The sequence below is a fragment of the Hemitrygon akajei genome, chromosome 20 (genome assembly GCF_048418815.1).
Source record: "Hemitrygon akajei chromosome 20, sHemAka1.3, whole genome shotgun sequence".
Classification (NCBI taxonomy): domain Eukaryota; kingdom Metazoa; phylum Chordata; class Chondrichthyes; order Myliobatiformes; family Dasyatidae; genus Hemitrygon; species Hemitrygon akajei.
Genome location: NC_133143.1, coordinates 72,352,323 through 72,474,218, shown reverse-complemented (window position 1 = coordinate 72,474,218; position 121,896 = coordinate 72,352,323). Strand labels below are relative to the sequence as shown.

At 42.0% G+C, this 121,896-nt stretch overlaps 2 protein-coding genes across 3 annotated transcripts; both read left to right on the top strand.

The window, feature by feature from the left end:
• The first annotated feature begins 4,417 nt into the window (after positions 1 to 4,417).
• On the top strand, positions 4,418 to 63,678 carry klhl7 (kelch-like family member 7). Its single transcript, XM_073024604.1, has 11 exons — positions 4,418 to 4,883; positions 10,250 to 10,352; positions 10,453 to 10,546; positions 18,090 to 18,214; positions 19,234 to 19,409; positions 20,872 to 21,046; positions 22,481 to 22,623; positions 33,696 to 33,936; positions 39,323 to 39,524; positions 57,817 to 57,914; positions 60,442 to 63,678. Exons 1-11 carry the CDS (start codon positions 4,761 to 4,763, stop codon positions 60,723 to 60,725), a joined length of 1,764 nt encoding a protein of 587 aa, XP_072880705.1. The 5' UTR covers positions 4,418 to 4,760; the 3' UTR covers positions 60,726 to 63,678.
• A 3,620-nt stretch (positions 63,679 to 67,298) lies between these two features.
• nup42 (nucleoporin 42) lies at positions 67,299 to 114,872 on the top strand. 2 transcript variants are annotated; one of them, XM_073024601.1, is made up of 7 exons: positions 67,299 to 67,584; positions 84,226 to 84,466; positions 87,659 to 87,753; positions 89,071 to 89,147; positions 94,487 to 94,573; positions 113,265 to 113,346; positions 114,029 to 114,872. In XM_073024601.1, exons 1-7 carry the CDS (start codon positions 67,506 to 67,508, stop codon positions 114,634 to 114,636), a joined length of 1,269 nt encoding a protein of 422 aa, XP_072880702.1. In that variant the 5' UTR covers positions 67,299 to 67,505; the 3' UTR covers positions 114,637 to 114,872. The 2 variants fall into 2 exon arrangements, with proteins under 2 accessions (XP_072880702.1, XP_072880704.1); XM_073024603.1 differs by having other exon boundaries at positions 67,312 to 67,411.
• The last annotated feature ends 7,024 nt before the right edge of the window (positions 114,873 to 121,896 follow it).

Sequence of the window (121,896 nt, the reverse complement as noted above, 5' to 3'; positions counted from 1 at the left end):
AGGGGATAATGAATTGTCCGATGGAAATATATAGTTCGTTCAGTTCATACAGGCTGCAGCCGTTGGGGACCCTGTGTGACAATTGTTGGGAGAGAGAGACGGGTTAAAACTTGCCCATTCCGTTTATGATGTCAATCCTTCGAGAGTCGTTTGGAGTTGAGTTCCCCGTTGTTAGCTAAAAACCGTTTTTCCGTGGCAAAGGTCACCGATTCCGGGCAAATGGAAGCGGACGCACATGGCCTTCCACCGGCTTTCACTATTACGGGATCGCTAGCGTTTCTTCTGGTGCGTCTGAGGGGCTGTTCCCACAGACCCTCTTTTTATCCTGACTCACAGGGTCTCAGGTGTCAATCAGGTTGGGATGATGCAATCCCTCCACCAACCGCCTCCTTGGTTCATTGCCTGGGGCTTTGATTGCATCGTACAGGATGCAATACACAAGTCCGTCTTCAAGAGACAATAGCTGGTATCAATGGATCCGCCTTTCGGAGGCCAGGACACATTCCAAACCTTTTGTGGATTCTGCATGTCTTTCTCTCATTTCCTGTGTCCCCTGAACTGACTTAATAGTGATCTTGTGATTCTCACAAAGGAGGGGGCTACCCCGCACCCTTCGGCCCCTCAGAGCTGTGGCACATTCGTAACACAACACACATGATCTTTGGAGGAAAAAAAATGGCCGAGATTTCTTCTGAAAGCCGCAATCTGCGCCTTTCCTGGGGATAATTAGAATGATTGTTCAGTTATCTGTGTCTGGTGAGGAGCAGGAGAAGAGAAAGACATCGAAAATTCTCTTTCCCTTTACTGGTACTTATCGCCATGCGAGATTTATTGCCAATTCTGATTACGAGGGTCAATTCTCCTCCATTTCAAGATCCATTTATTATCAAAGAATGTATAAATCATATATTTGCTTGCTCACAGGTAGCCACAAAGTAAAAAGCCCATCATGAAGACCCTAGAGAGGCTGGTCCTTGCTCACATCTGACCCCCTTGGTCATATCAGCCCTCGATCCCCTGCTGTTTGCCTACCAGGAACACATTGAAGTTGACAATGCTGTCATCTAACTGTTAAACAGAGCCTACTCCCATTTGGATAAGCAGGGCAGCACTGTGGGGATCATGTTTTTTGATTTCTCGTGTGCCTTTAAAACCATACAGCCCTCATTGCTGCGGAAAAAGCTTTCTCATTGTAGGTTAGCATTTCCATTGTATTCTGGATAATGGACTACCCAACTGGCAGACCACAATTTGTGCAGTTTCAGATGTGTGTGTCAGACATGGCTATAAGCAGCACTGGAGCCTCACAGGGGACTGGTTTGGCTTCCTTCCTGTTTACCCTGTATACCTCAGACTTTAGATACAACACTGTCAGGACACTGGAGCAGGGATCCAATCACGGACCCAGTACTGTGCACAGTGATACTAATTGAGTAACAAATCCTGAGGTGCGAACAAATTTGGCGTCAAGTTCAGGCAGAGATCAAAACATCTAGAGAAATCCAAAAATCAGAATCGGGAAACAGGCGGAGTTGATATTCAGTCAGACGGGGTACAGATACGAATGCTAGAAAGGCTCAGGAAAATTCACTGGCACAATCTGGCAACAAACAGGTGAAAACAGAAGACTGAAATACACTGAGCAATAAACAGAAAGGCAAATGATAGGTGGAGCACAATGAGACACAGGTGGCAGCAAGACAAGTAATAATGAGAAACAGAGGAGAGTCGGAGTACTCAGTAATACAGGGGTTGGAGTAGAGCAGGAGCATGGACAGGAGCACGTGGTAATACAAAACCACAGTGACAGCTAGGGGGAAGCACACAAAAAGACAGAGTTCAACTGGAGGTACTGACAAACACTGAATCATCATCTGCAGAAATTCTCTGATGACTCAGCAATAACTGGGTGTATATAGGGAGGGCAGGAGGATGAATACAAGGGTCTGGTGGAACACTGGGTTAAATGGTGCAAGCTGAATCATCTGCAGTTCAACATCAGTAAAACAAAGGAGATGGTGATGGACTTTAGGAAGACTAAGCCTGCATTGCTCCCTGTTACTGTTGATGGTGAGGACCTACAAACTTGAGTGGAGCACCAACACAGAGGCTGTGTACAAGAAGGGTCAGAGTCACCTCTACTTGCTGAAGAGACTGAGGTCCTTTGGAGTATGCAGGCCTCTCCCTCACATGTTCTACCAGTCTGTTGTTGCCAGTACAATCTTCTATGCAGTGATATGCTGGGGCAATGGCTTCAACACAGGTGATGCCAACAGGCTCAATAAACAGGAGTCAAACTGTACACATTGCAGAACAAAGGACTCTACAGAAAATTCTGGCAATTCTGGACAATGTTTCTCACCCTTTGCATGCCACCTTGACTGAACAGGGGAGCAATTTCAGATAACAGACTAAGACAACTGTGCTACTCCAAAGGGCTATATGAGGTCATTCTTACCCTCAGCCCTATGGCTCTATAATGAGTCAATCTATAGCCGGGGAAGTGATGAACCCTCCTCTTAGACTGTTTGTGGTAACTTAATTTTTATTCTTTTTATTTCTCTTCTAATATTTATATCTGTGAACTTGTAATGCTACTGTAACAGTGTGATTTCCTTTGGCATCAATAAAGTATCTATCTATCTATCTATCAATCTAACCTGAAAGAACCCAATTAAAGAAAAAAAAGAATAAAAATAAAAGACCAACCCTCCATGCACACAAAGGAAAAAAAAGCAATTAAAAAATTATACAAACAATTGAATAAACCCCAGAACCCCAAAACAATAAACCCCAGAACAGCCCGGAGCAGGCCCAAAGCCTCACTTATCAATTCATCATATTAGTGGGCATGGAGTATAGCAGCTGGGGCAGTCTTCATAGCCTCAGCACCATGGAGATGATCATCCCAGAGAACGAGTGAAATCAGCTCTTGCCTCCGATCCTAAAACCCTGTCTTTTCAGTCTATCTGACTGGCATTTAAATCCACCCAACCACCCTGTGCCCTGGACAGAAAAGTGAAGATCACAGAGAGTAAGTGAAATCGGCTCTCACCTCCGATCTGGGCTGGCATTTAAATAGTCCAAAACAGCGCAATGTACCTTGCACTAGGACTCAGGCACCGTTACTATGGAAGGCCCCAGGCCTAAACCATGCCCAATGGCAATTTGCCCCAGGCCTCGATTTGCCACCTAGCGCCAACTCCTGTCGGCACCGAGAATGATCCAAACTCACTCCAGGGCCTGCTGAACGAGCATCGAGACTTCTCTGCCTGGGATTCTGCAGCACACCATCTGGGCTCATCCCTGAACCCACCTTGCCATTGTTCACCCCTTCACTGTTTGCATTGATAATTTTAAAACAATTTCCTTAGAAAATACATTTTTAGTGATGTTTTAAGTCAGATTTCTTAGCTTTTTGACTACCAGAAGCTGTCACACATGTTCAGTAGTACCATCTTAACCAGATTTCTATCCGTGAGGGGGAGGGACAGTATAACACTCTGCCAATGCAGCAAGTTAGATGTGTTCAATGTTCAAAGTAAATTTTATTATCAAAGTACATATGTCACCATAGACAACCCTGATTAATTTTTTTGTGAGCATACTCAGCAAATCTATACAATAGTGACTCTAACAGGATCAATGAAAGATCAACCAGAGGCAACAAACTGTGTAAAAGCAAATATAAATAGTTATAAATAATGAGAACATGAGATAATAAGATAAAAAGTCCTTGAAAGTGAGATCATTTGTTGTAGGAACTTTTCATTGATGGGGCAAGTGAGTGTAGTTATCCCCTTTTATTCAAGAGGGACAATAACTGTTCTTGAGTAGCGAGTAGAGAGCATGACCTGGGTAGTGGGGATCTTTGATGATGGATGCTTTTTTCCTAAGACAGCGTTTCATGTGGATGTTCTCAATGGCTGGGTGAATTTTACCCGCGATGGACTGGGCCCAATCCACTGCTTTTTGTAGGAATTTCCATTCAAGGCTGTTGGAGTTTCCATATCAGGCTGTAATGCAGCCAGTCAATATACTCTTCACTACACATCTATAGAAGTGTGTAAAAGTTTTAGATGTCATGCCAAATCTCCGCTAACTCCCGAGGAAGTAAAGGCGCTGCAGTGCTTTCTTCGTAATTGTACTTACGTGTACGGAAAGGGCTCTAGCGAGGGATTTACTTAATATGGGACTGCCATGTAGCAGCTCCGGGGACCGAGCCGGGGGAGCATTGGCCAGGGGGTTTACTCCGTTTCAGCATAGGACCGCCTCGTCTCAACGCCGGGGGCCCAGCCGGAGAGGGCGCTAGTGAGAGCATTTATGCCGCTCATGGGACCGCCGTGTCATGGCGGCGTGTGGCCGAGCCGGGGAGGGCGCTAGCGAGGGGGTGTACACCGTTTTAGCATGGGGCTGCCTTGTCGCAGTGGCGGCGGGCGGAGCTGGTAGACGTCAGTGTTATAGATTCTGTCGCTTCTGCTCTTTTCAACCTCCCCCGTTCACGAATAAAGAGTCAGCCCTTGTAGAGATGATTCCCTTTCTCAGTTGTGTAGAGTTGGTGGCTTCGCTACCCTGTTCGAGCAGCCCTGAGGCCTCGTGACTGTGCCCAGCTGTAGAGAGCTGGAGATAGGGCTCCCCCGCCCGAGCGGCTCCGAGGCCCCGTGACTTTGCCCGGACTGTCCGTCACCGACAACTGATCCTGGCCGTGGACTGTTGCTGGTGCGGCTGATCTGGTCCGGCCCGACTCTCTCAATGTTGCCATGGCCGCTGTAGGCACAGAGAAAGGCTCCATAAAGAAGAAAAGTGAGAAGAAATTCGCGGCCAGAGAGGAAGCAAAGCTCCTGGCAACTTTTATGGGTGTCATGAATAATATGCGAAAACAGGCAAGTATTTTTTATGTTGGGGTGTTAAGTGGGACGAGAGAAAGGTTGTTCAGTGGCACAATACTCTGACACATCAATAGTTTAATTGATTATTCTTTTGTTAATTACTTTTCTGTGGTAAAGTGTCTTTTCGTTTATAAACGAGACCTGATCAAAACTTAAAATTGCATGTTAACGGGGGTTAACATCTGAAGAGCGTTGGCAGCTTTGGGTTTGTACTCATTGGAATTTTGTGTGTGTGTGTGTGTGTGTCTTTGAAACCTACAGAATGTTGAAAAGACTAGATAGAGTGGATGTGGAGAGAATGTTTCTCATGGTGGCGTTATACAGAATTAGAGGGCACAACCTCAAAAGTGAGGGGCGACCCTTTGGAACAGGGGTAAGGAATAATTTTTTTTAACCAAAGAGCAGTGAATCTGTGGGAAAACTCTGCCTCAGACTGCTGTCGAGGCCAAGTTCGTGCGTATATTAAGGCAGAACTTGATAGTTTCCTGATCGATGAGGGGCATCAAAGGATATGGTGTGAAGGCAGGTGTATGGGGTTGAGTGGGATCTGGGATCAGCCATGTGGAATGGTGGAACAGACTCAATGAGCTGATTGGCTTAATGTTGCTCCTATGTCTCATGGTCTTGTGTAACATGGCACCAAGTTGTGTGGTGTTACAATCAAGATACAAAAGGCTCTCAGTCAACAAGTGAGGGGGAGAAGAACCCAGTTGAGGTGGTTGGAGTAATGTATCTGCAATAGATTAGTCTTGGTTCAATGGCTATGATCAGAATCGGGTTTAATATCACTGGGATATGTTATGAAATTTGTTTGCAGCAGTGATGCATTACAATGCATAATAAAACTGTAAATTACAATTATATATAATGCAGAAAGAAAGAAAAAAGATTGTGTATGTGGGTTTATTGTTCATTCAGAAATGTGATAATGCTGGGCAAGTGTGTGTCTTTGGGCTCCTGTACCTTGGATTCAGACTTCAAGAGGGTAAAATGCATAATCTATAATAATTGAGGATGGGCAGAAGGGGCTTTATATTTCCAGGCGTTATCTTTATCTGAGATTTAAAATGCAATGTTTGAAGAATAGGAGAATTTTTCAATGTTCAAAATTATTTTCCCAACCAGCTTCGCCATCTGGGTTGCTTGGTACACAGTGAAAATTAGGGCACTGTGGAGTGTGGGATCTGGGAATTGGGGTCCATAGTTTGTTGAAAACAGCATCACTGGTAGATAGAGTCATAATGAAAGCTTTTGGCACATGGACATTCGGCTTAGGGAGTACAGGAGATGGGATGTTATGTTGAAGTTGTAGAAGATGTTGGTGAGACTTAATTTGGAATATTGTGTGCAGTTTTGGTTACCTACCTATCGGAAAAATGTAAACAAGGTTGATAGAGTACAGAGAAAATTCACAAGGATATTACTGGGTCTGGAGGGCTTGAGTTATAAGGAAAGATTGAATAGGTTAGGACTTTATTCCTTGGAATGTACAAACCCCATTTCCAGAAAAGTTGGGATATTTTCCAAAATGCAATAAAAACAAAAATCTGTGATATGTTAATTCACGTGAACCTTTATTTAACAGACAGAAGTACAAAGAAAAGATTTTCAGTAGTTTACTGACCAACTTAATTGTATTTTGTAAATATACACAAATTTAGAATTTGATGGCTGCAACACACTCAACAAAAGTTGGGACAGAGGCATGTTTACCATTGTGTTACATCACCTTTCCTTTTAATAACACTTCTTAATTGTTTTGGAACTGAGGATACTAATTGTAGTAGATTTGCAATTGGAAATTTTGTCCATTCTTGCTTGATATAAGACTTCAGCTGCTCAACAGTCCATGGTCTCCATTGTCTGATTCTCCTCTTCATGATGCGCCATAAATTTTCAATAGGAGGTAGATCTGGACTGGCAGTAGGCCAGTCAAGCACACGCACTCTGTGTCTACAAAGCCACACTGTTGTAGCCCATGCAGAATGTGGTCTGGCATTGTCCTGCTGAAATAAGCATGGACGTCCAGGGAAGAGACGTTGCCTTGATGGCAACATATGTCTCTCTAAAATCCTAATATACGCCTCAGAGTCAATGGTACCTTCACATACATGCAACTCACCCATGCTGTGGGCACTGATGCACCCCCATACCATCACAGATGCTGACTTTTGTACCTTTTGCTGATAACAATCAGGATGGTCATTTTCATCTTTGGCACGGAGAACTCGACGCCCGTTTTTTCCGAAAACTAGCTGAAATGTGGACTCATCTGACCACAGCGCACGGTTCCACAGTCTTTCGGTCCATCTGAGATGAGCTCAAGCCCAGAGAACTCGCCGGCGTTTCTGCATAGAGTTGATGTATGGCAGCGACGGACTGCATTAAGTGACAGTGGTTTTCCAAAGTACTCCCGAGCCCAGGATGGCTATAATTGTCACAGTAGCATGACGGTTTCTTAGGCAGTGCCGCCTGAGGGCTCGAAGATCACGCGCATTCAACAGTGGTTTCCGACCTTGCCCTTTATGCACTGAGATGTCTCTGAATTCTCTGAATCTTTTCACAATATTATGTACTGTAGATGTTGAAAGACCTAAATTCTCTGCAATCTTGCGTTGGGAAATGTTCCTTTTGAACTGACTAACAATTCTCTCACGAATTTTGGCACAAAGGGGTGAGCCACAACCCATCCTTGCTCGCAAAGACTGAGCCTTTGATGGACGCTACTTTTATACCCAGTCATGATACCTCACCTGCCACCAATTAGCCTGCTTAATGTGGAGTCTTCCAAACCGGTGTTACTTGAATATTCTGTGCACTTTTCAATCTTATTTTAACTCTGTCCCAACTTTTGTTGAGTGTGTTGTAGCCATCAAATTCTAAATTAGTGTATATTTACAAAATACAATTAAGTTGGTCTGTAAAACTATTGAAAACCTTTTCTTTGTACTTTTGTCTGTTAAATAAAGGTTCACGTGAATTAACATATCACAGATTTTTGTTTATTGCATTTTGGAAAATATCCCAACTTTTCTTGAAATGGGGTTTGTAGATGATTGCGAGGAGATTTGATAGAGGCATAGAAAATTATGAGGGGTATAGATAGGGTAAATGAAAGCAGGCTTTTTCCACTGAGGTTGAATGTGACTACGGCCAAGGGCCAAGGGTGAGAGGTGAAAAGTTTACAGGAAACGTGAAGGAAAACTTCTTCACTCAGAGTCGTGAGAGAGTGGAATGAGCTGCCAGCCCAAGTGGTGTATGTGAGCTCAATTTCAACATTTAAGAGAAGTTTGGATAGGTACATGGATAGTAGGGGTATGGAGGGCTGTGGTCCCAGTGCAGCTTGGTGGGAGGAGGTAGTTTAAATGTTTTCGGCATGGACTAGATGGGCCAAAGAGCCTTTTCAGCGCTGTAGTTTTTCTATGGCTCTATAACTTTATTGATATATAAGATTTTACTGTAATATCTTGGCATTGTATAAAAAGACTACATTAATTTTTGGATAACATGTTGTGAAATGTAAATACAAATTAAAGTTTTTGATAGATAAGTCCAAGATGAGAATGTGGAGCATCGAAAAAAGATCTAGCATCCATTTTTGTAAGTTTTGATGTTTAAATATACTTAAATCTGAGCCAAGGCCAACACTGAAAAGTGACAATTTATTTAGAATCAAGTATTATACATGTGGTGCAGGGGTGTGTGGGTTTAGTAGAGTAGCCTATTTCGTTGAAATTTTGTTGGATTCTTGGTTAACATGACAGTTTGTAGTTGGGGAAGGAAGCCGTTGACACATGCTTTAGTTATGATTGGATTGGAACCAAAGAGGTTCAGTCCAACTATTCTGGATAGAATTTAAAAAAAAGTGGATTATGTTAAAGGTTGCAAAGTCTTGAAGACAGTTTGCTGTGGGTTCAACAATGTTTTTGATTTAAGGCAGTGCCATCACACAGGATAATTTGGAAGGGTAATATAGTACATAGAACATTGAACAGTACAGCACAAGAACAAGCCCTTCAGCCACAATGTTAGACTGAACCAATTAAATTAGTAATTAAAAAGCCAACTAAGCTAATACCCTCTGCCTACATGAAGTCCATATCCTTCCATTTTCCTTGCATTCTGGAAAAATCATCTGGAAAATTGCAGATCGAATTTATTGCAGACAAATGTGAGGTGTTGCATTTCAATAGGACCAACCAGGGTCGGTCTTACACAGTGAACAGTAGGGCACTGAGGAGTGTGGTAGAACAGGGGGATCTGGGAATACAGGTTCATAATTAATTGAAAGTGGTATCACAGGTAGATGGGGTCGTAAATAAAGCTTTTAGCACTATGGCTTTCATAAATCAAAGTGTCGCGTACAGGAGATGGGATGTTCTGTTGAAGTTCTATAAGACATTGGGGAGGCCTAATATAGAATATTGTGTACAGTTTCGGTCACTTACCTACAGGAAAGTTGTAAGAAAAGTTGAACGATTATAGAGAAAATTTGCAAGGATGTTGCCATGTCTGGAGAACCTGAGTTGTAAGGAAATTTTGAATAGATTAAGACTTCATTTCTTGGAATATAGAAGATTGAGAAAAGATTAGCTAGAGGTATACAAATTGATGGGTATAGATTGGGTAAATACAAGTAGGTTTTTTCCACTGAGATTGGGTGGGACTACAACCGGAAATCATGGGTTAAAGGTGAAGGGTGAAATGTTTAAGGGGAACCTGAGGGGAAATGTCTTCACTCAGAGGATTGTGAGAGTGTGGAACGAGCTGCCAGTTCAAGTGGTGCATGCAAACTTGATTTCAACGGTTAAGAGAAGTTTGGATAGGTATGTAGATGGCAGGGTATGAAGGGCTATGGTTCCAGTGCAGGTCGATGGAAGAAGGCAGCTAAGTGGTTCGGCACAGACAAGATGTTTCAGTGCTGTACTTTTCTATGACTCTATGACTAGGACCCACTGAGTTCCTCCTTTAGATTATTTGTTGTGCTGGAAATGTTAAAGAAGGAAGAAATAAATCTTAGCATTTGTACAGGGCATGTTTAATTTTCCAATTTGTGGATTTTTTTTTCTGTTTGCCTAAATAGTGGTTGTGCTTGTATCATGGTTGCTGTATTTCTTGTATTACTCTGTTTTGTCTTTGAGTGACATTAAAAGTTGAGTTAAGAAATATGAGAACGTGAGCTCAAGGAATGAGTACTACTCCTCACGTAAATATAAGAGCCAGTGAGGACAGGATCTCGCCTGAAACATTGGTACTTTATTCATTTCTGTAAATGCTGCATGACCTGCTGAGTTCCTTCAGCATTTCATGTGTGTGACAAAAATAACAGATTTCATTGTTTTAATCCTTTTTATATTCAGAAAATTCTGTGCGATGTTCTCCTAGTAGTGTCGGATAGAAAAATCCCAGCTCACCGGGTGGTGCTTGCAGCTGCCAGCCACTTCTTCAATCTAATGTTCACCAGTAAGTTTGCTTTTGTCTGTCTGTCTTAAATATTATTTGTGGTGCTTGCACCTTACTCTAAGCTAAGCAATTATTGATTGATTGCTCATTTTCCTGGTAGCAAACATGCTTGAATCGAAGTCATATGAAGTGGAACTCAAAGATGCTGAACCTGATATTATTGAGCTACTAGTAGAGTTTGCATATACTGCCAGGTAAGTATTTGTTACTTTTTTACTTCTTCATTCATTGTTTTAAGTACTGTGAATCATTGACCATTATATTCTATTTTTTAAGTGTCCTATTTAAAGTGATTTTGAGGTTCCCATGACTGATGCTCAGTTCATAGTATGTTAAGTTGAAAACCTGTTCCCCGTCTGCTTCATAGTGTAAGAGCCTATAAAACTATGGGCATGTTAAAGTTCTTGTTCTTTACCTGCTTTTATACTTAGAAGTGAAACTCATTTGTCCAGGCTCTTATTGACGTTTTCTCCTGTGTGTGAAACACTAGAAGCTTAAACATTTTTAAAATTCATAATCTTGCAGCTAAGTTGGAAAATCTGAGGAGAAATACTGCCTGATGGTGACCTAGCTTTTTGCAATGGTGTTCATATTTTCCAGAAGCCATTTGATGTGCAAGTTTGTGCATGTTCCAATCACGTAATAGCCTAGTCTAGATTCAACGCTTCAACACCATTTGTTGAAATCTCTTGGAATAGGCATGTAGTGACATACTTTATGTACTTGGTGAACAACTAATTGGTGAAATCAGCTCCTTATGCCACAGGTGTCTTGAAATGCCCAGTTACTCTTTTATTCCACAATGCTTAAATCCAATTGAAGTAAATGATAGTGGGACCCCACATAAAATTCAAGTGTGTTAATGTGGGCAAATCCCCAGAACCTGACCAAGTGCACCCCTGGACCTAATGATAGGCCAGGGATGAAATCATGGAAGCCATTGTAGAGATATTTGTCTCATTGTTGGCTACTGGCGAAGTCCCAGAATTTTAAGGGTGGCTGATGTTACATTGTTCGAGGAGGGTAGGATGGACAGGCTAGGGAAATGTAGTACAAGTGCATAAATTTGTGTAAGTGACCATACTAGTGGATAGAGTGGTGAAGAAGGCCTTTAGCATGCTGTTTTTAATCAGGGAATCAAGTTCAGGAGCAGGGTCATTATGTTGGGTTATACAAATCATTGGTGAGACCACATTTGGAATATCATTAGAGTTTGTCATCCTGTAGAGGACAGACATTGTCATGTTGGAGAGGGCGCATAAGAGATTTAAGAGAATGCTGCCCAGACTGGGGAGCCTGAGTTGTAGGGAAAGATTGACCAGGCTGAATCTTTATTCCTTGGAGTATAGAAAAATGAGAGGTGACTTCAAAGGTTTGTAAACTCATGAGGAATCTCAGAATCAAGTTTATTATCAATGAAATATAGAACATAGAACAGTACAGGCCATCTGGCCCATAGTGCTGCGCTGACCTTTTAACCTACTCTTAAGATCAACCTAACGCTTCCCTCAATTTTCCATTCATCCATGTACTCTTAAATATCCCTAATGTATCTGCCTCTACCACCACCTCTGGTGGTGCTCTCTTTGTTTAAAAAAAAAACCCAAAATACTTGTGGTATCTTCCTGATACTTTCCTCCAGCAACCTTAAATTGTGTCCTCTTGTATTAGCTTTTGCCACTATGGGGGGCTGGGGGAAGGCACTGGCTCTCCACTCTGTCTATGCCTCTTATACACCTTATCCACCTTCACTCCAAAGAGGAAGACCATAGCTGCTCAACCTATCCTCTTATGTCAATGATTTGAAAGACGGAATTGATGGCTTTGTGGCCAAGTTTGCGAACGATACGAAGATAGGTGGAGGGGCGGGTAGTGTTGAAGCAGGGTGGCCGCAGAAGGACTTGGACAGATTGAAATTGAAATATTTTTGTTGTCATTTCATAGTACAATTTGTCATGCACCAATATAGCGAAAATGAGTTTGCAACTCTCGTACTCAATGCTATAAAACAACAAATAAAATAAACAATAAATAAAGTCAAGTAACCAACAGTACAAGCAATGTGCAGCAGTACAAAAGTGCAACTCAGATGCATGACAGCTATAAAACCAGTATTAAAAGTAGCAATATAACAAATTTATGGATGATGCTTGATTGATTAGTTCAGAGCAATTATAGCTCTGGGGAAAAAACTATTTTTCAGTCTGGAAGTGCGGGCATAGAAAATCTTATAACGTCTGCCAGATGGAAGAAGTTTAAACAGATTATTGCATGGGTATGTATTGTCCTTACAGATGCTTAATAAACACAAAGTATACTGCAGATGCTGTGGTCAAATCAAGACGTACAAAAAAGCTGGATGAACTCAGCAGGTTGGGCAGTATCCGTTGAAAGGAGCAGTCAACGTTTCGGGCTGAAACGTGGACTGCTCCTTTCAACGGATGCTGCCCAACCTGCTGAGTCCTTACAGATGCTTGTAGCTTTCCTTAGGCAGCATGAGCTGTTGGTATCCTCCAGGGCTGGGAGCTGTGTCCCGATGATCTTCTGTGCGCTAGAGAGGACCCGCTGAAGTACTTTTCTATCAGCTGCTGTACAACTGAGATACCATGCAGAGTTACAGAATGTTAAGATGCTCTCTATGCTGCAGCGGTAAAAGGTCACCAGCATCTATTCAGGTAGACCAGCTTTCTTCAGCATCCTGAGGAGAAACAAGCATTGCTGTGCTTTCTTAATTATTGTTGTGGTGTTAGTGGACGATGTAAGGTCTTCTGAGGTGTATTCCCAGAAACCTGAAACTGGACACTCTCTCCACTATGTCTCCATTAATGTAGACTGGAGCGAACTAGTCATCCGGTGACTTTCCAAAGTTGATAATTAGCTCCTTAGTCTTTGCTGTATTAAGAGACAGGTTGTTCTCTGAGCACCAGCTCACTAAGTTCTGTACCTCTGCTCTGTACGCTGATTCAGCTCTGTTGGAGATCAACTGTGGTATCATCTGCGAATTTGATGGTGGTATTGGTGTTAAATGCAGGTACACAGATTAGGAGAATGGGCAAAGAAGTAGCAAATGGAATACAATGTCACGAAGTTGATGGTCATGCACCTTGGTAGAAGGAATAAAAACATAGTTATTTTCTAAACAGGGAAAAAATACAAAAATCTGAGGTGCAGAGGGACTTGGGAGTCCTTATGCAGCATTCCCTAAAGGTTAATTTGCAGGTTGAGTCAGTGATGAGGAAGGCAAATGCAATGTTAGCATTCATTTTGAGAGGACTAGAATATAAAAGCAAGGATGTAATGCTGAAGCTTTATAAGGCATTGGTCAGACTGCACTTGGAGTATTGTGAGCAGTTTTAGGTTCCTTATTTAAGAAAAGATGTGCTGACATTGGAGAGAGTTCAGAGGAGGTTCACAAGAATGAATCTGGGAATGAAAGGCTTATTGTATGAGGAGCAATTGATGGCTTTGGGCCTTTACTGGTTGGAATTCAACAGAATGGGGAGGGGGTTTCTCATTGAAACCTTTCAAATGTTGAAAGGCCTAGATCAAGTGGATGTGGAGAGAATGTTTCCAATGATGGGGGAGGGGGTCCAGGATCAGAAAACACATCCTCAGAATAGTGATATCTATTGAGAATGGGAATGAAGCGGAATTTCTTTAGCCAAAGTGTGATGAATCTGTGGAATTTGTTGCTACTGGCGACTGTGGGGACCGGGTCATTAGGTATATTTAAGGCGCAAGTTGATTGGTTTTTGATTATTCAGGCCATGAAATGTTATGGAGAGAAGGCAGGAGAATGGAGTTGAGAGGGAAATGGATCAGCCATGATGAAATGGCGGAGCAAATTCAATGGGCCAAATGACCTAATTCTGCTCCTATGTTTTATAGTCTTAAAACATGCCCTCTAATCCAGGCAGCATCCTGGTAAATCTCCTCTATACCTTCCTAAAGCTTCCATATCCTTCCTATAATGAGGTGATCAGATGTGAAGTTTGTCGTTTTGTGGTAGCAGTAGAGTACAAACATAAAATACTGTGTTAGGGTACATAAAACAAAGAGAAATAGTATGCATGGGTTTATGGACTGTTCAGAAAATCTGGTGGATGTGAAGCAGCTGTTCTTAAAATATTGAGTATACGTCTTCAGTCCTCTGTACCTGCTTCCTGATAATAATAATAAGAGTGTATGTCCTGGATTGTGATGGTCCTTAATGATAGATGCTGGCTTGGTGAGGCACTGTGTTTTGAGGATGTCTTTGATGGTAAGGAGGATTGTGCTCGTGATGGAGCTGGTTGAGTCTACAACACCCTGCAGCTTCTTTCAATCCTGCACATTGGAGCCTCCATAACAGGCTATGATGCAACCACTGTACATCTGTAGACACTGGCTTTGACGACATTGGATCTTCTCAAACTTCTAATGAAGTATAGACACGAGTTTGCCTTCTTCGTGATTGCATCAATATGTTGAGCCCAGGTAGCTCTTCTGTGAGATGTTGGTGCCCAAGAACCTGAATCCTCTTATCCTTTCTACCACAATAATGGCTAGGGAGTGTTCTCTGGAATTCCCCTTCCTGAAATTCAGTAAATTCCTTGCTCTTGCTGCCATCAACTGCAACATTATTTTTGCAACACTACTTAACCAGCTAATCTGTCTTGCTCATATGTCTTCTCATTGTCATCTGAGACTCTGCCAACCACAGTAGTGTAATAAGCAAATTTATGGATTACATTTGACCTGTGCCTAAGCACACAGTCATGTGTAGAAAGGGTAGAGCACTAAGCATCTTTGAGGTATGCCTGTGTGGATTATCAGCAAGGAGGATAAGATGAACAGTCATAATCTGTTCCCCAGGATTGGAGAGCTCAAATTAAGAGGGTCCAGATACAAGATAAGAGGAAGAGGTTTAAGAGTTCTGAGGGGTAATTTCTTTACTCCGAAAACTTGGTAGTACTTGGAATGAGCTGCCAGAGGAAGTGATTGCTTGGTAGTACTTGGAATGAGCTGCCAGAGGAAGTGATTGAGGCAGGTACAATTAAAGCATTTAATAAGCATTTGGATAAGTACATGAAGGCGAGGGGCTTGGGTGGAATGTGGGCAACTGGGACTATCAGGAAGGATGCTGTGGTTGGTGTGGACCAGTGTTGACTCTATGACTCTAATCTCATGGTTAGTAGGGAGCTAAGACTGGGAGGCACCCTTAACGAGACCTTTTGAAGGCAGCATAGTAGTATAGCTGTTAGCATAACACTATTACAGTGCTAGCAACCTAGGTTCAATTCCAATTGATAAATTGAAATTAAATTAAAAGTCAATTCATCCAGCTTTTTTGTACGTCTTGAGTTCAATTCCAATTGTCTGTAGTTTGACCTTTAGAGAGACATTTTGAAGTCAGTATAGTAACAAAGTGATTAGCGATACCTATTACAGCAGCAATGACCTGGGTTCAATTCCCGCCACTGTCTGTAAGCTGATCTCTAGAGAGACCTTATGAGGGCAGTACAATAGAGAAGTGCTGTTACAGTGCCATTGACCTGGGTTCAATTCCCACCACTGTCTGTAGGCTGATCGTTAGAGCGACCTTTTGAAGTCAGTATAGTAGCGCTACATTATTAGAAAAGGCTGTGACCGGAGTTCAATTCCTGCCATTTGTAAGTTGACCTAGAGAGACCTTTTCAAGGGCATTACAATGGGGAAGCACTATTACAGTACCAGTGACCTGGGTTCAATTCCGCTGCTGTCTATAAAGAGTTTGTACATTCTCTTCACATCAGTTTCCTCCGGGTGCTCTGGATTCCTCTCACGTTCCAAACATATGCCAGTCAGTAGGTTAATTTGTTACATGGGTGTAATTGGGTGATATGTACTTGTTGGGCCAAATGGGACTGTTATCATGCTGTATCTCCAAATAAAAATTAAAATAGATCTGAGGCCTCCACAATGTGAACATGAATCTGAAAGTGGAATTATACTTAGGAAGGTTCCAGATAAGTCTTGTGCTTGTGGATAAACAAAGTAGTGGAAGAATGGAGGGGGGGTGGGAATGCTCTTGTTGATTCCTTCCCCCAAAGTACTTGACTGCTAGTGGTTAATTGAATTGACTTTATTTCCTGCATCCTTTACATACATGAGGAGTAAAAGTCTTTACGTTACATCTTCGTCTAAATGTGCAATGTGCAATCATAGAAATTTATAATAGAGCAGTCAATGTAACATAGAAATACACGCAAGTTAGTGTGAGTTAATCAGTCTGGTGGCCTGATGGAAGAAGCTGTCCCTGAACCTGTTGGACCTGGCTTTTATGCTGCGGTACTGTTTCCCAGATGGTAGCATCTAGAATAGATTGAGGTTGGGGTTACTTAGGTCCCCAATGATCTTACGGGCCCTTTTTACACACCTGTCCTTGTAAATGTCCTGAATCATGGGACTACAGATGCGCTGGGCTGTCGGCAGCACTCTCTTCCAAGTCCTGTGATTAAGGGAGATACAGTTCCCATACCAGGCAGTGATGCAGCCAGTCAGGATGCTCTCAATTGTGCCCCTGTAGAAAGTTCTTAGGATTTGGGGACCCATACTGAACTTCTTGAACCGTCTGAGGTGAAAGAGGTGCTATTGTGCTTTTCTCACCACTCAGCTGGTGTTTACAGACCACATGAGGTCCTCAGTGATGTGGATGCCAAGGAACTTGAAGCTGTTTACCCTCTCAACCCCAGATCCACTGATGTCAATAGGGGTTAGCCCGTCTCCATTCCTCCTGTAATCCACAACCAGGTCCTTTGTTTTTGCAACATTGAGGGAGAGGTTGCTTTCTTGACACCACTGTGTCAGAAAGATGGCTTCTTCCCTGTTGGCCACCTCATTATTGTTTGAAATTAGGCTAATCAATGTAGTGTTGTCGGCAAATTTAATTAGCAGATTAGAGCTGTGGGTGGCAACACAGTCATGGGTTTACAGGTAGTAAAGGAGGGGCTCTGAGGGGCTCCAGTGTTGAAAGGCAGGGTGGAGGTGAGGGACCTGCCGGTGATCTGACAGGAAGGGTTAGGGTGACAGGAAGTCCAGGATCCAGCTGCGCAAGGCAGGGTCAAGGCTGAGGTTTCTGAGCTTCCTGTTGAGCCTGGATGGAATTATGGTGTTGAATACTGAACTGTAGTCCAAGAACAGTGAACTTGGCTTTTTCTCCTTGGAGTGATGGAGGATGAGAGATGATCTGATAGAGGTGTATAGTGTATAAGATAATGAGAGGCATTGATTGTGTGGATAGTCAGAGGCTTTTTCCCAGAACTGAAATGGCTATCACGAGAGGGCACAGTTTTAAGGTGTTTGGAAGTAGGTACAGAGGAGATGTCAGGGGTGGTGAGTGCGTGGAATGGGCTGACAGCGACGGTGGTGGAGGCAGATACAATAGGATCTTTTAAGAGACTCCTGGATAGGTACATGGAGCTTAGAAAAATAGAGGGCTATGGGTAACCCTAGGTAATTTCTAAAGTAAGTACATGTTTTTGGCACAGCATTGTGGGCTGAAGGGCCTGTATTGTGCAGTAGTTTTTTCTCTATGTTTCTAATAGCATTCTCTCATAAGCATCCTTCTCCAGATGTGAAGGATGTCAGTGATGGGATTTGATTTTATCCGTAAGTTAACTTGTTATACAATAACAATAGCACAGTTGTGTGATAAGAATAAATCATCCCTTCAAAGGAACATTTACAGTTTTTAATAAATTGTTTTAATATTTTCAGGATCTCTGTTAACAGCAATAATGTTCAATCTCTGTTGGATGCAGCAAACCAGTATCAGATTGAACCAGTGAAGAAAATGTGTGTTGAATTCCTCAAAGAACAAATTGATGCTTCAAATTGTCTTGGTATGTCATTGATTAACAGTAAGAGCAGTACTGTGCAATGGTGATGTACTTTTCATTCTGTATAAAGCTCCTATGTACAGTGGCATGCAAAAGTCTGGGAACTCCTGGTCAAAATTTCATCATTGCATGTCTCTCTCCTGGTCCAGTGAGTCAGATATACTCAATAAAACACTGCATTTTCTCTCAGCACTCTCTGATTAAGGAGTGGGTTCTTGTGTGAAGTTCCGGGCCAGCTAGAAAATGCAGGGATAAGCCAATTCTCTAACTTGCTTTAAGGTCTGCCTGACTCTCGAGCAAAAGTTGATCAGTTCTAACCTCATTTGGATAATGATTCATTATGTCATTTGCAGATTCACATGTCTGAGCCTGGGCAGGATGTACTTCGAAGGAAATGACATTTAAAGGTGTTACATTGGACTTCGAGCAGATCATTAGCTTCTTGACTTTATGTTGTTGCCAATTTATTTATATTGGCTGATCTGTTTTCTTATTTCCATTTTCTCTATCATTATTCTTGGGTAGACCAATCCATTCTCAAAAAAATCTCTTGCTATTATTCATTTAAATTTGTTGACCCAGCATCATCAGCCTTTTAGAGGATGTGTGGCCTAGTTTCATAAACATTTGTGTGAGAACCTTCTTCCAAACTTCATAGAGGAACTGGGTCCTCTAATTCTGTATCCCTCACCAGTGGAAGTAGATTTTCTGTTATCATGTCAGTAACTTTGGTTTTAGTGCTTTTTATAACAAGCACCTAAATCCTGTTCACCTACAGCTCTTGGTCTCTCACCATCTAAATAGATCCCCAAGTGATGCCAGACTACTGGGAACTGGAAGACCTGGGATAGAATCTAATGATTGGGATAGAATTAGGGTACTGAGTGCAACCTGTCACTCTCTCATCATAGGTAATTTAAGCCACTCTGAGCTGAGAAGCTAAGAGGAGACACTGTCACTAATTGTGAATTCTCATGCCCTGTGCCACAAAATTCTATGGTTCTATCTGACTTTGTTTGCAGGAATAAGTGTTTTGGCAGAGTGCCTTGACTGCCCTGAACTCAAGATATCAGCAGATGGATTCATTCATCAGCATTTCACTGAAGTTTACAAAACGGATGAGTTTTTACAACTTGATGTCAAAAGAGTAACTCACTTACTGAAGCAAGATGCACTAACAGTTAGAGCAGAAGACCAGGTATAAATAGTGATTTTCAAATTCCTTTTCCTGGAGATTTCTAACTATGTTATGAATACAAGAGATTCTGCAGATAGTAATGCTCACAAAATCCTGGAGAAACTCAGCAAGTCAGGTAGCATTTATAGAAAGGAATAAAGGGTTGATGTTTTAGTCAGAGACCCTTTATCAGGACTAGATTCCTGCTGTTGTCTGACCTGCTAAGTTCTTCCAGCATTTTGTGTGTATAACTACTTAGGCAGGTTTTAATGTTAGCGTAGCCTGGACTTTTGTGAGTAAGTGAGTGGTTTCATGTTAAGTAGTTTTGTTTTATTGTTAAATCGTTTTTATTTGCAGTGGTAAGTAGTTAATGAAAAGTGGTAAGTCAGTAATTTGTCAATAGCTGACTTAGTAACCAGATACAACTTCTTAATTGAAGTAACTGGCAACAGATTTGGAAATTATGGCTTCTGAAATATACATTTTAAATATATAGGTTCTGTTAAAGCATGATGTTTTGTGCAGTGCCTTGTTATGAAGACATGATGAATCAGTGTATGCAAGAATCCAGTTTTATAATCTATGGAATAAATTTAAAACGAGTGCAGCATGTAAGGTTACGTTTAACAGTTGCAGCACGTGGGAGCTGATGGAAAGTATTTTAAGACCACGTTTTCAGTGGATGTCCACAACTCAAGGAACTTCAACTCAGCTGATGAGCTAGAATCTGAGACATGGTATCAAAGAGTGGGAGATTTAATAAATAATAATAATAATAAGTACTTCATTGATCCTGGATGGGTAATTCTTTTATTATAGCAGCAACATTTAAAAACACACTTAGTGTGCTGACTTAACTAATAACGTACAGAGTGATAGTATACGCAATAAGATTTGAACAATTCGTTCCAGGAAATAGACATACCTTTTAAATTCATTAATTATATCCTTGTAGGGATGGGCAAGTGTGCCAACCATTGAACCAAATAAAGAGCAAGAAGGCTGTTTAAATGTTTGGGTAGGCACATGTGTGTAAGGAAGCTAGAAGGATATTGACATTGTGTAGGTAGAAGGGATTATATTTGGATGTTTTTGATTTGCTTTTTAGCTGGTTCGGCACAACATTGTGGGCCAAATGGCCTGTTCCTGTGATGCTCTGTGTTCTAAAGCATTGTAAAGAAAGTGGAAGTTGAAAATGAGTAACCGAGTGAGAGACATTCAGTCAGGATAAACATTTGGCTGTATGCAGTACTGAAGTAAAAAATTTATTAACATGGGTGTTGGGGCACGAGTGGTAAATGTTTGCAATTCTTGATCTAGATAATAAGTAATTTGGTCAAGAGCCCACTGTTTAGGTATGTAGGAATAGTGTAGAAATTGCCATAATCTCATTGATTCATGGAATAGGCAGAAAGTGATTTAATAACAAACTTGTGTGATTTCTAATGTTCTTTCATTTTGTGATATTTTTGTTTCATTATAGGTTTATGATGCTGCAGTTAGATGGTTAAAGTATGATGAACTCAATCGGCAGCAATATATGGTTGATATTCTGGCTAAAGTCAGATTTCCACTAATCTCTAAGAATTTCTTAAGTAAAACTGTCCAAGCAGAATCACTCATTCAGGACAATCCAGAGTGTCTTAAAATGGTTATCAGTAAGTATGTTTGTGCCTTCTTGAATCATTGCAATATTTATTTAGGGTAGAAAAGGTTTGATTGCTTAAGCACGGTTAGCTAAGTAAATTATAGTGTCGAATACATATTTCACATTAATCTTTTCAATGAAGGTTTCCTGGGCTTTGGTCTGAAGACTTAAAATCATATGCATGATCTCAGATTTAAATTTCCTAACTGACTTGGGATTCTATAAAATTCTATAGACACGTTTGGTAATTATTGAACTCAAAATGAAACCAAAAATAGGCACAAGTTGTAGCAACAGTGGAAGATAGTTGTCTGATTGAGGTCATAGAGTCAGGTGCCTGCTGAGTCATTTATGTTAGCCCCATACTGATCCCATTTTTATTCTTGCCATTTTCTCTTTAACACTGCTTGGATTTTATCTCTAATATACACACTAGGGGCCATTTACAGTGGTCAATTGACATACCAGCTCACTTGTGTTTGGGATGCGGAAAGAAGCATGCAAACTCCACACATGACAGTTGAGCTCACTTTTGAATTTGGGTCACCAGATCTGTGAGGAAGTAGCTCTGCTGGTTATGTTACAATAGCATCCATTTATTATGTTAGGAATCATATCAGTTAAATATTGGAGTATTATTTGGTCTTAATGTCAAATTATAATTAGTGAAAATATGCTTCAATAAATTTAATCACAAACAAGAGAAAATCTGCAGATGCTGGAAATCTGAGCAACACTTACAAAATGTTGGAGGAACTCTAGGCCAGGCAGCATCTGTGGAAAAAAGTACAGTCAACGTTTTGGGCCAAAGCATCGACTATATTTTTTTCCATAGATGCTGCGTGGCTTGCTGAGTTCCTCCAGTATTTTGTGAGTATTGCTCCAATAAATTGAAGTACTTAGTTTGAATCATATGTATTTCTTTAGAAATTGTTAGTGTGTCTTTAAAGCACTGACTTTTTACCTGTGAGGAATTACTTTGAATTGAATCCAAATGAATTGATGAGTATTACTGAATGAAATGAGGCCAGTAAATAAAGCCTCCAGATCATATCTGGATGTGATCTTTATGTTGATGCACTGCAAAGCACCTGTTTTTTTTCTTTCCACATTGTGAGAATGGTGGAAAATGCAGTCCGGCATTGCTTTTGATGGTGGTCTTAAACCGTGTGTTGCTGGTTGATGTAAGATTTTATTCGATCTTGGAGGTTCCAACATTTTTTTGCCATGGACCAATATCATTAAGCAAGGGGTTCATGGACCAGCAGTTAGGGATCTCTGCTCTATCTGATCTATGCTGGCACTGGGCTGCACAAGTAGAATGACAGTTTACACTTTCAGAGGGACAGATTATCTTAACTCTGAGGATTTAAACATCCTTCTCTATGTCTAAACTTTAAGGAAGTCTTTGCAACTTTTCATTGTTATTCATTACCCTCTTCAGGTGGCATGCGCTATCATCTTTTGTCTCCAGAGGATCGAGAAGAGCTGGGAGAAAGTACACGGCCAAGACAAAAGAAGCATGATTATCGCATTGCATTGTTTGGTGGATCTCAGCCCCAGTCATGTCGTTATTTTAACCCCAAGGTAAAGGTTTGGTGAGGAGGGTGTAATCAATCATGTGGAATATTCAATTTTCACGTAGAACTTTCATAATTTTGCATTCACATTGTAGATATAGACAGGTCAATAAACCCAGCCCTCTTGTTAATGAACGCCGAATGTTGGAAATAGCAAGTGAGACCACATCCATATAAAGAGAACCAAAATATTTCTGATAGATGATTCTTCATCAGAATAGTAAACACTGATGTTAAACAGACATTGTGGTGTCAGATACCTGTTCCTGTGCTTTACTGTTCTGTTCAATTATGTTATCCCTTATGTTCTGACCAATGATTAAACCTCAATCAAGATTGTAAAACCACTTGTGCTGCCATTACTACATTGTTGCCTAGTGCTAGCATTATCATGAAAAGATATATATCAGTCTCAATCCCATTCTCCGGTCTTCTCCCTGTATCCTTTCATGCGCTGACTTATCATGAATCTGTCAACCTCTACTTTAAATACGCCCAGTGACCTGAACTTCACAGCCACCTGCAGCAATGAATTTCACAGATTCATTGCCCTCTGCCTAAAGAAATTCCTCCTCATCTCTGTTCTAAATGGACATACCCCTATTCTGAGGTTATTTCCTCTGGTCCTAGACTCTCACACTATAGGAAACATTCTTTCCACATCCACTCTATCTAGGCATTTCAACATTCGATGGGTTTCAATGAGAATCCCCTCTCATTGTTTTGATTTCCAGCGATTACAGGTTCAGAGGTATCAAACACTCAAATGTTAAGTCTTTCATTTCTGGAATCATTTTTATGAACCTCCTTAGAACCCTCTCCAATGTCAGCATATGCTTTCTTAGGTAAGGGCCCAAAACTGTTCACAGTACTCACAAGTGCTTATAAAGCCTCAACATGACGTCCTTGCTTTTATAACCTAGTTCTATCAAAAATGAATACTTAACATTGCATTTACCTTCCTTATCACTGACTCAACCACCAAGTTAACTTTGAGGGAATCTTGCACAAGAACTCTCAAGTCCTTTTGCACTATGGATTTTTTTAATTCTCTGCCCATTTAAAAAATAGTTTTTGCTTGTGTTCCTTCTACCAAAGTGCATGACCATATACTTCCAAGCACTGCATTCTATCTGCCTATTCTAATCCAAGTCCTTCTGCAGCCCCTCTGCTTCCTCAGCTCTACCTGCCCTTCCACCTATCTTCGTGTCATCCGTAAACTTGGCCAAAAACCTATCAGTTTCATCATCCAAATCATTGACATGCAAAGAAGTGAAGTAAACAGAAGTGATTCTTACACTGACTCCTGTGGAACACCACTAATCACAGGCAACCAGTTAGAAAAGGTGGCCTTTATTCCCACTCTTTGCCTCCTGCCAATCAGCCAATGCTTTACCCATACTAGTGTTTTTCCTGTAATACCATGGACTTGTATCTTGCTAAGCAGCCTCATGTGTAGCACCTTGTCAAAGACCTTCTGAAAATCCAAGCATATGACATCCACCAATTCTCCTTTGTCTATCATGCTGGTTATTTCTTCAATGAATTCCAACAAAAGCCATGCTGAATTTGGCCTATTTTATCATGTAGCTTCCAAGTACCACAAAACCTAATCTTTAGCAACTGATTCTGACATCTTCCCAACCACTGAGGTTCGGCTAACTGGCTTATAATTTCCTTTCTTCTGTCTCTCTCCCTTCTTGAAGAGTGGAGTGACATTTGCAATTTTCCAGTCTTCTGGAACCATGCCAGAATCTAGTGATTCTTGGAAGATCATTACTGATGCCTCCGCAATCTCTCAAACACCTCTTTCAGAACATTGGGGTGTAGTCAGTCTTGACTGGGTGACTTATCTACTTCAGGCCTTTCAGTTTCCCAAAAGCCTTCTCCCTCGTAATAACAACTGCAATCATTTCTGCCCCCTGACACTCTTGAGCTTGCACATACTGCTAGTGTCTTCCACAGTGAAGACTGATGCAAATTACTGTCCTGATGGAGGATCTTGGCCCAACACGTCGAGTGTTTACTCTTTTCCGTAGCTGCTGCTTGGTCTGCTGAGCTCCTCCTGCATTTTGTATATTGGTTTAGATTTCCAGCATCTGCAGATTTTCTTGTGTTTGCATATTACTTATTCAGTTTGTCTGCTATTTCCTTGTCCTCCATTACTACCTCACCAGCATCGTTTTCCAGTGGTCCGATATCTACTCTTGCCAGTTTATAAAACTCTTTATGCATCTGAAGAAACTTTTGAATTATGTTATTGGATAGCTTACCTTAGTATTCCATCTTTTCCTCCTGAATGACTTTGTTAGTTGCTTTCTGTTGGTTTTTAAAAGCTTCTCAATCCTCAAACTTTCCACTAACTTTTGCTCTATTATATGCCCTCTCTTTGGCTTCTCTTGTTAGCTGAGGTTGTGTCATCCTGCCTTTAGAATATTTCTTCATCTCCAGGATGCATCTATCCTGTGCCTTCTGAATTGCTCCCAGAAACTCCAGCAATTGCTGCACTGCCATCATCCCTGCTCATGTTCCCTTCCAATAAGTTTTTGCCAGCTCCTCTCTTGTGCTTCTGTAATTCCCTTTACTGCACAATCATACTGAAATATTTGACTTTAGCTTCTCCCTCTCAAATTGCAGTGTGAATTCTATCATATTATGATCACTGTCTCCTAAGGGTTCCTTTACCTTAAGCTGCCTAATAAAATCCATTTCATTGCATAACACCCAATCTAAAATTAGCTGATCCCCTAGTGGGCCCAACCACAAGCTGCTCTAAAAAGCCATTTCATATGGATTCAAAACATTCTCTTTCTTGGGTCCAAAGTCAGCACCAACGTGATTTTTCCCAGTCTACCTATTGTAATTTGTAGCCCACATCCTGGCTACTGTTTGGAGGCCTGTATATAACTCCATCAAAATCTTTTTACCCTTAACTCTAACCACAATGATTCTGCATCTTCTGGTCCTATCTCACCTCTTTCTAAAGATTTGATTTCATTTTTTACCAACAGAGCCAGTCCATCTTCTCTAGCTACCTGTCTGTGCTTTCGATACGGTGTGTATCCTTGGATGTTAAGCTTCCAGCTATGATCTTTTAGCCACTCCTCAGTGATGTTCACAATATCATACATACTAATCTCTATCTGTACTACAACATCATCCACCTGATTTTGTATACTGCATGCATTCAAATATAACACATTCAGTCATGTATTGTCACCCTTTTCAATTTTGTCGTGTTACACTGCAACTCATCCCATTGCCTAAATTTTGCCATCATCTGCCTGTCTTTCCTGATAGTCTTGCTGCACACTGCCTCTGCTTCTATACAAAACTGCTTCATCCTCAGCACTGTTATTCATTTCCCATCCTCCTGCCAAATTTGTTTAAACCCTCCCTAAAAGTTCCAGCAAATATGCCCACAAGGATAGAACATAGAACAATACAGTACAGTACAGGCCCTTTGGCCCACAATGTTGTGCCGACCCTTAAACCCTGCCTCCCATATAATCCTCCACCTTAAATTCCTCCATATATCTGTCTAGTAGTCTCGTAAATTTCACTAGTATATCTGCCTCCACCACTGACTCAGGCAGTGCATTCCACGCACCAACCACTCTCTGAGTAAAAAAAACCTTTCTCTAATATCCCCCTTGAACTTTCCACCCCTTACCTTAAAGCCATGTCCTCTTGTATTGAGCAGTGGTGCCCTGGGGAAGAGGTGCCAGCTATTTACTCTATCTAGTCCTCTTAATATCTTGTATACCTCTATCATGTCTCCTCTCCAGAGAGTAAAGCCCTAGCTCCCTTTATCTCTGATCATAATGCATACTCTCTAAACCAGGCAGCATCCTGGTAAATCTCCTCTGTACCTTTTCCAATGCTTCCACATCCTTCCTATAGTGAGGCAGTACTCCCAAGTGTGGCCTAACCAGAGTTTTATAGAGCTGCATTATTACCTCGTGACTCTTAAACTCTATCCCTCGACTTATGAAAGCTAACACTCCATAAGCTTTCTTAACTACCCTATCTAACTGTGAGGCAACTTTCAAGGATCCCTCTGCTCCTCCACACTCCCAAGTATCCTGCCATTTACTTTGTACTCTGCCTTGGAGTTTATCCTTCCAAAGTGTACCACCTCACACTTCTCTGGGTTGAACTCCTTCTGCCACTTCTCAGCCCACTTCTGCATCCTATCAGTGTCTCTGCAATTTTTGACAATCCTCAACACTATCCACAACACCACCAACCTTTGTGTTGTCTACAAACTTGCCAACCCACCCTTCTACCCCCACATCCAGGTCGTTAATAAAAATCACGAAAAGTAGAGGTCCCAGAACCGATCCTAGTGGGACAGTACTAGTCACAACCCTCCAATCTGAATGTACTCCCTCCACCACGACCCTCTGCTTTCTGCAGGCAAGCCAATTCTGAATCCACCTGGCCAAACTTCCCTGGATCCCATGCCTTCTGACTTTCTGAATAAGCATACCATGTGGAACCTTGTCAAATGCCTTACTAACATCCATGTAGATCACATCCACTGCACTACCCTCATCTATATGCCTGGTCACCTCCTCAAAGAACTCTATCAGGCTTGTTAGGCACGATCTGTCCTTCACAAAGCCATGCTGACTGCCCTTGATCAGACCATGATTCTCTAAATGCCCATAGATCCTATTTCTAAGGATATTTTTTTTAACAGCTTTCCCACCACAGACGTAAGGCTCACTGGTCTATAATTACCCGGACTATCCCTACTACTTTTTTGAACAAGGGGACAACATTCGCCTCCCTCCAATCCTCCGGTACCATTTCCGTGGACAACGAGGACATAAAGATCCTAGCCAGAGGCTCAGCAATCTCTTCCCTCGCCTCGTGGAGCAGCCTGGGGAATATTCCGTCAGGCCCTGGGGACTTATCCGTCCTAATGTATTTTAACAACTCCAACACCTCTTCTCCCTTAATATCAACATGCTCCAGGACATCAACCTCACTCATATTGTTCTCACCGTCATCAGGTTCCCTCTCATTGGTGAATACCGAAGAGAAGTATTCATTCAGGATGTCGTTCACTTCCACAGCCTCCAGGCACATCTTCCCACCTTTATCTCTAATCGGTCCTATCTTCACTCCTGTCAACCTTTTGTTCACATAATTAAAGAATGCCTTGGGGGTTTTCCTTTACCCTACTCACCAAGGCCTTCTTATGCCCCCTTGCTCTCCTCAGCCCCTTCTTAAGCTACTTTTTTGCTACCCTATATTCCTCAATAGACTCATCTGATCCTTGCTTCCTAAAGCTTACGTATGCTGCCTTCTTCCATCTGACTAGATTCTCCACCTCACTTGTCCCCCATGGTTCTTTCACCCTACCATTCTTTATCTTCCTCACCAGGACAAATTTATCCCTAACATCCTGCAAGAGATCCCTAAACATCAACCACATGTCCATAGTACATTTCCCTGCAAAAACATCATCCCAATTCACACTCACAAGTTCTAGCCTTATAGCCTCACAATTTGCCCTTCCCCAATTAAAAATTTTCCTGTCCTCTCTGATCCTATCCTTTTCCATGACAATGTTAAAGGCCAGGGAGCGGTGGTCATTGTCCCCCAGATGCTCACCCACTGAGAGATCTGTGACCTGACCTGGTTCGTTACCTAATACTAGATCTAGTATGGCATTCCCCCAATCGGCCTGTCAACATGCTGTGACAGGAATCCGTCCTGGATGCACTTAACAAACTCTGCCCTGTCTAAGCCATTGGAACTAATCAGGTGCCAATCAATATTAGGGAAGTTAAAGTCGCCCATGATAACAACCCAGTTATTTTTGCACCTTTCCAAAATCTGCCTCCCAATCTGCTCCCCAGTGTCTCTGCTGTTACCAGGGGGCCTGTAGAATACTCCCAATAGGGTAACTGCTCCCTTCCTGTTCCTGAGTTCCACCCATACTGACTCAAAAGAGGATCCTGCTACATTTCCCACCCTTTCTGTAGCTGTAATAGTATCCTTGACCAGTGATGCCACCCCTCCTCCCCTTTCCCCCCCTCTCTATCCCTTTTAAAACACAGAAATCCAGGAATATTGAGAATCCATTCCTGCCCTGATGCCAGCCAAGTCTCTGTAATGGCCACTACATCATAATTCCATGTATGTATCTCAGTTCATCACCTTTGTTCCTGATGCTTCTTGCATTGAAGTACATGCACTTTAGCCCTTCTACCTTACTACCTTTACACCCTTTATTCTGCTTCTCTTTCCTCAAAGCCTCTTTATGTTAGATCTGGCTTTACTCTGTGCACTATATTTGCAGCTCTTGCATGACCTTTATCCTCTTCCACCTCACTATCTGCTCTAGCACTCTGTTTCCCCTCCCCCTGCAAATCTAGTTTAAACCACCCGGAGCAGCACTAGCAAACTAGCTCCAAAAAAATAGAGGGCTATAGGTCATGGGAGCAGAATTAGGCCATTTGGCCCATTGAGTCTGTTCCGCCATTTGTTCATGGCTGATCCTTTATTTCCCTTCTTAGTCCGACTCCCCAGCCTTCTCCCTGTAACCTTTGATGCCATATCCACTCAAGAACCTATCAAGCTCTGCCTTACATATGCCCAACGACCTGGCCTCCACAGCTGCCTGTAGTAATAAATTACACAAATTTACCACCGTCTGACTAAAGAAATTTCTTCATATCTGTTTCAAATGGACATCCCACTATTATGAAGCTGTGCCCTCGTCCTACACTCCCCCACCATAGGAAGCACACTTTTCACATCTATTCTGTCTAGGCCTTTCAATATTCAAAAGGTTTCAATGAAATCCCCACTCATCCTTCAAAATTTCAGCAAATACAGATCCAGAGCTATCAATGTTCCTCGTATTATAACCTTTTCATTCCAGGAATCATCCTTATGAAGCTTCTCTGAACCCTCTCCAATGCCAACACACTTTTTCTAAGATGAGGAACCCAAAACTGTTCCCAATACTTGAGGTGAGGCGTCACCAATGTCTTATAAAGCCTCAGCATCACATCCCTGCTCTTGTATTCTAGACCTCTTGAAATGAATGCTAACATTTCATTTGTCTTCCTCACCACTGACTCTACCTGGAAGTTAAACTTTAGGGTGTTCTGCACAAGGATGTCTAAGTCTCTTTGCATCTCAGATTTTTGGATTTTCTCCCCATATAGAAAATAGTCTGTACTTTTTTTTTGTACTACCAAAGTACATGGCCATGCATTTTCCAACATTGTATTTCATTTGCCACTTTCTTGCTTATTCTCCTAATCTGTCTTAAGTCCTTCTGCAGCCTTCCTGTTTCCTCAACACTACCTGCCCCTCCACCAAAATTTGTATCATCTACAAACCTGGCAATAAGCCATCTGTTCCATCATCTAAATCATTGATATACAGCATAAAAAGAAGTGATCCCAACACTGACCCCTGTGGAACAGCATTACTCACTGGCAGCCAACCAGAAAAGAATCCTTTTATTCCCATTCACTGCCTCCTACCAATCAGCCAATGCTCCAAACATACCAGTAACTTTCTTGTAATACCATGAGCTCTTAACTTGGTAAGCAGCCTCATATGTGGCACATTGTCAAAGACCTTCTGAAAATCCAAATATACAACATCCACTGCATCCCCTGTATCTGTCCTACATGTAATTTCCTCAAAGAATTCCAACCGGTTCATCAGGCAAGATTTTCCTATAAGGAAACCATGCTGACTTTGTTCTATCTTGTCCTGTGTCACCAAGTACTCCATAACCTCATCCTTAGCAACTTATTCCAACATCTTCCCAACCACTGAGGTCAGTTTATAATTTCCTTTCTGCTGCTTTCCTCCTTTCTGAGAGGGAGTGATATTTACAAATTTCCAGTCCTCCGGATCCATGCCAGAGTCCAATGATTTTTGAAAGATCATTAGTAATGTCTGAACAATCTCTACTGCTACCTCTTTCAGAACCCTGGGATGCAGTTCATCTGGTCTGGGTGACTTATGCACCTTTAGATCTTTCAGCTTTTTGAGCACCTCTGCCTTGTAATAGTAACTGCTCTCACTTCTCTTCCCTCACACCCTTCAACATCTGGCGCACTGCTGCTGTCTTTCACAGTAAAGACTGATGCAAAATACTCATTTAGTTCATCTGCCTTCTCCTTGTACACTGTCATTATTTCTCTAGCCCCTATGTGGTGCTGGGTCTCCTAGGACTCCCAACATCTGGCAGAAGAATGCACAACAGCCATTTACTATATTTGGTAATACAGGACAAATTAGAGCACTACCAATACTACTACGGTACTATAAAACCATATTAGTTCCCAATACAGTAGTTGTCGATGGTATGCTGCTGTGTTCCTTTGACTGTAAATGAACAAAATCAGCACAGCCACCTAGTGCAGGTAATGGACTGCCTACATACAATGATTGCATCTTCCAAATCATCATTTTCATTGTAACGTTCAAGATGATTGTGCTACATTCTTCGTAGTTTCAAACTTGAAGTAGTGAAATTGTTTCATTTTCATTCCCAGCTGTTTCTGGCATCTCCAAGCCTCAGTGCTTTAAACCACATTGAGCAAAACAGTTCTGAATGGTCTTACTGTTTATTTCTTGCCAATTAGCAGTGACAAAAATAACTGCTTTTGGAACAAACACACGCATCTGACACTCCTGTATATCAGTGAGACCCAAGGCAGATTGGGGGACCATTTCACCAAGCACCTATGCTCCATCCACCAGAAAAAGTGGGATCTCCCTGTGGTCACTCATTTTAATTCCACTTCACATTCCCATTCCGGCATGTCAGTCCATGATATCATTGATATACTGTCACGATGAGGCCACACTCAGGTTGGAGGAGCAACGCCTTATATTCTTGCCTCCAACCGGAGGGCAATGACATCGATTTCTTGAACTTCTGGTAATGCACAACTGACCCCTTCCCCATCACTATTCCCATGCCATTTCCCTCTCTCACCTCATCTCCTTATCTGCCTACTTCCTTCCTCTGGTGCTTGTTTGCCTTGTCTGTCTTCCATGGTTTTCTGTCCTCTCCTGTCAGACTCCCCCTTCTCCAGCCCTCTATCTCTTTCACCAGTCAACTTTCCCAGCTCTTTACTTCACCACTCCCCTTTTCCTGGTTTCACCTATCACCTTGTGGTTCTTCCTCCCCTCCCTCCACTTTCTTATTATGACTCCTCATCTTTTTTCCAGTCCTGATGAAGGGTCTCGGCCCAAAATATCAACTGTACTGTTTACCATAGATCCTGCTTGGCCTGCAGAGGTACTCCAGCATTCTGTGTGTGTTGTTTGGATTTCCAACATCTGCAGATTTTCTCGCTTGCTTTTTAAAAACTGTTTGCTCTAAGCTCGGTGTAGTGTCTAACGGCCAGTCAAGTTAGTTAGAAGCTATTTGGCAACAGTTTTCTGCCCCAATTGAGCAGCATTGTAACTTAAGTACATGAAGGGCTTTTTTCTCAATTAGTTTTTGTTCTTTAAGAGTCGTCCCAAATAAATGGTTGCCATGATTAACTGATGGCCCAATTAATGGGAATCCACTGTATTTTTTTTTAGAAACTCCAACTCTAGTTCTTTACCTTGATTTGTTCCAGTGCATTAGCTGTTCTACGCTGACATCACATTTGTCAAGGTTCCTCTCATGTGAATACTGAAGCAAAGTATTCATTAAGGACCTTTCCTACCTTCTCTGACCTCAGGCACATGTTTCCTCTTTTATCCTTGATCAATAGTCAGAATTATAGAAAAGTACAGCACAGAAGCAGGCCCTTCGCCCCATCTAGTTCATGCTTAATCCATTTAAACTGCCTATTCCCATCAACCTGTACCATAGCCCTCCACACTCTTCCCATCCATGTACCTATCCAAATTTCTCTTAAATGTTGAAATATAACCCACACCCACCACTTCCACTGGCAGCTTGTCGCACACTCTTGTCACACTCTGAGTGAAGAAGTTCCCCCGAAGATGTTCCTGTTAATCATTTTACCTTTCATTCTTAACCTATGACCTCTAGTTCTAGTCTCACCCTATCTCAGTGGAAGAAGCCTACTTGCATTTATTCTGTCTTCACCCCTTGCAATTTTGTATATCTCTATTAAATCTCTGTATTTTTCTACCCTCTAGAGAATGAAGTCCTAACCTTTTCACCCTTTCCCTATAATTCAGGTCCACAAGTTCAACATCCTCTTAAATTTTCTCTGCACTCTTTCAATCTTATTAACATCTTTCCTGTAGGTAGGTAGAGATCAAAACTGCACACAGTACTAGAAATTGGGTTTTATCAATGTCTTATACAACTTCAATATAACATCCCATTTTCTGTACTCAGTACTTTGATTTATGAAGGCCAATGCATCAAAGGCTTTCTTTATGACCCTATCTGCCTGTGCCACTCTCAAGGAATTATGGATCTGTATTCCCAGATCCCTCTGTTCTACCACACTCCTCAGTGCCCTACTGCTCAGCTTTATGTCCTACCCTGGTTTGTCCTCCCGAAGTGTAACACCTTACATTTGTTTGTATTAAATTCCATCTCACATTTTTCTGCCCATTGTTTTTCAGCTGTTCAGATCCCACTGCAAGCTTTGATGGCCTTCCTTGCTGTCCTGTATGCTGCCCACCCCCCCCCCCCCCAAATCTTGGTGACACATGCAAATTTGCTGATCCAGTTTGTCAATTATCATCCAATTCATTGATATAGATGACAAACAACAACGGACCCAACACCAATCCCTGCAGTACACCATTAGCCACAGGCCTCCAATCAGAGAGGCAACTATGTACTACTTCTCCCCAAAAAATATCTAATCCAATTTACTACCTCATCTTGAATGCCAAGCGACTGAACCTTCTTGACCAACCTCACATGCAGGACCTTAATAAAGGCCTTGCCAAAGTTCTTGTGTTTCTTCTTGATTACCTTATAATCATCAACAGCCATGTCTGAATTTTGCTTCTTAAACCTTAAATATACTTTCTTCATCCTCTTGACGAAATGTTTTACTTCCCTTATCAACCATAGTTACTTCACCCTACCATCCTTTCTTGCAGGATTATACTTGGATGGACATTCGTTGTCCATTTGAGAAACGGCGAGATGCAGCCTGTGTCTTCTGGGACAACGTTGTTTATATACTGGGTGGTTCACAGCTTTTTCCCATCAAACGGATGGATTGCTACAACGTAGTTAAGGACAGTTGGTATTCTAAGCTGGGTCCTCCAACACCTCGTGATAGTCTTGCTGCATGTGCTGCAGAGGGCAAGATTTACACATCTGGAGGCTCTGAAGTAGGTAAGTTAGCTGTGTCTTTATTCAATGCCACTTCTATTTACACATTGTGCAACAATATTTTCAAGCCACTTCAACAGGATCCACTGGTTAGAGGTCAAGAAAAGCAGCTCTCCAAATCATGCATTAAACTGACTTGAGCATACATCATTGCTTCACTATCACTGCCTGAAAATCTCTGCCTAACATTTTGGGAATGTATTCTTACATGCTATCATGCAGTTGTTTACTAGATGACTATCTGTTTGAGTGGTAAATGTGGACTGGATCAGATACAAACACAAGGAAATCTGCAGATGCTGGAAATTAAAGCAACACACACAAAATGCTGGTGTAACAGGCAGCATCTATAGGAAGAAGTAAAGTCGACATTTTGGGCCGAAGCCCTTCATCAGGATTAACTGAAAGAAAAGATAGTAAGAGATTTGAAAGTAGGAGGGGGAGGAGGAAATCCGAAATGATAGGAGAAGAGAGGAGGGGGTGGGGTGAAGCTAAGAGCTGGAAAAGTGATTGGCAAAAGGGAAACAGCTGGAGAAGGGATAGGATCCTGGGATGGGAGACCTAGGGAGAAAGAAAGGGGGAGGGGAGCACCAATGACGGCCTGCACAGCTGTCTGTGGCAATGCATTCCGCAAATTTACCACCTTTCTAAATGAATTTCCATCAATTCTGAATTTGTGCCCTCTGGTCCTAGACTCCCCCACCAGAGGAAACAACTCACATCCACTTTATTCAGACCTTTCAATATTTGATAGGTTGCAGTGAGATTTCAACTTCTCCACTACCCCCCACTCCCCCCCCCCCCCCCCCCCCGGCATCCATTCACCAGTGAGTACAGGCCCAGAGCTGTCGAACGCTCCTTGCATCATGTTAACTCTTTTATTCTGGGATCATTATCATGAGCTTCCTCTGGACCCCCTGCATTACCAGCACATAATTTCTTGGATAAGGGACCAAAACCGCTTATAATACTTTAAGTGCAGTCTAATCAATGCCTTATATAGCCTCAACGTTCTATCCTTGTTTTTGTTTTGTATTCTAGGTCTCTTGAAATGAATGCCAACATTGCATTTGCCACCTTTACCACTGACTCCAACCTGCAAGTTAAACTTCAGGGAATTCTGCACAGGAACTCCCAAGTCCCTTTGCACCTCTGATTTTTGAATTTTCTCCCTAATTAGGAAATAGTCCACACCTTTAATCCTTCTACCAAAATGCATGATCATACACTTCCCCACATTATTACTTCCGGGGACGTAATCAATGATCTCAGAGCTAAGGTGCTGAATCTTTTGGGACCACGTGTGTCCTTTGTTTCACGGAATCCTGGTTAACCCCTTCCATACCGGATGCAGCGATTCAGATCAGTGGGTTTACTATACACCATCAGGATCTATAGTCTCAAAAGCAAAGGTGGAGGAGTATGCCTCATGATCCACTCCTCTTATTGCACAAATATTATCAGTGCTGTCCCAACTCTGCCCACCAGACCTGGAATATCTCTCAATTAAGATTGGGCATGACTAGACTGAAATCCCGCCTCAGCAAGGACCTAGGCCTATTGCAATTTGCCTATCACCACAATAGGTCAACAGCAGGCGCAATCTCAGTGGCTCTTCACATGGCCTTGGATCACCTGGACAATACAAACACCTATATCAGGATGCTGTTCATTGACTATAGCTCAGCATTTAATACCATCATTCCCACAATCCTGATTGAGAAGTTACAGAACCTGGGTCTCTGTACCTCCCTCTGTAATTGGATCCTCCACTTTCTAACCGGAAGACCACAATCTGTGCAGATTGGTGATAATATCTCTACCTCACTGTCGATCAACACTGGTGCACCTCAGGGGTGTGTACTTAGCCCACTGCTCTAATCTCTCTATACCCATGACTATATGGCTAAGCATAGCTCAAATACCATCTATAAATTTGCTGATGATACAACCATTGTTGGTAGAATCTCAGATGGAGAATGAGAGAGCGTACAAGAGCAAGATACACCAACTAGTTGGAGTGTTGTCGCAGCACTAACCTTGCACTCAATGTCAGTAAGATGAAAGAGCTGGTTGTAGACCGAGGAAGGCAAGATGAAGGAACAGATACCAATCCTCATAGAGGGATTGGAAGTGGAGAGTGAGCAGTTTCAGATTCCTGGGTGTCAAGATCTCTGAGGACCTAACCTGCTCCCAATATTATCAAAGCAGTTATAAAGAAGGCAAGACAGCAACTATACTTCATTAAGAGTTTGAAGAGATTTGGTATGTCAACAAAAACACTCAGAAACTTCTATAGATGTACCGTGGGGAGCATTCTGACGGGCTGCGTCACTGTCTGGTATGGGGGGTGGGGGCTCTGCACAGGACCAAAAGAAGCTGCTGAGGGTTGTAAATTTAGTCGGCTCTATCTTGTGTAGTAGTCTACAAGTTACCCAGAGCATCAAAGAATGGTGTCTCAAGGGCAACGTCCATCATTAAGGACCCCCAGCACCCAGGGCATGCCCTTTTCTCACTGTTACCATCAGGAAGAAGATACAAAAACCTGAAGGCATACACTCAGCGATTCAGGAACAGCTTCTACCCCTCTGCCACCCAATTCCTAAATAGACATTGAACCCATGAACACTACTTCACTTTTTTAATCTATATTATTTCTGATTTTGCACAATTTTTCATCTATTCAATATACATATAGTGTAATTGATTTCCTTATTTATTTACATTTATTTAGTTATTTATTTTCTATATTATGTATTGCATTGAACTGCTGCTGCTAAGTCAACAAATTTCATGATGCATGCCGGTAATGATAAACATGATTCTGATTATATTCCATCCGCAACTTCTGTGCCCATTTCCTCTACACTACCTGCCCCTCCACTTATGTTTGTATCGGCCACATACTTGGCCACAAAGCCATCAATTCCTTCATCCAAATTATTGACATACAATGTGAAAAGAAGCAATCCCAACGCAGATCCCTGTAGCACACCACTAATCACTGGCAGCCAATCAGAAAAGGCCACCTTTATTCTGAATTTGGCTCCTGTCAGTTTGCCAATTTTCTATTAATGCCATGGGATATATCATTGGTTTTTACCTTGTTATGCAATCTTGTGGGGCATCTTGTCAACTGCCTTCTGAAAATCCAAATAAACAACATCCAATGACTCTCCTCTGTCTATTGTGCCTGTGATTTCCTCAAAGAATTCCAACAGGTTCAGGCAGGATTTCCCCTTTAGAAAACCACGCTGACTTTGGCCTATTTTATGTGCTTCCAAGTATCCTGAAACTGCATTCTTAATAATAGACTCCAACATCTTTCCAACCACTGAAGTCTGGCTGACTGGTCTATAATTCCCTTACTTCTGTCTTTCTCCCTTCTTAAAGAGTGGAGTGACATTTGCAATTTTTCAGTCCTCCAGAACCATCCCAGAATCTAGTGATTCTTGAAATATCATTACTATGTCTCCACAACCTCTTCAGCTACCTCTTTCAGAACCCTCGGATTTAGTGGTAGTCGATCTTGTCCAGTTGACTTATTAATAGCAATGACACTCGCTTCTGGCCCCTGACACTCTCACATTTCTGGCATTCTGCTAGTGTCCTCCGCAGTGAAGGGTGAAACAAAATATTTAAGTTCTTCCACCATTTCTTTGTCCCCCCATTACTACCTCTCCAGCATCATTTTCACACAGTCTGACATCCACTCTTGTATCCTTTTTGCTCCTTGTATATTAGAAAAATCATTTTGTATCCTTTTTTATATTATTGGCTGCCTTACTTTCGTATTTCATATCTTCTCTCATTATGACTCTTTTAGTTGCCTACTGTTGGTTTTTTAAGAGCTTCACAGTCCTCTACATTCCCTCTAATTTTTGCACCTTCTCTTTTGCTTTTATGCTGGCAGCATTGTGTTATCCTCCCTTCAGAATACCAATGTGATTGCTGAAGTGAAAGATGTGTTTTAGTGTACTTTTCACTGTCAAGCTTGTATCACACAGAATCCCTAAGACTTGAGAACTGGCTTGAGTTAGTTTATTTTTATAAAGAAAATTGAGGAAAATTATTTTACTATAAATTTTATTTATAAGTGTAATTGATTTATCTGTGCAGATCAATTAATTTAGCGCATACCTGTGACCTTGTAGTTCATAATTTTATTCATTACCTATCAGGAATTAGACAACCTTCTCTGTAATTTTGACCAAAAAATGTTAACACCTTTTGTATATCACTTTTGATAAAATGGCTCAGTTAAGGTGATGCGCTATAAATTGTACATTGCTGGGAAGAATGTAAAGCCAATTGAGTTGTAGGTACTCTCAAAACTAGAATTGTATTCAAGGTAAGTTGTAAAGTTTTTTAAAATCTTTTTAAATTTTTTTTTAATCCTCTGTATGTGTTCTCCCCAAATGTTAGTTATTTGGGGATCTGTGCTAATTTAATCTGGCATTGATGTTGAAATTATTTGAATTTCATACAATTTTATAAAGTGCTTGAAGAATAAACCAGTAGTGTGGTTTTCACAATGATATAAACACAATATGGTTTTCAGATATAACAATACTCCACTTAGGGAGCAAAACTTCTGCTATTACTGTGCTGTGCTATTGAAATAGGAGCAGGAGTAGGCCATCTGGCCCATCAAGCCTGCCCCGCTATTCAGTAAGATCATGGCTGATCTGCCCATGGACTTATTTCCACCAACCTGCCTTTTCCCCATAACCCTTAATTCCCTTACTATGCAAAAATCTATCCAATCTTGTCTTAAATACATTTACTGAGGTAGCCTCCACTGTTTCATTGGGCAGAGAATTCCACAGATTCACCACTCTGTGGGCAAAGCAGTTCCTCCTCATCTCCCTCCTAAATCTACTCCCCTGAATCTTGAGGGTATGCCCTTAGTTCTAGTCTCACCTACCAGTGGAAACAACTTTCCTGCCTCTATCTTATCTATCCCTTTCATAATTCTTAGAATTCCAGCGAGTACAGTCCCAGGCGACTCAATCTCTCCTCATAGTCTAACCTCCTCATCCCTGAAATCAACCTGGTGAACCTCTTTTGCACTGCTTCCAAAGCCAATATATCCTTGTTGAAAACAGAAAAGTTATAGCAGGTTTCCGAACACTCCCAATTGTATGTTACAGATGAGTTACTGAATCAGTATGGTTCAGTTGCACAGAAGACATTCAGTTGCATTGTGTTGGGACCAATGTGTCACATTCTGATGAGCTAGTTAATCTCGTAAAGGGTAATTTGATCTGGAACCTCTTGGTAAACATGTCACAGTAGAATAGGTTGCTAGGTTACAGTGGTTACTAGATCACTACCCTTAGACCTAGTAGTGATGCAAATCCTTCTAATTATTGTGTTTTTGGTGCAGGAAACTCTGCTTTGTATCTGTTTGAATGTTATGATACCCGAACAGAGAACTGGCATACCAAACCCAGTATGCTGACACCTCGATGCAGTCATGGTATGGTGGAAGCCAAAGGACTAATCTATGTGTGTGGTGGAAGTTTAGGCAACAATGTATCTGGAAGAGTTTTAAGCTCCTGTGAAGTATACAACCCTGCAACAGAGTCGTAAGTGTCAATGACAGTAGTTTGGTTATCCTATGTTATGGTTTGTAAATATTTTTCATTATGTTTACCTACTAATTTAGTTTAAAACACAAATTTATGTTTTGAAAGTGTAATATTTTTATTTGTCACAGTATTTAATAGCAATCAATATGGATTGAAATTCCTCCTGCCTTAGATTAGTAAGGTTAATTACATAAAACAAAGAAATCTACAGCACATTGCAGGTCCTTCGGCCCACAATGTTGTGCCAGTTATGTAATCTACTCTAGAAACTGCCTAGAATTACCCTACTGCTTAGCCTTCTATTTTTCTAAGCTCCAAGTACCAATCTAAGATACCAATCTTCCACCATTGTCAGCGGCAGTGCCTTCCACACACCCACCATTCTCTAATTTCTGAACTCAAGTTCTCATACAAAATGCATTCTGTACTAGCATCGAATGTTGATGACATTCCAAAAGAAAGTTGGCATGTATAAAATTAAGCAACAAAGATTCTGGTGGAGAAACTCAGCAGACTCATTGCACCAGTATGAGGAAATAAATTGTTGATATTTTGGGTCAAAACTCTGCATCAGGACTGAGAGTGAAGAGCCAAGATGGCCAGCATAGAGGAGAATTCCTCCAGCAGGTTGTTTATTATTACAGACACTAGCATTTGCAGCCCCTGTGCCTTCAGTGTATAAGATTGTATTAATGTCTTTTGAAGTCTCTTTAGCGGAGAGTTTACAAGCATAGTTAATTGAGAACCATATTATAATTAAGTTTTCCAATTATAGCTTCTAATAAACTTCTGAAAATAGAAAAGCAAACCTGGAAGTGAAAGCAGAAAACTAATGGAAGGTTGAAGGTAACAATGGTTGAAAAATAGGATTCTGCAGTATTGGTTTAGCAATGGGAATGGATGATATCTTAAAAGGTTCAACAAAGGTTTTTTGAGCATTGGCCAGACAGTGATTGGGATTGATTGGTGAGAACAAATATAATAAAGCAGGAGAAGGCGGAGTGAACAGTGTTAGAGTGGTTATTTGCGGCTTTAACTCTTCAAGCAAGAGGAGGCTTGAGTGAGAGAAGGCGAAAAATTCTGCTAGTAAGTTTAACCTCCACTTTATTTATAAGACCATAAAATTATTATCAAAAAGGGTAGCAAATACTGTACTCAAAGTGTTATATCTCAATGCACAAAGTATAAGAAATAAGGTGGATCATGTTGCACTATTACAAATTATCAAGTATGATGTTGTAGCCATCACTAAATCATGGCTGAAGGATTGTACAGGTCCACAATCCCTTATCCAAAACCCTTGGGACCAGTTGCATTTTGGATTTCAGAATCCCTCCTTCTTGGTTCTGGGAATCCACCCTCCCCCCCCCCCCCCGCGAATACCAAAAAACACATATGCTTAAGTCCCTTATTTAACCTGTTTCAGTGCGGGTGGACTTCAGGACCCGGCGGAGCACTAGACCTATGCACATCCTCCCGTATACTTTAAATCATCTCTAGATTACTTATAATACCTAATACAATGTAAATGCTATGTAAATAGTTATACTATATTGTTTAAGGAATAATGACAAAAATATTTTATTTCCAACAAAAACATTCAATAAAACATTAAAAATATACAGCTTCAAATGAACCGAATCAAACACATGGTAAATGACTTATTGGAATAAATGTAGATCATCACTGTCACTATAAAACGTCAGTAACTTGTCTTTCTGTTTCTTTAAATTGCATATAGTGGTAGTTCCTACACTATATTCTTCAGTAAGACGCCGCACAGACACACCACAATCAAGCTTCTGTAATAACTCCACTTTCTGCATTATTGATAATGATAGATGCTTCCTTCTCATTTTCTCATTGTTACCCATAGGAGTATTTGCAGCTCTTATTGACATTTTCACAGTGAAATTAAACACAGTCAACAGTAAGCACAAAATATCAGTGAACAGCAAATGCACGTGTAACCAGTACAAGCGCTGAGTCACAACTGACGCCTGGTGGCCTCTGCTAGTGCTGCCATGTCACACCTAAGTGACATCAGCTGTTAACGGAAAAGGCTTCAGTTTTCGGAGCTTTTTGGATTTCAGAATTTCAGATAAGGGATTGGAAGCTGAATGTATTGGAGGAATAGGAAGGTAGGCAGATTGGGTGGTGTGGCTCCTCCAGTAAAGAATGGCATCAAATCAGTAGAAAGATGTGACATAGGATGGGAAGACGTTGAATCCATGTGGGTTGAGTTAAGAAACTTCAAAGGTAAAAGGATCTGCTGACAGTTATATACAGGCCTCCCAACAGTAGCTGGGATGTGGGCCACAGGTTACAACAAGAAATAGAACAGGTGAGTCAAAAGGTCAATGTTATGGAAGTCTTGGGAGATTTCAACATGCAGGTCAATTGGGAAAATCAGGTTGGTAATGGATCCCAAGAGAGTGAGTTTGCTGAATGCCTAAGAGATGGGTTTTGAGAGCAGTTTGTTGTTGAGCCAACTAGGGGATCAGCTATACTGGATTGGGTATTATGTAATGAACCGGAGGTGACTAGGGAGCTTAAGGTAAAAGAACCCTTAGGAACCAGTGACTACAACATGATTGTGTTCAACTTGAGATTTGATTGGGAGAAAGTAAAGTCTGATCTAGCAGTATTTCAGTGGAGTAAGGGAAATTACAGTGGTATGAAAGAGGGTTTGGCCAAAGTAAATTGGAAGAAAATGCTGACAGGGATGACAGCAGAGCAGCAACGGCGTGAGTTTCTGAGAAAAATGAGGAAGGTGCTGGATAGATGTATTCAAAAAATGAAAAAGTACTCAAATGGCAAAATAGTACAACAGTGGCTGACAAGGGTAGTCAAAGCTAATGTAAAAGCAAAAAAGAGGGCATGCAACAAAGCAAAAGTTAATGGGAAGCCAGAGGATTGGGAAGCTTTTAAAACCCTGCAGAGAACAGCTAAAAGACTCATGAGGAAGGAAAAGATGAAATATGAAGGCAAGCTAGCAAACAATATCGAAGTGGATAGCAAAAGCTTTTACAAGTATGTAAAAATAAAAAAAAAGAGATGAGAGTGGATATAGAATTGTCAGAAAATGAGGTCGGAGAAATAATAATGGGTGACAAGGAAAAGGCAGATGAACTAAGTGAGTATTTTTTTATCAGCCTTCACTATGGAAGGCATTAGCAGTGTGCCAGATGTTGAAGGGTGTGAGGGAAGAGAAGTGAGTGCATTTACTATTACAAAGGAGAAGGTGCTCAAAAAGCTGAAAGACCTAAAGGTGCATAAGTCACCCAAACCAGATAAACTGCACCCTAGGGTTTGAAAAAGGTAGCGTTAGAGATTGTGGTGGCATGAGAAATTATCTTTCAAAAATCATTGGACTCTGGCATGGTGCCAGAGGACTGGAAAATTACACTCCACTCTTTAAGAACGGAGGAAGGCAGCAGGAAGGAAATTATAGGCCAATTAGTCTGACCTCAGTAGTCGGGAAGATGTTGGAGTAAGTTGCTAAGGCTGAGGTTATGGAGTACTTGGTGACACAGGACAAGGTAGGACAAAGACAGCATGGTTTCCTTGAGGGAAAATCTTGCCAGCCAAACCTGTTGGAATTCCTTGAGGAGATTATAAGAAATAAATGTGCAGACTATTTTCTAAGTGGGGAGAAAATCCAAAAATCTGAGATGCATAGGAAATCCTTGTGCAGAACAACCTAAAGGCTAACTTGCAAGTAGAGTCGGTGGTGAGGAAGGCAAATGCCAAGTTAGCATTCATTTCAAGAGGTCTAGAATACAAGAGCAGGGAAGTGATCTTGAGGGTTTATAAGGAACTGGTGAGGCCTCACCTTAAGTACTGTGAACAGTTTTGGGCTCCTCATCTAATAAAAGATGTGCTGACATTGGAGAGGATCCAAAGGAGGTTCTCAAGGATAATTCCAAGAATGAGGAACATTTGATAGCTCCTGGTCTGTACTCACTGGAATTAGAAGGATGAGGGGGAGATCTCATTGAAACCTTCCGAATGTTGAAAGACCTAGACATGGTAGATATGGAAAGGATGTTTCCCACGTGAGGGAATCTAGGACAAGAGTGCACATGCTCAGGATGGGGGGGGAGGGGGCGGCGTCCATTTTAAAACAGAGGTGCAGAAAAATTTCTTTAGCCAGAGGGTGGTGAATTTGTGGAATTCGTTGCCACATGTGCTGTGGAGGCCAGGTTGTTGGGTGTATTTAAGGCAGAGATTGATAAGTTCTTGATTGAACATGGTGTCAAAGGTTATGAAGAGAAGGCTGGGGAGTGGGGTTGAGGAGGGGAAAGGAAAAGAAAGGATTAGCCATGATTAAATGGCAGAGCAGACTCAATGGGCCAAATAGCCTAATTCTGTTCCTGTGGCTTATGGTCTTATGCTCTTATATTTATTGTGTTCCTTTATATTTGCACAGTTAGATCAGGGATGCTAGCCATGCTCCTCTTGAAGGATTTGGGAAGGCAGGGAGACCTCCCGTGTCTCTTCAGACTATACCTGCTGGAAGTGCATCCTGCAGCTTCTAACACTCCACATTAAGGAGTTGGAGCTGGATCTGGATGAACTCAGGATCATTCGGGAGGCTGAGAGTGTGATAGATAGGACGTATAGTGAGGTAGTTGCACTGCAGTGCAGGAACAGGAGACTGAGTGACAGGAATGGATACAAGGTTAAACAGCCAGTGTAGAGTACCCATATGCCACTTTGGATACTTTGGGGGGGGCGGGGGATGATTTAGCAGAGAAAAATCAGTGTGGTCAGGCACTTGAGTCCAGCTCTGCGGCTCAGAAAGGAAGGAGGAGAAGAGGCAAGCTGTGGTGATAGGGGATTTATTTATTAGAGGAACAGAAAGGAGGTTATTCAGATTCAGTTTATTGTTATTTAGAAACCACAAATGCAATGCAGTTAAAAAATGAGACAACGTTCCTCCAGAATGATATCACAAAAGCATATGACAAAACAGACTACACCAGAAAATCCACATAACGTTTGGCAATCCCCAATCCAGAGTCCGGAGAGGCTGCTGCGTATTAATATTGCGCTACCGTCTTAGCGCATTCCCCGGAAAGGAGCTCCAAATCCACCAGACAAACAAGACCAAAAAGTAAGACCTGCACAAAACCACATAATTACAACATATAGTTCAAACAATAGCATAATTGATAAAAAAAAAAACCCAGACCATGAGCACAGTAAAAATAGTCCAAAGATGTTAAAGGACTATAAGTTCAAAAGATATCACCACACAGTTTCCAGAAGTCCCCAGGGTCCCAACAGACTTGCCACCCCACGCCGGCGGCAAAAGGGAATACCCCCGTTATGGACTTCCACAGTGCCGCCCGACTCAGCCTCGCAGACGCAGCACACACCAAAAGCGACCTGACCGCAACGGACTCCGAGTCTGTCGAACCTCTGAGCCGACGACCATCCCCTCCAGCACAGCTTCTCTGAGCACCATCCTCTGCCGAGCGTATTAAAAAGGCCCCGCCAACGGCCATCGGCAACGCGACCCCAAGGACTGGGGGCCTGTTCTTCCCAGCAGAGTCCCGAACCTCACAGCAGCGAAGAAGGTCTTCCTGGAGATTTCCCGATGTTCCTCCGTGCTCCCATGTCAGTTTTCAATCGATTATGATTGCGCACGGCACCCCACTTAACAAATAACAGATAATCAGCTCCGGAGTGGCCGCTGCAAGCTGTGTCGCGTCGCCATCTTTATACAGATGAGAACAAGATTCCCAATTGGTAGGTTGCCTCCTGGATGCCAGGGTTTGGGTCATCTCAGATAGAGTCGTCAGGATTCTTAAGTGGGAGAGTGAGCAGCCAGAGGTTGTGGTCCATGTAGGTACCAATAACATTGTTAGGAAGAGTGACGAAGTTCTGCGAAGTGAGTTCTTGGAGTTAGGTGCTAAGTTAAAGTACAGGACCTCCATGGTTGTGATTGCAGGATTGCTATCCATGTCACATGCTAGTGAGCCCAAAATAGGAACATCATACAGTTTAACACATGGCCAAAGAGTTGGTGTATGAGGGAGGGCATAAGATTTTTGGATCATTGGCTGTCTTCCAAGGGAAGTGGGACCTGAACTGGAAAGGGACTAATATCCTAGCAGGAAGGTTTGGTAGTGCTGTATGGGCAGGATTAAACTAGAGTTGCAGAGGATGGGAACCAGAGTGTCAGAACAGATACTGGAGAAGTTATGGTGACATATTATTAAGACCTCAGACAAAGTCAAGAATCAGAAGGTTGAGCATGGTCCACCTAATGTTCTGAGCTGCGTATATTTCAATGTAAGAAGTATCGTAGGGAAGGTAGATGAGCCCAGGATGGATCAACACATGGAATTATGATATTGGAGCCATTAGTGAGACTTGGTTGCAGAAGGGGAAGGACTGTCAGCTCAATATTCCAAGGTTCCATTGTTTTTTATGCGACAGAGCATTAAAGGGGGAGAGGTAGCATTACTAGTTAGGGAAACTTGTGATTGTGTACAGTCAGGACAGACTGGAGAACCATCTCCCACCATCATCCATCTCCCACCCCCCATCCTCATCACATTCTGCAGGGGTTGTATTGAGAGCGTCCTGAGCAACTGCATCACTGCCTGGTTCGGAAATTGCACCATCTCGGATCGCAAGACCCTGCAGCGGGTAGTGAGGTCAGCTGAGAAGATCATCGGGGTCTCTCTTCCCGCCATCACGGACATTTACACTACACGCTGCATCCGCAAAGGAAACAGCATTATGAAGGACCCCATACACCCCTCATACAATCTCTTCTCCCTCCTGCCGTCTGGGAAAAGGCTCCGAAGCATTCGGGCTCTTATGACCAGACTATATAACAATTTCTTACCCCAAGCTATCAGACTCCTCAATACCCGAAGCTTGGACTGACACCTTGCCCTACTGTCCTGTTTATTATTTATTGTAATGTCTGCACTGTTTTTGTGCACTTTATGCAGTCCAGTGTAGGTCTGTAGTATAGCTTCCTCTTTTTTTTATTACTTAGTTCATTCTAGTTTTTTGCACTGTGTCATGTAAACAATGATCCTGAAAAATGTTGTCTCATTTTTACTATGCACTGTACCAGCAGTTATGGTCGAAATGACAATAAAAGTTGACGACTTGATTAATGAGTGAAACTGAGGAATCAGAAAGGTATGACCATGTTAGTTGGGCTATATTATAGACCATCCAATAGTCCAAGGGATTCAGAGGAACAAATTTGTAGAGGCCCATCTTTGCCAAGCCCTACTACTCAGATGACCGCTCTGCTAGGCAGTGTCTCCTCTTTGTCCTGGAACCTTCTCAGTGGCCTTGCATGATGCCAAGCTACAGCATCTGCTTCTCCCAATCGAATCTCCCGCTGAAAGAAACTCTTTGCTTTTTAAACCTTGCACGATGACAAGCTACTGCATCTGCGCACTTCTCCCAACTGAATCTCAACAAGGTTGATGTCAAGATGTTGTTGAGAAAGATGTCAACAAGGTTGAAAGAGTACAGAGAAAATGTTACAGGGACTGGAGGTCATGAGTTATAAGGAAGGATTAAACAAGTTAGGTCTGTATTCCTTGGGATGTAGAAGATTGAGGGGTGATTTGATAGAGGTATATAAAATTGAGGGGTATAAATGCAATCATGCTTTTTCCACTGAAGTTGGGTAGGACTACAACTGGGATAAAGGTGAAAGGTGAAATGTTTTAAGGGGAACATGAGGGAAAACAGCAGTGTGGAATGAGCTGCCAATGCAAGTGGTGCATGCAAGCTCGATTTAATGTTTAAGAGAAGTTTAGGAGAACCCTGCTGGCAGCCAATGGGGTAACATCTTTTTAAATTTGCTGCTATCTTACCTATCTTTTTATTTCCTACTACCAGTTTTTTGAAACCTTATTATAAATCTTAATATTGCTCTAATATGTCTTTGAGAAAGACGAAAGCCTCTGCAAAAGAAAAAGAAGACTCCAACTACTTTGGAATCAATTGGAGAGTTCCTTAAAAAGCAAAGAACTCTCTGAGGAATTTCAACATCTTAATGTCAAGTTGGACGCTATTCAACAAACTTTAATCAAACATGAAAAGCAAATTAAAGAGAATAAAGAAGCTTTGTCGTTACTGGAAGCAGACTTAGAAGACATGAGTAAGTGTTGCAAAAAATTATCATTATCTAATGAAAAATTAACAAAGAAGATTACCAACCTGAGAAGTAGAAGGAACGATCTACGTATTCTGGGTCTTGAAGAATCAATTGAAGGTGCCCACCCCATGGAGTTCTTTGCAAGTTTTTTTGAAGCAGCTATTCCCTGATTTATTGCCGTCTGTCCCTAAGTTGGACAGCGCCCATCAATCACTGCTCCCCAAACCAAAGGCAGGAGAGCGTCCCAGGTCAGTCATGTTTTCATGAATTTCACACTAAGGAGCTTTTAATCCAACATACCTGTCGAGTTGGAATGATTGATTTCAATGGGAAGATAATTAGATTCGTGGAAGATTGTACACCGGAGGTTATGGCTGAACATGTCATGTATAAAGAGGTCATATCGCTGCTTTATAAGAAAGGGTTTAAGCCCTCCCTTTGTTTCCCCACACATCTTAGAATCGTTTTGAAAAATGGTGAGTGGAAATGGCTGGGGTCGGTTAAACTTGCACAAAAGTTTTTGGAAGCAGAAGATTAATTGCGTTATGTTTCTTACAAGAGCAATTACCTTTTTAATGTTGGACAGAATAAGTTTTTAATAAACACGTTTTGACCGTTTATATATTTTTTTAGATATTTGATATTTTTTACTATTCTTTTTTGTGAGTTTTTTTATATCTATATTTCTTTTGAAATTGTTAAAATGAATTCTCTTATGTTTTGGATTTTTGATCTAAGTTTTTTCTCTGTTTTGTCTGGGTAGGAACATAACCACAAATGTTTTTGGAGTTTTGCCAGCAGGATTCCTTGGGGAGGGTTGTTTTCAGGGTTAGCATGCCTGTTGTCCTTTGGCCAGCTTTTTTGGCTTTGGGAAGGGGAGGGGTGGGGTTTCTTTTTTTCTTTATTTTCTGGAAGCTGGGTTGGGATACCATCCAAATTTTCTGTTTGAGTACCTTATTTTATGGTCTGTCTTTTGGATTTAATAATTTATGCTCAGATCTCTTAACTTTTTTGTTAATTAGAATTTAAAATGGAGCAAAATATTACTTAGTTTTAATGTGAAAGGGTTAAATCATCCTGTGGAACGGAGTAAGATCTTTGCTTATATTAAAAAGTTAAGGGCCCCCATTATTTTTCTACAAGAAATGGGTGTACGTAGCTGTGATAATGAATGCCTTTTTAATCGGTGGGGGGGGGGGGATCTACAATTTCATTCTTCATTCAGAGCAAAATCTCGAGGAGTCTTGATTTTTATAGATAATACAATTTCTTTTGTTCAACACAAGGTTGTCTGTGACTCTAATGGGCGATTTGTCATAGTGTCAGGGAAACTAGATAATAAATTAATTGTATTTGCTAATGTGTAAATACAATGTGGATGACCCAGGATTTTTTGAGCGTTTCTTTTCATTCTTGCCAGATTTGAGGTTTTATTCTTTAGTGATGGGAGGAGATTTTAATTGTTGGCTAGACCCAGTATTAGATCGTTCTTCTCTTAAATTAGCCACACCTAATAAATCAGCTTTATTTATTAAATCCTTTCGAATGAAATATGATACTGTTGATGTCTGGTGTTTTCTTCACCCAGCAGAAAGGGAGTATTCATTCTTCTCTCATGTCCATCATTCCTATACTAGGATTGATTATTTTTTTTATTGATAGTCAAATGATTCCATTAGTTCGATCCATTGAATATAAAGTAATAGCTGTGTCCGACTGTATTTCTATCTTTAAATCTTCCTGGTTTCACTCATATGAACAGATCCTGGTGTTTTAATTCAACTGCATTATCTGATAAGGACTTTCTAAAATTTCTGAAGAATCAAATTACTCTTTTGAAGAAAATGCGTTGGAAGAGACTTATAGTCTTATTATTTGGGATGCTTTTAAGGCATATATCAGAGGACAAATTATCTCTTATAATGCATATTAAGAAAAAAGCTAATAAAGAGAGAACTGATTTAGTTAATCAATTAAAACAATTAGACCAGAAATATGCTTTGGCACCAGACCCTGAACTATACAAAAGACGTATTGAAATTAAAACTAAATACGATCTTCTTATATCCAATTGAAAACCAACTTTTAAAAGATAGAAGCCAATTCTATATACATGGAGAAAAAAACGGTAAACTATTGGCTAATCAATTGAAGACCTTTACAGCTAAATGGCAAATTGAAGAAATTTGTAAAACCAATGGTGATGTGACAACTGACCATTTTGAAATAAATGACACTTTTAGAGAATTTTATTCTAAATTGTATAGTTCTGATTCAGTTAAAGATAATACTGCAATGAACAATTTTTTTAGACCAATTAAATATTCCTGGACTTTCGATTGATAATTGAAAGCAGTTGGATCAACCTATTTCTCAGGAGGAAATCACTGAGGCTATACGCTCATTGCATCCTGGGAAATCTTCAGGACCTGACAGATTCTCTGGAGAATTTTATAAGGCTTTTTCTTCATTGCTTATACCTTATTTATGTTCTATCCTTACTGAGTCCTTCAAGGTCAGTAGGTTGCCACAGTCTTTTTATGAAGCTTCCACTTCACTTATTCTTAAAAAAAAAACCCCCACTGAATGCTCTTCATGTAGACCAATCTCTTTACTCAATGTTGATGCTAAGATCCTATCTAAAGTTTTGGCCTGTAGACTCAAAAATATTATACCTTCTATAATATCAGATGATCAGACAGGATTTATTAAAAATAGATATTCCTATTTTAATATATGGCAACTGTTAAATGTTATCCATTCCCCATCCAAGGAAATATCAGAATGTATGATTTCACTGGATGCGGAGAAGGCTTTTGATCGAGTTGAATGGAATTACCTATTTAAAACCTTAGAAAAATTTAATTTTGGGCCCAATTTTATCCATTGGATTAAATTACTTTATTTATCTCCCTCGCCTCGGGTCCTTGCTAATTTTCAGATTTCTAAGCCAATTAAACTCCAACGTGGAACCAGACAAGGATGTGCGCTGAGTCCTTTGCTTTTTGATTTGGCATTAGAACCTTTAGCAATTGCCTTTTGAGAGTCTAAAGATACCACCGGAAATAGGAAAGGTACTATTCATAAAGTCTCGCTTTATGCTGATGACCTATTGCTTTTCATATCTAATGTTACTACTTCTTTACCCTCTATGTTTCGTTTACTGACTAATTTTAGTCAGTTTTCAGGATATAAATTTATATAAGAGTGAATTGTTTCCCTTAAACAATTTGATACTAACCTTCCTTTTAAAATTGTAAGAAAACAATTTACATACTTGGGTGTAACAATCACTAAGAATTACAAAGATCTATTCAAAGAAATTTTTTTTAACCTTTATGAATTATGTGAAAAAGACTTTCTAATTGGTTGCCTCTCTCTTTATCATTGATTGGTCGAATTAATTCTATTAAAATAGGTATTTTACCTAAATTTACATACCTCTTTCAAGCCATACCTATTTGTAGTCCTGTCTTTTTCCGATTCTCTAGATTCGATTCTTTCTTCCTATATATGGAAGAACAGAAAACCCCGATTAAATAAAGCCCACCTTCAAAAAAGCAAACGGCCCTGCTTTACCCAATTTTAGGTTATATTACTGGGCAATTAACATACAAAATCTTATGTTCTGGTTATATTAATTGTGAGGATTATCCATTATGGTTTTTTTTGGAAGCCAATTCTGTTATGAAATTTTCTATTATTTTTCTTGGATCCTCTCTTCCTTTATCTGTAAATAAATTAACTGACAGTTTGGTGGTTAAACACACTTTGAGGATCTGGCTACAGTTTAGAAAACATTTTGGTTTATTGAGATTCTCTCTTTCCAGTCCTATTTTTTCTAATTTTTTTAAACTATCTATGACCGATCTGTTTGTTGGAGGGAATCTTTCTTCTTTTGAGCAGCTTTCAGTGAAATATAACCTATCAAATACCCACTTTTTTCGTTATCTACGTTAGAGATTTTTTCAGATCTAAACTACATACATTTCCTACTAGCCTGGATAAGAACATAATAGATGTAATTTTTAATTTGAAACCTTTTGAAAATGGCTCTATATCTTTTATTTATGGTCTGTTGTCGGGATTGAGAATGGCTCCTTTAGATAAAATTTAAAAAGATTGGGAAAAGGATTTACAGACTTCATTATCTGATGAGACATGGAGGGTTATTTTCAAAATGGTTAATTCTTCATCATTATGTGCCCGTCATTCCCTCTTACCATTTAAAGTAGTACATAGGGCTCATATGTCTAAAGACAAGCTCTCTCGTTATGTTGCAGATATATCTCCTTACTGTAACAGATGTAATAATGGAGAGGCTTCATTAATTCATATGTTTTGGTCATGTTCAAGCCTTGAAAAATATTGGAAAGATGTATTTCAAACTTTTCCTGTACTTTTTAAAGTTAGTTTTAAGTCCAATCCTTTGACTGTCTTATTTGGTATTGTTGAGGAAAGAGTTATAATTTTGGAGCCTTTGGGGGTACTGGCTTTTATTTCTCTTGCTTAAATGGAAGGAGGTTGCCTCCCGCCCCTACACATGCTCAATGGTTATGTGATGTTATGTCATGTTTAAATCTAGAGAAGATTCGTTGTTCGATTTCTGATTCTAACCAAGATTTTCAAACATTATGGGGACCCTTTCTGAACAATTTTTAAAAATCTTTGAATTCTTGTTAAAATATAGATCTGGGCTATTATTATAAAACACTATAACCGTATAACAATTACAGCACGGAAACAGGCCATCTTGGCTCTTCTAGTCCGTGCCGAATGCTTACTCTCACCTGGTCCCACCTACCTGCACTCAGCCCATAACCCTCCATTCCTTTCCTGTCCATATACCTATCCAATTTTTTTTTTTTAATGACAAAATCGAACCTGCCTCTACCACTTCTACTGGAAGCTCGTTCCACACAGCTACCACTTTCTGAGTTAAGAAATTCCCCTTCGTGTTACCCTTAAACTTTTTCCCCCTAACTCTCAACTCATGTCCTCTTGTTTGAATCTCCCCTACTCTCAATGGAAAAAGCCCTTCCACGTCAACTCTATCTATTCCCCTCATAATTTTAAATACCTCTATCAAGTCCCCCCTCAACCTTCTACACTCCAAAGAATAAAGACCTAACTTGTTCAACCTTTCTCTGTAACTTAGGTGCTGAAACCCAGGTAACATTCTGGTAAATCTCCTCTGTACTCTCTCTATTTTGTTGATATCTTTCCTATAATTTGGTGACCAGAACTGTACACAATACTCCAAATTTGGCCTCACCAATGCCTTGTACAATTTTGACATTACATCCCAACTCCTATACTCAATGCTCTGATTTATAAAGGCCAACATACCAAAAGCTTTCTTCACCACCCTATCCACATAAGATTCCACCTTCAGGGAACTATGCACCATTATCCCTAGATCACTTTGTTCTACTGCACTCCTCAATGCCCTACCATTTACCATGTATGTCCTATTTTGATTATTCCTACCACAATGTAGCACCACACACTTATCAGCACTATATACTCTTATTTTCCTCTTGTTTTTGTTACCAACCAGCTTTGTCTTTGTAGGGGGTGTAGATTTTATTTTACCAGCAGTATGGGATACCATGATTGTATAAGTGTGATTTATATACAGTGTATTTTGTGCTATCTTATTTTGATTTATAATAAGTATCCTTATGAATTCTGTATTTGTGTATATGAAACAATAAAAGTACTGGAAAAAGAAAAGAAAAGAGAAGTTTAGATAGGTACGTGATGGGTGGAGTATGGAGGGCTATAGTCTATATTTTTTTAAAAAAGGGGGGGGGGAGAGAAAAACCGGGGAATTATAGACCGGTTAGCCTGACATCGGAGATGGGGAAAATACTAGAGTCCGTTATCAAAGATGTGATAACAGCACATTTGGAAAGCGGTGAAATCATCGGACAAAGTCAGCATGGATTTGTGAAAGGAAAATCATGTCTGACGAATCTTATAGAATTTTTTGAAGATGTAACTAGTAGAGTGGATAGGGGAGAGCCAGTGGATGTGGTATATTTGGATTTTCAAAAGGCTTTTGACAAGGTCCCACACAGGAGATTAGTGTGCAAACTTAAAGCACACGGTATTGGGGGTATGGTATTGATGTGGATAGAGAATTGGTTGGCAGACAGGAAGCAAAGAGTGGGAGTAAATGGGGCCTTTTCAGTATGGCAGGCAGTGACTAGTGGGGTACCGCAAGACTCAGTGCTGGGACCCCAGTTGTTTACAATATATATTAATGATTTAGATGAGGGAATTAAATGCAGCATCTCCAAGTTTGCGGATGATACAAAGCTGGGCGGTGGTGTTAGCTGTGAGGAGGATGCTAAGAGGATGCAGGATGACTTGGATAGGTTAGGTGAGTGGGCAAATTCATGGCAGATGCCATTTAATGTGGATAAATGTGAGGTTATCCACTTTGGTTGCAAGAACAGGAAAACAGATTATTTTCTGAATCTAAACACAAAAATACGACTGCAGATGCTGTGGATCAAAGAATATGAACACCTTCCAGTGTTGTGTTCGTATTCTTATTTTCTGAATGGTAGCCAATTAGGAAAAGGGGAGGTGCAGCGAGACCTGGGTGTCATTCTACGCCAGTCATTGAAAGTGGGCATGCAGGTACAGCAGGCAGTGAAAAAGGCAAATGGTATGTTGGCATTCATAGCAAAAGGATTCGAGTACAGGAGGTGCTACTGCAGTTGTATAAGGCCTTAGTGAGACCGCACCTAGAGTATTGTGAGCAGTTTTGGTCCCCTAATCTGAGGAAAGACATTCTTGCCATAGAGGGAGTACAAAGAGGGTTCACCAGATTGATTCCTGGGATGGCAGGACTTTCATATGAAGAAAGATTGGATCGACTAGGCTTATACTCACTGGAATTTAGAAGATTGAGGGGGGATCTTATTGAAACGTATAAAATTCTAAAGGGATTAGACAGGCTAGATGCAGGAAGATTGTTTCCAATGTTGGGGAAGTCCAGAACGAGGGGTCACAGTTTAAGGATAAAGGGGAAGCCTTTTAGGACCGAGATGAGGAGAAACTTCTTCACACAGAGAGTGGTGAATCTGTGGAATTCTCTGCCACAGGAAACAATTGAGGCCGGTTCATTGGCTACATTTAAGAGGAAGTTAGATATGGCCCTTGTGGCTAAAGGGATCGGGGGTATGGAGAGAAAGCAGATACAGGGTTTTGAGTTGGATGATCAGCCATGATCATACTGAATGGCGGTGCAGGCTCGAAGGGCCAAATGGCCTACTCCTGCACCTATTTTCTATGTTTCTATGTGAAGGTCGATGGGACTAGGCATATTAAATGGTTCGGTACAGACGTGCTTAGCTGATGGGTCTGTTTCTGTGTTGTAGTTTACTGATTCTGACTCTAATGGAAGCTATGTGAATTGAACAAAAAGTGTTTGAACTGTGTGTCCTATCAATCTTCAAGCAGCTCAGGGAGAATGCATGAACAAATTTGTGAATGAATTTAGGATCAGAAGAAGATGCAGAAAGTAGCAAGCTCAGCCAGCTTCATCATGGGCACTGGCCTCCCTAGCATTGAGGGCACCTTCAAAAGGCAATGCTTCAGAAAAGCTGCATCCATCGTTAAGGACCCCCATTACCCAGAACATGCCCTCTTCTCATTGCTGCCATCAAGGATGAGGTACAGGAGCCTGAAATCCGACACTTAACATTTCAGGGACACCTTCCCCTCTGCCATCAGTTTACTAAATGAACAATGAATCTTTGTACACAACTTCAGATTTTTTTCTTTCTTTGCTCTCTTTGTGCTAACATAGCTCTTAATGTAATTTATATTATTGTCTTACAATATACTGCTACTGCAAAACAACTAATTTCATGATATAAGTCAGTGACATTAAACCTGATTCTAACAAGAAAAGTACTGCTAGTAATAATAAGTGATCTCAATTTAATAGGGAGGAGGTATTACCTTGAGCATATTGTCAGAATCCAGAGGATATGAATGTGAAGTAAACATTAGTTTGTTTGGAGGAACACACACAAAATGCTGGAGGAAGTCAGGCAGGCATTGATGGAGGGGTATAAATTTCTTTACTTTGTGTGTTGTACTGGATTTCCAGCATCTGCTGAATCCCTTGTGTTATTATTAGTTTGATTGGAATTGATGGATGAAGACTTTTTTTGTTTATTATTTAGATAAACTGGCACTGCCTGACAGGGTAGTAGTGGTAGAAATATTTAAGTTTTTTTTTAAATTCCTGAATGTGTGCATGGGGAAACTAGTCTGCAGAGGCTCATGGACCTTGTGTGGAATATGGGATTAGGCTGGGCTGCAGACACCAGAGGATGCCTTCTGTGTGGTAAATTTTATAGGGTTCTGCCATCTCCCTCTAACTTCCTTCAGAAAAGAGGCTGCTAAGTTTTCCACTGTTAATATTCTCTATCCCACTTTTGGCCAGACACCTAAATAAACCAACAACAGAGTTCATGAGCCCTAAATCCATAGCAACTTAAATAGACTGACATAAGATGGGTAATTGCTTTTTAATTATTCTTATTCTGTCTATCAGTATCATCACCTACCCCATTACTTTCCTATGTTTTCATGTTGATAGCATCCTGTGTCCGTTCATTTACTAGAGCTGTGTCCTCTGCTTCCCTAAAATCACCTTGATTTCTGATTGCCTGTTTTCAACAAAACTAGAGACTACCAAAAATTGAGTTTGTGTTTATAAATAACTGGATCTATGCTTTTACTGGGTAAAATGGCATGGCTTAGGCTCATGGTGTGAAAATCCGTGTTGTGGAAAGCAGCAATACATAGAACAATGTTTGAAAATTGTTTCTTATTCTTTTTACTACTTGCAGCTTTATTAACAACATCTGTGTTACAGTTCGCCCTTCTTTTATGTTCTCTACCAAAATGCTTGCTGGATTGCCTGGGACAGCTTAAGACCATAAGATATAACAGCAGAATTAGGCCATTGGCCCATTGAGTGTGCTCTGCCATTTCATTATGGCTGATCCAGTTTTCCTTTCAGCCCCAATCTCCTGCCTTCTTCCTGTATCCCTTCATGCCCTGACCAATCAAGAATCTACCAACCTCTGCCTTGAATATACATAAATGCTTGGCCTCCACAGATACCTATGGCAAAGAATTCCACAGATTCACTGCTCTCTGGCTAAAGAAATTCCTCCTCATCTCTGTTCTAAAAGGATAGCCTTCTATTCTCAGGCTGTGTCCTCTAGTCTTAGATTCTCCCACCATAGGAAACATCCTCTTCACATCCACACTATCAGGGCCTTTCAGCATTCGATAGGTTTCAATGAGGTCATCCCTCATTCTTCTGAATTCTAGTGAATACAGGCCCAGAGCAATTAGATGTTCTTCATATGGCAAGCCATTCAATCCTGGAATCATTTTCATGAACCTCCTTTGAACCCTCTCCAGTTCCAGCACATTGCTTTCTAAGGAGCCCGAAACTGCTGTCAATACTCCAAATGAGCCTTTATAAAATTTCAACATTACATGTGAATTCCGCTATCCTTAAAATCACCTGAAAAGACATGGATCGAATGTTTTATCTGAAAATTGATGTTGTGGTGTCATACTAAGTCAATGGTAGAAAGATCAAATTGCTTTGATTAAAGAAAAGTGACAATGGACAGCCAGAGATGTTTCCCCAGGGTGGAAATGGCTAATATGAAGGGCATACTTTAAAGGTGATTGGAGGAAAGTATAGAAAGAAATGCCAGTCGTAAGTTTTTTTTACACAGTGGTAGGTCCATGGAACGTGCTGCCAGGGGTGGTGGTAAAGGCAAATATATCAGGGATACTTAAGAAACTCTTATGTAGGCACATGGATGATAGAAAAATAGAGGGTTATGTGGGAGGGAAGGGTTCAGTTGATCTTGGAGTAGATTAAACGGCACAACATCATGGTCTGAAGGACCTGTATTGTGTTGTAATATTCTATGTTCTAAGTGTGGTTAAATGTTAATTGGCATTCATTTTTGTATAGGTGTATGTTGCACATGTATTACATTTATTGGAATCATTAGCCATAATCATATTTGATTCCTACTTAGAATTTCGTTACACCACTGTTTGAATTATGCATCTCTTTGACAGGTGGACAGAACTTGCTGCAATGCTGGAGGCTAGGAAGAACCATGGATTAGTTTTTGTAAATGACAGAATCTATGCTGTTGGTGGACAAAATGGACTTGGTATGGATACTCAATTTATACCACTGTCTCTATTAACAGACCAAATATACACTCAGTGGCTACTTCATTAGGTACACCTACTTAAGGTGAATATCTAATCAGCCAATCACATGGCAATAGCTCAGTGCATAAAAGCATGCAGACATGGTCAAGAGGTTCAGATGTTGTTCAGACCAAAATCAGAATGGGGAAGAAATGTGATCTAAGCGAATTTGACCACGGAATGAATGTTAATGCGAGACGGGGTGGTTTGAGTCTCTCAGAAGCTGCTGATCTTCTGGGATTTTAACATACCACAATCTTTGGAGTTTACAGAGAACGGAGTGGACAAAAAAGACAATCCAGTGAGCAGCAATTCTGTGGGTGAAAACGCCTTGTTAATGAGAAGTCAGAGAAGAATGGCCAGACTGGTTCAAGCTGACAGGAAGGCAACAGAATCTCAAATAACCATGTGTTACAACAGTGGTGTGCAGAAGATCATCTCTAAATGCACAACATGTCAAACCTGGAAGTGGTAGGACTACAAACTACATACACTCAGTGGCCATTTTATTAGGAACAGGAGGAGTCTAATAAAGTGGCTACTGAATGTACTTGTGTTTAGTCCATCCTTACACTGAATCTCATTGATAGTGTCTGCTACATGTGGCTGGCTGTTCTGAAGGTATCCTGATTATTTCCACTTGTTCTTTCATGGCAAGTTTCACACTATTGCAAGGTTTTGGTCCTCCTGTGCCGTCCAACTGTTGTGTTGATTGCATGTCAGTTAGTAAGTGCCAGTCAATTTCCTTTTTCTTACCCTTCATTTAAAATCAACTTTGGATGAAGTTAAGCAAAATGTGATATTACTGTCTTAACTCTTATGAAGGTTTGTTGGGTATATTTGAAATGAAGTAACAAGTCCTCTTGATCATCACAGCAGCAGGCCCTACACCCTTTTTACTTAAATCTGATGCTTTCAGATGATTTCAAGTCCCTTTGTAAGACATAGGAGCAGAATGGGCTATTTATGCCCATCGAGTATGCACCACCATTCAATCAAGGCTGATCCTTTTCTTCCTCTCCTTAGCCCCACTCCCCAGCCCTCACTTGCACACTTTGATGCTGTGCCCAATCAAGAATCTATCACTCTCTGCCTTAAATACAGCCAATAACCTGGCCTCCACCTCGCCCTGTGGTAACAAATTCCACAAATTCATCACCGTATGGCTAAAGAAATTTCTCTGCATCTGTTTTAAATAGACACCCCTCTATCCTGAGGCTGTGCTCTCTTGCTCTAGACTCCCCCACAATGGGTAACATCCTTTTCACATCTACTCTAGGCCTTTCAACATTTGAAAGGTTTCAATGACATACCCCCTCGTCCTTCTAAATTCCAGCGAGTGAAGACCCAGAGCCATCAAATGTTCCTCATATGATAACCCTTTCATTCCTGGAATCATTCTTGTGAGCCTCCTCTGAACCGTCTCCATTGCCAGCACGTCTTTTCTTAGATGAGCAACCCAAAGCTGTTCACAATACTTGAGGTGAGGCCTCACCAGTGTCTTATAAAGCCTCAGCATTGCATCCCTACTCTAGACCTCTTGAAATGAACACAAACATTACATTTGTCTTCCTCACCACTGACTCTACCTGCAAGTTAACCTTTTGGATGTTCTGTACAAGGACTCCCAAGTCCCTTTGCATCTCAGGTTTTGGGATTTTCTCCCCATTTAGAAAATAGTCTGCAATTTATTTCTACTACAAAAGTGCATGACCATGCATTTTCGTACATTGTATTTCATTAGCCACTTTCATGTCCATTCTCCTAATCTGTCGAAGTCCTGTAGCCTAGCTGTTTCATCAACACTACCTGCCCCTCCACCAATCTTCGCATCATCTGCAAACTTGGCAACAAGGCCATCTATTCCATCATATAAATCATACACAGTATAAAAGAAGCGGCCCAAATGCTGAACCCTGCGGAACATTACTAGTCACTGGCAGCCAACCAGAAAAGGATCCTTTTATTCCCAGTCGCTGCTTCCTACCAATGGCCAATGATCTAACCATGTTAGTAACTTCCCTGTAATACCATGGGCTCTTAACTTGGTAAGTAACCTCATGTGTGCCACCTTTACAAAGGCCTTCTGGAAGTCCAAATACACAACATCCACTGCATCCTACTTAATAATTTCCTCAAAGAATTCCAACAAGTTTGTCAGGCAAGATTTTCCCTTAAGGAAACTGCTGATTTTTGTCCTGTGTTCTAGATGCCAATTAACCTGTGCAATAAAATGATACACAACTCAATCCCTGAAACTCAGGAATGACAGCTTATGTTGTTTTCAAATGTTGGATTTCTGCAACAGGAAAAAATGCAAAACTATATAAAACGAAAGTCAGAAAATGTATTCAAAGTACAGTACTGTGCAAAAGTCTTGGGTACCATGACTAAGACCTTTGCACAGTACTTTATATATAGTTCCAAATAGATGATAAAAGATTTGTTCAGCAAGGAATGTTCAGTTCTTTTTTTCCTCTTCAGGTGGTCTGGATTCCATAGAATATTATGATATTAAAACGAATGACTGGAAAATGGTATCAACGATGCCTTGGAAAGGGGTAACAGTTAAATGTGCAGCAGTAGGCTCCATTATCTATGTCTTGGCTGGTTTCCAAGGTGTAGGCCGGTTAGGTCACATTTTGGAATATAACACAGAGACTGACAAATGGACAACAAACTCCAAGGTCCGTGCTTTCCCAGTAACCAGTTGTCTTATATGTGTTGTGGACACGTGTGGTGCAAATGAAGAAAAACTTGAAACTTGAAGGAAATATATCACTGGAGATACCAGGATGATGTCTGTACTGTCAGATCACACTGACATGAACTAATATATGATTTTATTTTCTAATTTAATGTCTTTTGAGATGTATTCAAAATAATACCAGTATTCAGGATTATTTCTTAAGAATTATTAAAAGCTGTTTGCCTAAGCTTTTTGAATTTTGTTTTAATTGCTTATAATGTTAAAATATTTCTGAGAAATACTGTGGAGGGGAAGGAAGGATTATTTTATACAGTGTTGATTTCTGATTAAAACGTGGAAATCTAGAAATTATTATTGGCAGTAGTAGCCAAACACAATTAGGGGTTCCTTTGCCATAAAGTTTTGAATGTTTTAGCTCGGGAGCAATCTTGTGTGCCCTTCAAGTCAACAGCAATGAGTTTCAACTTTCTTCACTTTTCTAATATTTTTCTTAAATTACAGCAATCTCTTGGAAAAATAAAAAAAAAAGAAATATCTGTGGACTTTTAGTTTAAAATGTTTTAAAGTTTGAAGTCTGTATTTTGAATAGTGAGAATTAATTTATGCAATGAAGCATGTGTGATAATAATGCTCGATCATCACTTTTTGAAAAACGTAATTTCCAGTTAGAAAAATAAGGTGGCATCTTATGAAGCTGATAGACTTGCCATCCATTAATGGCAAAGTACAGAAGGAGAGGATCTAAGATTTGCCATTCCTTGATGCTTGTGTTCTTTTTGTACAATTTTGTATTCAGTTTCTGCTGAACAGTCAGTTTGAAAGTGTTGAATTATAGCCACAGTTTGATTAAACATGCTGTGTATGTCCCTGAATTTAGATGAAGGGATGACAAAAATTATAGTTTCCTTGTATCCATTTTACTTTCTCAAAACTACCTGCTCCTCTGCCTATCTTCATATTATCTGCAAACTTTGCAACAAAGCCATCAATTCCATCATCCAAATCATTGACGTATAATGTAAAAAGAATCGGTCTCATACAGACCCCTGTGGAACACTACTAGTGACCATCAGTCAACCAAACAAGGCTCCCTTTATTCCCTCTCTTTGTCTCCTGCCATTCAGTCACTGCTTTATCAGTGCTAGAATCTTTTCTGTAATACCATAAGCTTGTAGCTTGTTATGCAGATGTGGCACCTTGTAAAAGGCCTTATGAAAATTCAAATGCACAGCATCAATCGATGGATGATTATATGGAGAATTGAAGCATCAAAGGTATTTAGAACTGAGGTTCACAGTTTGAGAGTAAGGGGTCAGCAATTCAAAACTGGAATCCTTTTTAAAAACGTGTTCACACAGGAGGTAGTAAATGTTTGCATGTTGGTATGATAATTTAAATATTCTGAGACATTCTGCAAGTGAGAGCACAGTAAATTTACACTTATTTAGAATTGATATTTATCCAACTTGCTTGTGCCTTTTATTTAGCTAGTTAAAACAATATAGTGCATTAATTGTCCATTCATCCCTCCTCACTGATGTCCCTCCTGCCACTTATCTTTGCGAGCAGAACAAGTGCTATACATACCCCTAAACCACCTCCCTGCATTTTCATTCAGGGCCCAAACAGTCCTTCCAGGTGAGGTATCCAGTGCTCCCAGTGTGTCCTGTGTATCAGTGAGACCCAGCATAGATTAGGAGAAACTTTGCCTCCATCAGAAAAAGCAGGATCTCCCAGTGGCCACTCATTTTAATTCTACTTCCCATTCCCATTCTGACATGACTATCATGATGAGGCCACACTCAGGTTGGAGGAGCAACACCTTAATATTTCATTTGGGTAGCTTCCAATCTGATGGCATGAACATTAATTTCTCAAAATTCCAGCAATTCCCACCTTTACCGTTCCCCATTCCCATTTCCCCCTCTCGCCTTATCTCCTTACCTGTCCATCACCTTCCTCTGCGCTCCTCCTCCTCCTCCTTTTCTTCCATGGCTTTCGGTCCTCTCCTATCAAATTCCCCCTTTTACTGCCCTTTATTTCTTTCAGTAATCAATTTTCCAGCTCTTTACTTCATCCTATACACCCCCCGTTACACTTATCATCTACTACCTTGTATTTCTTCCTCCCCCCAACTTTTTTACCCTGACTTTTCATAATCTTTCTCCAGTTGTGATGAAGGGCCTCAACCCGAAAAGTTGACTGTTTACTCTTTTCCTTGGATGCTGCCTGGCCCACTGAGTTCCTCCAGCCTTTTGTGTGTGTGTTGCTTGGATTTCCAGCATCTGCAGATTTTCTCTTGTTCATGCATTAATTGCCATATTTAACTGAATTTGGCACATATCAAATGATTTTCTGGTGACTAGCATTTAACTTGTAAACCATACAGTACCTTGTCAGTATTCACTTTTATATTCTTTAAAATATTAGTGTATCCAGTAGGGACTTCATATTAAAAGCTAATTATTCAAACTCCCTGTGGAGCGTTAAGAATGTCTGCTAAGGTGTAATTACTGAACGGAAACAGAACCATTAATGTTTAGTTACAACCTATGGAGTTTAAGGTCAAATGGTTTCTTTTTGTATTGTAATTAAGAATTTCATTGTTTTCAGACCCTGTGGATCTATACGTCTTCCTGAATAATTACTGTTAAGTTTCCTGATTTAAAAAAAAAAGAATTGTAGATATTAGAAGTCTAAGTTAACAGATACACAGTCAGTCAGTCTGGTAAAACTTGGGGAGGGATTATCATTTTATGTCAAAGGCCTTTCATCAGAGAAGTTTCTTCTGAACCTTCAGCTTAATATTTTTGGTTATTTCCATTTTCTGTTTTTCTTCAGTTTCATTCACTGGATGTAAGTAAACTGAGTAACTCTAAACTTCTTTCAATTTTCTGTGGATAAGTATGTAAATTTTATTTTAGAATTATAGGTGCAAATGTGCAGAATATCAAAAAATAAATGTATAATCAAGCTAATATGAAGCAAATTAAAAAACATCTATGATTAAACATACTGTAGTTGTATTTTAATTTGTTTAAAAATAAGAATTCTTGTTCCATTCAGCAATCTTAATGTAATAGAAAATTCTATTACAGTATTAACAGTGTGGATGATTAATCATAATGCCAGTTGCAGCAACTCCACCCAAATCAATGATTAATTTGGAAATGTTTTGCACAGAATGCCATCCCCAAGAAATTCACTGCTTAAAAGTGCTTTTGCGTAAATTTGACCGTGCTGACGCCAACAATTTTTTTTAAACAAGAAAATTTGCAGATGCTGGAAATCCAAGCAACACACAAAATGCTGGAGGAACTCAGCAGGCCAGACAGCATCTATGAAATAGAGTACAGTTACCAACATTTTCTGATTGTTTTTGAATCATTCTAAACACGTTTTAATAGTTGCATTTCCTTCAACATGTGGCATAAAGGAAATTACTGGAAACCTCGGGTATCAGGTAGCAACTGCAGTGGGTAGATGGGGAGCAGAGTTAAACATTTACACCAATGAAAAATGGTGGCTTATGTGGGAAGAAAGGATTAGATTGATCTTAGGGTATGTTAAAAGGTCGGCACAACATCATGGGCCAAGGGCCTGTACTATACTGTTCTACAGTATGTTGATATTTCATTAAAACTGAGAAAAGTTAGAGCAAGTTGCCAGTCAGAGATGAAGGGGAGGAGCACAGATTGTCTGTGCTTGAGTGTGCTAATATCGTACAGTATAATAACGGTTCTTTCTGGCTCTGTGTGCTTTAAGGAGGTAGGAATCATGATTAACACTATGAAGGTGCAAATCAGAGGAATATGAGGTAGCGTTCATCGATCTGTGGACTGTACAGAAATCTGATGGCGGAGGGGAAGAATTTGTTCCTAAAATGTTGAGTGAGTCTTTTAGGCTCCTGTACATGTTTCCCTGATGGTAGTAACAAGAAGGGGACATGTTCAGGGCTCTTAATAACTGATGCTGCCTTAATGAGATATCACTTTTTGAAGATGTGCCCATGATGGAGATGGCTGAATCTGCAACTTTCTTTGATGTTGCATTTTGAAGTCTCCATACTAGGCGGTGTTGGAAGCAGTCAGAATGCTCCCCACATTCAAAGTAGTACAATGTTCAAAGTAAAGTTTGTTATCAGGCTACATACATATCACCACATAGAAACCAGAGGTTCTTTCTCCTGGGCTGCATACTTAGCAAATCTATAGAACAGTAACAACAAACTCTGCAAATGCAAATATAAATAAATAGCAAAACAATAACCAGTATGAAAGAACAAGATAAAGAGGCCTTAAAGTGAGACCGTAAGTTAAGAGAACATCAGAAATAGAATAAGAGTAGTTATTCCCTTTTGTTCAAGAGCCTGATGGTGGAGGAGAAGTAACTTCTTGAACCTGGTGGTGTAAGTCCTGAGGCACTTGTACCTTCTACCTGATGGCAGCAGTAAGAAAAGAGCATAGCCTGGGTGGAGAGGATCTTTGATGGATGCTGCTTCTCTACGGCAATGTTAAATGTAGATATGCTCAATGATTGGAAGAGTTTTACCAGTGATGGTGCTGGGTGGAATCCACTACCTTTTGAAGGATTTTCCATCCAGGGGCATTGCTGCATACATCTGTAGAAATTCAGGGAAGTCTTCGGTGATACACGAAATCTAAAATTCCTAATGTATAGCCGCTGGCGTGCCTTCGTCGTGATTGCAACAATATGTTGGGTCCGGAATAGATTCTCTGGGATGTTGATGCTCATGAACTTGAAGCTAATCACTGTTGACCCCTCAATGATGTCTGGTGTGTATGCTACCCCTACCTGAAATCAACAGCAATTGCTTTCGTTGAGTTCATGGTTGTTGTTGTTGCTCATCCAACGGCTCTACCTTACTCCTATACACAGCTACACAGTGATGAGTGAATAGTGAGTAAAACTCACGTGTACAGCCCTGCCATCTGAAATCTTACCAACAACAACAGCAGTGTCTTTGGCGAGTTGTGCCAAGCTACACAGTGATGAGTGTAAAAAGTGAACAGTGGGCAAAGCTCACGTCCTTGAGGTGGGCCTGTGTTAATATTAACGACGTGATGTGTTTATGGATCCACAATGATTGTGATCTCCAGGCGAGGAAGTCAAGGATCCGGTTGCAGAGGGGGGTTTCGTGGTCCAAGTTTTGAAGCTTGTTGATAGTACTGATGGTGTTGAACGCTGAGTTGTAATCAAAGAATGGCAGGCTGACGGAGGTATTCCCGGTTGTCCAAGGACGAGTGGAGAGCCAATGAGACTGCGTTCTTATAGAGATTTATAAAATCATGAGATATTGATAAAGTGGTCACATACTTTTCCCCAGATTAGGTGCGTCTAAATTTAGAGGGTATTCATGTAAGATAAGGTAAAGATGTAACAGAGATTTGAGGGCCAACCTTTTCCACAGAGTGTGCTGCGTATATCAAAGGAAGGGACAGGAGTGATTTAAATGAGGGTGAATACAATGTTAAAGACATATGGACATGTGCATGGATCGGGAAGGTTTACGTGTAAACTGGCTCAATGCACACAAATGGGACTAATTTAGGCAGGCTTGTGGCAGTCTGGATGAGTTCAGCAGAAAGGCCTGTCTCTGCTGTAAATTTTCAGCATCTGCAGAATCTCTAAAGCAACACACACAAAATGCTGGAGGAACTCAGCAGGCCAGACAGCATCCATGGAAAAGAGTAAAAGGTCGATGCTTCGGGCTGAGATCCTTCTTCAGGACTGGAAAGGAAGGGGATGAAGAAGTACAAGGTGGTAAATGATAGGTGAAACTGGAAGAGGGGGTGGGGGTGAAGTGAAAAGCTGGGACGTGGATTAGTGGAAGAGATAAAGGACTGCAGGAGGGGGAGTCTGATAAGAGAGGATAGAAGACCATGGAAGAAAGGGAAGAGGGGTTGATGGGCAGGTTGGGTGAAAGGGAAACAGGAATGGGGCATGGCAAAATGGGGGGGGGGGGGGAATTACCGGAAGTTCGAGAAATTGATGTTCATGTCATCAAGTTGGAAGCTACCCAGAGGAATATAAGGTGTTGTTCCTCCAACCTGAGTGTGGCCTCGTAACGGCAGTGGAGGAGACCATGGACTGGCATCTCGGAAAGGGAGTGGAAAGTGGAATTAAAATGGGTGGTTACAGGGAGATCCTGCTATTTCGGGTGGACGGAGCGTAGGTGCTCGGCGAAGCGGTGTCCCAATATACGTCGGGTCTCACTGATATACCGAAGGCCACATCGGGAGCACCGATACAGTAATCTTCCCAACAGAATCACAAGTGAATTGTCACCTCGCCTGGAAGGACTGTTTAGGTCCCTGAATGGTAGTGAGGGCGGAGGTGTAGGGGCAGGTGTGGCACTTGTTCTGCTTGCAAGGATAAGTGCCGGGAGTGTGATCAGTGGGGAGGAACGAGTGGGAGCGATCCCTGTGGAAAGTGGAAAGAAGGGGTGGGTGGGGAAGATGTGCTTAATGGTGGGATCCCGTTGGAGATGGCCGGGAGCATCCGGCCACATTCAAACTCAGCGCCTAACTTTATTCGTAAACGTGCCCGCCTCTCGGCCGCACGTCGCCACGCCTCCTCCCACTCTTCCGGCAGACAGCGTCTGACGTCATTAGTAGACGCTAAACTTCGGTCATGTCTGAAGCTGCACGAATATAAATTCGATCGGATCGAATATTTCAGATTGGATGCTTGCTTCATTGCGTAATAATTTAAATTTAAAACGTATGTACGCTGGTACTGATGATCTCCATTCAGTGGTGTCTATTTCGAGACGCTAAGAAGCCCCGCGGCTCCGGTTTCTAATCAGTACGCCAACATGCCGATATGCAAGTATTTCCTAGAGGGCCGCTGTCGTTTCGGCAATAACTGTTGGAACGAGCACCCCCGAGGCGGAGGTAAGAGGGGTGGCGGGATTGAGTGAATGGAGAAAGGGATGCTGAACATAGTCAACCTTCAGCCCACAGGCCGGGACACCGAGGGAGGAATCGGGAATGAGGCCGAAAGGACGGCAGGAGGTGCTGAGAATGTGACCGAAAGCGTAACAAAAGAGGCCCAAGTTAAAAAGAAAGTTCAGTTAATTGTGAATTAAGTCTGCCGATTGTTGCATTTGTAGCTCTTCATGAATGCACTTAGAACAGGGACAAACTAGATTGCCTGTTTGAAAAGAAGTTGTGCAAGGACGCTACCCTATCTGAATAGCTGAATGGTAATAGCTGAATTACCAGCTATTTCTGGCATCTTAAGGAGAGATAAAAGATACAGTTTCAGAGGGTAGCTGCAGCTTCAGAGCTGCTCTACAAACTCTGCTTTCTTGTTCACCTTTAGCTATTGTGAGTTGCAGCTGTTGCATATGAATTTTGAATTTGAATTTATTTAAATCTTACTCTCACGTTGTGGGTTGGATGTCAAACTCTTTGCGTTATGATTTCGTCGCAATGTACAGACACGTGAATTTATAAGTCTAATGGCTTTTAGAAAGAAACTGTCCTGTGGCCTGTTGGTCCTGGCTTTAATGCTGCAGTACCATTTGCCAGGAGGAAGCAGCTGAAACAGTTTATGGTTGGGAGGACTGGTATTCCCGATGATCTTCCAGGCTTTCGTTACGCACCTGCGTAAAGTAAATGTCCTCTATGCAAGAAAGTTCACATCCACAGATGCTCTGGGATGTCTGTACCACTCTCTGCAGTGCCCAGCAATCAAGGTTGGTGCAGTTCCTGTACCAGGTGGTGATACAGCCAGTCAGGATGCTCTCACTGGTGCCCCTGCAGAAGGTCTTGAGGAATTGGAGGCCCATGGCGAACTTCTTCAGTGACCTGGGTGGAAGAGACGCTGTTGTGCTTTTTTTGCCACAAAGCCAGTGTCTACAGTCGAGGTGAGATCTTTGGTGGTGTATATACCGAGGAACTTGAAACTACTCACCCTCTCAACTGCAGACGCATTGATGTTTATCGTGCCGAGCCTGCCTCTGTTCCTCCTGTAATCCACGCTCATATCTTTTGTTTTTTGGACATTGAGGGAGAGGTTGTTATCCTCGCACCACTGTGTCAGGGTGTTAACCTCTCCTTTGTAGGCTGTCTCATTACCGGTAGAAACAAGGTCGATCAAAGTCATGTCATCTGCAAATTTGATCAGCAGATTGGAGCTGTGTGTGACAGCACAGTCGTGGTTATGCCTCATAGGGCTCTCTGCTTGCTACTCTCTGCTTACAGCTATTGCCATTGACTAGCCTTCTCAACAGAGGGTAAAAAGAGGAGCTGAGTGTGTAAGCCTCCTCCTGCCAGTACAGAGCCTCTCCACCACCAAGACTGCTGCAGTGCTTGCTCAGGGCCACACGCAGAATCTGGGTATCTTATAGTTCCAGCTAAACTACAGGGGATCTCGGAGCAGCAGTGGGCTCCAGAGACATGACATGCAGGCCCACCACTGTGTGGATACGCCCTGGCGCCCGTCAACCACTGTCCCAGCTATGGGTAAATAGCCCCATTGCCTTGTGGTAAGTCTGTTGAGCCAAGACTAAGGGAGCACACCCTGACAGAAAAGCAATGCGCTGACGGCGCGCAATAGGCAGGCCTTAACAGACCAAGGACCCGGCAGCCTCCTGCGGCCAAGATGTGGGACCAGTTGTCCTGGGTTCACCCTTGCCACGAGGATTTACCTTATCATAGTGAAGATAGTGCTACTGGAGATGGCACACCCCCGTGGCACTTTAATATCTTCCTTGCGCAGGTCTCCACTCTGACCACGGTGAACAATACCTGGACCTTACATATGGTTGACATCTGACAGCGATGGGGCGTCTGGCAATGGGAGCAGGTACGAATGGACTGGGAGCTCCTAGTCAGAACCCTGCACGGCAGCAGCACAGGGTATTTGGTCGTGAGCAGCTGGGACTGAGTGACAACTGTTTTCAGCAGACCCCTGTGCAACTGAACAGCCCTATTTAGGGACTGCACTGCTCACCCCAATTGGGGAAGGGCCTAGAAAAGGTGGCCTAAAAATTGCCCATTCAGTCACTCACCTGGATAGGTTACTGCACGTATCGGGCTATTCCACTATTGCGGTCGAAATAAGAAACAGTACAACTTAAAACTGGCAACATGGAATGTAAGGACTCTCCTGGACTTGTATGGCATCTCTGACAGACCTCACCAGAGAACAGCCTTGATCGCTGCTGAGCTGAGGCGCTACAACATTGACAATGCTGCCCTGAGTGAGACCAGGCTCCTGGATGAAGGCTCTTTAACAGAGGAAGGGATGGGTTACACCTTCTTCTGGAAAGGTTTCCCCCCAAGTAGACAACATCTCCACGGAGTAGGATTGGCTATCAAGAACACCTTTATACCAAGTCTCACAGAAACACCTGTTGGCATTAGTGAAAGACTAATGACCCTCCATATCCCCCTGGCAAAGAAACATTATGCCATGCTTCTCAGTGCCTATGCACCAACTTTGCCATCTGAGAATGAGGCCAAGGAATGCTTTTATCATACATTGGATGAAGCTCTTTGCCGGATCCCTAAGAATGATAAGACCCTTTTGCTTGGGGACTTCAATGCTAGGGTGGGTCAGAACAACAGGATATGGAGTGGAGTGCTAGGTAGGCATAGTATTGGCAAGGTCAAAGCAAGTGGCATGAGGCTACTTACTCTTTGCTCTGAGCATAACCTTACCATAACCAACACCATCTTCCAGCAGAAGGCAAAATATAAGACCTCGTGGATGCACCCTCGCTCTAAACATTGGCACATGATCGACTTCATCATTGTGAGACGTAGTGATATCAAGGATGTTCTCATCGCCCGTGCAATGAGAGGTGCAGAGTGCTGGACTGACCATCGTATGATTGTGGCCAAGCTCCATATGAAAGTGTGTCCCCCCTTGCGGCTGCAAAAACCCAATAAAAAGCAGCTAAATTGCAACTGCCTGAGAAACACAGAAGCAAGAAGTGAGTTTCGACACATCCTTAGCTGAGAAACTAAGGGAGCTAGATCCTTGTCTGAGTTCAGAAAATACCATGGAACAATAGTGGACCTATATCAGCTCTGCGCTCTATGAAGCAGCAGCCCAATCCATTGGCTATAAGAGCAGAAACCACCAAGACTGGTTTGACGATAACTCAGATACCATCCACAACTTGCTTGAGGACATGCACAAAGCACACCAAGCAACTTTAGATAACCCATCATCCATCAGCATCAGACAGCATTGGCAGGCAGCTGGGAAGGAAGTGCAAAAGGCAATACGGGCTATACAAAATGAGTGGTGGGCTGAAAAGGCACATAAAATCCAGTCCTTTGCCAATAATAATGACCTGCATAATTTTTACAATGCTGTCAAAACCATCAACGGCCCAATAAATCGATGCGTTACTCCCCTGAAAACAGCAGATGGTCAAACACTTCTGAAGAATCAGAATACCATTCTGCTGAGGTGGGCTGAGCATTTTAACACTCTGCTTAATCAGGGTTTTGACGCAGACCCCACCATCCTGGACGAACTGCCTGAACTACCTCCTATCCATGACCTCAGTCTACCACTAGCCTTCCAGGAGATTCTATCAGCTGTCCATTCCCTTAAGAACAATAAGTCCCATGGCACTGACAATATCCCTGCCGAGTTACTGAAGAACAGAGGGTACATGTGTATGCGCACCCTCTACCAGTACATCATCAAGGCCTGGACTAACGAGAGCATCCCACAGCAATAGAGAAATGCAAACATCGTTGTAATTTATAAGAACAAGGGTGACAAGGCGATCTGTGGCAATAGTCGGGCCATATCACTCCTTTCTGTTGCTGGAAAGGTCCTGACTAAGGTGATGCTTCAGAGGCTCATCAGCAACATCACTGAGTCAATGCTGCCTGAATCGCAGTGTGGATTTAGGAAGAACAGGAGCACGACTGACATGATCTTCACTGCCTGGCAGCTTCAGGAAAAGTGCCGGGAGCAACATCAAGACCTGTTTATGGCCTTTGTCAACCTCTCCAAAACATTCAACACTGTGCAAAGAGAGCTCTTATGGGATGTCCTTCTCAGGTTTGGCCATCCCAATAAATTTGTTAACATCCTCTGCCAGTTCCATGATGGGATGACTGCTCGGGTGACCATAGGAGGGCAAGAGTCCGAGCCCTTCCTCGTACGCACAGGGGTGAGGCAAGGGTGTGTGCTAGCGCCAGTACTCTTTAATATCTTCCTCCTGTGTGTTACCAAGCTTCTCCACAACGAAATTGAGGATAGCAGTGGTGTGGCAGCGGAAGTCAGATTAGATGGCAACCTGTTTAACATCAGGAGGCTCCACACAACCACCAAACTCCATAAAGAACGGGTCCTGGAGCTGCAGTATGCAGATGACTATGCTCCTGTGGCCCATATTCCAGAGGATCTTCAGACTGTCCTTGCTGTGGTGGTGAGAGCGTACAGCAATATGGGGCTGACCATCAATACCACCAAGACAGAAGTGGTTTGCCTATGGAGTACCAGTGTCCCACCCACCCTACCTGCCTTCACTGTTGGTGATGAAAAGCTGTCAGTAGTGCCATCTTTCAAATATCTAGGGAGCATTCTCCCTGAGGATAGTGGCATTGACAACGACATCCAGAGCCACATTAAACAGGCATCAGCTGCCTTTGGGAGACTTCTGTGTAGAGTTTTTCAGGACAGGAGTCTTCGTCCCTCCACAAAGGTCACTGTATACCAAGCAGTCTGAGTCACTACCCTCCTTTATGGCTGTGAAGCTTGGGTAACCTACAGCCGTCACATCAAGTCCTTGAAGTGCTTCCACATAAGCTGCCTTCAGCGCATCCTAGGAATTACTTGGCGGAGTGGGTGCCTCACACTGAAATACTTGTAAAGACCAACGGCAGAAGTATTGAGGCCATGATCACCCAGAGTCAGTGTGGGTGGGGCACGTGATAAGGATGCCCCCATGTCGGCTACCCCGCAGAGTGTTATATGGCCAGCTACATCATGGTTGACGTTCAGCTGGAGGGCCAAAGAAGCGCTAAAGGATCAGATGAAGAATGCTTTAAGGAAGTGCAAGATCAGACCTGAGAACCTGGAGGATGTTGCTGCTGACCGTAACGGCGACAGCTGTGCAGGGATGGGGTTCGTATTCTGGAGATGGAAAGAACAACCAGAAGACACCAGAAGAGAGCCAGGAGAAATGCAGCCATGATTGCCATCACTACCACCACTACCACATATACATGTCCCACCTGCAATAGAGCTTGTGGGTCCAGTATAGGACTATAGTCATCAAAGATCTCACCGTTAAAGGAGTGGGTGTCGTCATCAGATTCCGATTGACAACTGAAGAGAAGAGAGGGGGTGTAAAGGGAGTAGAGAAGGGTACTGGGGACACCTGTGTTGAAGGTCAGAGGGGCAGAGGTGAGAGAGCACATCCTTACCACCTGTCAGCAATCCAATAGGAAATCTAGGATCCAGCTGCACAAGGTGGGGCGCAGACCAAGGTCTCTGAGCTTCTTGTCAAGTCTGGAGGGAATTATGGTGTTGACTACTGAACTGTAGTCCAGGAATAGCATTCTAACATAAGCATGCCTCTTCTCCAGGCAAGTGAGGATGGTGTGTAGGGCTGTGGCTATGGTGTTATCGGTAGACAGGTTCCGTTGGTAGGTGAATTGAAGGGGGTCCAGTGTGGGTGGTAGCATGCTGTAGATGCAGTCTTTAACCGGCCTCTCGATACATTTGCTTATAATTGATGTGAGAGCAACAGGGTGCCAATCGTTCAGGCATGCTACCTTGGTTTTCTTTGATACAGGGACGATGATGGATGATTTGAAATGGGAGGAAACTACACATTGGGAGGTGGAGAGATTAAAACTGTCCATAAACACACCAACCAGCTGTTCTGCACACTCTTTGACTACGTGCCCTGGGATGCCGCACGGCCCCACTGTCTTATGGCTGTTGACCTGTTGGGATGTTCAATGTACCTCAGCCTCGGAGATGACCAAGGTACAGGTCTCGTTGGCAGCTCTCCTCGGGTTCAGTCCTATCAACCTCAAATGGAGCATAAATTTTTTTTAACGTTTGGAAACAAGGCTGTATTGCTCTGTTTCCTCTTGCGGTCCGTGATGGTGTGCAGTTCTTGCCATACTCTGCGAGTGTCTGCGAGCACTGTGAAGATCATGTTCTTTGACTTCTCCAGTGCGTTCAACACCATCCGCCCTGCTCTGCTGGATGCGAAGCTGACAGTGATGCAGGTGGATGCTTCCCTGGTGTCATGGATTATTGATTACCTGACTGGCAGACCACAGTACGTGCGCTTGCAACACTGTGTGTCAGACAGAGTGGTCAGCAGCACTGGGGTTCCATAGGGGACTGTCCTGTCTCCCTTTCTCTTCATCATCTACACCTCGGACTTCAACTACAACACACAGTCTTTCCATCTTCAGAAGTTTTCTGATGACTCTGCCATAGTTGGATGCATCAGCAAGGGAGATGAAGCGGAGTACAGGGCTACGGTGGGAAACTTTGTCACATCGTGCGAGCAGAATCATCTGCAGCTTAATGTGAAAAAGACTAAGGAGCTGGTGGTGGACCTGAGGAGGGCTAAGGCACCGGTGACCCCTGTTTCCATCCAAGGGGTCAGTGTGGACATGGTGGAGGATTACAAATACCTGGGGATACGAATTGACAATAAACTGGACTGGTCAAAGAACACTGAGGCTGTCTACAAGAAGGGTCAGAGCCGTCTCTATTTCCTGAGGAGACTGAGGTCCTCTAACATTTGCTGGAAGATGCTGAGGATGTTCTATGGGCCTGTGGTGGCCAGTGCTATCATGTTTGCTGTTGTGTGCTGAGGGTAGCAGACACCAACAGAATCAACAAACTCATTCGTAAGGCCAGTGATGTTGTGGGAGTGGAACTGGACGCTCTGACGGTGGTGTCTGAAAAGAGGATGCTGTCCAAGTTGCATGCCATCTTGGACAATGACTCCCATCCACTCCATAATGTACTGGTTAGGCACAGGAGTATAGTCAGTCAGAGATTCATTCCACCGAGATGTAACACTGAGTGTCATAGGAAGTCATTCCTACCTGTGGCCATCAAACTTTACAACTCCTCCCTCGGAGTGTCAGACACCTTGAGCCAATAGGCTGGTCCTGGACTTATTTCCACTGGGCATGATTAACTTATTATTATTTAATTATTTATGGTTTTATATTGCTATATTTCTTCACTATTCTTGGTGTGGCTGTAACGAAACCCAATTTCCCTCAGGATCAATAAAGTATGTCTGTCTGTCTGTCTGTGTCATTGTTGCAGAGTTATGATTGGATTTTGTCCCTGTGTTGCTGTTTTGCCACCTTGATGGCTCTACGTAAATCATAGTAGCATCTCTTGAGCTCCCATAGAAGTATGGAAGGCAGGGAGGCTTGGAAATTGGTGAGTACATAAGACCATAAAATATAGGAACAGAAATGGGCCATTTGACCATTGAGTCTGTTCCGCTATTTCATCATGGCTAGTTCAATTTTCCTCTCAGCCCCAATCTCCTGTCTTCTCCCCATATCCCTTCATTTCCTGACCAATCAAGAATCGATCAGCCTCTGCCGTAAATATACATTAAAAAACTTGGCCTCCATACCTGCCTATGTTGAAGAATTCCACAGATTCACCACCCTCTGGCTAAAGAAATTCATCTTCATAAGAGACAATAGATTGTAAAGAAACAAATGTAGGAATACGACTGATGGGATTGCCCTGAGAGGTAGTAAATGATTTTCTCTTTCATTGGAAGAATGGAAGTCCTGGTTAATAAAGTTATGATCTTTAGACTCCATGCCTCAATGTGAACATCTGTTAGTGATCCTGACTTGGGAAACACATGACTATGCAAAGAAGATTAACAATCATGAGCTTGTTAAAAAGGCACTACAGTCTTGTTCATTAGAAGTGGGATTACTTGTGAGTGTCCATCTTAAGAAAATGGCTGTCATATGAGAGTTAATACTAGAAAAATGTTTAGAGACTTAAGCAATCTTGAAAAATTCCAGTCTATCTAAAGCCAGGCTGGAAATATTAGTTGTCCAACAGAAGGAAGTACAACTGGTGACATTACATTTGGACTTGAAAATTATGACCAACATCTTCCTGAAACAAGTCATGAGTCATGTACAAACTACAAACTCTCACAGCTACCTGGACTATTCCTCTTCCCACCCTGTCTCTTGCAAAAAGGCTATCCCCTTCACAATTCCTCTGTCTCCGCCGCATCTGCTCTCAGGATTAGGCTTTTCTTTCCAGGACGAAGGAGATGTCTTCCTTTTTTAAGCAAAGGGGCTTCCCTTCGTCCACCATCAACTCTGCTCTCAATCGCATCTCTCTCATTTCCCGCACATCTACCCTCACCCCATCCACCCGCCACCCCACTTGGGATAGGGTTCCCCTTGTCCTTACCTACCACCCCACCAGCCTCCAGGTCCAACATATAATTCTCCGTAACTTCCGCCACCTCCAACGGGATCCCACTACCAAACACATTTTTCCCTCCCCCCCCCCCTCTGCTTTTCGCAGGGATCACTCCCTACGCGACTCCCTTGTCCACTCGTCCCCCCCATCCCTTCCCACCGATCTCCCTCCTGGCACTTATCCTTGTAAATGGAACAAGTGCTACACCTGCCCTTACACTTCCTCCCTCACCACCATTCAAGGCCCCAGACAGTCCTTCCAGGTGAGGCGACACTTCACCTGTGAGTCGGCTGGTGTGGTATACTGCGTCCGGTGCTCCCGGTGTGGCCTTTTATATATTGGCGAGACCCGATGCAGACTGGGAGACCGTTTCGTGGAACACCTACGCTCGGTCCGCTAGAAAAAGCAGGATCTCCCAGTGGCCACACATTTTAATTCCACGTCCCATTCCCATTCTGATATGTCTATCCATGGCCTCCTCTATTGTCAAAATGAACCCAAACTCAGGTTGGAGGAACAACACCTTATATACCGGCTGGGTAGCCTCCAACCTGATGGCATGAACATTGACTTCTCTAACTTCCGTTAATGCCCCTCCTCCCCTTCTTACCCCATCCCTGACATATTTAGTTGTTTGCCTGTTCTCCATCTCCCTCTGGTGCTCCTCCCCCCCCCCCACTTCGTTCTCCTGAGGCCTCCTGTCCCATGATCCTTTCCCTTCCCCAGCTCTGTATCACTTTCGCCAATCACCTTTCCAGCTCTTAGCTTTATCCCACCCCCTCCGGTCTACTATCATTTCGCAATTCCCCCTCCCCCCTCTACTTTCAAATTTCTTACTATCTTTCGGTTAGTCCTGACAAAGGGTCTCGGCCCGAAACGTCGACATCGCTTCTCCCTATAGATGCTGCCTAGCCTGCTGTGTTCTACCAGCATTTTGTGTGTGTTGTTGTTTGAATTTCCAGCATTGCAGATTTCCTCTTGTTTGATGAGTCATGTATAATTGATTTACAACAAGGTAATTCTGCAGTAGGCTAGGTGATGGTCTGTGTGGGTGCTGAGCCGAAAGATAGGTGTCTCTATCTCCTAGCTACCTTCAGCATTGTATAGTAGGTAGAAAGCATGGGATTTGTTGGTTATTATTGTAAAAGACCAGGAAGATGCCATATCCATCCTTGGACATAGTATAACACAACAGATGGGGAGTAATAGGGTCTAACTTAACTGGATCATGAAAACCGTTCAAATGCAGCCAATCACTTGTTTGGCAGGCCTGGGGGTTAGTATTTGGCAGGTGGGGGGGGGGAAGTATTCAGTGGGCAGGGGTTGTAGAAATTATTTAGCTGGCAGGAGGGGTAAGTATTTGGTAGGCAGGAGTGAAAAAGAAAACCAGTGGCAATGTTTGGAAAAACAATGTCCCAGGAAGGCAATAAATTAAAGGAAACACTTCAATCTCATTGTCCTAGCAGAAGTCCAGTCTGATTTTACAGCATTCAGATGGGACAATGTACTTAGTGACTGGATTTGGCAGATAGACTTACGTCCATCCATTGGCAGTCAATTCACAAGCCAAAGGCCAGTTGGCCAGATTTGACATCACTGAGTTGATGATTATTAAATAATCAGCTGTGCTTCATAGGAACACACAGAATGCTGGAGGAACTTAGTGAATCAGGAAACATCTGTGGAGGATAAAGGAGCAGTCAACATCATGAGTTGAGATCCTTCATCAGGACTGGCAGCAATAGAGGTCTCGTCCTGGAGGCTGTCAAGGCAGGAAGAAGATTTGGAGTTGGTGGGGACCACAGCCTAGGGTCAGCTGAGCTTCTGATCCTCCCTGGATGTAAGGAAGGAGAAGAACTGGTGTTTGAAGATGTGGATGTAGTGGAGGATGAAGTGTTGGGGAGGTCTGTGGTAGGTGGTGGAGAGTGAGGCCTGGAGTGGTGGAAGAGAGAAAAGGCCTGGAGGTATTAGATGATGATGGGAGGAAAGTGTGTAGAATATGGAGGGAGAAACAATGCTTGGGCCAAACATGGTGGTCTGGAAATGGAGCTAGAAGCCACGTGACACAACATGACAGCAAAGACAAGTCCCCAGGAAGAGCATGTGGCTATTGTAGCGTGTGTGGGTGGACACATGGTCAGAGAGTCAGAGACAATAGACAATAGACAGTTGGTGCAGGAGTAGGCCATTCGGCCCTTCTAGCCAGCACCGCCATTCACTGTGATCATGGCTGATCATACACAATCAGTACCCCATTCCTGCCCTCTCCCCATATCCCTTGACCCCTCTATCTATAAGAGCTCTATCTAACTCTCTCTTGAATGCATCCAGAGACTTGGCCTCCACTGCCTTCTGGGGCAGAGCATTCCACATATCCACAACTCTCTGGGTGAAAAAGTTTTTCCGCATCTCTGTTCTAAATGGCCTACCCCTTATTCTTAAACTGTGGCCTCTAGTTCTGGAGTCACCCATCAGCGGGAACATGCTTCCTGCCTTCAGCGTGTCCAATCCCTTAATAATCTTATATGTTTCAATCAGATCCCCTCTCATCCTTCTAAATTCCAGTCTATACAAGCCCAGTCGCTCCAATCTTTCAACATATGTCAGTCCTGCCATTCCGGGAATTAACCTTGTGAACCTACGCTGCACTCCCTCAATAGCAAGAATGTCCTTTCTCAAATTTGGAGACCAAAACTGCACACAATACTCCAGGTGGGGTCTCACCAGGGCCCTGTACAGCTGCAGAAGGACCTCTTTACTCCTACACTCAATTCCTCTTGTTATAAAGGCCAGCATGCCATTAGCTTTCTTCACTGCTTGCTGTACCTGCATGCTTGCTTTCATTGACTAATGTACAAGAACACCTAGATCTCGTTGTACTTCCCCTTTTCCTAACTTGACTCCATTTAGATAGTAATCTGCCTTCCTGTTCTTGCCACCAAACTGGATAACCTCACATTTATCCACATTAAACTGCAGCTGCCATACATTCGCCCACTCACCTAGCCTGTCCAAGTCACCCTGCATTCTCATAACATCCTCCTGACATTTCACATTGCCACCCAGCTTTGTGTCATCAGCAAATTTGCTAATGTTACTTTTAATCCCTTCATCTAAATCATTAATGTACATTGTAAACAGCTGTGGTCCCAGCACCGAACCTTGTGGTACCCCACTGGTTACAGCCTGCCAATCTGAAAGGGACCCATTAATTGCTACTCTTTGTTTCCTGTCAGCCAACCAATTTTAAATCCATGTCAGTACTCTGTCCCCAATACCATGTTCCCTAATTTTGCCCACTAATCTCCTATGTTGGACTTTATCAAAGGCTTTCTGAAAATCCAGGTACACTACATCCACTGGCTCTCCCTTGTTGATGTTGGGATGTTTGTTGAAATCATATAAGATGTTGGTGAGGCCTAATTGGGAGTTTTATGTGCAGTTCTGGTCATCTACCTACTGAGAAGACTATAAGATATAGGAACGGAATTAGGCTATTTGGCCCATTGAGCCTGCTCTGCCATTTCATCATGGCTGATCCATTTTCCCTCTCAGCACCTTTCTCCTGTCTCTCCCCATTTTCCTTCATGCCCTGACAAATCAAGAATTTTATCAACCTGTTTCTTAAGTATACACACAGACTCTGCCTCCAAAGTTGCCTGTGGAATGAATTCCACAGATTCACAACCCTCTGACTAAAGAGGTTCCTCATCTCCATTCTAAAAGGATGCCCCTCTATTTTGAGGCTGTGGTCTCTAGTCTTAGATTCTCCCACCATAGGAAACATCGTCTCCTGTCAATGCCTTTCACCATTCAATAGGTTTAAATGAGGTCACCCCTTTATTCTTCTGAATTTTAGTCAATACAGCCCAGAGCAATAAAGCACTCTTCATATGACAAGCTGTTCAATCCTTGAATCATTTTCATAAACCTCCTTGAGCCCCCTCCAGCACATCCTTTCTAAGATAAGGGGCCCAAAACTGCTCGCAATGCTCCAAGTGAGGCCTCGCCAGTGCTTTATGAAGTCTCAATATTATATCCTTGCTTTTATATTCTAGTCCTCATTGAAATGAATGCTAGCATCATGTTTGCCTTCCTCACCACAAACTCGACCTGCAAATTTAGAGAATCCTGCAGAAAGACTCCTAAGTCCCTTTGCGCCTCATCGTACACTTCCTGACACTGTCTTCCATCTGCCACTTCTTTGCCCATTCTCCTAATCTGTCTAAGTCCTCTGTAGCCTCTCTACTTCCTCAAAACTACCTGCCCTCCATCTATCTTCATATTGTCTGCAAACTTTGCAACAAAACCACCAATTCCATCATCCAGATCATTGACATATAATGTAAAAATAATCTTTTCCACCACAGACCCCTGAGGAACACAACTAGTCATCTTCAGCCAACCAGAAAATATTCCCTTTATTCCTATTCTTTGCCTCCTGCCAATCAGCCACAGCTTTATCTATGTTAGAATCTTTTCTGCAATACCATAGGCTTGTAGCTTGATGAACAGCTTGTCAAAGGCCTTCTGGAAGTCCAAGTAGACAACATCAACTGATTCTGGTTTGTCTATCCTGCTTGTTATTTCTGCAAAGAATTGCAACAGATTTGTCAGGCATGATTTTCCTTGAAGAAACCATGCTGACTGAAGCCTATTTTATCACGTTCCTCCCAAGTGCCCCAAAACCATATCCTTAACAATTGACTCTGAACGTCTTACCAACCACTGAGGTCAGGCTAACAGGCCTCTCTCCCTTCTTGAAGAGTGGGGTGACATTTACAATTTACCAGACTTCCATCCAGGTGGCTTATCTACCTTAAGGCCTTTCAGTTTTCCAAGAACCTTCTCCCTCATAATGGTAACTTCACACACTTTGTGACCCCTGACACCTGGAACTTCCAATATACTGCTGGTGTCTTCCACGGTGAGGATTGGTGCAAAATGTATATTCAGTTTGTCCGCCATTTCCTTGTTCCCGTTACTACAGCTCCCGCTTTGTTTTCCAGTGGTGACTCTCAAATCTCTTTTATACTTTGTATCTGAAGAAACTTTTGATATTCTCTTTAATATTATTGGCTAGCTTACTTTCATATTTCCTTGTTTCCTTCCTAATTACTTTTTTAGTTGTCTTCTGTTGGTTTTTAAAAGCTTCCCAGTCCTCTAACTTCCCACTAATTTTTGCTCTATTATGGCTTTTATGTTGGCTTTGACTTCTCTTATTTGTTACAATTGTGTCCTCTTGCCTTTATAATACTTCTTCCTGTGCCTTCCGAATTGCTTCCAGAAATTCCAGCCATTGTTGCTCTGTCATCATCCCTGACAGTGTTCTTTTCCAATCAATTCTGGCCAACTCCTCTTTCAAGTCACTGTAATACTGATACATCTGACTTTAGCTTCTCCTTCTCAAATTTCAGGGTGAATTCAATCATATTTTGATCACTTGCCCCAAAGGCTTCTTTTACTTTAAGCTCTCTCATCAATTTTGGTTTATTGCATAACATTCAATCCAGAATAGCTGATCTCCTAGTGGGCTCAACCACAAGCTGCTCTTAAAAAGCCATCTCGTAGGCATTCTAGAAATTCCCCTTCTTGGAATCCAGTAGCAACCTGATCTTCCCAGACTACCTGCATATTGAAATTCCTGATGACTATTGTAACATTGCTGTTTTGACATGCATTTTCTATCTCCAGTTGTAATTTGTAGACTATTTGTTACTCCTTTGGGGGTCTGTATTCAACTCCCACCAGGGTCTTTTTACACTTGCAGTTCCTTGGCTCTATCACAATGATTCAACACCTTCTGACCCTGTGTCACCTCTTCCTAATGATTTGACTTCACTTTTAACCAACAGAACCACGCCAACCCTCTGTCTTCCTGCTTGTCCTTTTGATACAATATGTATACTTAGACATTATAGCTGGGAGTTTAATCTTCTTTCAGCTATGACTCAGTGATGGCTACAACATCACACATGCCAATCTGTAACTATGCTACAACTTAATCAGTCTTATTCTGTATATTGCTTATATTCAAATATAATACCTTCAGTTCTCTAATCGCCCTTTTCGATTTTGTTCTCCTTTTATGTTGCAACTCATCCTGTTGACTGCAATTTTGCCCTACTGTCAGCCTCTCATGCTAGGAGTCTCGCTACATGTCGCCTCAGCTTGTAAACCAACTACCTCATCTTCAGCATTATCACTCTGCTTCCCATCCCCCACCAAATAAATTTAAACCCATCTGAACAACCCACCCGCAAGGATATTGGATCCTCTTGGGTTCAGGTGTAACCTGTTCCTTTTGTACAGGTTGTACCTTCCCTAGAGGAGATCCCAATGATCATAAATCTGAACCCTGCCCCCTCCACCAGTTCCTCAGCCATGCATTCACCAGCCAAATCATTCTATTCTTATCCTGACTGGCACATGGCATAGACAACAATCTAGAGCTTACTACCCTGGAGGTCCTGTTTCTCAACTTTCTACCAAGCTCCCTAAAATCTCTGTTCAGGACCTCCTCACCTTATCTACCTATGTCATTGGTGCCAATATGTACCAAGACATCTGGCTAATCACTCTCTCACCCTTAAGAATGCAATAGACACTATTCAAGACAACCCTGATCCTGGCACCAGGGAGGCAACATACCATCTGGTTGTCTGTATCGCAGCTACAGAACCTCAAAAGATATCAATACGATTGAAAGAGTGTAGAGAAAATTTATAGGATGTTGCCAGGACTTGACCTGAGTAATGTCGTGGTTTCTCGTGCCCCACAAACGTCCAGGAGACGCAGAAGATTCTTCAAGAAGGGTTAAACTTTAATTTGCAAATCAAAGCTGAGACAGTCATTGAGCTAATCGCCGATTGCCCACCGATCCTTGTACATAGCATTTTTTATAGCAATCTCTTGGTTTAGTTGCATTAGCATATCCAATCGGTCTACAGTTGCGTATCACAAGTACATCCGCCACTATTGTTTCTACCCATTGACTTAATCATGTTCTAATCTACATCTCTTAGCTACCTCATTAACACACTATTGTCTTCTACATTCTTAAGATTTCATTCTCCTACTAAATTGGATACATGCATAGCAAATAGCAAGTTCAAAGCTGACTACATAGTTTTGGTTAACACAGCAAACAATGCGACTTTTATACTCCCAATAGTAATAGGGAAAGGTTGAATAAGCCAGTACTTTCCTCACTAGAGCACAGAAGAATTTTGCATTGTACTGGGACAAGATACTATTGGGATATTTATGTATTTGTTGCAATAATGCAACACACACAAAGCATTGGATGAACCCAGAAAGTTAGGTAGCATCTATGGATAAAAATGGACAGCTGAAGTTTTAATTCGAGATGCTTATGAGGACCGGATAGAAAGAGGAGAGTTGCCATGTTAAAGAGGTAGGGGATGAGGTGGAGCAAGAGGTGGCAAGTGATGGGTGGATGCAGGTGATTGGCAGATGAGGGACTGGGGAGACTGGAAACGATGGCTCAAACTGGGAAATGATGGGTGAAAGGGTTGAAGATGATGGCATTTAATAGAGAAATGTTAGAGCATAGAATGAAAGGAGAAGGGTGCGGAGGGACTCTGATGGGAGGAGTGTGGATTACGGCGAGGGAAAGAGTGGGCAAGAGTGAAGTTAGCTGGAGCTGGGAGCCAATTGGATCAGGTGGAGAGAGAAAAGAAAGTGTGCGGGGGGGGGGGGGGCGGGGGAGGGACAGTAACCAGAAGTTTGAGAATTGAATGTTGATGCTGCCAGGTTGAAGACTGCTAAAGTGGAATACAAGGATGCAATTAATAACTACAGGATTCACATGTGGAAAAGTAACTCACCTGCAAGAGATGTTTAGGGCCCTGGCTGGTGGCAAGGGAGGAAGTGTTGGGGCAGCTTTGCACCAGTAACCTGTCTTAACTCTTTAATATGTAGGTTAGAAACATTTTGTTTGTTGAGATTCTGTATTTAGTTGTTAAAAATGTATTTAAGTAAGCTGCATGTTTGGCATTTTATGAAAATACCATTAATATATTTAAAAATTCTAACAGCTATCTGCACTGTGTTTGATACTTAGCCGTTGTCTGTTTAAGCCCACAGTAACAACAGGGGAAGCTGGGGAAATCAGTTCCAGAAACATCAACCACGATACATTCAACCATCAACTTTCTCCAAAACGCCAACATGGGGAAGCAGTGGCAGGGATGTCGAGAGGAAAGGATTTGGTTGCTCAGACACTGGGAAGAAAGCAGTTTCAAATTCTACCAGCTTTATACAGAACCGGTTTACAGCTCTGTCTAATGATAATGAAGACCGCGATGTGGACAGCTTACTGTGAGTGTCGTCATTGCTTTTGGATATGATGTTTTTCATTAAGGAAGGTCTCGTATTTTTAAAAGTTCTTTCAGTAAAGTATCTTCTAACATTGCAAAGCATGTTGGACAGGTGAAGATGCAGCCAATATGGGAAGGGTAGCTCTTCAAAATTTAGAAAACAAGCCGCAAAGTGAAGTTTAGAAAACAGTTGGAATCTGGGGTCTTGGACGTCATCTGTAAGGAGTTTATACATTTTTCCCGTGGAATGCGTGGGTTTTTCTCTTGATCCTCTGGTTCTCCCACAGTCCAAAGACGTACTGGCTAGTAGGTTAGTTGGTCAGAAATGTCCTATGATTAGGCTTGGGTTAAATCAAGGGTTACTGTATGGTGTGGCTCAAAGGACAAAAAGAGTCTATTTTGAGCTGTATCTCAAAGGTCAAAGGTACATTTAATGTTAGAGAAATGTATACAATATACATCCTGAAATGCCTTTTCTTCGCAACTATCTACGAAAAACAGGAAAGGCCCAATGAATGAATGACAGATAAATGTTAGAACCCCAAAGTCCTCCCTAGCTCCACTCCCTCCTGCGCACAGCAGCAGCAAGTAACGATCCCACCTCCCCCACCAGCAAAAAAAAAGCATCAACACCCGCCACTGAGCACTCAAGCGTGAGCAAAGCAACAGCAAAGACACAGACTTGCAGTATTTCAAAGACTACTTCTTCATCCGGTATTTGACATACTACAGGCTCTTTCTGTCCCTATTAAGGGAGAAAGAGTTGTCTCCGTTTCACAGCGAGAGGGGAGACATAACAAACAACTTGCTGGTTTACAGTGTTAAAAGTCTGTGTGTCACTTTTTCTGAGCTCTGTGCCCAAAGATCTTGGGTTTCTGGGCACACAGCCTTAGATCTTCTATCTCCCACAGCACACTGATCACAGACCTTTGATCTGCCTGTCTCCAGAACCATGAGATCTCGGCCCTCCAAGGTGAGCTAAGCTCAGGCTGCGCCTTTGGCGTGTCGAATAATGGCCAGTCGTGATACCCCAAGAGTGGGTCCCATTCCCGCAAAGAACCATAGTCAATGTGTAATTCCAGGTCAAAAGAACCCTGAAGGGGAAAAAATAGAGATAAAAATAAAGATGGAAATGGAGCTGTTTCCAAAGATGCAAACAAAGGAGTCACCATTAGGTGCCATTAATGCTCCTTAGCTCCTCCTCTATCTCTAGATAGTAAATGAAAATAAAGTAAATAAATTCCACTGATTTGCCACTTTTGGCTGAGAAGTTCCTCCTCGTCTTGAGACATTATTTATTTAGTTAATTTAGAGAGACAGTGTGGAACAGGCCCTTCCCATTTAATGAGCCACACCTCCCAGAAACCCACCTATTTAACACTAGCCTAATCACAGGATGACTTACAATGACTTAAAATTCATATGCCTTTAGAATGTGTGAAGAAACTGGAGCATGCAGAGGAAATCCACATGTGTTCATGGGGAGGAATGTACAAACTCCTTACTGATGACATGGGAACTGGCCTTCTATTCTGAGGCTGTACCTGCTGATCCTTGATTTTTCCCACCCATTATTTGAAACATCCTCTCCATATCCACTCTATCTGAGCCTTTCACTCATCAGACTCAAAAACTTCCCTCAGTCAGTAAGACTGAATAATACCACCACCTACTAACCCACTCTTCTGTACCACTAATTTATCATTTCCTGTTAGAGTAACCTTATGTACAGCCACTCCTATGTTAGTGTCACTTTATGTATATATAATCCATCTATGTATACAAGCTATCTTGTGTATTTATGTCTAGTGTTTTAATTGTGTTCTTTACCTTAAATTAACCTGAAGTTAACCTTTAGGGAATCCTACAATGAGGACTTCCCAAGTCCCTTTCCACTGCCGATTTCTGAATTCATTCCTGTTTAGAAAATAGTCTCTGCTTATTACTTCTATCAGAGTGCATGACCATATACTTACCTACACTGTATCTGAAGGGATCCTGTTGGTATTACACATCATGGTGCTAAACAGCCTTTAGAGAAGTGGATGGTTTGCGTATGTGAGTGTAACCATGTTAAGTGATCACTAGCAATCCCAGTCTGCCCATGTTAGACAAACACATTTCCATGCTCTCTTAATAGTCACCAACATTGCAATCTTGTTGGGCAGTGGCTGGAGTTTCTCGGGACAGTTCAGATGGTGCAGGATAGATGCATTCCAAAGATGAAATAGTATCCTAAAGAGAGGATGAGGCAACTGTGGCTGACAGAAAGCCAAAGACAACATAGAAGCAAAAGAAGGACATATAATATAACAACAATTAGTGGGAAGTAGAGGATTGGGAAGCTTTTAAAAACCAACAGAAGCTAACTGAAAAAGCAGGAGAAATTAAGATGAAATATAAAAGTAAGCTAGTCAATAATATAAAAGGGGTACCAAAAGTTTTTTTCAGGTTTAGAAAGAGTAAAAGAGAATGAATATTGGACTGCTGGGAAATGACGCTGGAGAGGTAGTAATGGGGAACAAAAAAAAAGTGTATAAACTGAATAAGTATTTTGGGTCAATCTTCATTATGGACGACACCAACAATTGCCAGAAATTTGAGCATGTCAGGGGGCAAAAGTGTGTGTAGCTATTATTACTTAGTAAGAAGGTGAAAAGCCTGAAGACAAATAAGTCACCTGGACAAAGCCTGAAGACAAATAAGTCACCTGGACAAAGCCTGAAGACAAATAAGTCACCTGGACAAGATGGACCCAGGGTTCTGAAAAAGGTAGCTGACGAGATTGTGGAGGCATTAATAATGATCTTTCACGAATCACTAGATTCTGGAATGGTTCCTGAGGACTGGAAAATTGCAAGTGTCATTGCCTGCTTTAAGAAGTGAGGCACACAGAAGAAAGTAAACTGCAGACCAGTTAGTCTGACTTCAGTGGTTGGGAAGATGTTGGAGTCTATTATTAAGGATGATGTTTTGGCACACGATAAAATTGGCCAAAGTCAGCATGGTTTCCTTTAGGGGAAATCTTTCCTGACAAATCTGTTGGAATTATTTGAGGAATAACGGGTAGGATAGACAAAGGAGAGCCAGTGAATTTCCAAAGGGCTTTGACAAGCACATGTAGCATTATAGTACTAATCATTTATAAAGAAATGCTATATGCATTATGGTGATTGCTGTCAATTTTTTTCAGGGAACTTGTAAGAAAAGACATTGAATCATGGGAATCTTCTGGACAGTGGCTGTTCTCCTGTTATTCTGTTACCAGAGAATACGCTTGTGTTTCAGGTGTGATTAGCTTCTGTTTTTGTGCAGCTGGTTTATCCAAAAGTAAATTCATTTTTCACTTCTGTTTCACTTTCATTTTACTCTTTGTAATTCCAAGCCAGATGATTTTGGAACAGATCGTGGCTTGGAAGTAAGAAAACTAATGATATGTTAAGAGATTCCAAAGACAATTCAATGATTAAGAAATTGAAGTAGTAGCATCATAGAGCATTACAGCAGAGAACAGGCCCTTAGAACCATCTAGTCCACGCTGGACTAATTTTCTGCTTAGTCGTATCTACTTGCATCTGAACCACAGCCTTACACACCTCTCTTATCCATTTATCTATCCAAACTTCTCTTAAATGTTACAATTGAACCCACATCCACCACTTCCACTGGCAGTTTGTTACACACTTGCATCACCCTCTGAGTCGAGAGTTTCCCCCTCAGGTTCCACTTAAGCATTTCACCTTTCACCCTTAACCTGTGACCTTTAGTTATAGTATCAACCAGCCAGAGGGGAAAAGCCTGCATGCATTCACCCTATCTGTACCCCTCATAATTTTGTATACCTCCATAAGACCTCCCCCTCATTTTCCTGTGCTCCAGTAAATAAAGTCCTAACCTATTCAACCTCTCCCTATAACTCATGTCCTCAAGTCCTGGCAACATCCTTGTAAATTTTCTTTGTACTCTTTCAACCTTATTGATAACTTTTCTACAGGTAGGTGACCAAAACTTATACAACTTCAACATAAACATTCTAACTCCTGTACTTAATACATTGATTTATAAAGGCCAATGTGCTTAAAGCTTTTTTTATGTCCCTATCTACCTGTGCTGCCACTTTAAAGAAATTATGGAATATGTATTCCTAGATCCTTCTGTTCTACCACATTCCGCAGTGCCCTACCACTCACTGTATGAGTCCTACCCTGGTTGGTACCCTCCCAAAGTTCAACACCTCACACTTGTCTGCATTAAATTCCATCTGTCATATTTTTCAGCCATTTTTTGAGCTGGTCCAGATCACTTTGCAAGTTTTAATGGCCGTCCCTGCTGCCCACTATGCAAATTGAGGAATGTTGCTTATATTAGGGCCCTCTTCTCATTACTACCATCAGGAAGGAGGTATGAAATATCCCGAAGACCCCTACTCCGTAATTTATTCCCTTCCATCATCAGGTTTCTGAATGGTCCAGTGACACTATCTCATTATTCTTTTTCTCTGCACTATTTGTTTATAGATTTTTGTGTTTGCATTGTACTGCTGCTACAAACCAACGCATTTCATGTCATATATGAGTGTAATAAACCTGATTGATTCTCCTGCAGGTCTTGTGGACATCTCCCCTGAAGAACTTCGACTGGAATATTATAACAGTAGGGCAGGAGGAAACTTACAACATTATGTAAGAGTGTATTTGTAAAATGGAAGCATAATTATACATGATCAGTTAACCTCATTCACTATCTAACTTGTTCTTCTGTTTCTATACTTTGGTAAAGTAGTAACGAAGACTGAGGTTTCAGCTAACTTTCAGTTCACTTTGCAGATTGGATGTCACAGGGTTTAAATTTGAATTTAATTTTAAATCATAAATACAGTTCAGCAATTTCCTGCCTTATACATTTGTTCACCTTTGGAAAGATTTTTGTCAGTAAAATCTCCTGTGTCTTCATTTAATAAACCATTCTGAATTTGATAGATTTGTAACTAGTAGCATTTTTGTAATTTGTCTCCATAGTTAAAATAATTTCTCTCCAGGTACTATAATTGAACCAGTTTTTAACAGTGGGAGCAATATTGGCTGAGATCTCCCTGTAATAGTAAGTCTGGTGATGTGCAACCTAATTTGAGTTTCTGGCATTGTAAATGTCCATTTAGAAACTACAGCAGAGAGAAAACAGGGAACTATAGACCAATTAGCCTGACATTAGTGGTGGGGAAGATGCTGGAGTCAATTATAAAAGATGAAATAGCGGCACATTTGGATAGCAGTAACAGGATCGGTCCGAGTCAGCATGGATTTACGAAGGGGAAATCATGCTTGACTAGTCTTCTGGAATTTTTTGAGGATGTAACTATGAAAATGGACACGGGAGAGCCAGTGGATGTAGTGTACCTGGAGTTTCAGAAACCCTTTGACAAGGTCCCACATAGGAGATTAATGGGCAGAATTAGAGCACATGGTATTGGGGGTCGGGTACTAACATGGATAGAAAATTGGTTGGCAGACAGGAAACAAAGAGTAGGGATTAATGGGTCCTTTTCAGAATGGCAGGTAGTGACTAGTGGGGTACTGCAAGGCTCGGTGCTGGGACCGCAGCTATTTGCAATATACGTTAATGATTTAAATGAAGGGATTAAAAGTAACATTAGCAAATTTGCAGATGACACAAAGCTGGGTGGCAGTGTGAAATATGACGAGGATGTTAGGAGAATGCAGGGTGACTTGGACAGGTTGGGTGAGTGGGCAGATGCAGTTTAGTGTGGATAAATGTGAGGTTATCCACTTTGGTGGCAAGAACAGGAAGGCAGATTACTATCTGAATGGTGTCAAGTTGGGAAAAGGAGAAGTACAACGAGATCTAGGTGTTCTTGTACATTAGTCACTGAAAGTAAGCATGCAGGTACAGCAGGCAGTGAAAAAAGCTAATGGCATGTTGGCCTTCATAACAAGGAGTTGAGTATAGGAGCAAAGACGTCCTTCTGCAGTTGTACAGGGCCCTGGTGAGACCACACCAGGAGTATTGTGTTCAGTTTTGGTCTCCAAGTTCGAGGAAGGAAATTCTTGCTATTGAGGGAGTACAGAGTAGGTTCACGAGGTTAATTCCCAGGATGGTGGGACTGTCATATGTTGAAAAATTGGAGCGACTGGGCTTGTATACACTGGAATTTAGAAGGATGAGAGAGGATCTGATTGAAACGTATAAGATTATTAAGGGATTGGACACGCTAGAGGCAGGAAACATGTTCCTGATGTTGGAGGAGTCCAGAACCAGAGGCTACAGTTTAAGAATAAGGGGTAGGCCATTTAGAACGGAGTTCAGGAAAAACTTTTTCACCCAGAGAGTTGTGGATCTATGGAATGCTCTGCCTCAGAAGGCAGTGGCGGCCAATTCTCTGGATGCTTTCAAGAAAGAGTTAGATAAAACTCTTAAAGATAGCAGAGTCAAGAGATATGGGGAGAAGACAGGAATGAGGTACTGATTGTGGATGATCAGCCATGATCACATTGAATGGCAGTGCTGGCTCAAAGGGCTGAATGGCCTACTCCTGCACCTATTGTCTATTGAATTATGCACTATGATGACAATGGCTGCAGTGGTATCACTTCACTATCTTGTATGCTGATACTTTGAGTGTGAATGTAACCTATTAACCACGAAAGAGGAGCTGGCCAAAGTTGATTGGAAGGGGATACTGGTAGGGATGATGGGCAGAACAGAAATGGCTGGTGTTTTGGTAACAATTTGGAAGGCACAGGAAAGATACATCTCAAAGATGAAGTAGTATTCTAAAGGGACGATGAGGCAACTGTGGCTGATCAGAAGTCAAAGAGAGCATAAAGGGAAAAGAGAGGGCATTTAATAGAGCAAAGATTAGTTGGAAGTTAGAGGATTGGGAAGATTTTAAAAATAAACAGAAGGCAACTAAGAAAACTATAAGGAGAGAAAAGATGAAATATGAAAGTAAGCAAGCCAATAATATAAAAGAGGATACCAGAAGTTTTTCTCAGATATATAATGAGTAAATAAGAGGCAAGTATGGATATTGGACTGCTGGAAAATAACGCTGGAGAGGTAGTAATTCGGGGCAAAGAAATGATGGATGAATTTAATAAGTATTTGCGTCAGTTTTCACTATGGAAGACATTAGCAGTATGTCAGAAATTCAAGTGTCGGGGCAGAAGTGAGTGCAGTTGCTCTGAAAGAGTTAGCAGAAGAGATCGTGGATACATTAGTAATGATCTTTCAGGAATCACTAGATTTTGGAATAGTTCCAGAGGACCAGAAAATTGTAAATGTCACTTGAGAGAGGCAAAAGAAAGGAGATTATAGGCTAGCTAGCCTGACTTCAGTGCTTGGGAAGATGTTGGAGTTGATTGTTAAGGATGAGGTGTTGGGATACTTTGGAGCCGCACGATAAAGTAGACCAAAGTCAGCATGGTTTCCTTAAGGGAAAATCCTGCCTGATAAATCTGTTGGAATTCTTTGAGGAAATAACAAGCAGGATAGACAAAGGAGAGTCACTGGATGTTGTTTACATGGATTTTCAGAAGGCCTTTGACAAGATGCTACACTGAGGTTGCTTAACAAGATAAGAGCCCATGCTATTACAGGAAAGATACCAGCGTATTTGAAGATTGGTTTACTGGCAGGAAGCAAAGAGTGGGAATAAAAGGGACCCACTCTGGTTAGCTGCTGGTGACTAATGGTGTTCTACAGGGGTCCGTATTGGGACCACTTCTATTCATGATGTATGTCACAAGTTGGATGATGGAATTGATGGCTTTATGGCCAAGTTTGTGGATGATATGAAGTTAGATGGAGGGGCGGTTAGTGTTGAGGAAGCAGGGAGTCTACAGAAGGACTTGGATAGATTGGGAGAATGGTAAAGAAGTGGCAGATAGAATATAGTGTAGAGAAGTGATAGTCATGCACTTTGGTAGAAGGAATAAATGTGTGGACTATTTCCTAAATGGGGAGAAACCAAGATTGGATAGAATTTTGCATAGTAGGAGAATTAAAGGTTATGAGAAAGGTAGGTAGGTGGAGATGAGTCCATAGTCAGATCTGCTATAATCTTAATTGAATGGTGGAACAGGCTTAATGGTTCAAATGGCCTACTCCTGCTCCTGTTTCTTGTATTCTTATGTTCGAAGGAAGGCAAATGCAATGTTAGCATTCATTTCAAGAGGACTGGAATATAAGAGCAAGGATGTGATACTGAAGCTAAGGTATTGGACAGATTGCACTTGGAGTATTACGAGTAGTTTTGGGCCCTGTATCTATGTAACGATGTGTGGGCAATGGAGAGGGCCCAGAAGAGATTCGTGAGAATGAATTCAGGAATGAAAAGGTTAGTGTATGCAGAGAGTTTGATTGTTCTGAGCCTGTACTCAGGAGTTTAGAAGAATGAGGGGGCATCTCATTGAAGCCTTGCGAATATTGAAAAACCTGGATAGAGTAGATGTGGAGAGCATGTTCCCTATGATGAAGGAGTCTAGGACTATAGGGTACAGCCTCAGAATAGATAGGCATCCATTTAGAACAGATGAGGAGGAATTTCTTTAGCCAGCGGGTGGTGAATCTGTGGAATTCATTGCCCTAGACAATGTAGAGGCCAAGTCATTGGGTATATATAAAGCAGAAATTGATAGGTTCTTGATTAGTAAGGGTGTCAAAGGTTCCAGGGAGAAGGCAGGAGAATGGGGTTAATAGGGATAATAAATTAGCCATGATGGAACGCTGAAGCAGACTCCATGAGCCGAATAGCCTAACTCTGTTTTTATTTTTTTTGGTTTATTGCAGATTTAAATAATTGTATAGTACGTAAAATTTTCAAAGATGTCCAGACACTCCCAAGTCATTGCAGTAGGAAAGACTAATAATTAGACTAAAGTACTTTGACTTTTTTGCATGGATAATCTAAATGTGATGTGAACTAAGCAAGCTGAATCTTTAACTTGTAGAATGTTCTGATAATTAATTGTCTTGCAAAACCTTGCAATGCCGTAGTGGCATGTTGAATATTTCTCATGCTGATGAGCTTGAAATGTTTTTGAGTTACTTGCACTTTACTCAGGTATGCATAATGGTATTTAAATGATTTTTTATGTTGCTGACTTTAAGAGTAAGGTTAATTTCTGAAAATAATCTGGTGAAAGGGTATGGGAAATGCAGGAAGTAGATAGTTATAACCTCAAACATTGTTTTAAAGCTTTGGGTCTGAATGGCACCAGCATGAAACTTGGTTTTATGCTTTGTTATTAGCTTTAATTATTTGTCACATGTATTTCAAAACATACAGTGAATTATGTCATCTTGCATCAAATCAAATCAGCGAAGATTTTACTGGGCAGTCCTCAAGTGTTGTCACACTTCAGGCGCCAACCTAGCATCCTCGCAACTATCTAACCCTAACCCGAACATGTTTGAAATGTGGAAGGAAACTAGCACCAGAGAAAATCCATATGGTCACAGGGAAAATGAACAAACTCCTTATAGATAGTGGCAGGGAATTGACCCCCAATTGTATCGCTGGTTCAGTGAAGTATTGTAATTGTATTGATCTGGGTGAGGGCAATGCTATGATTCTGGTTTTGGTGAAATGACTAGTTATCTTGTCTCTATTCTCTTTTAACTGTTATTTGGTTTGGATTTTCCTAAACACTAATAGCTGTGTAAAGGGAATAAAAACTGCAGATGTTGGGATCTGAACTAGAAAGGGAATGCTGAAGCACTCAGGTCAGTAGCATCTGCACAAAGAAACAGGTTAATATTGTGGGTCCTAGATGTCAGACTGGTGAAGGTTCCAGCATTTTCACTTTTTAATATGTAGCTATATGCAGGAAAATAAAAATAAGTCTTTAACTTGCCACTGCTAAACAAGAAAACTTTCTGGTTACCACCAGAATTCGTGCTGTCACTGAATCGAAGAATTGTAAAATCAATTTCAGCAGACGGTCATAAAAAATCTTATTTTTCACTGATTGGTTCTTTAATTTGCTATGTTTTCATTTAGGTTGAATCTGTTAGACAATTATCAAATCAACATAGAAACAGGATGCTGGAACTGAAGAAGCCAAATTCATCTGCAAGAGCATCAATGGTAAAATAATCTACTGTTGGAAAATAGTTATCTGGGAAAGAATAGAGTATTGTTGAAGTTACTTTTACTGTAAAGAGTAATGGTGAGGTTGTTACCCTACACCATATTGAGTAAATTAACATACAATGTGCTCTAAATGTGCAATCTACACAGGCTTTGTTCTCAGTGTCTCTCTGACAGACTAATTATTCACTTAAATGTAAAGGTGTACAGTGGATGTAGATCATTTGCAGATATCAGTGGCAAAATGGCAGCTGGAGTTTAATCTGGCCAGATGTGAGATGTTATACTTTGGGACATGATAGAAAGGCCCTTGGCATTTAATTCTCATCGCTTCATTATGGGAAGCGGCCTTGGAGAGGTTGTAGAAGAGGTTTAGCAGGATGCTACCTGGATTAGAAAACATGGTCCGATCTGATAGAAGTTTCTAAGATGATGAGAGGGATAGATTGAGTAGACAGTTAGTATCTTTTCCCTATGGTTGAAATACCTAATACCAGAGGGCATGCATTTAAGGTGTGTGGGGGCAAGTTCAAAGGAAATGTGCAGGGCAAGTTTTTTTTCAACTTAGTGGTGGGTACACTGAATAGGGTGGTGATGGAGGCAAATTCGATAAAAGAGTTTAAGAGTCTTAGATTGGCACGTGAATGTGCAGTGAATAAAAGGTTATGGACATTGTGTGGAGAAGGGATTAGGTATTTTGGTATTTAATTACTAGTTTAATTAGTTTGGCACAACATGATGGGCTGAATGGCTTGTTGCTGCCATGCACTGTACTGTTATTTTGTTGTATATGCTTGTCCATAAACTATTTCTAGGCATTGTTTCAAGTGTAAGTGAATCCTTAATGGAATGAGGCAAGTCTGAATTATATCAAACACTTCCCCATTGTACTGAAATTTAATACATACAACTGTGAGGTCAATTTTGGTTTGCCTTTCCTTGATTTTTATCTGTGGCCAGTGGTGGTCCACAGGAATCTTTGTGATGATTTGGATGAAAATGTAGATGGTAGATTTGCAAATGACAGAGATTAATGGAGGTGTGGACATTATAAAGGACTCTCATAGGACAGAGATCAGTTACAGTTAGGGACAGATAAGTGGTGGATGGAGTTTTATCTGGGCAAGTGTGAAATTTTGCACTTAGGAAGTTCAAATGAAAGGAGTAAGTATAGAGTAATGGTAGACCTCTTAATAGCATTGAGGTACAGGGAGACATTGGTGTCCAGGTCCAGAGTTCTCTGAACTTCCAGAGTGCTTGCTTTCATTGATACATTTGTTGAGTATTAGAGTAAGGAAGTCAAGCTGCAGCTATATCAAACTGTAGTCAGACCATACTTGGAGTTTTGTGTGCAGTTCTGGTTGCCTCATTATATGAAGGACATGGAGGAGGTGCAGAAGTGACTGACCAGAATGCTGCCTTGATTCAACGGATTGAGCTGTAAGGAGCTGTTGGACAAATATGGGTTATTCTTCCTAGAGCATTGGAGACCGAGGGGAGAATTGATTGAGGTTTTTTAAATGATGAGAGCCTTATTCAGGTAAACAGAATATTTTCCACAGAGCAGAAATGTCAAACAGCAGAGGATATGTCTTTAAGGTTGGTGGGCGGGAAGTTTAAAGGTGACACAAGGGGCAAGTTCTTTATGGTGAGGGTGTTGGGTGCCTGGAGTAGGTTACCAAGGTTTGTAGTGGAATCGGGCAGTTTAGCTCAACATATGAATATGGACGATACACAGGAAGAGGGTATTTAGATTGCCATCAGATTGGCACAACATTGCAGACTGAATTGCTTGTCCAGTGCTGTACTATTCTATATTCTACCTTTCACTGAATGACCATCTTTCCCTCCATTTTGGTTTCTGATTGGACTCCATATGAATAACTCATCTGTCTACAACCCTTAAACATTCTCAGCAGCTGCACAATGGACCTTCCTCATTCCAACAAATAGGCACAAATGCAAACATGAGCCAACAAGGTAAATATTATAAATTAAGTTAATTAAAACACACCAGATGACTGTAGACACAAACTACAGTCCAGCACATAATTCTCCTTTGACTCCTCCCACTTCCTTTGAACAAAAGGTGTAGCCATAGATGCTCACATGTATCCCAGCTATGCCTGCCTTTTCGTTGGCTATGTGGAACAGTCTATGTTCTAAGCCTACACTGGTGTCACTCCCAACGTTTCCTATACTGCTGCCTTGGTACTTTTTCCTGCACCCATGCATAGCTCGTTGACTTCATCAACTTTGCCTGCAACTTCCACCCTCCCATCAAATTTACTCAGTCCATTTCCCACGCCGTCTATTCCTTTCTCTGTCTCTGGAGACAGCTTATTTACTGATGTCTATTATAAATCCGCTGACTTTCACAGCTACCTGGACTCTACCTCTTCTCAAAAATCCCATCCCTTTCTCTCAATTCCTCCATTTCTGCTGCATCTGCTCTTAGGATGAGACTTTTCATTCCAGAACCAAGGAAATCTTCCCTTTCTTCAAAAAAAAGGCTTCCCTTCCTCTACCAGCAACACTGCCCTCAACCACATTTCTTCCCTTTTGCGCACACCTGCCCTCACCCCATTGTCCTGCCACCCCATCAGGGATAGAGTTCCTTTTGTCCTCACCTACCATCCCTCAACATCCAGCCAATAATTCTCTATAATTTCCACCATCTCCAATGGAATCCCACCACCAAGCACATCTTTCCCTCTCCCTCCCCCCATCCCCACTTTTTATATTCTGCAGGGAATGCTCCCTACATAACTTCCTTGTCCATTCGTCCCTCCCCACTGATCTCTCTCCTGGCACTTATCTTTGCAAGCAAAATAAACGCTATACCTGCCCCTACACCTGCTTCTTCTCTACCATTCAGGGCCTCAAATCATTCCCATAATGTGACCTGCTCTTCCACCTCCAACCCTATCATAATCATCTGCCCTGTGCCCCCCTTCAATTTCCTGCATCTCCAGTGAATCATGCTTAACTGCTAGACTGCTGTGGTATTTGGCAGTGCCTTTTGATTATGTTTAGAAAAGTAATTGAAATAACTTGTGGTCAGCTCTTGTGTGTCAACAGGCTGAGCTTGTGTTACGGAAATCTGTGGTTCATCACTGCATCCACTGCAGTGGAAGATGAAATGTCAGTCATCTGTCATGTGAGAGCTGCTGTTGTTTGTCACTGGGTAGTGGATAGTTCAGAGCAGGTGGAACATTGATCCTCCTTTCATCTCCACATCACATTTCAGTATCTTTCTCGTTCATAGTTTGGCGTAATCAGGATTTTTCAGGCCTGTTGACAATTCAGGCAAAAGATAAACTGCCAGAGGAACTCAGCGGGTCAGGTAGCATCTGGGGAGGGGAAGGAATGAGGGAAGATAGCCAGTATAAAGGGATGAAGAGGGAGCAGGTAGGTGATAGGTGGACTTGAATGGAGTAAGGGATGGTGGGCAGCACAAGAGATGTGAATGCTGGACATGAGGAGATGAGTGGTGATAAATGGAACCAGGTGGAAGAAGGGGTTGGGGAAAAGTGTGCAAGTTAAGAGTGGTTACCTTGACCTGCACCTTCTAATCCACTTAGTTCACTGAATTACCTTCTCCCTCCGCCACCTAATACCATGCACATTTTCCGCTGGTCTCCATCCCCTCTCACATCTGGTTGACCTGCCCTCGCTAGTACTTGGATTCATTCATCACCTTTCTTACTGAGTCTATCATTTGCACATATTGTCCTTCCACTTATCACTCTCCATCTGTACGTTCACCTCTCACCCCCACCTGACTGTTTCTGCCAACCCCCCCCCCCCCCCACCCCCCCCCAACTTCCTGGTGTGCTTCCATTCCAATCTTGTCCCTCCACGAAGCTGGCAGACCTGTTGAGTTCTTCCAGCAGTGACTGCAGCATCTGGGATCTCTTGAGTCTTCTAACAACTCAAAGAAGTTAGGTGTCCTGGTCTTCTAGTTGCAGAATCCCTAAGATTTAAACTCAAAGCCGGTGAGTATCCTCTTGTTCCATTTCTAGAACCAGTGAGATTTAAATTCAAAGCAGCTAGGTGTCCTGTTCTTCCAGTTCCAGAACCCCTGAGATTTACTTTTGTAGTAACCATAAAATGCAGTGTAAAAGCCCTTGTTGAAGTGTGAAGATTAGATAAGTAGAAGCAGACTAAACAGACAGGAGATAAACTGGTCACCAGCATTAAAGCACTCATTGTACTCCTTAAGGTACTCTTAACTGGTTGTGTTAAACTCTCATTAAAAATGTGCTCAAAGTTTATCTTTAAATTCTCATAAGAAATAAAAGTTATGAAGTAGTTTAAATGCAATTTGCATTTGTGTACAGCCTTTATTATTTTGACTATTTTCTAAATGGAGAGGAAATACAAAACAAAACTGAGGTGCAAAGGGACTTGGGAGCCCTTGTGCAGGATTCCCTGAATGTTAAGCTTGAGGGGACCTACCTGGGGGAAGCAACAGAGGCCGTGCCTCTGGCACCGAGTCTGGCCAAGACTGAGAAGTGACTCAGAAGGGTAGGGAACTAAAGAGTTTGAAAAGCAGTTTGAAAAGCTCAAACAAATAAATAGAGCGGTAGCTCAAGCGGAGCGGCCTGTGGAAAGCGGCCAGTGAGTGAGTGGGCCAGTGAAGGAGTGGAGATTTGAGGCTTTGACTCAAGATGCTTCGACGAGAAGAGGCGGAGGACGAGTTTGTTCCCAGTTGGTCTTTGCAATGCCTCCTGAGATGGTGATGTGCCTCTCCTGTGAGATGTGGCAGTCTTGGGGGAACTCCCCTCTCCCACAGAGTCACATCTGCCAGAAGTTCATGTGGCTGGGCGATCTGGAAGACCGTGTGAGGAATCTGGAGCAGCAGCTGGATGACCTTCAACTCATAAGGGAGAATGAGGCAGTCATAGATGAGAGCTACAGGGAGGTAGTCACACCTAGGCTGCAGGAAGTAGGTCATTGGGTGACAGTCCGAGGGGGCGAAGTAGACAGGTAGTGCAGAGCACCCCTGTAGCCATTCCCCTGAATAATAAGTTTACCGTCCTGGATGCTGTTGGCGAGGATGACCGACCAGGTGTGAACCACGGTGGCAGGGCCTCTGGCACTGAGTTTGACCCTGTGGTGCAGAAGGATAGGACGGAGAAGAGGAGAGCTGTCGTCATTGGAGACTCTATAGTCAGGGGAGCAGACAGGAGATTTTGTGGACGTGAGAAGGACACCTGCATAGTTTGTTGCCTCCTGGGTGCCAGGGTCTGGGATGTCTCTGACCAGGTGCATGACATACTGTTACGAGAAGGAAAGCAACCAGAAGTTGTGATACATGTTGGTACCAACGACACAGGCAGGAAGAGGGATGAGGTCCTGAAGTGTGAGTTTCGGGAACTAGGCAGAAGGCTGAAGAACAGGACCTCAAGGGTGGCGTTCTCAGGATTGCTGCCAGTGCTACGTGATAGTGATGGTAAGAATTGGAGGAGATGGCAGTTGAATGTGTGACTGAGGAGTTGGTGCAGGGCGCAGGGTTTTAGATTTTTGGATCATTGGGATCTCTTCTGGGGAAGGTGGGACCTGAATGGATTGGATAGGTTACACCTGAATTTGAGGGGGAGCAATATCCTTGCTGGTAGGTTTGCTAGCATGGTTCGAGAGGGTTTAAACTAATTTGCAAGGGGGATGGGACCCAGAGCGATAGAGCAGTGAAAGAAGTGCAGGGAGTAAAGCCAGATGTAACATATAGAGAGGCTTTGTTGAAAAAGAAGCAGAATAAAGGGTGTAAAGGTAGTAAGGTAGAAGGGCTAAAGTGTGTGTAAATGCAAGAAGCATCAGGAACAAGGGTGATGAACAGAGAGCTTGGATACATACATGAAATTATGATGTAGTGGCCATTACGGAGACTTGTCTGGCACCAGGGCAGGAATGGATTCTCAATATTCCTGGATTTCAGTGCTTTAAAAGGGATAGAGAGGGGGGGAATAGGGGAGGAGGGGGTGGCATTACTAGTCAGGGATACTATTACAGCTGCAGAAAGGGTGGGTAATGTAGCAGGATCCTCTTTTGAGTCAGTATGGGTAGAAATCAGGAACAGGAAGGGAGCAGTTGCTCTACTGGGGGTATTCTATAGGCCCCCTGGTAGCAGCAGAGATACCGAGGAGCAGATTGGGAGGCAGATTTTGGAAAGGTCCAAAAATAACAGGGTTGTTATCATGGGTGACTTTAACTTCCGTAATATTGATTGGCACTTGTTTAGTTCCAAGGGTTTAGATGGGGCAGAGTTTGTTAAGTGTGTCCAGGATGGATTCCTGTCACAGTATGTTGACAGGCTGACTAGGGGGAATGCCATACTAGATCTAGTATTAGGTAACGAACCGGGTCAGGTCACAGATCTGTCAGTGGGTGAGCATCTGGGGGACAGTGATCCCCGCTCCCTGGCCTTTAGCATTATCATGGAAAAGGATAGAATCAGAGAGGACAGGAAAATTTTTAATTCGGGAAGGGCAAATTATGAGGCTATAAGGCTAGAACTTGCGGGTGTGAATTGGGATGATGTTTTTGCAGGGAAATGTACTATGGACATGTGGTCGATGTTTAAGGATCTCTTGCAGGATGTTAGGGATAAATTTGTCCCAGTGAGAAAGATAAAGAATGGTAGGGTGAAGGAACCATGGGTGACAAGTGAAGTGGAAAATCTAGTCAGGTGGAAGAAGGCAGCATACATGAGGTTTAGGAAGCAAGGATCAGATGGGTCTATTGAGGAATATAGGGTAGCAAGAAAGGAGCTTAAGAAGGGTCTGAGAAGAGCAAGAAGGGGGCATGAGAAGGCCTTGGTGAGTAGGGTAAAGGAAATTATGTGCAGAACAAAATGATGACAGGAGTAAAGGTAGGACTGATTAGGGATAAAAGTGGGAAGATGTGCCTGGAGGCTGAAGAAGTGAGCGAGGTCCTCAATGAATACTTCTCATTGATATTCACCAATGAGAGGGAACTTGATGATGGTGAGGACAATATGAGTGAGGTTGATGTTCTGGAGCATGTTGATATTAAGGGAGAGGAGGTGTTGGCGTTGTTAAAATACATTAGGATGGATAAGTCCCTGGGGCCTGATGGAATATTCCCTAGGCTGCTCCACAATGTGAGGGAAGAGATTGCTGAGCCTCTGGCTAGGATCTTTATGTCCTCGTTGTCCACGGGAATGGTACCGGAGGATTGGAGGGAGGCGAATGTTGTCCCCTTGTTCAAAAAAGGTAGTAGGGATAGTCTGGGTAATTATAGACCAGTGAGCCTTACGTCTGTGGTGGGAAAGCTGTTGGAAAAGATTCTTAGAGATAGGATCTATGGGCATTTAGCGAATCATGGTCTGATCAGGGACAGTCAGCATGGCTTTGTGAAGGGCAGATCATGCCTAACAAGCCTGATAGAGTTCTTTGAGGAGATGACCAGGCATATAGATGTGGGTAGTGCAGTGGATATGATCTACATGGATTTTAGTAAGGCATTTGACAAGGTTCCACATGGTATGCTTATTCAGAAAGTCAGAAGGCATGGGATCCAGGGAAGTTTGACCAGGTGGATTCAGAATTGGCTTGCCTGCAGAAGGCAGAGGGTTGTGGTGGAGGGAGTACATTCAGATTGGAGGGTTGTGACTAGTGGTGTCCCACAAGGATCTGTTCTGGGACCTCTACTTCTCATGATTTTTATTAACGACCTGAATGTGGGGGTAGAATGGTGGGTTGGCAAGTTTGCAGACGACAGAAAGGTTGGTGGTGTTGTAGATAGTGTAGAGGATTGTCGAAGATTGCAGAGAGACATTGATAGGATGCAGAAGTGGGCTGAGAAGTGGCAGATGGAGTTCAACCCGGAGAAGTGTGAGGTGGTACACTTTGGAAGGACAAACTCCAAGGCAGAGTACAATGTAAATGGCAGGATACTTGGTAGTGTGGAGGAGCAGAGGGATCTGGGGGTACATGTCCACAGATCCCTGAAAGTTGCCTCACAGGTAGATAGGGTAGTTAAGAAAGCTTATGGGGTGTTAACTTTCATAAGTCGAGGGATAGAGTTTAAGAGACGCGATGATGCAGCTCTATAAAACTTTAGTTAGGCCACACTTGGAGTACTGTGTCCAGTTCTGGTCGCCTCACTATAGGAAGGATGTGGAAGCATTGGAAAGGGTACAGAGGAGATTTACCAGGATGCTGCCTGTTTTAGAGAGTATGGATTATGATCAGAGATTAAGGGAGCTAGGGCTTTACTCTTTGGAGAGAAGGAGGATGAGAGGAGACATGATCGAGGTGTACAAAATATTAAGAGGAATAGACAGAGTGGACAGCCAGTGCCTCTTCCCCAGGGCACCACTGCTCGGTACAAGGGGACATGGCTTTAAGTTAAGGGGAGGGAAGTTCAAGGGGGATATTAGAGGAAGGTTTTTCGCTCAGAGTGGTTGGTGCGTGGAATGCACTGCCTGAGTCAGTGGTGGAGGCAGACACACTAGTGAAGTTTAAGAGACTACTAGACAGGTATATAGAGGAATTTAAGGTGGGGGGGGGGTTATATGTGAGGCAGGGTTTGAGGGTCAGCACAACATTGTGGGCTGAAGGGCCTGTAATGTGCTGTACTATTCTATGTTCTATGATGGATATAACATGAATATAAGGAAGAACAAGCCAATGATTGGCTGCAAATGCACACAGAGCAGAGAGTTAAATTGTAGCACAGAGGAAAAATTCAAAAGGGCAAGGAATGCAAGACTGAAGATGATGTATTTAATTATATGTAGTATTGGGAATAAGGTGGACAAACTCGTGGCTGAACAGAGGCCATAGTTGGGAACTTAACATCTAAGGATTTACTTTGTATTGAAAGGACAGGCAGGAAGGCATAGGTGGTGATATGGCTCTGTTGGTAAGAGGTGGAATTGCATCTTTAGAAAGGTGACATAGGGTCAGAAAATGTTGAATCTTTGTGAGTGGATTTAAGAAACTGCGAGGCTAAAAAAAACATTATGGGAATCATATGTAGGCCTCCAAATAGTAATCAAGATGTGGGTTTGAGATCGTAAAGGGAGCTGGAAAAGGAATGTAATAAAACGAAGGTCATATTTGTAATGGGAGTCTTCAATAAGCAAGGGGATTTGGAAAATTCAGGTTGGTGTTAGATATGAGATGGCTTTTTAGAGCAGCTTGTACTCAAGCCTAATTGGGGAAAGGCTATCTTAGATTGGGTGTTGTGTAATAACCCAGATCTTATTAGGGAGCTTAACGTAAAGGAACCCTTAGGAGGCAGTGGTCATAATACAATTGAATTCATACTGCAATTTGAGTGGGAGAAGCATAATTCACATGTATTAGTATTGCAATAGAATAAAGGAATTACAGAGGCATGAGAGAGTGGCTTGCCCAGGTGGATTGGAGGAGGATACTGGTGGGGATGATGGCAGAGCAGAGATGGATAAAGTGCTCAAATGGCAGGGCTAGGCAATTGTGCCTGACAAGGGAACTTAATGAACTGCATAAAGGCCAATGAAAGGGCATATAAGGTAGTAAAAGTGAGTAGGAAGTTGGATGATTCAGAAGGTTTTAAAATCCAGCAAAAGGCAACTAAAAATGTTATAAGTGAAAAGATGAAATCTGAGGGCAACCTAGCCAATAATATAAAGCAGGATATAAGGACATAAGAAATAGGAGCAAGAGTAGGCCATCCGACACATCGAGCCTGCCCTGCCATTCAATAAGATCATGGCTGATCAGTCTGTAAACTCAGCTCCATCTACCTGCCTTTTCCCCATAACCCTTAATTCCCCTACTAGGTAAAAATCTATCTAACTGTATCTCAGATATATTTAGTGAAGAAGCCTCAACTGCTTCCCTGGGCAGAGAATTCCACAGATTCACCACTCTCTGGGGGAAAACAGTTTCTCCTCATCTCCATCCTAAATCTTCTCCCCTGAATCTTGAGGCAATGTTCCCTAGTTCTAGTTTTACCTACCAATGGAAACAACTTTCCTACTTCCAAATCATCAATGTAAATACAAACATAAACAGCTGCGGGCCCAGCACCGACCCCTGCGGCACCCCACTCACCACTGACTGCCAACTGGAGAAATGCCCATTTATACCAACTCTCTGCCTTCTGTTGGTTAACCAATCCACTATCCTTGCCAATACACTTCCTCCGACTCCGTGCATCCGTATCTTATTTATAAGTCTCTTGTGCGACACCTTATCGTATGCCTTCTGAAAATCCAAGTATACAGCATCCACCTGTTCCCCTCTATCCATTGCACTCATTATGTCCTCAAAGAATTCCAGTAAGTTTGTCAAACAGGGCCTGCCCTTTCTGTATCCATCCAGGATACCAAAAGCTTTTTTAGTTATATAAAATGTAAAAGTGGGGGGGGGGGGGGTTGTTGAGTTGATATTGGATCATTGGAAAATGATGTTGGTGAGGTGGTAATGAGGCACAAAGAAACGGCGGATGAACTTAATAAATAATTTTCCAGAGGTTCATGAGTGTCAGGGAGCAGGAATGAGTGCCATTGCTATTACAAAGGAATAAGTGCTAGGCAAAACTGAAAGGTCTTGAGGTGGATAAGTCACCTGGACCAGATGATCTACCTCCCAAAATCCTGAGAGAAGTTGCTGAAGAGATAATGGAAGCATTGGTCATGATCTTTCAAGAATCACTTGATTCTGGTGTGGCCCCAGAGGACTGGAAGATTACAATGTCACTGCACTCTTTAAAAAGGGAGGAAGGCAAAAGTCAGGAAATTATAGGCCAGTTAGCCTAACTTCAATGGTTGGAAAAAAATTGGAGTCTATTAAGGATGAAGTTTCGGGATACTTGGAAACTAATGATAAAATAAGTCAAAGTCAGCATGGTTTCTGTAATGGGAAATCTTGCCTGACAAATCTGTTAGAATTCTTTGAGGAACTAACAAGCAAGGTGGACAAAGGAGAGGCAGTAGATGTCTCTTTCTTGGATTTTCAGAAGGCATTTGATAAGGTGCCACGTGAGGCTGCTTAACAAGTTAATGTCACCAAGACCAAGGAGATGGTGGTGGACTTTAGGAGATCTAGGCCTCATATGGAGCCAGTGATCATTAATGGAGAATGTGTGGAGCAGGTTAAGACCTACAAGTATCTGGGAGTACAGTTAGACCAGAAGCTAGACTGGACTGCCAACACAGATGCCTTGTGCAGGAAGGCACAGAGTCGACTGTACTTCCTTAGAAGGTTGGCGTCATTCAATGTCTGCAGTGAGATGCTGAAGATGTTCTATAGGTCAGTTGTTGAGAGCGCCCTCTTCTTTGTGGTGGCGTGTTGGGGAGGAAGCATTAAGAAGAAGGACGCCTCACGTCTTAATAAGCTGGTAAGGAAGGCGGGCTCTGTCGTGGGCAAAGTACTGGAGAGTTTAACATCGGTAGCTGAGCGAAGGGCGCTGAGTAGGCTACGGTCAATTATGGAAAACCCTGAACATCCTCTACATAGCACCATCCAGAGACAGAGAAGCAGTTTCAGCGACAGGTTACTGTCGATGCAATGCTCCTCAGACAGGATGAAGAGGTCAATACTCCCCAATGCCATTAGGCTTTACAATTCAACTGCCAGGACTTAAGAACTTTTTTTAAGCTATTATTAATGCTTTTTGAGTTAGTGATTTAGATGCATATCATATTATTACTGAGTTAAGTATTGTATGTAATGAGTTTTTGCTACAACAAGTGTATGGGACATTGGAAAAAAATGTTGAATTTCCCCATGGGGATGAATAAAGTATCTATCTATCTATCTATCTATCTAAATCCTATGGCATTACAGGAAAGATACTGGCATTAGGACACAAGAAATAGGAGTTGGCCATCTGGTCCTTTTAGCCTGCTCTGCCATTCAATAAGATCACGGTTGATCTGACCATGGACTCCTTTCCACCTACCAGCCTTTTCCCCATAACCTTTAATTCCCCTACTATGCAAAAATCTATCCAACCTTGTCTTAAATATATTTACTGAGGTAGCCTCCACTACTTCATTGGGCATAGAATTCCATAGATTAACAAATTTTTGGAAAAAGCAGTTGCTCCTCACCTCAGTCTTAAATTTACTTCCTGAATCTTGAGGCTATGTCCCCTATTTCTAGTCTTACCTACCAGTGGAAACAACTTTCCTGCCTCTATCTTATCTAATCTTTCATGATTTCATGTTTCTATAGGATCTCCTCTCATTCTACTGAATTCCAGCGAGTACAGTCCCAGGCGACTCAATTTCTCGTCATAGTCTAACCTCCTCATCTCTGGAACCAACCTGGTGAACCTCCTCTGCACCGCCTCCAAATTTAGTATATCCTTTCTCAAGTAAGGAGACCAGAACTGCATGCAGTACTCCAGATGTGGCCTCACCAGTACCCTGCATAGTTGCAGCATAACCTTCTTGCTCTTAAATTCAATCCCTCTAGCAATGAAAGCTAGCATTCCATTTGCCGCCTTGATAGCCTGCTGCACCTGCAAACCAACCATTTGCAATTCTTGCACAAGCACTCCCAAGTCCTTCTGCACAGGAGCATGCTGCAACTTTTTACCATTTAAATAATAATCTGCTCTTTCATTTTCCTTTCAAAGTGGATGACCTTGCACTTATCAACATTGTGCTCCATCTGCCAGACCTTTGCCCATTCACTTAACCTATCTATATCTCTCTGCAGACTCTCTGTATCCTCTGCACAATTTGCTTTTCCACTCAATTTAGTCTCATCAACAAACTTAGATACACTCTACTTGGTCCCCTCTTCCAGATTGTTAATGTATATCATGAATAGTTGCATGCTCAGCATTGACCCTTGCGGCACACCACTCACCACTGATTGCCAACCAGAGAAACGCCAATGTATCCCAACTCTCTGCTTTCTATTGGTTAACAAATCCTCTATCCATGCTAATACATCACCCCAACTCTGAATCCTTATCTTACGGATGTCTTTTATGTGGCACCTTATCAAAGGCCTTCTGGAAATACAAGTAAATAATGTCCATCTGTTTCCCTCTATCCACTGTGCTCGTTACATTCTCAAAGAACTCCAGTAACTTTGTCATACAGGACCTGCCTTTGCTGAATCTATGTTGTGTCTGCCTGATGGAGCCATTTCTTTCCAGATGCCTCACTATTTCTTCTTGAAAGCTTCAAGCATTTTCTCAACTGCAGATGTTAAACTAGGTGGCCTATAGTTACCTAGTTTTGCCTACATCCTTTTTTGAACAGTGGCGTGACATTCGCCGTCTTCCAAACTGCCAGGACCTGCCCAGAGTCCAGAGAATTTTGGTAAATTATTACCAAAGCCTCAACTATAACCTCTGCCATTTCTTTAAGTATCCTGGGATGCATTCCATCAGGACCAGGGGCTCTGACAAGGATAGAGGAATGGTTGACAGGCAGGAGGTGGCGAGTGGGAATAAAGGGGGCCTTTTCTGGTTGGCTGCCCACCTGGCTAACACTGGTGGAATTGTGAGAATCACATTTTTTGATTTCTCTAGTGCCTTCAATACAAACGAGCTACTTCTTCTGAACGAGAAGCTGCAAATGTTGGATATAGACAAATTGACTATTTCCTGGATCACTGAGTACCTGACAGATAGACCCCATTTTGTACAGCTGGGTAGTTCACTGTCTGAAATGGTGGTGAGTGGCGCTGGAGCACCACAAGGGGCTGTGCTGTCTCTGTTTCTGTTCACTCTGTACACCCAGACTTTAAGTACAAATCTGAGTTTTGTCATTTGCAGAAGTTTTCTGATGATTTTGTGATGGTTGGGTGTATCAGATGGGCAGGAGTTGGAGTACAGAGGACTGGTGGACAAGTTTGTGGAGTGGTGTGGGAGGAATCACCTGCTCCTGAATGTGGCCAAAACCAAAGAGATGGTGATTGATCTTAGGAGGAAGAGGACTGTGACGAGTCCTGTATACATTCTGGGAGAAGACGTTGCGGTAGTGGAGGAGTACAAATACACCTTGACAACAGTCTTGCTGAAAAACTACACCAAGGCTGTTTACAAGAAGGAGATGAGCAGACTCTATTTACTAAGGAAGCTGAGATCCATCAATGTTTGCAGGAGGATGTTGGAGATCTTTTACCAGTCTATTGTAGCATGTGCAGTCTTCTGTGCAGCTTTATGTTGGGGGAACAGCATCGGCTGGGATACAAAAAGACTAAATGAACTCATCAAAAAGGCCATCCTTGGCTACAATCCAGATTCTTTTGAGTTAGTGGTGGAGAGGAAGTTCCTAAATAAACTGTTATCCCATTATGGAGAATCAGGCACATTCTCTCCATGACCTACTGAATAAGCAGCGGAACACTCTGTTGAACTGACTCATTCAGCTCCGCTGTCACGAGGAACGTTACAGAAAATTTTTCCTACCAAATGTAATAAGCATATACAACGGTTCATTTCTGCGACTTAGTACACATCTTAGTACAACAGTCTGTTTTATTATTCTGCACATTATTGCACATCGATAAATTATTATTGTGTATATTATCATCCTGTTCTTTATTATTAGTTAAGTCTGCAGACTGCTAAGTGTGTTTTTAAATGTTGCTGCTGTAGTGAAATAATTTCTACTTGTGATCAATAAAGTATTTATTATTATTATTACTAGTGGTGTTGCTCGGGGGTCAGTTTTGGGACCGCAACTTTTCACGTTGTTTGTCTATGATTTGGATAATGGAATTAATGGCTTTGTGGCAAAGTTTGCAGATAATGTAAAGATAGCTAGAGAGGTAGGTAGTGCTGAGGAATCAATGTGATAGCAGCGGGACTTAGACAAATTGGAAAAATGGGCAAAAAAGTGGCAGATGGAACACAGTGTTGGGAAATGTACGATATTGCATTTTGGTAAAAGGAACAATAGTGTGGACCATTATCTGAATGGGAAGAAGGTTCAAACATCAGAGGTGCAAATGGACTTGGGAGTCCTTGTGCAAGACTCCCAAAAGGTTAATTTACAGGTTGAGCATGTGGTAAAGAAGGCAAATGCAATGTTGGCATTTATTTCAAGGGGAATAGATAGATAGATACTTTATTCATCCCCATGGGGAAATTCAACTTTTTTCCAATGTCCCATACACTTGTTGTAGCAAAACTAATTACATACAATACTTAACTCAGTAAAAAATATGATATGCATCTAAAACACTATCTCAAAAGCATTAATAATAGCTTTTAAAAAGTTCTTAAGTCCTGGCGGTAGAATTGTAAAGCCTAATGGCATTGGGGAGTATTGACCTCTTCATCCTGTCTGAGGAGCATTGCATCGATAGTAACCTGTTGCTGAAACTGCTTCTCTGTCTCTGGATGGTGCTATGTAGAGGATGTTCAGTTATCCATAATTGACCGTAGCCTACTCAGCGCCCTTCGCTCAGCTACCGATGTTAAACTCTCCAGTACTTTGCCCATGACAGAGCCCGCCTTCCTTACCAGCTTATTAAGACGTGAGGCGTCCCTCTTCTTAATGCTTCCTCCCCAACACGCCACCACAAAGAAGAGGGCGCTCTCCACAACTGACCTATAGAACATCTTCAGCATCTCACTACAGACATTGAATGACGCCAACCTTCTAAGGAAGTACAGTCGACTCTGTGCCTTCCTGCACAAGGCATCTGTGTTGGCAGTCCAGTCTAGCTTCTCGTCTAACTGTACTCCCAGATACTTGTAGGTCTTAACCTGCTCCACACATTCTCCATTAATGATCACTGGCTCCATATGAGGCCTAGATCTCCTAAAGTCCACCACCATCTCCTTGGTCTTGGTGATATATAAAATATATATATAATAGAATATAAAAGCAAGGAGATAATGCTGAGGTTTTATAAGACACTAATCAGGCTGCACTTGGAGTATTGTCAACAGTTTTGGGTCCCATATCTCAAAGGAGGACTTCAGGAGGGCACAGAGCGACCACTCCCCGCTGAACATCGACGGCTCCTTGGTAGAGATCATTAAGAGCACCAGATTTCTTGGTGTTCACCTGGCAGAGAATCTCACCTGGTCCCTCACACCAGCTTCATAGCAAAGAAAGCCCAGCAGCGTCTCTACTTTCTGCGAAGGCTGAGGAAAGTCCATCTCCCACCCCCCATCCTCATCACATTCTACAAGGGTTGTATTGAGAGCATCCTGAGCAGCTGCATCACTGCCTGGTTTGGAAATTGCACCATCTCGGATCGCAAGACCCTGCAGCGGATAGTGAGGTCAGCTGAGAAGATCATCGGGTTCTGTCTTCCCACCATCACGGACATATACACTACACACTGCATCCGCAAAGGAAACAGCATTATGAAGGACCCCACGCACCCCTCATACAACCTCTTCTCCCTCCTGCCATCTGGGAAAAGGCTTCGAAGCATTCGGGCTCTCACGACCAGGCTATGTAACAGTTTCTTCCCCCAAGCTATTAGAGTCCTCAATATCCAGAGCCTGGACTGACACTTTGCCCTATTGTCCTGTTTATTATTTATTGTAATGTTTGCACTGTTTTTGTGCACTTTACACAGTCCTGTGTAGGTCTGTAGTCTAGTGTAGCTTTCTCTGTGTTGTTTTTTTACGTAGTTCAGTCTAGTTTTTGTACTGTGTCATGGTCCTGAAAAACGTTGTCTAATTTTTACTATGTACCGTACCAGTGGTTATGGTCGAAATTACAATAAAAGTGACTTGACTTGACTTGAAAGGATGTGTTGGCATTGGAGGGAATCCAGAGGAGGTTCACGAGGATGATTCCTAGAATGAAGGGTTAACATCTGAGAAGCCTTTGGCAGCTTTGGAATACTCACTGGAACTTAGAAGAATGCGTGGGGATCTCATTGAAACCTACTGAATGTTGAAAGGACTAGTTAGGGTGCACGTGGAGAGGATGTTTCCTTTGGTGGGGATATCCAGAACTAGCGGACGCAGCCTCAAGTTTGAGGGATGACCTTTTAGAACAGAGGCAAGAAGGAATTCTTTTAGTCAGAGTGAAGTGAATCTCTGGAAAGCTCTACCACGGACTGTGGCAAGAAGGCAGGTATATGGGGTTGAGTGGGATCCAGGATTAGCTATGATGGAATTGTGGAGCAGATTTGATGGGCTGAATGGCCTAACTCTGCTCCTGTGTGGTTATGGTCTTAATTTGCAGGTTGAGTCTGTGGTGAGAAAGGCAACTGTTATGTTAGTACAGTCGGCCCTCCTTATCTGCGAGGGATTGGTTCCGGGACCCCTCGTGGATACCAAAATCTGCAGATGCTCAAGTCCCTTATTCAACCTGTCTCAATGTGGTGGATCTTAGGACCCAGCAGAGCCCCAGACCTTATTTAACCTGTCTCAGTGCGGTGGACACTAGGACCTGGCACCAGAGCTCTGCATGCGCAGTGTTTCTGTTCACGAAAATAATCACGATCACGATTGAAAATAAAGTGGAAATAATAAAGCGATCGGAAAGAGGTGAAACGCCATCGGTCATTGGAAAAGTGTTAGGCTATGTCGGTCAACGATCGGAACAATTTTAAAGGATTAAGGATAAAGGATAAAGTGAGAAAGGCCCTGCCCCGATGAAAGCTACAATTATTGCTAAGCAATGCAGTGGTTTAATTATTGGGTTTTGGGGTTTTGAGATTTTGATTGTCCACATCAACCTGCCACGGATGGAGAGCACACTCTAAAGCGGTCTGTCACTGGCTCGCACTCGGGAACGGTTCCCGAGCCCGGCGCTGAAACATACGTTCTTAAGTGTTTTATATGTATAGAAAGGTAAAATATATGCTATATACTAAGACAAACGTTTGACTAACTGACGCTTAATAATACCGGATGTACCTGTTCCGACTTACTTAGTAAGAGTACTTCCGATTTTTTTCGATCCCGATCCATGATAACCCACGCACATCCTTCCGTATACTTTAAATCATCTCTAGATTATTTATAATACCTAATACAATGTAAATGCTATGTAAAATAGTTGTTATACTGCATTGTTTAGGGAATAATGACAAGAAAAAAAAGTCCGTACATGCTCAAACAACAAGTGCTGGAAGAGCACTTCTGGGTTTTCGCGATTCGTGGTTGGTTGAATTCGGGGATGTGGAATTCACAGATAAGGAGAGCCGACTGCATTCATTTTAAGAGGACTGGAATATAAAAGCAAGGATGTAATATTGAGGCATTATAAAGCACTGGTGGGGCCTCACTTGGAGTATTGTGAGCAGTTTTGGGCCCCTTACCTGAGAAAGAATGTGTTGAAACTGGAGGGGGTTCAAAGGCGGTTCACGAAAATTATTCCAGGAATGGCTTGTCATATGCAAAGAGTTTGATGGCTCTGGATCTGTATTCATTGGAATTCAGAAGAATGAGGGGTGACCTCATTGAAGCCTATTCAATGGTGAAAGGCCTTGCCAGAGTGGATGTGGAGAGGATGTTTCCTAGGATGGGGGATGCTAAGACCAGAAGACACAGCCTCAGAAAAGAGGGGCGTTCTTTTAGAATGGGGATGAGGAGGAATTTCTTTAGCCATAGAATGGTGAGCCTGTGGAATTCTTTGCCACAGGCAGCTGTGGACTTTCTCACGTAGTAATTTAGAGGGAGCAAGAATTTTATTTGTGGTAGGGTGGTGAAAATGCCACCATCATTTCCCAGTTTTAGCTATCTGTAAATTTGAGATATTTTCTTTCTTTCTCCTTTTTTCCAGATTACAGAATTGAAAAAGCCTAACCAGCAGAAAGCAGCAGTAGGTTTTGGTGGTGTGCAGCCTTCGGGCTTTAACTCATCAGGTGATTATATCTGGGAAAGACTGAATGAAAAATGTTTACTTCTGTCCACAGGCTTATTTAGTGCATGCTTCATCACTAAGTTCATATTTGTGTCATTTGCTTTAGCTGTGGTAATTTTTAGGAAGTTAGTTTTTTTTAAAAAGCAAAAGTTAATTGAATGAAATTTATGCAGCAAAATTTAAAACAAAAATACCTTTTTGTGACTCATAGATGTGGGGCATCAGTTTGGGTTCCAGTTTACAAGTATTGTATATGGAGAGATACTAATGGGTAAAACTATTTAAAGTTGTGAGATGAAATAGGAAGAACATATCTCAAAAGGGGCAGGGCAGACTAATTAAAGATGTTCAGAATTAAAGTTGACATAAATGGTTGGAAGGTTGTTTTCTAATGAGAGTCTTCATCAGTTTATTTATTGGTAGCACAAGGGCTAATAGTACTTGCATAAACTGATTCAATCCCAGCCGGATTGAGCTGCACTGAACATTGCTGAGGTTAAATTTTGTAATATTTGTGAGAATAGATCTTTATCTTGCTTGTAGTCCTACATCCATTTTATAATTGAATCCTATCACACAAATGAAAGGGTCTCAAGTTGTGTTACTGTGAGCTTTTGTGATTTGGAACCTCTGTTTCATGGGTTTAACGAAACAATGAAATGTTTTTTTCTTTCTTTCCACAGCTTTCACCTCTGCTACTGCAAGCAGCAACACATTTAGTTTTAAACCAGATGCTGGATTAGGGAATGTTACAGCAGCCCCTTCATTTGGAAACTCAGTGGCATCTACAGCCCCTCCACAGTCAGGATTTGGAACCAAAGCAGCTGATTCTGCCTCAGTCTTTGGAAACAGACCTGCCTTTGGGGCTCCTTCAGATGCAGTGGCTTCATTCTCAGCCTTTAGTAGTTCTGTATCTAGTTCTGCACCAGGTATCTCCGTGTTTGGAAACTCTTCCCAATTTGGAAGCAACACAACAGCTTCCAGCAGTTTTGGGAGTTCTGCATCGACGGGAGCAGCCTTTGGGAGTTGTGTAAAATCAACAACTGATGCCTTTGGAGGTTTTGCAGCAACAGCAACAACAACAACAACAACAACTACTACTACTACTGATTTTGGGGCAATTCCAATACCAGTCTCTCAGCCACAAAACACTCCTGTCAATGGGTGTGATGCACTGTACACACCCCAGACACAACTTTCAGCAGAGGACCTACAAGAATTTCAAGCAAAGACCTTTACCCTAGGGAAGATCCCGTTGAGGCCACCACCCATTGAACTTTTGACTGGTTAAGTAAATTTGTGAATTGATTATTTTCCTGGGTGTGAATTTGTCTAATACAACCGCAGTTCAAGTTGAGCTTTCTCAATTTAAGCTTAATTTTTGATAAAGGTGTTACTTTATTTACTATTTAAGTAGTTTACCATTGTAATAACTTACTGGGAACTTAACTATTGTGTTCTCCTTATATCCCAACCAAAATTCAAAAAAATTGTGCTAGCTCTCATTGGAATAAATGCATCAACATACCAGTGTCTGTTTCCCTGCAAAGGGTCTGCCTGAGCTGCTGAGTTCCTCTAGAAGTTGGATTTTACTCTGGAAGAGAGAATATGTTGGTGAGAGCATTGAATGTTCTTGCAACCTGAAAGTTGACGAGTTGTTATTTAAGTGGAAATAGCTCTTATTTAGTCCTTATTAAGTATTTGTCAAAATATTTCTAGGGCTGACTTTGTTCTAAATTTGGCAGGAAAATATTTCTATCAAGTATAAAGCTTATATTTTTTTAAGAAGTTAGGTGTACAAATAATAAATATCAATGGAATCTGCAGACAGAAACTTCATGATACTTCCAGGCTGAGCTGAAATTAAACTTTTTAAATGCCTGAAATTATTCCGACGAAAAAATATATTTTCCATAAACAATTTTTATAATGTTTTGTTGTTTTATAAGCATAATTCCACATTCATCCATGGAATATTTGGTTTAAGTTTACTTAATCTACTTTAAATATTTAAAGTGATTCCCTCAGTGGGTGGGATATGCTGCACATGTTTTCATAATACAAGATAAATTTGCATGTAAAGTTCTTCCAAGACTGGATAACCCTTCATTCCCACAAAACTCATTGTATTTTGTTCAGTCTTTGAGTCAGAACACTATAGTACAGAAACAGGGCCTTCATCCCATCTAATCCATGCCAAACTCTTAATCTGTCAACTCCTATTGACCTGCACCACTATCCACCACTTCTGCTGGTAGCTCATTCCACACTCTCACCACCCTTTGAATGAAGCAGTTTCTTTTTGTTCCCCTTAGACATTCCGCCCTTAACCCATGACTTCTAGTTGTAGCTTCATCCAACCTCAGAGGAAAAGGTCTGCTTGCATTTACCCTATCTATACCCCTCAATATTTTATACCTCTTTCAAATCTCCTCTCAATCTTCTTTGTACTAGGGAATAAAGTCCTAACCTATTCAACCTTTCCCTTTAACTCAGGTTCTCAAGTTCTGGCAACATCCTTGTGAATTTTCTCTGCACTCTTTCAATCTTATTTACATCTTTCCTGTAGCTAGGTGACCAAAACTGCACACAGTACTCCAAATTAGGTTTCACCAATGTCTTGTACAACTTCAACCTAACATCCCAACTCATGTACTCAATACTTTGATTTATTGAAGGCCAATGTGCCAAAAACTTTCTTTACAACCTTATCTACCTGTGATGCCACTTTTAAGGAATTATTCTGTTCTACTTTACTCCTCAGTGCCCTACCATTTACTGTGAAGACCTAACCTGTTTGGTCCTACTGAAGTATAACCCCTCACATTTGTCTGCATTAAATTCTATCTGGCAATTTTCAGCCCATTTTCCCAACTAGTCCAGATCCCACTGCAAGCTTTGATAGCCTTCCTTGCCTCCTCCCTGACCGCCCCAAATTTGCTAAGCCAGTTAACCACATTATCATCCAGATCATTGATATAAATGACAAACAACAATGGACCCAGCACCATTCCCTGCAGCACTCTGCTAGTCACAGGCCTCCAGTCAGAGAGGCAGCCCTCCATTACCACTCTGGCTTTTCCCAAAAAAGCCAGTGTCTAATCCAATTTACTACCTCATCTTGAATGTCGTGACTAAATCCTCTTGACCAACATCCAATGCAGTACCAAATAGCTGGAGGCAGGAAATATGTTCCAGATGCTGGGAGAGTCCAGTACCAGAGGGCATGGTTTGAGAATAAGGGGTAGGTAATTTAGGACAGAGTTAAGGAAAAACTTCTCCCAGAAGGTTGTGGGGGTCTGGGATGCACTGCCTCGGAAGGTAGTGGAGGCCAATTCTCTGGATGCTTTCAAGAAGGAGCTAGATAGATATCTTATGGATAGGGGAATCAAGGGATATGGGGACAAGGCAGGAACCGGGTATTGATAGGAATTGATCAGCCATGATCTCAAAATGGCGGTGCAGGCTCGAAGGGCCGAATGGTCTACTTCTGCACCTATTGTCTATTATCAAAGGCTGTGTTAAAGTTTTATATTGCAAATTTGAAAAAATATATTGTTTTAAATATTGTTATGGCAAATTATAGCTCGGATGCTGATTCTAAATGAGTACACTCATGGATGTAGGTATTTTGATAGCTTGTCTCCAGTTAGATATTTTATTGACTGCCTTCTAAAAATCAATTTACATTGCATTCACTACCTTTTGCAATCCAGGTAACCACGATTCATATTTTAGAACAGTGAAAAGTATTTACAGTTACATGCTTTTGGACCTTCTGGGATTGTAGAGAAGCTCTGTAGAGGTGGTTCTCTGTTGTACACTACACTCACCACCTTTTGTGAATCTGACAGTCACTTCTCCCAAAACAATAACCATTAAAACAGCTGAAGAACACAACTGGCCTTTGAAAAGTCCTTTCTGAAACTCTTGGCTTAACATTTGCAGCTTTAAATAATGTAAGCATCTGAAATGTTCATTGTTGCAGTTAGCCATTGCACAGCTCTTCAGCATGAATAGCTCAGTTTTCCAGGTGCGGGATTTCCAGAATAATGAAGGCAAAGCTATGGGCTTGAATGAATAAGAACATGATGGTGGATATTCCAGTAATTCTTAACAATCTCTATAGTTAGACAAGTTGCACTCTGGTTTTAGATTGAATTTAGCGAAGGTGGTGGTGAAGTGTTTGTGTAAGTATTACATGCTTGCCATAAATAGCTGAAGCAGGACCAAGGAAGCACCGGGACTCATTTCCTGTCATGTGCATGAAAAGGAATAACTGCAGGAACTTCTGCTACAAGTTTGGTTGCGCTTTGTCTTAATCATAAATTTATATTGTGTGGCATGTCTAAAACTTGTGTTTGTACATACTGCCCACTATTCAAACATGCAGGAATATTATCCAAACATATTGTACATTTAGTCCTCAATCAGGATAAAATATCACATAACTAGAATGAGCAACTAACTAGGAATGAGGTTTGATCTAAGCCCAGCCCAGGAGGAAAGGGTGCTTACCATTTTCCTGACACCATGACTGTGGGACAGCAATATGGCAGAGACAATGAAAGGTGACTGCACACTCACACATAATCCTCATTCTCACACCCTACTTGCCCTAACCTACAGGCTCTTTGATTTATCGAACAGTATCACACACAACGTGCTGGAGAAACTCAGCAGATCAGGTAGTATCCATGGAAATGAATGTTTCAGTCCAAGAAGATGCCAGTGTAAAAAGGTGGGGGGAAGGGGAAATAGGCTTGCTAGAAGGTGATAGGTGAATCACAAATACAAGAAAATCTGCAGATGCTGGAGATCCAAAGTATTAAAAAAAAACACACACACACTCAATGCTGGAGGACTGAAGCCAGGTGGGTGGGAAAGGTCAACAGCTGGAGAAGAAAGAATCTGATAGGAGAGTGGACTATAAGAGAAAGGGAAGGAAGGGACCCAGCAGAAAATAAAAGGTCAGTAGGACCAACCAGGATAGATCTTACACAGTGTGAATGGTAGGGCATTGAGGAGTGTGGTAGAAAAAATGGATCTGGGTATATAGGTACATAATTAATTGAAAGGTGTGTCACAGGTAGATAGAATTGTAGAGAAAGCCTTTGGCACATTGGCCTTCACAAATCAATGTATTGAGTACAGGAGATGGGATGTTGTGTTGAAGTTGTACAAGATGTTAGTGAGGCCTAATTTGGAGTATTGTATGTGTATTTTTGGTGACACCTACAGGGAAGATGTAAATAAGGTTGAAAGTAAGTCTCTCTCCTCCTCCCCCTGAAGATTGAGAGGAGAATTGATGGAGGTATACAAAATTGAGGGGTATACATAGAGTAAATGCAAGCAGGCTTTTTCCACTGAGGTAGGGTGGGACTACAACCTGAGGTCATGGGCCAATGGTGAAAGGTGAGAAGTTTAAAGAACTGATTCACAGAGATTTATAGATAATGGCCTTCGACTTCCCCAGCGGACTCTTCCCTTTCTCCCATGGTCCTCTTTCGCTAACATCCATTGCTCTGTCATGGCAGAAGAGCTCAGACCCATGCCATGCTCCTCCTATGCATGTGGGAACTCAGTGTCCCTGCCTGAAGACTATGTGTGCAGGAAGTGTGTCCAGCTGCAGCTCCTGATAGACCGCATGGCGGCACTGGAGCTGCACAGGACTCACTTTGGAGCATTTGAGGCGATGAAAATGTTGTGGATAGCACATTCAGTGAGTTGATCACACCGCAGTTTAAGGATCTAAGGAAAGATAGGAAATGGGTGACCAACAGAAGAGTAGTAGCAGGAAGGTAGTACAGGAGTCTCTCTCAGTCATCACCCTCCAAAGCATTGGAGTCTGCTGGGGGAGATGGATCATCAGGTGAAGGCAGCAGTAGCCAGGATCATGGCACCGTGGGTGGCTCTGCTGTGCAAGAGGGTAAGAAAAAGAGTGACAGAGCTGTTGTGGTAGGGGGTTCCATGGTAAGGGGAATGGAGAGGAACTTCTGTGGCCGCAAATGACACTCCCGTATGGTGTGTTGCCTCCCGGATGCAAGGGTCAGAGATGTCTCAGAGAGGCCGCAGAGCATTTTGAAAGGGGAGGGTGAGCAGCCAGCTGTCGTGGTGCATGTAGGTACTAATGATATAGGAAGAAAGCGGGATGAGGTCCTACAAGCTGAATTCAGGGAGCTAGGAGATAAATTAAAAAGTAGGACCTCAAAGGTAATAATCTCAGGATTATTAATGTTGCCACGCGCTAGTCAGTGTTGAAATAGCAGGATAGTTAGAATGAATATTTGGCTTGAGTGGTAGTGCAGGAAGGAGGGTTTCAAATTCTTGGGGCATTGGAACCGCTTCTGGGGGAGGTGGGACCAGTACCATCTGGATAGTCTACATCTGGGCAGGGCCAAGATCAATGTCCTAGGGAGATTGTTTGCTTGTGCTGGTGGGGAGGTTTTAAACTAATATGGCAGGGGGATGGGAACCAACACAGAAAAGAAGAGGGAAGTGATGCAGAGACCAAAGCTAGAGTTAGTAAAGAGAAAACTAAAAGTAGAGTGTATAAAAGTAAAAAGCAAAAATCACATAGGTCACTAGATTCTAAAAGGACAATGAGTGTAAGGGCACTTTATCTAAATGCCCATAGTATTAGAAACAAGGTTAGTGAACTTGTGGCACAGATCAGTACCAAGGCATATGATTTAGTGGCCATTACAGAAACCCGGTTGCAAGGTGGAGATGACTGGGAATTAAATATCCAAGGGAATACGGAAAGATAGGCAGGAAGGCAAAGGAGGTGGGGTGACGCTCTTAATTAAGGATGAGATTAAGGTGATTGTGAGAGGCGATGTAAGATCTACAGAACAATGTTGAGTCCATCTGGGTAGAGATTAAGAATAGTAAAGGGAAAAAAATCACTGGTGGGAGTTGTCTATAGGCCGCCTAATAAAAATATTGCAGTGGCAGAGGCGATTAGCCAAGAAATAACTGAGGCTTGTAAGAAGGGAACGGCAGTTGTCATGGGGGATTTTAACTTTCACTTAGATTAAATGAATCAGGTTGGTCAAGGAAGTCTTGAGGAGGACTTCATAGAATGCATCTGTGATGGCTTTCTTGAGCAGCATGTTAGTGAACTTACAAGGGAAAATGCTCTTAGATCTAGTCCTGTGCAATGAGACAGGTAAAGTTAATGATCTTGTAGTCAGGGATGCTCTTGGAAAGAGTGATCATAGAAAATTGAATTTCGCATACAGATGGAGGATAAAATGGATCTAAAATGTGTGTATTACACTTGAACAAGGGAGACTACAACAGGATGAGGGAGGAGTTGGCTAATGTGTATTGGGAACACAAGCTATTTGGTAGGACAGTTGAGAAAAAGAGGAATACTTTCAAAGAGATTTTTCACAGTGCTCGACAAAAGTATATTCCAATCAAAAGTAAGGGCAGTAAGTGTGGGGAGAGCCAGCCTTGGATAGCTAAGGAAATAAAAGATAGTATCAAATTAAAAACTTGTGTACAAAGTTGTAAAGAGTAGTGGGAGAACTGGAGAATTGGGAGAACTTTAAAAAGCAACAAAGAACAACTAAACAAGAAATAAGGGAAGACAGAGCATGAAAATAAATTAGCACAAAATATAAAAACAGCAAATGTTTTAAAAAATATATAAAGCAGAAGAGGGTGGCTAAAGTCAACGTAGGTCCCTTGGAAGACAAGAAATGGAAATTGATGTTGGGTGATAAGGAAATGGCTGAGGCATTGAACAACTATTTTGTGTTGGTCTTCATGGCGGAGGACACGTCTAATAAGCCAAAGAAGGATGTTATGGACAAAATGGGAGGTGAGGAACTTGATAAAATCACTGTCACTAAAGAGATAGTGATGAGCAAACTAGAGGGCTTGAAGGTAGATAAGTCCCTTGGTCCTGATGGGATGCATCCCAAGGTGCTGAGGGAACTGGTGGAGGTTATAGTACGTGCATTAGTGATCATTTATCAAAATTCGCTAGACTCTGGGCAGGTCCCGGCGGATTGGAAGACAGCAAATGTCATGCCACATTTTTGAAAAGGATGTAGACAGAAGACATGCAACTATAGGCTAGTTAACTTAATATCTGTAGTCGGGAAAATGCTTGAAGCTGTCATTAAGGAAGAAATAGCGAAACATTTAGAAAGGAGTGGTTCCGTTAGACAGACGCAGCATGGATTCAGAAAGGGCAGGTCCCGCTTGACAAGCTTACTGGAGTTCTTTGAGGACATAATGAGTTCAGTGGATAGAGGGAACGCATTAGGGTTAGGGTTGTCGTATTCTTCGATTTCCAGAAGGTATTCAAAAAAGTGCCACACAAGAGACTTATAAATAAGATGGAGTCAGAAGAAGTGTATTGACATGGATAGTGGATTGGTTAACCAATGGAAGACAGAGAGTTGGTATAAATGGGCGTTTCTCCAGTTGGCAGTCAGTTGTGAGTGGGGTGCTGCAGGGGTTGGTACTGGGCCCACAGCTGTTTACCATTTACATTGATGATTTGGAAGAGGGGACTGAGTGTAGCGTAGCAAAA

Coding starts and splice junctions, on each gene's coding strand:
- nup42 (XM_073024601.1), top strand. CDS start 67,506: ATGCCGATATGCAAGTATTTCCTAGAGGGCCGCTGTCGTTTCGGCAAT. Junction 84,467..87,658: donor CGCGATGTGGACAGCTTACT/GTGAGTGTCGTC, acceptor AATTTTTTTCAG/GGAACTTGTAAGAAAAGACA. Junction 87,754..89,070: donor AGAATACGCTTGTGTTTCAG/GTGTGATTAGCT, acceptor ATTCTCCTGCAG/GTCTTGTGGACATCTCCCCT.
- klhl7 (XM_073024604.1), top strand. CDS start 4,761: ATGGCCGCTGTAGGCACAGAGAAAGGCTCCATAAAGAAGAAAAGTGAG. Junction 18,215..19,233: donor TGATGCTTCAAATTGTCTTG/GTATGTCATTGA, acceptor CTTTGTTTGCAG/GAATAAGTGTTTTGGCAGAG. Junction 19,410..20,871: donor CAGTTAGAGCAGAAGACCAG/GTATAAATAGTG, acceptor GTTTCATTATAG/GTTTATGATGCTGCAGTTAG.